We start from the raw sequence: 144,179 nt of genomic DNA, 5'->3' as shown, positions 1-144,179 counted from the left end.
GAGTCACCGTGCTAACAGTATGCCCACACACACACACACACACATTGCAGCACGCAATTTCTCTTTCTCTAGCCTTTATTTGATCTCTAACTGTCTTTATCTCACTCCAAACCTTTTGATGCTCCTCTTTTAGTCTTTTCCGTATTTATTTCTCCTTCCGTCTTATATTTCTCCATCTGCATCAATAACCTCCACCTCTGACCACTTCCTGTTGTCAAGTGCCATAATCTATAACTCTCTCTATCTCTGCTTGTCTCTGGTGTTTTTAAATTAAATTCAATATAATTCAATTTGTTTCATACACATTGTTGTCTTAGAAAACGGTCAGTTTTCATGGAAATTAATAATTGCTCATGCTAAGACAAATCTGCAGACTTCTTCACATTTTCTGTGCTGATTTGTTAGGGATGAAGTATGTGGACTGGATTTAAAAATGGTAAAATGTATGAGATCAGAGTACTACACTCTTACTGGTAGCTGAAAGCAATGCTATTTTAGTATCATTGATATGCCATTATAGCGTTTATTATTAGTATTTAAAATGAGTTTTTATTTTTATATTTTGAGGTATTTTCATAATTTTTGTTAAAGTTTCGGTAATTTTATTTTAAACCACTTAAGGTATTATATATTAAGATGAAATATTTTCTGAATAATTTCCTTTTATATGTATTTTATTAAGTTTTATGTTTTTTAATATATTTAAATTTAATTTGTAGCATTGTTTTTTTTTTTTTTTAACTCATTTTTGTCCTGAACTGAATAGCTTTGTCCACACTAAAATTTCATTGGTCCAAAATCATGTTCCTTAAAGATTAAGGATGTTCTGAATAATTATTTTATTCTGCAACTATAAGTATATAATTTTATATTAAATCTCTTCATGTTTATTTTATTTCAAGGCACAAAAATGTTAATAACCCTGGCTGAAAGCATTTTCAAATTAGCCAAAATGCTTAATAACAAAGGCACACAATTATCTCATAAAATCATACTTGTGCAGTTTTTGGTTTCCAAGTTGGAAAGTCCAATTTAACAAGGCTTTATATTGTACTTTTAAGACTTTTCAAAGCTTAAAGGGATACTCCACCCTAAAATAAAAATTTTGTCATTAATCACTTCGTTCATCTTTGGAACACAATTAAAGATATTTTGGATGAAAACTGGGAGGCCTGTGACTGTCCCACAGACTGCCAAGACTGGTCATATCACCGTATGCTGTGTATGCTCTTCTATATCATCTGCGCCACAAGGATGCGCAGTTTTCTTTCAAATTAAAGCTAAATACACATAGAAACAGCGCATCCTTGTGGTGCGGATGACACAGAAGAGCATACACAGCATACGGTGATATGGAGAGACACAGAGGAAACTGTTGACAAAGGAATTGTTGAATAAAGTTGTTATTTTTGTTTCCGTCGCTTACAAAAAGTGTTCCCGTTGCTTCATAAAACCCAGATTGCCCATCTGATGGCAGATGGAGTATTCTGATGATACCTTTTATGGACCTTGACACCCATAGACTGACAAATATTTATTTGGCAGTCTATGGGACAGTCACAAGCCTCCCGGTTTTCATCCAAAATATCTTAAACTGTGTTCCGAAGACGAATGGAGCTTTTACGGGTTTGGAACGACATTGGGGTTAGTGATTAATGACAAAATTGTCATTTTGCGATGGAGAATCCCTTTAATGCATTGCATTATAACAAGTTTAATGTTTAATGCATTTATTATTTGCTTTAAGATATTTGCACACATTCTCTGACTGTACCTTTCTCTTGCGCAGAGCTCCTTTGGCACCAGGGACGGCTTCACACACCATACTGATCGCCTCCCTGCCGAGAGAAATGACAAAAATATGAAGACATGAGTAATTCTGAAGTACAGAAGCCAGCAAACTGTCAAGACACTGTGTGAAAACAGTGGCAATGCAGCAGCATTCTGGAAACTAAGCAAAACTCTTCAGTCTGGGATCCATTTGATCAGTTTCTGTGAATCTGGCCCAAAGATCGTCGCATATGAATCTAGAATTTTTTATTGTTCATGACGATATCCAACAGGGTTGCCAAAGGTTGATATTAATAGATATAAACAATAACAATAACATAAATTTACTAATACTATACACAATATACACAAAATATAAAATATTATATAAATAGAATTAAGAAAAATGAGTGCTATCATTATATTTTTCCTATACATACATATACATCCAAAATTATTAAAACACTAGTATTTTCACCAGCTAAAATGGTTTTAAGTCAGTCATTTCTATCTTTTGCTGTAGTGTGTCAGTAGGAAATATATACATATATAACGGAAGGATAAAGTATATTTCAATACCAAAAATGTTATTTTGCACAGTGACTTCCTTTGCATAGCAATAAAGCACATCTTCCCATTTTCTTTTCATGCTTTTAGACAATTCTCATCTCACTGATGCTGATTTTCATTAGACGCTCATTACTGTAGCACATTTATTAAAGTAAGCATAATTAAGTAAGCATAAATGCAATGCAACCAATTCTACCATACTGTATAAATACTATTTATTTTTATATTACAGTAATAATTGCGAATTTAAAAAATAACAGTAATGAAAAAATGTAATTGAAATCATTTTAAAACAAAATAAATATGAATGCTCCTAAAAGAAGGATAAAATATAATTCCTTATTATATGTTCTTGACAGATTCTCGACACATCGATTTTGATCGACTTTTAATGTTTTACACAATAAATAAAAACTATGTCTGAGGTGTAATATAGATAAACCTGTTGATCGTTCAATGTTCAAGCTCAGTTTCTGGACACGACTTTGTGTCCAGAGAGTGCTCGTGAACACTACAGCAGGAAGTCAGGCAGAAAAGAGGATATGGCATGTCATCTCCAGCGCTGCTAATGCTAGCGGCCCACACAGCCCAGCGTTCAATAAACAAGCGGCGTCCGCTGGGATCCGATCTGATGTTACGCAATGACTCATCAGCACACATTCACATCTCACGCGCTCCTTTTAGCAACGATAAATGAGAGCTTGGCTGCGGATTCAAATCAAGAAAAAACATGAAAAAGCCATGAAAGAGCTGATAGCAGTCATGTAACGCCACACAGGGCCATTAACTGTGATGTAACCGTAAAGCAACTAAAAAGCAGCGTACAAAAGCCATTAACTGTGATTTAGCGGCAAAACAACAGACAAACATAAATATTTATAAATATACAAACATAAGAGAAACATATAATAGAGAAAACAACATCTGAATCACACTCTCCCTATTGTCCTCTCTGTCATTTGTACGATTGGAAAGTCCGATTTTTTTTACTGAATTGGTTCATTTAGTTCACAAAAATTAGTAACCAAATCAAGTCCTTAAGGCTGTGTTTTAAAATCAGAAAAAATTAACAAAAAAATAAATGAAAATAAATTAATACAAATTAAATGTAAATGAATATAAATACAATTATCTGTGCCCTTTTTATTGTCTATAAATAATTGTATAAAAAATAAACAAACAAGCAAATAAATAAACAAACAAAATAATCTGTCCCCTTTTTGTACATGTTTTTCATTTTAATTAATTTTATTTAATAATACGTTTATAAATTGTTAAATAAAATACAAACCTAGGAAAATTAGGACAGATAATTAAATGTTTTTCTTTTGTGATTATTAATAATATGAATCTATATTTGCACTCAGAGTTGGTAAAACAGTAATTTTTATCTCAGTTTTATAGTTTTTCTATATAAAATATATTTAACAACAGACGAAATACACTACACTACTATTTCTTTTCATTTATTTAAAATGTTTTAATAATATGTATAATAATATACATAAAATAATAAATAATTTTACGTTTAGATAAATATAATTAAAAATATACATAAAATAATAAATAACTTTAAATTTAGATAAGATATCATTTATTTCACTAACTTTGGAAACTTTATAAATGATTTTTTTTTTATTGGATGGAAATCATAACTATATCCCAATTCACAAAAAAAAAAACTAAACAGTATTTTGTAATTCATTAATAGTAATTTGCAATTTACAATACACTAAAATATTACCAAATTAACCATTATGATGGGAAGTGTGCATCTGTGCATGCTATTTCAGCTAATATTACCCACAATTCCATGCACAAAATCAAATTAAAACGTTTGTGATTTTTTAATTTGTAGAAAGACAGAGAGAGTTGTATTACTGTGTGATTTGTGATCGTGTGGTGAAGTCCAGGGATCTCATGGACCGGAGAACTTCAATGCAGCCCAAATACTGAAAAACAAGGGCAGAAATGCGATTAGAACAGCTCATAATCATCTTTTTTTCAAAACTAAATATTGTTATTGCTCATTGTGTGATAAAAAACCACAGTAATTTTCAATCCAACTTCTCTCTTCTTAATCTTCCAGACTGATGATATCAAAATTAAGCCTAATTTCTGTATACATGTCTGTAGTCTTGTATTTTTCCAGGTGAAATATTGTGCTGTGTGAGGGTGTGATGTATTGAACAGCACTGACTGCAACATACAACACACATCCATTCATCCAGATACAGGAACATTGTGTCCATTTTGGCCTTGTGTCTGTGCTAACATTGCACATCGGCAGGTGGTTTTGGTCCTTTAAGCAGCTTGACATGCTGTGGTTATAATGAACAGTCATTGCACAAACAATAATAATAAACACAGGTTGTGAACCTCATGAGGGTGATTAATTAATGAAAGTGTCTTCATTTTTTTTGGGTGAACTATTTCGTTAACACTTTAATCTGCTTGTCTACAGTCCCACACTGTTAAACACACACACACACACCTCTGACTAACGTCACACATCCACATACAAAACACACACACACACACACTGACATGCCAGTTAATCTCACATATATGCAGCCACACAATTAAACATTTCTTCAGAAAAACAACAAAGTAATTCTAAATCACAGAGTGTTATATCAGGTGTGATTTGGTCACACCACAGTGTTATCATGTCTGATCTAATCAGATGTCTTCACATAAACTCACATTTTTTGGTAAGAGTTGATGGATGTTGTTATTTGGTTTATTTCAGCGTAAAATGAGTCTGTCATTTATGTTAAAATAAAACAAAATGATTAACTACAAAAAAACACACACACACACACACACAAAATTGCAAATTAAGTTTTAAGGATTAATCTTGTATTCTTTAATCTTTAAAAAAAAAACTCATAACACTTACCCTACATGAACTATTTATGAAAGTATTAATTATTAATTATTTAATCTATAAAAGGCACAGAATCCTAACCCTTCATGAACTAAAGTATTAAATACAATAAATAAAATAAAAATATTAAATACATTTTTTTTTTGCTAAAAAAAAAAGGACACTGAAAAAATTACATGCTTCATCTTTAAGGGTTATTTTCATATTATTTAATCTATAAAATGCTCAAACCCTTACCCTAAATTAACCAAATAAGAAAGTATAAAATTAAATAGAAATAAAAAAATAAATGATTAACTACAAATCCCAAAAATTTATGATTCATTTTATATTCTTTTATTTTTTTAATATATCCACCTTATCCTTCCCATAAAAATGGGCCATTTGTAAATTCCATGGGTCTAGGTTCCGGTCTCATTCACTTCCAGCTAGTTTTATCTGTACAAAACTGCTAGTTTGGCTGCTTGTTATTGAAAATTGATGTGTCTTACCATATTATTTTAATGTATTATCTTAATTATGAACACACTGGTTTAATGCAAACAGTAATTTTGCATAATAACGTTGTAATTCTTCTCATTATTTACCTACAGCGGCTAATGAACCGGAAGTCTCACCCATAGGCTTATTTCCACACTGAAGAATAGGGTGGATAAAAACCTCAAAATCCTAACCCTACATGAAGTATATATAAGAAAGCATTAAGTATTAAAGTAATAATAAATAAAATAAAAAAGAATTACAACAAATGAAAAAAAGTGAGAGAAGACATTTAAGAAATGCATGCTCCATCTTAAAGGATTCATCTCATATTTTTAAATCTCAAACTCAAAACCCTAATCCTACACAAACTATATATGAATTTCTTAAATGAAAAAAAAAAATCTTGAAAAAAAAAAAAAACCTTACAGGATTCATCTCATATTTTTTAATCTTAAATTCAAAATCCTTCAAATATATTCAATAAAAATACAAATAAATAAAATCCAAAAAAACAGCCAGCAAACTAGGGCTGCATGATATATCATTTCAGCATCAATATCGCGATGTGCGCATCCGTGACAGTCACATGTGCGATGTTTAGTATACTGATCGTTATATTTATACTGATGGTTTTCTTTGCTCACACACAGACACCGTGTCTACACCGGACCCGACAAAGCGACCGATGCAAATCAACTGAGAAAGAAAATGGATGTGTAACGGTATACTGACAGCAGTTTAATGTTCCGGAGGCTTTCTGTGTCATGAATGTTAATCAAACAACAAAACACAGAGAGAAAAATCACTTTTGTAGATTTAACACAGATTTATTAGATTTAATTTATACAGTGAAGACTATGCAGTGTTATTTTACGTTTGATTATTCAGTTTCTGTATACTGTTAGACTTACTGTTTATTTCATTTTTATCTTTGTTCTATTATATTTATCCATGCTTGTACATTGTTTATTTTCTAAGCCGATTTACTTACCTACAAAATCACGCCAATCATTGATTATTATTTTTTTCCAAATAGAGCTATTCAAGTCATCTGGTGATTTTTCTTTCATATTGCAATATATATCGCAATATGAGTTTTATTTTCCAATATCATGCATCCCTACAGTAAACACACTTGTATGTCAGCTGTGTATCAAAAATGAGCTACGCACGAGGCATCCATGGAGAACCGTGTCACTTCCTCTCCCGTCGATGACATCATCCATAAACCGTGACATCACACATCAACACATCTCCTTTATTTAGCCTCTCACCTCACTGATCTCTCAATGCTGCATGACTCACTCATTCAGAGTCTCACTACAACTTTCCTTGACTAAATGAATGAGTCACCTGCAGTAACCCACCTGAGGGCCGACGAACCCACCGTCCGCTCCGACATTCTTACAGGAACACTGCAAATGCTGATTAGTTAAGTTTACTCGAGTGCCTTATGGAAAATTATCTCCTCACTGCCTCGTTTCTATTGCCCAAATGAACTCTGGTGTAAGACTCAAAGCTTAGAAAGGAAACGAGGCCGGAAGCGGACGATGAGTCACTGAATGTTTTGGCAAATAGTATTTGGCTGAAAACAATGACAGAGGCTTTGAGTCTTTTGACTGATTGTATTAGACAAAATAAAGTTTGTTTCTATGTGTAAGCATAATGTAAAAATAATAATAATAATAATATAGATAATGACATAAATATAGGTTACTAGCAGGTAACTAGGTTTACTAGCAACACATAGTAAAATGTCAAATCAAAAATGACAGAAAAGTAAATAATTTAATATATATTTTAATATTAAATATATATTGATATTTTGATATAGGTTTATTGATATATTGATATAGGTTTTCAGCAACATTCAGTAAAATGTCAAGTTCATCAAAACACAGTAAAATGGCCAGAAAAGTAAGTAACTTTAAATAAATGACAGAAAAGCAAATAATTTAACATATATTTTAACATTAAATATATATTTTGCAACATAATCTTTTTAATGTATGGGGTTTTTTTTAATACTTTTTCATGTATTTTTGTCACTGCAAGGAAGTAGCTACTAAATGTAGTAAAATATTAAGATAATCAAAGTCCTTAGCTAAAAGTTTTTTTTTATTTCATAGTAAGTATACTTCAAATACATTTACATATTTATTGACATATCATATTTGGAATATTTATTTATTTCATAATGCACATTTCTTAATATTACACTTAAAATGTGCTTTAATATCGCTATTAATGAGGATTGTATGATCTCTGTATAATATCAGTGTGTAATGCATTTAAAGTATTTAAAGTGTACATGAAATATACTCGCAATAGTTACACTTTATCAATATCAGATATACTTAAGTATATTTCAGCACTACTTCCGCACAATTAAATGCATTAAGCACAAAATTAGTTGTTCCAATTTAGCAGTTTACCAGTTTACTACAATAAAATTATGTACAACTGCAGGGTATTTAAACATGTAAATTTATTTGTAGTATGCTTAGCAAAAAATAAATGTATTTAAAATACATTTTAGTATATTTTTACTAGTGGTATAATGACCATACAATATTTTACAATATTATTTATATTACACCTATAGGTTTTTAGGAGCTGACAATAAAATGCCAAGATAATTACATACAGTAAAATCAATTGAAATAAACGACAGAAAATTAAATCAATTAATATATATCATAACATTAAATATATATTTTGCAATATTATTTTATTTTTAAAACTTTTGTAACTGCAATGTCAATGCAAAATGTCATGATAATCAAAGACAGTAAATAATTTCTCATCAAACTAAGGCTCAAAAACTCTACAAAAGTAAGAAAATGCAAAGGCTTTGCAAGTTCATTTTCTCATGTCGCTGTGTTTTGAAATATATAAGTACATGTTGTTTTCTCAGCAATGCCAACAGGGGGCTTTTGCTTCTTTTACAATCAGTTTCTACACTCAGATACTGTCATGGAGTTAAGAAATGTTGAAGAGCAGTTGAAGTTAGTTAAATAGCTGACATAATGCTATATACAAAAGAACAGCAATTTACTTTACATTCAAATTCACAGAACGACAATGGATCTTAATAAATGTGTCAACAACTACACAGAACAGCACAAAACACACATAGATAAATTGGTTCACTATATTGTCAAAATTATGGAACGTGTGCTATATATTCACAATGTTGCATGACCTAAGTGCATCATAGCTTTTAATAAAAAATAGTTTCCACTTAAACCTAATCAAGCAAAGGCTGGATCTAATGTCTGTAGTCTGTTTGAACACTGGTCGCGTGTGTTTGAAAAGCAGTCAATGTCAGCAGCTGTCCTTTTAGTTAAATGGAGCATAGTGTGTGTGTGTGTGTGTGTTCATGCACAGGGTCACTCAATAAGGGAACTGTAAAGAATAACACACATTTAGCCCTGCAAAGGGACGCCAGAGGGGTTTAGTATGGACGCCGCTAACTTTTGCCAAATAACTCTTACCAAAACATATCAAACTCAAAGAAGGAGCTAGAAATACTGTCCTTTTCTTTCTCTGTCACTCTCTGTATGTTAAATGCTTAGAGAGACCTTCGTCACAGATAATAAAACACATCAATTTAGTTCCCATCAATTGCACGCCGCTTTGCACGATCTAATTCAGTCGTGTTGGCGCTTCGTGTTTTGCCTCTACAGTAACTGACTATTCAGAAGGAAAAAAGCTAGAAGGGAATAATGTATGATTCATTCTGCACGAATCCGAGTCACCTTTAGCTCAATGGGGCCGTGAACATGCTTATATGATCATAAACACACTAGACAAAACACTTAAAATGCATGATACCGCAAGATCTGAGGTCTATGCTCAATAAGCATTGACTGTTATACAAATATGTTCATACAACGGAACTGAAATGCACTTATTATAGCAAAAACATCTCAAAAATGTCCGCAAACAACCCTAAAAGGAGACAATGATATTGGTATTTGTATAGTGCATGTATAGAAGACAAATGTACATGCACAACAGAGTTTTCAAGCGTTTTCAGCAAATCGTTAGTGAACGATTTATATATATATATATATATATATATATATATATATATATAAATATATTCTTTATATATAATTATATTTATGCATTTAAATCAAATGCACAGAAAGCAGGTGCTACATGCATGCTAAACATGGCATGCTCAAACGTGCACATAGTTGCACGAATCAAAACAGATCTTTTGACTGTTGAAGTTATCATGTTTGTCTTTGCATATAGATGTGGACAAGAATAACTGCTCTGTCCTGCACACGTCATGATCCCCGGAGACGATACAGTAACAGAACTGTAGCCGGAACAACATCCCCCTGGTCTGGTAACCGGTCGCCGTGGTTACGCGATTTGCATGCACTTCCCTTTTGATCTGATAAACTTGCAGTTAATTTGAATAGATCAAATATGCAGAGGTAAAAAATAAGCGGTCGCATGGACAACTGAACCAATATGTCAGTGATATTTAAGGAAAGCAGAGAATATATCACAATAATGTTGTACACAGAGAAGATGGATAACTGAACTTGTGTTATATTACAAGGGCAGTCAAAGTCTCTGAAATACAGATGCGTGTAAGGCTGTGTTATGATAGAAACATGCTATACTGTATATAATTAATTAAATAAAGCTATGTTGCAAAGCTATGGTTGTACAGGACTGTTTTATTTATTTACATGCAACACCGACACTGTTATTGAACTGAATAATGATACTGTTATCTTCTTTAGAGCTGCTTTAAAGCTAATTTGACAACATTCTAACATTATTTTCCTGTTTATTTAATGTGAAGCAGTTTTGAAACAATCTAAAACACTAAATAAATAAATGTGATTTGAAAAATGTAGATTGAGACAAGGTTGATCAATGTCACACTTGCAACTTTCCAAATGAACTTTAACTGATGTTTTGTTTTAGTATCACTGAGATACTATTCATATTTCCAATTAGTTTTAATTTTTTAATTTTTCTGTTTTTGTTTTAATTTTAGTTATAGTAATTGAGTTGTGTTTTTGCCATTTTTTTTTTTTTTTTTTAATGTGTCTATATAGTTACTTTTAGATATTGTAGTACATCAAGTTAAACTAAATGAAAATGTGGTGCCATGGCAATTAATTGATTTATTTAAAAGTATAATATTTTATTTCAAGTAATGTTTGGTTATGGTTTTAGTACTATAATAACCCTGGTTGAATCACAGGTGCTTATGATATTAATTTCACTTCTTTGTCTTTAACTCAAGTGTTATAAAATATCAAACACTGGTTATGATTAATCATCCTTTTGATTTGTTTCTATCAAGTTCCAACAGAGAAAACAAATCCAATGAGATGAAGTATCTTCACTTGTTCTAAATTTGGTCATTTATTCAAACAAACATGATTATTTAGTTCATACTGTATTAATTAATTTCCACCTATTTTTTTAACTGTAATACCAAATCCGATTCACCTCATACCGCCCACCTACACATGCATGTAAGACTCAGAGGAAACAGACGGCATGTAAACATGGTACTGTATGTGGCGGAACATTCTGTGCTTTTATGGTCACTTGTGAACATAACGGTGCTGTTTTGAGTAACTGGCGACCTGCATTATTCCAAATTGTACACATAATCCTCTCTGTACCGGCACATGGATGGAAAACAACAAGGGAAACGCAGAAGACAGAAAGCATTTGGATCTTACCTTAACGACATACGTCACTCCAGGTCCGGAAATCTTTTCGCTGGAGTGCAGCCATCCACGAGAAGGCTTATTCACCAGCCCGCCGCAGCCCGCGGCACCCGTCCCTCCCAGAACCCAGCCCTCTCCGCCAGGCTGAGACTCTTCCATCCTGCCCTTCTTCCCCGAGCTGGCCGAGCCGGGCTCCGGCGGTGCGTGAGGCGCTCCAGAGGCCGCAGGGAGGGCAGACGGGCTGCCGGATCCGCCTCCTGTCGCTCCTCCCTGGAGCTTGGACACGGCCAGGTCCTTGACGGCAGACGGCAGGCCCTTGATGCCCAGCAGTCCGGAGGAGTTGGCAAATTTGAGGTTGGAGACTTTGCTGATGAGGGTGCACAATGTGCCGGACTCTTCGGCGGGGTCGGGCGGCAAGACCTCGGCTGGCAGGGCGTACGGAGGGTCGCCCACGGGCGGCGACGGCGGGACAGCCGAGACCTTGGCGTTCATGGAGAGACCGTGCAGAAGCTCATCGACGGACGTCACTGACTCATTCCGGAATCGGTTGTATTTAGCACGGTGAAGCATTCCCCTCGGTGTGCCAGCCTACACGCGAACGGACACATCCAACTCCCAGCTGACTGTCCACTTCTTTAGCATGCTGGAGCCGAGAAAGAGTCCTCGAGGGTTCGAAGAAAGAGAGCGAGCGGCCGTCAGGAAAATCCAACGCTGTGCGGCAGTGGCAGCAGCAGCTCGGGGACCAAAAATAAACCACAAAACGCGGAATCCATGGAGACAGAGGACGACGAGAGAGAAAAGCAGCGCGAGGTCGCTCCTCTACAGAGATAGAGAGCCAGAGATGGCAGAGAGAGAGAGACAGAGCTCTAGTGAAGAGATGTCTCTCTCTCCCCCTGCATCCTGGCAGATCCCTGAACATGCATGACTCACTCGGAGAGAGAGAGAGAGAGAGAGAGAGAGAGAGAGAGAGAGAGAGAGAGAGAGAGAGAGAGACCCTTCTCAACAAAAGACTCACTCAACACTGCAGAGCACTTTCCGTTACAAAAAAACTCCCACTTACAGCTCGGTAGAACCAATCAATTCTCAAAATTCGCACTGGCCGTAGGAACGCCTCTCGCTTTGATTCAATCTGGATAAACAGAACGGAAAAGAGTAATAAACAGATCACTGTAGTGAAATCCGAGCTCAGTCAGAATGAACTAGAATCAAAATCAGTCCACTGACATAATTCAATGCATAGAGTACCGTACCGTATTGTTGGATCACATGTACGCCACACAGAATGAAACGTCAGTCGCCGTGCATGGCGATCGCTATTTTTCCGCACAAGCAATCGCAGTTTTACTTGAATTCAGAAGCAAGGCTCTCTAGTGAAAAGGTGTGTTGATTGAGAAATGATAATCTATCAAAATGACATGAAATATTTGAAAGCGTTCACCTTTCGCCCGCAACCGCATCAATGTGGTTGGTTCTACCTCACTTATGCATCGCCATTGTTAACGGCAAGTTTAAAACGTGCTCGAATTTAAACCAAAAGAACGATACAGCTTTATCTCTTTGTTTGTCACATTTGTTCTTCCTTACGTACTACAAAACGTCGGCATAAATCCATCCACGCCAGCACTCAAATACCACCCCCCCTTCAGAAGGCAAAAGAAGCTGAGCTTTGCTCCTCAATGAGCTTTGTTGAATAATTAAACAACCCTTTCAAACACACAACGTTGAGATTCTATCTCACTAAAACGCCATCCAGATTCAGCGGGGATACGACCGTAAATAGTAATGTCAGATGCCCCATTAAAAAATAGCCGACGGGTTGAAGCCCACGACATTAAGGCAGCAAAAAAACAGCCATTCATGTAAAATGTCCAGAAGAGCTCATGACAGGGAAGCGGCAGTCATTCACAAGCTTCCTGTAACGCTGCGGCTAACGCACTGCAGTCCCTCCCAGCGTCTCGCTTTCCTGCCTGCCTGCAAATTGAAAAAAAAGAAGAAAAGACAGAGAGAGAGAGAGAGAGAGAGAGAGAGAGAGAGAGAGAGAACAAGGGTTTGTCTTCTCCGCTGAGACAAAGTGTTAAAAGGGCTCCTCGCTCGTTTTTGTCACAGAGATGCAGAAAAGAGATGCTGAGGAGAGGAAGAGAGGATGCTGGGTGAAAATGATTCAGGCTGGCTGTGAATGGAAAGGCAGACGGGCATACCGACGTTTCTGTGAATGAAGTCAGGCCTCGGCAGCTTTCTGCACGGCAATCCCTCGGGTAGGATCCCGACTGCCCAATCAGGGAAGAGCAGGGTGACTCATTCAGGGTAGGCTGGCTGAATAGTGGGTTAAACCACTTGAAGCACAGGTGATGGGAGAAACCATTCTCACCTGACAGCACTGCGTACTGCTGGCTGCATCGCTTCTAACCTCCTGAAAGCATGCAACCCACTTCTGAAACACATCTTCGCAAGATGCACTGCCTTTTTCGGAAGAGAATAGCGATGCTCAATTGCACTGTCTGGTAAACTGGCCCCTCCTGAGTGCACATTTTGCACATTCATATGAATGAAGGCTGATCAAAGAACATAGACTGAACTGAATCGACTGAATTATATGATGCGGCCGGCACAGCTAAGCAGTTTGCTTGCAGTATGTTGATCTGGAAATTAAAAACAGGCAGAAAAAACAAATAAAAAGAACTAGATTTGTGCATTTCTTGAGGAAAATTTCAGTGGTGATTCTTGTTGCAAAAGTCACCACCAGGATGCAAGGGTGCTGTGAGTGATTGCTAGGTAGTTGCTATACAGTTTCTAAGGTGTTCTGAATGTTTTTATTGTAATACTATGCAGTTGGTAGGATATTAAGTGCTATGCAGTTGATAAGGTGTTCTGGGTAATAATTATTGTGATGCTATCTGGTTGCTAGGGTGTTCTGACTGGTTTTTATTGTGATGCTGTGTAGTTGCTAGGGTATTAGGATGGTTGCCAGAATGTTTATATGCAGTTGCTAAGGTGTTCTGAGTGTATAGTTGTTTCTTAGGTGTAACAAGTTGTTTTTAGTGTAATGCTTTACAGTTGGTAGACTGACTGCTAGCTAGTTGCTATCCATTCAGCTAACAAATACTTACTGATATATACTTACATGTGCTATGCAGTTGCAAGGTATTTGGACAGTTACAAAAATGTTGCTATGTGGTTGCTAAGGTATTACACTGGTTGTCAGAATGTTTATATGCAGTTGCTAAGGTGTTCTGAGTGTGTTTTATTCTTTCTTAGGTGTTACGAGATGTTATTTAAACACATACAATAATTTTACTATTGGTTGCTAGGTGGTTGCTATGCAGTTGCTAAGATGTTCTGAGTGATATTTACTGTGATGCTATGCAGTTGCTAGGGTATTTGGACAGTTACAAGAATGTTGCTGTGTGGTTGCTAAGGTATTACAGTGGTTGTCAGAATGTTTATATGCAGTTGCTAAGGTGTTCTGAGTGATACTTATTGTTATTAAGGTGTTCTGAGTGATACTTATTGTGATGCTACACAGTTGCTAGGGTATTCGGATAGTTACAAGAATGTTGCTATGTGGTTGCTAGTGTGTTCTGGGTGGTTTTAACTGTTGCTAGGGTGTTCTGAGTGGTTTTTATTGTGATGTTGTGCCGTTGCTAGGGTACTAGGATAGTATCCATGATGTTGCTGTGCAGTTGCTAAGGTGGTCTAAGTGGTTTTTATTTGTTGTTAAGGTGTTCTGTGTTTTTTACTGTGATGCTGTGCAGTTGCTAGGGTAATAGGATGGTTGTCAGAAGGTTTATATGCGGATGCTAAGGTGTTTTGAGTGTTTTTTTATTGTAATGCTATGCAGTTGATAGGGTATTGGTTGCTAGGTGGTTGCTATGCAGTTACTAAGGTGTTCTGGGTGGTATTTATTGTGATGCTATGCAGTTGCTTGGGTATTTGGATAGTTACAAGAATGTTCCTTTGTGGTTGCTAGTGTGTTCTGAGTGTTTTAATGTGATACTATGTAGTTGCTATGGTATAAGGATCGTTGCCAGAATGTTGCTATGTGGTTGCTAGGGAGTTCTGGGTGGTTTTTATTGTGATGCTGTGCTGTTGCTAGGGTATTAGGATGTTGCCATTTGGTTGCTAAGGTGTTTGTGGGTTTCCACTGTTGAGTGTTTCCACTGTTGCTAGGATGTTGTGTGTGGTTGCTAGGGGGTTTCTTACTCGTTTGGTTTATTCTTCAATGTAAATCTTTGTTTTTTCACCTGTTTTATTGTCCAGCAGATGAAAAATCCTTGCAATGTATGTTTTGAAGTCAACATGAAATGCTATTTGCAACCCATTTTATTTCTCATTTTGCCATAATCCGATTTATTTAAGGAAATTTAAGAACATTTTAAATTCAAGTTTTGAAACTAGCCTTTACATACCAGAATGAAAAGATTTGTTGGAATAACACGCACTAATAAAAAAAAAAAATCAATAAATAAAGTTAACAGGGTCAAATTACTTCACAATGACTTTTAAAATTCAATATAAAAATCTGATCAATAACCTTCAATAATGAATAAGCTTCAGTGGCATTCATCTGGATCAGGATTTCTCTATCGCTATGAACACTACAACTCTTCTCAGGCAGTTTACTCACCGTGGAAAAGAGTTCATCAGGTTCGTCCTTTCATAACACACCTAAAACAAGAAAAACACAGAAAATCTGTTACAAACATAGGCTATAAGAAATCAAACTGTTTCACTGTAAATGTATGTATTACACATTATGCGCTCTATGTTTGTATATTTACACGCATAGAGAGAGCAGAGTTAGTGGGTGGCGGACTATGTGTGTGTGTGTGTGTGTGTGTGTGTGTGTGTGTGTGTGTGTGTGTGTGTGTGTGTGTGTGTGTGTGTGTGTGTGTGTGTGTGTGATTTTCATAGTCGTGACTGAAGTGTGTCGGGTTCACTCCTACACACATGCTCATTAAAACAGCAGGAAGTATTGAAACAGAGAGAGAGAGAGAGAGAGAGAGAGATAACACAGAAGTCTTTCCTTTTCAAAGTCCAAAAATCACATCACATGATCACAAGTCTATGGGACACATATGAGGTAGAGCTGCATGATTATGACCAAACAAAAAAAAAAATCTGATTTGTTGATTATTCCCTTTAAATTGTAATTGCAAATATTAATTATGATTATCACAATTTACACTGAATGAGGTTTATACCATTGTTTGAAGCAACCGCATGCCATATTTTTAGATGAAAATAAACAAGCTGAAAAAACTGAAAGAAAAAAAAACTATGCCTTTCTACTAAGCCTCAGATATGAACTATACAGTGGATTGAGTTCTTCTTAAAACAAAAAAGTTAAAATAATATGCATGGTATTATAATGTTATACTAAAATTAAAACAATGGAAATGCCCTTAAGATAACCTGTAGAAAGAACAGAAGCATGCAGAATAACATAAGTGGATTTTGAATGACTAATTGCCGCTTTGAACGATTACGTAATTTTGGCTTCCATAATTGTAATCACGATTAGAAATCTGATTAATTGTGCAGCCGTAATATGAGGTATGTCACTTTTAAATGGCAAGCTCAAACAAGACAAATTTAGTTCCAGTGACTAATAGTGAGGTTTAGCGTCCTAAAAGCATTTCTTTAACTAAACTGCAGATTTATAATAGACTGTTTTTGTGATGTGGAACTTAAGGACCCTAAAAGATTTGAATGAATGTCTACATACGGTATAAAACATGTAAATACAGAATAAAGAAGTAATATCCACAACATATAGATTACATTTCAACACTGCATTTAACAGAGTAAGCGTTCCGACTGCATCCAGACACATGCGGTCAGAGAGAGAGACGCTGCCTACAGGAACCTTTACTGTAACCATAGTTTCAAAGACAGCATAGCAACAGGAATGAGGTGAGGGGGCCGGCTCTAATGATTGGCAGCTCACATCCGGCGGATGCCATTGGCTGCTGCCAGTGAGTGTTTTCCGGTGTAGCACGGCATATTCGAGTGCACACTACATGCCACTGCATGCGTTTGCAGGAAGATGGAATTCAGGTGTTACTAGGATACCACTACATAAGATCAACATTTGTTTTTGTGCAAACAATCCATAACAAAAATAACTAAGAATGATCCACTATAATATACTCATTAAAAATACTAATCATTATGACTATAAATCATTAAGATTAAATATAAAATCATATACAATAATAATATTAGCATGAAGATTAAATATTATGCATCAGTCCACATTTAATGTGTAAATCTCTGAGTTTATTCAATAGTTTAGTTGTTTGAGTTTATTCAGATAGTTGACATAATAAGGACATGAACTGATGTATAAGGATTTTTGGTTAAGGAAAGTGGACAAAGTGTAAATTTTCACCAATTTAAATGAGCATTTTGTCTTTTTGAAGCTAAAATTACTGATTATTATTTTATTTTATTTATTTTTTGACAGAATAATTTAAATAAAATTATTGTGAGTTCATAAAAACTGCTTGTATGATATAAAATAAGTTATTGTTGTTAGAAAGTTTTAGATTAATGAATGACACAGTTTTGTTTATTTCTGTTTTCCTCTAACGTTATTGTTTTTAAAACGAATATAAAGCATTTCATAAGATTTTATTAATTTATTTATTTTTAGTTTTGGGAAAACTCTTTGTTTGAAAACGTCAAGCACTGACAAAAGTTTCAAGTAATAAAAATGAAATGTTCTAATCATTAAAGAATAAAAATAAAAAGCTAAAATCAAATCAAACGTTGTTTTCTTTCGGTTATACTTTTTAAAGGTTTCTAATCTCATAAGATGAGCAAATCGTCAAGCATGGATCAAAACAGTAGTAACATTTTACACTTTACCTTGAGCAGGTTTCTGAGGCAAAAATATATTATTATGTATTAAATATTTATATTATTTATATTTACAGACGCATATACTTAACCGTTGATCGGTTTCCATAGCAACCGCGCTTTCCTCCGCCCTCCCGCCCTTCCGACGTGCTCACGCTGCCTCCAGTCACATGACCGCTGTCAACCAATCAGAAGCGGCGGCTCCGGTTGAATTGCGGGTTCAAAATCTAAACTGTATCGGTTAAATTTCGGAGAGTGAGTTTGATCGAATCCTTCCTTTACGGATCAATACAACCGAATATTGTCATACCTGACTTCATTAAACAATCTACAATGGCTCATAAACAGATCTACTACTCGGATAAATACACGGACGATCTTTATGAATACCGGTAAGATTTAAAACGAGGCGGACTGAGGCCTCGGTGCGGCGTGTTTGTTTATGTACACGTCATAATGTTTAGTCGTAACATTCCATCTCTGTGAATTGCTTAGTATGGTTATTAATATGTATTTGGTCCTTCTAGGAGCATGTTTAGACGTGAATTCAAAACTAATGCTTGGATTTCCTCCCATGTGCTTTTAGTGTAGTGACGTCATCTTATAGCGTCACATTCACATCTGATTGAAATGCAGTGAGATCTTGTTGGTTGTCGTTTGTGATGGCAGACATGTGGTGTTACCGCGAGAACTGGCCAAACAGGTGCCCAAATCCCACCTGATGACCGAGGACGAGTGGAGGAGGCTGGGCGTGCAGCAGTCGCTCGGATGGGTCCATTATATGATCCATGAACCAGGTGTGTGTGTGTGTTTACACTAAAGTCAGCTGATCTCTGACCATGTGATCTGAACCTGGCATTTGCAAGCTGTGTCCTGAATATTAAAGTCATTACAGGTGAAAAGGGACTAACGTTTGCTCCTGTTTTACTTTTCAGAACCTCATATCCTGCTGTTTAGGAGACCGCTACCGAAACAATAACAGTCAGAGATTCTCGTCTCTTCTGGAACATTCCTGCGGTTTTCGGTGAATGCTAGAGAACTTAACCACGTTTCTGGACTCCTGTGACCATGCTGCGGCATTTCACTGCGATTATGGCCCGAACAGAATCAAGTGATTGTGGGAAAAAAATGTATTTTCAGTGAAAATCTAAGGGCTCTTAACAAAACCATGCGACTCAAGTGCCTCTCTGAGTGAAGCTGAACCTTTAATAAAAGTCTGTGCTGCATCATCAGTGTTCAGAAACCTAAATCAGTGTTTAAGTGGCTGAGCTAAATTCATTTTGGGGATAGAAGATGTATTGTATGCTAAAGGGAGATCACTAGTTGACGTATTGGCCATTCTCAGGTTGAAATTTTTCACTTGCATTAATTCTTCAGGGAAGGCGATTGTAATACTGTACAGATGCTTCACAAAGTTTAAAATGTGCTTATATCACAAATAAAACTTTAATAAGGTAGTTGTAGAAGAAGAGCCATGTTGACAGCACTATCAGCAACTGTGCTACTTAAGAACAGTTTATATGGAGAGAAAAAAAGGTTTTGACACTTTATCATAAATTGCTTTTGAAGAAGAATAAAAAATGATGACTGTGTACACTTGTTTGATCCTTGCTGCTCTTTATAATAAAAAATATTAAAATGCCACTTCATATCTGCTTTGTGTAAAAAACACTTCACAACTTTCAACACATGATGGCGCCACAGCGCGGCTTGAAAAACAGATTCGGTGTTCCTAATATTGGACTTAATTGTTAAAGGGATACTTCCTGACTGGCAGGTAGGGTTTTGATAAAAAAAAAAAAAAAAACTCTGTCTATGCAGTAGAAACGCGGTTTAAAAAATTGCTACACGACTAGAAAATAAAAACCAGAATTAAGCGAAAAAGGTAGGAAAACTTCATCACCCATAATGCACTGGGCTCGTTCAAACTATCCGTGGGCGGGGATACAAAAAGGCGGAAATACGATCTGTAGTTTTCACAAACATTGTTTATTTACTTTAGCTGGTTGAAAATCGGGGAACGTACTCTTTAAAACACAACTTATTAAAGAAAGAAAAAGCACATGTACAACACTTTAATGTTGTATCCCTCGTGTTAATTTGGATAAATTATAATAAAAAATACAAATGTGTTACCTTTTTGAGGGGGATTGCAGAATACTTAACGTGCTTTATCAGATTTCTGTTGTCATCGTTTTCAAAAATTTACGTAAATTACGTTTTATTGTTTGCAATACGAGTCCTGTTTTGACATATTTTAAACAATGCAGATATAAAATATTTGATTCAATGCTAAACACCCTGACATCCTTCCTGGCCTTACTTAATATAGCCTATAAATAAGACGAAAATCACAACATTTGCTTGTTGTATGACTTCGATAGCTGTCAAAATGACAAAAGCCACTAGCTTCGCCTTGTCTGGACTGTGAAACATTAAACAGGCCTGTTCAGTGCTGGATCTTGACCAAGTCTACTTACAAATGCTGCACTTTGCATTAAATCGACTCACCTGTGGCTGGCTCTCACTCATTTCCTGTTTCTGAAGGAACCACATCCTGCATGTGGCAAAAGATGCTCCTAATGAATAAAGGAGGACGTGAAAGTCTCCAACCGCAATATTAAACCACACAAGTTTCATCTGCTCATGTGTAAAACCAGTGATTTAAGAATCGTGTAGAAACATGTACTGAATGTGCACTGTGTGACAGCTCTGCTGCATTATTCAGTTGCATGTGCATACAAAAAATTGCATGCAAGTTTTCAAAACAATGGTAGCTGATCTATAAAATGTGATTTAAAAGCTTAAATGAAACGCTTGTATGTACTGTATCTGTCCACTTTTTGTTTTATGCAGGAGGAGGAAGTTTTACTAAAGCAATAAAGACTGAGAGGTCACTACCCTTGTTTAGAGGTTTAAACAAAGAGTCTGTGTGTGTGTGACATTGACCTTGTGTGTGTGTTATAAAGGTCTGGATCAGCTGGTAAAGCAGCCAGTCTTGATGTAAGGATAAATGACGACAACATTGACCTTGGTTATTATCATTAACTAAAACTAAAGCCATAAAAAGAACCATTTTTTGTTATTTGAGGGGGAAAAAATGAAATAAAATAAAATAAAATACCTAAATTAATTTTATTTCAACTAGTTGCTGAAGCAACATTTATCATTTTAAAATTAAATTGATGTACTAAAATAACTAAAATTAAAATGAAAACTATATAGATATTTAAAAAAATTAACTAAAATTAAAATGGAGACTGAAAAAAAAATAAAAACTTTTATTTTAAATTAGATTAACTTGATGTACTAAAACAACTAAAACTGAAGTGAAAATGAATACAAAATGTATATAAAGACATTTAATACATTTTTTTATTTTTTTATTTTGAAATTGTTAATAAACTATTTAACTTGATAAACTAAAACTGAATTAAAAATGAATAAACTATAGATAGACAGATAGATAGACAGACAGACAGACAGACAGACAGATAGACAGACAGACAGACAGATAAACTAACTAAAATGATAATGAAATTGGAAAATAATAGATAGATAGATAGATGACAGACGGACGGACGGACGGACAGCTAGACAGACAGATAGATAGATAGATAGATTATATTAAAACTAAAATGATAATGAAAATGGAAAATATTAAAATAAAAACAAATTCAAAATCTTAAAAACTATAATAGTATCTCAGTGATAATGAAATAACACTGGTACAAATGAAAACATGGTCTCTCACAAATTATAGAAATATTATTTATTGTGGTTGCAACCTCTTTTGGAGGACAGCAAATATTCTAGTAACTTCTTTGAAATATATCTGCTGAGATAAACATGCAATTATTTAAATAACTCAAGAGGACTATTATAAACACAAATGCTGCTTGCACTAACATGAGCCGGTGTCATTTGCTCTCGAGGATGGAGGGAGTATAAATAGAAGTGTGGACGGTCGAGGAAAAGCAGTTGTCATCAGCCTGAGAGGCCCGTCTCACCGCACTCGTCCTCCACAGATCTCTCAAACAGCCGGAATCCTGACGGGATCCACGGATCAGGAACAGACTCAGAGCACCTGTGAGCGAAGAAACCACCACACTGCACCAGTGTGACATGAGCTGTGTGTGTGTGTGTCCAAGCGTCTGTCCCTGGAGTCAGAAAATGATGCCATGATGAGCGATAATGAGCCGCTTCAGAGAACACCCTGTCCATCACAGCTCTCCTACAGGACAACAACGAGAAACAAGACCATCACAAACACATGATGAGGTCTTCAGCCCACACACAACTAAAACATACAAAATACATCTAAAATAAAAAATATAAAATATCAATCTAATCTAAAAACTGAAATAAAAGAAAACAAAAAAAAAAAAAAAAAAAAAAAAAAAAAAAAAAAAAAAAAAAATATTTAAATCAAAAAAAAAAAAAAATAAAAAATTAAATATATAAAATTAAATTAAATTAAAAATACAATTAAATTAAATAAAAAAATAAAATTAAATCTAAAATAAAATAAAGTATAAAATATGTATTGGGGGTGCAATAAAAGGACATCTTTATTTGTTCAGTATTTACTGGAGCTATTTTAAAGAAGCTTTTCTGTCTAACTGACCTCACTACCAACCCTAAGTCTGATGAGGCAGCATTTTTAATGTGGAAATGCATTATAAATAAATAATGCATATATTTTTGCTTCAGCTGTTGTAAATACTGAATGAAGGCACTTTCACCTTTACCAAATATGTGCAGTGAGCGAATGCGTCTGAAATCAAACAAACACTATAACATTCTTTGAATGGAATCAGTCTCTCATGGTCACCAATGCTGCATGCATTGCATCAAAAACACAGTAAAAATTGTGAAATAATATTACAATTTAAAATAGCTGTTTTGTATATAAATATCTTGTAAAAATGTAATTTATTTCTTTGATGCGCAGCTGTATTTTCAGCATCATTACTCCAGTCTTCAGTGTCCCATGATATTCAGAAATCATTCTAATATGATGATTTGCTGCTCAAGAAACATTTCTGATTATTATCAATGTTGAAAACAGTTGCAACTGTGAAATATCATTCCTGATGATCATTCAGTAAATGTGTTATAAAATCAGTCATGCTGATATCTGTGTGGGTTCTCCCTCACCCATGCTTTCTTCCACTGCTGCAGGAGTGTGTTGTGGTCAGTCAGAGCGGTTCTCCAGCGCTCCACGGCCTCGTCTGAGAGCACACAGAGACACGTTACACCATGTCACAGGTCAGACTAACACAGCAGTGTGATGAAACGCTTTACCTCTGCTGTCGAGCCGAAGCTCCACTCTGGACGTGTCGCTTCCCGCTTCAGACACCGCTGTACACTCGTACTGGACGTCTTTATTCAAAGCCTCCTCCCTCAGCCAGCTGCTGACCAGCACGGCATCATGGGAAACCACCTGTCTGTATTCAGTGACGGGAGTCTCGAGCTTCTGCCCGTTTATGTGCCACTCAACACTTACATCTCTAGGACCTGAAAGAAAACTGCACTTACATATGGATCCTACAGGGTAATTAGCACTTCAGTACACACACACACACACACACTCAGTGTGAACAAGACATGTCCAATCATCTTCATCCACATCATGCTGTTTGTGTTATCACACTCTCATATTACATGCACAACAAACTGTAGCTTCAGATCAGAAAGTGACAATAATCACTACATGTATTTGCTTAGGCTGGATGATCACTTCAAAAAAGACTTTCCAAACAATCTTCAAACAAACTGCCCTTTTCTCTCTCTCTTTGTATTCCCACACTTGTTTTTGTTCTCAAATGTTTTTTTTTTATTGTAAAAAAAATAAATAAAAAAAATAATAATCCAAAAAATGTTTTTACCCTCATGTTTTGTTCCAGTCATCATGACCTTTTTTTAATTTTATTTTGATGAAAATGCTAGTTAATGTTATTGCATTGGACTAAAACCAACTTAAAAGTAATACTTCCAAATAATAATAATAATAATAATAATAATAAAAAGTACTTTTTTGGGGGGTTTTTTCCTCACCTTGTTCACTTCTGTTGTTCCTGGTCAAAAATGACTGGCACAAAAAATCGCTTGTAAATTTCTCATGAAGATTTTGCCAAATACTGGATCTTTTTTTATCAATTTCTTTTGTTTCAAGTAACAGAAAAAGCTGATAAAATGATTAGATCCAAGTTTTGGTGATAATACAGCATAATGAAAGGCTTTTTAAAAGGCTGGTTATTTTTGACTAGAAAACCAAATGATGTAAAGGATTTTCAGCAGCACAAGGGTTAAATGAGTGTTTCCAGCATCACCACAAGAAACTTTGACTCGTCCCTTAGTTTGTAAAAATGTAAACATTGCACAATAAAATACATGCCAAATACACATGTCTTTAACACACACACACACAAATCACTTGTGCAAAGTTATATGCAAACTTTCACCTTATTACTCTGTAAAAACCAGTAACTTTCATCAGTACATGGAGTACATGACGGATGTACATGGTGACAAATAACATAAAGCTCATCCACCAAGAAATTAGTTGATCACACACACACACACACACACACACACACACACACACACACACACACACACACACACACACACACACACACACACACACACAGAGCAGGAAAATGACTGATACTGTCCTCTCCTGATGATAATGGAACTGTTCTTATTAAGTGCAATTATACCATAGTGTAGTTTACAAGATGATGAACATGAATTATCCATTAGTACAGGACCATTCAAAGATTTGGGGTAAGATTTTTTTAAAAATAAATTAATATTTTTATTCAGCAAGGATGCATTAAAATGATCAGCAGCGAAAATAAACCTTTATAATATTGCAAACGATTTCTATTTCGAAAACATGCTGTTCTTTTGAACTTTCTATTCATTAATTAAAATGTATCACGGTTTTCACAAAAATATTGAGCAGCACAACTGTTTTCAACATTGATAATAATCAGAAATGTGGGAAATCAGCATTTCTGAAGAATCATGTGGCACTAAAGACTGGAGTAGTGATGCTGAAAATTCAGCTTTGATCTCAGAAATAAATTACATTTATCAATAAATTCACATGGAAAAATGTTATTTTAAATTGTAATAATATTTCACAATTTTACTGTATTTATGATCAAATAAATGCAGCCTTGGTGAGCAGAAGAGACTCTTTCAAAATTTTTTTAAAAAACCTCTGAACCCCAAACTTTATTTTATTTTTTTTGCAGAAAAAGCAAAGCCTATTTGAATAGATTTGTGAGGTTTATATTTGTAATTCCTCACAAAGATTCTGTGTGTCATGAGTTTGCATGTTAAAACAATATATAATATACAGCTTCATTAACACATCTCAACACAATAAACAGTGTTTCACATGTTTTGCCATTCAAAAATTTATTCAGGCTCTCTTCCAAAAAAAAATCTGAAGAAACTTTGTACATCTTTCATATGTACATATACTGTATTTACACTGTACATGACTGGAACGTCCATCACTCCTTCACCTTCATTTACAAGAGTCCAAGACTCGCGTCAGCAGGTAACACAATCATAATAATCATAAATTAGGATCTGAAGATAATTTTGAAATAAAAATAAAGGAAATTCAAAAATTATTCACCAATAAACTTATTCAGTCTTTAAAAAAAAAAAAGGTGTAAAAATAAAAATTTGAAAACATTTTAGGCATCAGACGGTGTGCAGAAGATCTGGATCATGCAGACACACAAACACTGTCTAAATACTCTACAGTGACTTCCTCTTTCTCTCCTCTACTTCCTGTCTGACCTCTGGCTTCTCGGCCAATCAGAACACTTAGGAGGAGGAGCGAAAGGAAGTCACACTTCAGAGTACTGAGACGAGACAGATGAGTGAGAGAGAAAGGTCAGAGGTCAGAGGCAGCACTCACCCAAGGCCAGGCAGAAGAGCAGAAAGGCCTGGTGAGGGTGAACGCTCCAGGACTGCTCCCTCAGCAGAGGAGGAATCAGACGAGCCCCGGCCAGACCAGGAGGAAGAGGAGGAGGAGGAGGAAGAGGAGGAGCCGGGCAGGGACGGAGGGGAAGGAGGAACAGCCCAGGAAGCTGAGCAGGACACAGGAAATGGAGGGAGAGAGACAAATACGAGAGTGTGCTGAGAATCAGAGGAGGACAGCAGATTCGGAAACGCCACGCGGGAAAACACAGCACACAAACAACGGCCAGGTCACCTTTCACCCCAAAATCAAAAGAAAAACATACAAGACAATTTCTGCATTTTTTTTTTCATGAGATTTAAGCACAGTTTTTTCTATTTCCATAATGCCCAAAAATACTTTATATGTAATACAGTCATGAATATTATCCCATCAGGATGCAATTTATTACCATCATCATCTTTATTATTATTATTTATATTAAAATGTCAAAGTACTGTCAAAATGACCAAAAAAAAAAAGGTGCTAAGAATGATTTTAAACATTAAAGTCCAAAATCAAAAGTTATAGTTATATATAGCATACATATACAGCATAAAGAAAAAACTGTTTTTGTGACATTTAGGAGCAGATGTCTTCTTAATATAGTAATTAACACAATGAAAAAAAATATATATTTTTGAATTAAAATCAATGCAAAAAAGGTCCTAAAAATTGTCCTTTTATAATAATAATAATAATAATAATAATAATAATAATAATAATAATAATAATAATAATAATAGTAACAGTTTCTCATTTTGTTAATAGTTTTCCATCAAAAAATAACTTATATGTACTACAATCATGAAAATTACCCTGTCAAAATATGAAATGTAAAATGCAAAAAAACAAACAAACAAACAAAAAAACTTTAATTCCAAAAAAAAAAAAAAAAAAAAAAAAATAAAAAAAAAGAGAAAAAACCCCTCCAAAAAGTAGATTTTCTTAAAATCAGTCATGAAATAATGTCAAAATGGAGAAAGAAGAGAAAAAAAGAAAGAATAATATGGTCCTAAAAATTTTCCTTTTTATGCAAAAATGTTTTGGTTTTTCTTAAAATTTTGGGGTTTCTTGGCATTTTTTAAGATACAGTATTTACACTATTATTGCTGACATACAATTAAATAATATAATATCTTTAAAAAAGATCTGAAACAAAGCTTTCAAAGCTGACGTTTGTGGACTACAGTGGAAAAGTCTCACGAATCACACGTATTGTTATGTGAGACAGCGGCCCTTTCGCAGGTTAAGTGTGTTAGACATCTCATCTGCATCCACAGCACAAACCACCACAGGAAGCTGTGCAAGAGACACATCACAGTGTTTTTGGTCTGTTATAGTTCAGTCTGGCTCCATGTTTGAGCTCTTCCAGAGCAGTTCTTCGTCATGAGATCCTGCGTGTGTGACACTGAAAGCATCCCTGAGATTCCTTCAATCCCCACTTCAGGTCAGACCCAACACTGCAAGAATGATTTACTCAGAATATCAGTACTTTTCCATCGTCAACATCTGAACATTCTTAAATCAAGATACATTTACTAGAGAAGGAAAATTAATTCTGGAAAAAAAAAAATGAAGTGAGTTTATGCTTAAAATGTCTATATATACATTTAGAAGAATTTAATACGAATTTAATAAGAATAAGGCCAAAAAATACTTTATATGTAATACAGTCATCAAAATCAACCTGTCAGAACAATAACAAATTTTATAATTTTTATTTTAATTTTTTTGTTAAATTATTACTGTTATGAAATTATGTCAAAATAAATAAATAAAAAGTACAAAGAAAAGGCCTTTTATGCAAAAAATAAATAAATAAAATAAAAAATAAATCAATAAAAAAAGATTTGGGTTTCACCTAAATAACATTTTAACGCTAAAACTTTCATTAAACTTTTCTTTCATAAAGCAAGACTCAAGAAAATGTATGTTGATTTAAGAATATTTAGATATTTGTAACAGAAAACATGACAAAAAATTCTAACTAAGAAATACATTTTTGCAGTGCAAGCCAAAGCTGAACGTCAAACGCCCCACAAATATTCAAAAACAGCCCGGTGCTCCAATTTGGAAAACATCACGAAACTTACCAATTTGGTAAACAATGTTTCCAATTTGGAATCTTATTTGGTATTCTGCGTCTGTTCTTGCAGAGCTGCGGTGATTCTGTGAATGCGAGTGAAAAGCGGTGCATCAGTACGGCGTGTCGGCGTCTGCGTCTGCGTCTGCGTACTCAATCGGCTGCGATGCACAGTCCACGTCGAAGGGCTGCTCTTTCGAGGGACTGTCGTCATTGCCGGATGGAACTCCGCCGTTCCCACATTCCGGCTCCGTCTCGTATCCAGTGTCTCTGAGTGTGCGCAGCGGATGCGCTCCGTTCTGATTGGCCGGATCCATCTTTTCCTGCACTGTCTCCATCAGGCCGGCCTCGCAGGCTGCATACTCCGGCTGTGGCTTTTTATTTGAGCCGAGCAGCGCGGATCGCAGGCGGAGACACGGCGCAGGCAGGTACTGCATGTAACAGTTGTACGCCAGAGCGGCGAGGAAGAGCAGGAAGAAGAGCAGGAAGAGCGACAGCAGGGCCACGCTGTTGTCCTGCTGAATGTATTTAGCCGAGGGGTCGAGCGTCTCTGTGCGTGTGGGTAAGTTGCTGACCTCCGGGGGGATGTAGTGTTTGGGTTTAATGGCGTTGCTGGGAGGGGTTGTTAGTGAGGGAGCGTCCGTGTGAGCCGGCGTTAGTCCCGAGCCGTTACTGGTATTACCTTCCTCCGGTGGGAGCGTAGACGCGGCGCTGGACGGATGCAGAGCAGATACGGACGGTGCACTCTCAGGAAGCTCCAGTTGAAGCGCGTATCCCACCACCAGACGGGTGAAGTTCTTCCCCATGGACGCTTCGACGGACCAGCACTCGTAGCGGCCGGCGTCCTCCGGCATCACGCTGTAGATCAGCAGCCCGTTCTCGCTCAGCAGGAGGAAGCGCGAGGCTTCGGTCAGGACGCGGCCGTTGAGCTTCCACAACACCTGAGCCAGGTTTGAGCGCACCGGACACGGCAGATCGGCAGAGCCGCCCGGCTTCACCAACACCTGCTGATAGTCGCCCACCGCCAGAGGAGAGACTGCAACACACAGACAGTTATGGGTCAGCTGCTACATCAATACAGTCAGTTATTAGTTATTAGGCAAGGAGAAGTATGACTAGGGTTGGGAGTCGAAAATCAATTCCAATTCCAGAATTGGATACTTAAGGCCAGGAATCAGATACTTGTTGTAAAATTAAAATTTCAGTTCCACCTATCAATTCCTGTGTGCGCATCTTTTATTTTTAGGTGGCGAAGAGGGGCTGTTAAAAATGTATTTGTCTTTGATTACTTCATTCAAAAAAACTGATTCATCCAGTAATGAACCGAGCAAATCTTTCTATGCATAAATTCCATGAGATTTTTGTTAGTTCTTCAGAATTGTGAGAGAACTACAACCATGCATCCAGCTCTTAATCCAGTCCAGTTTTTATGTTGCCTGCTGATTTTTGTTCATGGTATTCAGCAGCAATTAAATGTTTTGCAAAAAAGACACAAATTTTTTTTTTTTACATTTTTTAACCACATTGGAATGGAAACTTGGAATCGAGAAGCAGAATCTGAATTGGAATTGATAAAATTCACATGCAACAATACAATCACTCAAAAATGTTACTAGATATAAATGTTTTAGATAAAAAATGTACATAATAAAAGTATAAAAAGGCACATATACATATTCAATTGTATGGTTATACTGGTGCTTATGAATAAAATAATTAAATTAAATTCTTGCTTTTGTTCGTGCAGTTAAGAAAACATGTAATGATTATTTAGAATTATTTGTACTGTATTTCAATTCATGTTTTGAGAATTTTGAATCTATCTGGCTCTAAAACTATTTCAAAATAAATACGCAATTGATTTATATTATAAAGTTACAGGAATTAAAATATATTATATAGTAAATTATAAATAGAAATAAATAAATAAATTCATTAATTACCTAATTATAATTTATATCGGTTTTTTTATATTTTAATTTAGTTTGTTATAAATATATGTTATAAATATATCTAAAGTGTATCTATCTATCTCTCTCTATCTCTCTATATATATATATATATATATATATATATATCTATCTATATATATATATATATATATATATATATATATATAAACAAACCATATATAAATTATACAAAATTATAAATTGATTACTATTCCTCTGACTCTAAAATTATAAAGCATAAGTTATTTTATAAAGAGAAATACTTAATCTAAATAAAATACTATTAAATACAAAATATAATAAATGAAAATATAACACATAAAATGTATAATAATATATAATAAATGTATAATATATTATAAACATTGCCACTTAAAAATTGCCTAGCACTAGTCTAGTACACACACTCACATATATCTTAAATCTTATATTTTCTTCTGTTAGTGAGTATGTCTATATAATTATTAGAATTACAGTGATTGTTTTGTTCCTCTGTGCCAGTTACTGTAAATCTAGACAGACAAAAACTTGGCACCAAAACAGGACCATTTGAGCTCAAATTTATTACTGATGACATTTCTACATGGCACACCTGTAGGGCATGTCCCAGCATCCCCTTTGAGGCTCTGAATCAACTTCCTGCAAAAGCACACACAAAACACACAGATCAGAGTAAACACAGACACACCTAATCTAAGATGATAATGCTGTCTGGCAAACATATTCCAGAAAATACATTCAAAAGAGTCTTTAAAAGACTTACACTCTCAAATAAAGAAGTATGAAGTAGTGAGAAATACTTGCAGAAATGAAAAACAAAATAGATATAATCTAAATTATGATTCCTCTAATATTATTTCCAAATAAAGATGCAAATATTGTTTAATAAAATGTAATAAATTATAAAAATATTTATAAATGATGGTGATGATTTCTAAAAAAAATCATAAAGCATATTAAAAAAGTATTGAATATATATATTGAGTATATATAAAATTATATTAATACAAAAAGTACAATAATAAAATACATAAAAGTCCTCTGACTCTGATGTTATTTCAGAACAAATATGGAAGTATAAATATTTTACTATAAAAATTATAAATTATATAAAAAATAACACATTGTAAAAATATACAAAAAATATATGCAAAATATACATAATATATAAATATAAAAATATAGATTTTTGTAATAAAATCGCATGAATAAAAAATATATAATTAATTATAAAAGAAATACATAAATGATGATGATGATTCCTCAAAGTTATAAAGCTTATTATATAAACATATATTATAAAAGTATTAAGAAATACTTGCAGAATTAACTAAAAAAAAAAAACATACAACATACACATAAATATATTTAAATATATTTATAAAAACCACTACATGGACTGCACAACAAAATTACAGAATGATCTGACTAACAAATAAGACGCATATCGTATGAGAGCCGTGTTCCTGTTAAAGCGCAGTGTCTGCTAATATTGGAGAAGTTCTGACTCAAATCCTCCATGTGACGGAGACAGACACACCGGCCACATACACACGGTCAGTTTCACGAGTGACAACTGCATTTAATTATCGTTACATGTACTTATGGAACAAGACTCACTCTCCAAACTGCGATGACTGACAGCTTGGAAACCATAGCAACGTTTTGCCGTTTAGTATCCGTTATTGCAGTTTAACTGAAGTACAGTGGACGCAGGCATTGTGTTTTGTTTATGCTCGTACACAGAGTGCGTGCTGTCTGTGCTGCCGTGATCACTCATTACAAGAGCTTTCTGGGCTTCTTGTTTAAGCATCATAAAGCGATCGGATCAAAGTGAGCACACACGAGCTGCTATATTTTGGTCTTATTTCCAGCATAAAGCATTTGGATGTACTTTGGTTTATTATGGTCTTGTTCGCAGGCAAAGGAGTCGAGGCTCGCACTGCTCTGGTACTCATACAGAAGAGAGACACATCTGTGCATGTTAAAAACCTCATTAACAACTGCATAGAATTTCTGCAAATGCAGTTGTCACTACCTGTATTTTTCAGGAGTTAATGCGGTTGTCGAACTCCAATATTCGAGTGAGTTATGTGTGTACAGAATGTGATTAAGGAGTGAAAGGTGAACTGCAGTGTGTATGTGGCCAGTGTGAACGCATCATTTCTCACCGTGGATCGGCATCATGCTGGAAAATATTGAGGCAGGAGCCCGAGTGCGGGTCCCAGGCACAGTACGGGTCCCGCGCCAGAACACAGTCCACACAGGACGGGTACTTCTCACAGAACGCTGTGGGAGACTGAACCACACCTGAGTCTGATCCAGCGTACAGGAACCGCGCCTGAGACACACAAAACACACAACACATGAGGAACCAGAGAAACTTCCTCCCTGCTGACAAATCATACAATGTGTTTGTGGATTTTATTCCTCATGATTCATCGCCTCGGCTCACGGTTCTTACCACTTGTGAGGAGAGCAGAAGTGTTTTAATTGGCTCAGTGTTCTTCAGCAGCTGGATTTCCTCCACTATGTGAACCTCGCCCTCCAACACCAGCGATTTGTGCAGCAAACCTTTATCTGGAAACACATTCAGAGATTAATATAGCAGCAAGATGTGATCTAAATGAGCTTCATGACACTTCACTGTGAAGACAAATCAAAGCCAGACTTCTCACATCCTGTGGTTTAGCGCATCCTTTCACACATTTCACCGCATACACTCACCGGTGAAAGTGACAGAAAAAAAAAAAATTAATAATAAAAAAACATATAAGGTAAATATTGCAATTTATTCAAATGTACTGTTACACAGTTACTTATAATTATGAAAATTATTACATATGTTTCCTTCTTTTCCCTCACTGTTTTTCACTAGACAAGCACGTCATGATTATTTATAAGCAGATATGTACTGTATTTCACTTTCTGTTTTAAGGAGTTATACTGTTATATTATAGTAAAATTGTATTTAAAAAGTTGTATTAAAATAAATCAAATTACGATGATTCTGACACTAAAATGCTAAAAGTTTTGAGAAATAAATGCATAAAAATACCTAAAAAATTACATATACTGAATATATATATTAATTTATATATATTAATATATATAAATTATACTGTTATAATAGTGCTTATAAATTACAATTATTAAAAAAAAATCCTTGCTTTGATGTAGTGAAAAACAATGAATTATGGCATTAGAAATGATTTCAGAGCAAATATTTTCTAAAATTATATAAATAAAAATAAAAATCCTGATGTTTGACCTGATTCTTAAATTACAGTATACTATAGTACAGTTAATTATAAATTATTGAGGAATACTTGTAGACAAAAAATATATAGATACTAAATATAAATTAAATGTTGCTGTTATTCAATTGTACTGTTATACTGATGCTTATAAATTAAAATAATTCAAATGACTCATAACAAGCATGCAAGAACGGATATTATAATTATATTTACCTGATTATAAAATTATAAAGTATATTTTAACTTTGTATGTTAAATGATGTTTTGATTTTACTGATGTTATCTTTTTCTGGTATTTAGTTTATTTGTACAGCACTATGATCAACTGCTGTTGTGTTTATCATTACTTAATAAATACATGAATGAAATGCATGAATGAATATTAGAAAGTATTGAGAAATCCTAGCAGAAATCAAATCTATAGAAGTGCTGAATAAACGCTATGCTTTGACACTGGTCAGACTCACCGGTGCCGGTGAAAATGACGTGGTGGATGCTTCCGTCGAGGGCCTGCACTCTCTGGACGGCGATCTGCGTGTAGTTGACGTCTTTGGTGACGAGGCGCGGGCCGTTTCCGATGGGCAGCACGGGGTCCTCCAGCAGCGGATGGTCCTTCACAAATTGCAGCGTCTTATCGGGCAGCTGGAGCGACGAGGTGATGTTCTGCATGCGGTTCAGGTTGTTGATGCACTGAAATATATAAATCAACATCCAATTATTTTGAAATTCTGTGATATTATTAGCATTAGCTCAGAATAACAAATACAAGTCTCCCGTTATGCCAATCTAGCACCACTTTTTTATTGTATACAAATATGAATGTAAATTAATTTCGAGTTGCAACATGCACTGCATATGCCATTACTATATATGTGTGTGTGTGTGTGTGTGTGTGTATATATATATATATATATATATATCAGGATTTTATGAACTATAAACCTGGTTTCTAAAAATCTAATTTATTTTATAAAAAAATGTATTCTTTATATTTAATTTTTTATTTTATCCATTTCAAAACTGCTTGTCCTATGTAGGGTCACATGCTTTTTTATTGTAAAAATGTATTTATTTTATAATTTTATTTTATTATAAGTTTTCATTAGTTATTTCATTATTTCGATTTTATTTACATTTATTTTATTTCACATCTATATATGTTAATATACAATTTTTAATTATTTTTATTTGGTATTTAGTTTATTTGCATGTTATTTTTTGTTTTATTATTATTTGGTTTTGTTTTATCTAAATCTAATATATTTATGTATTTATTTTATTTTATTTCATTTCATTTCATTTCACATCCATATATTTGTCTCTGTTTGAATTATTTCTATTTATTATTATTTTTATTATTTTATTTTATTTAATTCTTATATTTATATTTATTTGTTTTCATTTTATTTCACATCTCTATTTTCCAAACTGTTTGTCCTACATACGGTCACATGCTTGTTTAACAGGCTTTTTTTTTTCATTTAGTTTAATATTGTATCTTTTCATTTTTAATTGATTTTGTTTTATAAATACTCTCATTAACATGAGTAATTCCCTTCCCAGCACCCTCTGATCTTACGGATCCTGTAAGCACACATCTATAACCACTGAGTTGCGTGTTTTGTGGAAATACTAACCTCTCCGGGTCTGGGATTCGGGGTGATGCCATTAAATCGAACCCACTTGGTGTGGGACTGTTCCACCGTGGCCTTCTGCATGAACTTCCCTTTGGAGAAAACCTCATGCACCGAGCTCATGTTATACGCACAGACGGCGGACAGACCAACATTCCCCCTGAAACACACAGAAACAATCCCATTTCTGAAGAAAAGTCCCTTAGGCATAAAAAAGAATCTCCTTTTGATTTGCACCAGTCCAATTACTCAGATGCAGGTGATTCTCTGACTCACAGACCAACAGTCATGAACCGATGAATCAATACATAATGGAACAAGTGAACACACACACACAAACACACGCTCACCACTGAGATGTGAAGACCCCATAGATGACGGTGTCTCTCCAGTGTGGCGCTTTCAGAATAAACACATCATGAACCACATTGAACACAAAGTTGAGCTCCGGCATTGAGCAAACCAGCTTAGCCTTCAGAAACGACGTCCACTTCTTCTGCAGCGTCCGCTGGCCTCCCAGATCCCCCTGTTACAGGGAGAGATACAGACAAAACCTTCACAATATTACATCTGCATGCTGGAATTTACATATTGTATGTATTTAAATATATCTGGAGTTTTCAAACTATTGTATGAAAGTTCAAAAAATTCCATCATATCACACACTTTGTACGGAGGTGAAGTTTTATTCAGTTATTCATCAGGGGATTTGTTGATAGCAGGATGGTAAAATGAAGAATAATAGTGCTATTATATATAATAAAATAATTATTAATGTCAGACTCAAACCAAGTTCTTGTCATAAAGTCTGAAATTTAATTAAAATGTTACTGTTTTTATTTGTCTGAATTATTTAACACTATAGTACAATTTAATACCAATATTAATAAATAAAAAATAATGTAATTAAACACTTAAAATTTATTAACTTTAAAAATAATCTTTTTCATTAAACATATTAAAAATATTAATATTATGAATTAACTTTTATTTTTATATTTTTAGTTTTCCTTTTAATATTAGGGTTACTAATGCTAATATAAATACTTATTAATTTTGGAAAATGTGTTATGTGGCTTTGTGATTTTTATTAGTTTTTGTTTTTGAAAGGTTTTAGTATTATTTAAACATGATTATAATTTATATTAATATTTAGAATTAGCTCTTATTTTTATATTTTCAGTATTAATTTTAATATTAGGTTTATTTTTACTAATATAAATACTAATTTGCTTAGAATTTTTATGTGGTTTTATAATTTTTATTAGTCTGTTTTTGCAATATTAATATTTTAGTATTATATATAAACAGTTTTATTAATATTTTGAATTAGATTTTATTTTTAGATTTTCAGTAAGCTTTTATTTTGTAATATTTTCAGTTCTCATTTTAATACTAGGTTTATTAATACTTTTTTTTGTAATTTTGTTAGTTTTAGTTTTTTTATATTAATAGTTTAGCCATATTTATACCCTAACATATATTTATAAATATATATAATATTAGCTTTTATTTTTATAAAAGCTTCTAGACTGTCCCAGAATAAACATCAATAGGATTGCATGGTCACATTCGCAGCCTGTTTATTCATGATCATGAAATGTTGACTCTCCAGCAGTAAACTAAAAGCAAGTTGTGGACAGATAAACAGAAAGTGAGATGAAGATGATCAGATGTCAGATATCAGAAGAGCTTAGAGAAACATCTGTCAAAGGTGACAAAGACGGAAGTTTATTGTTTTTCACAGGAGAAAAACCTAACCATGCGGAACAAATTTCCAGGAACAAGATCATTTTTCTGCCCTTAATAAAATCACAACTTCAGGACACCTTACACTACAAACCTTACAAACGCGAGCGATTCTGGGGATGAGCAGCTTCCCGAAGAACTCGTACTCCACCGACACCTCTGTGAAGAAGTAGTAGATCTTATCGTCATCTCCATCTGGACTGTTCTGCCCTTCTCGGATCACATCAGCGAAGACGAAACTGGGCTCTGAACACAGAACAGAGTCGCTGAGCCACAACTGAGCTGCATTATTATAGAATTATTTGTATACAATTATAGTTTACATTACAGCTTTTGTTTTTAGTTTTAATATGTGACCCTCGACCACAAAACCAGTCTTAAAGGGATACTTCATCCCAAAATGAAAATGTTGTCATTAATCACTTACCCCCATGTCGTTCAAAACCCGTAAAAGCTTTGTTCGTCTTCAGAACACAATTTAAAATATTTTGGATGAAAACCGGGAGGCTTGTGACTGTCCCACAGATTGCCAAATAAATAACAGTGTCAAGGTCCAGGAAAGTATGAAAAGCATCGTCAGAATACTCCATCTGCCATCAGTGATTCAACCGTAACGTTATGAAGCGACGAGAATACTTTTTGTACATGAAGAAAACAAAAAAATGACTTCAACAATTCCTCTCCTCTGTGTCTCTCCAAATCAGCGTAGTGCCATTTTGACAAATCTGAGCAGTACGGAGATGGCGTACACTCTTCTGTGTCAGCTGCGCTGCGTTGATGTGCTGTTTTCATTCAAACCAAAGCGTAAATACACATACAAAACGTATCCTTGTGGCGCGGCTGACACAGAAGAGCGTACGCCGCCTGCGCACTGCTCAGATTTGCCAAAATGGCGCTACGCTGATTTGGAGAGACACAGAGGAGAGGAATTGTTGAAGTCATTTTTTTGTTTTCTTCATGTACAAAAAGTATTCTCGTCGCTTCATAACTTTACGGTTGAATACTTTCCTGGACTATGACAGTGTTACTTACTTGGCAGTCTATGGGACAGTCTCAAGCCTCCCGGTTTTCATCCAAAATATCTTAAATTGTGTTGTGAAGACGAACAAAGCTTTTACAGGTTTGGAACGACATGGGTAAGTGATTAATGACAAACTTTTCTTTTGGGATGGAGTATCAATTTAAGTGTCAATTATCTGAAAGCTGAACAAATAAGTTTTTGTTAGGATAGGACGATATTTGGCTGAGATCTGAAATCTGGAATCTGAGGGTGAAAAAAAAAAACTAAATATTGAGAGAACCATCTTTAAAGTTGTCCAAATTAAGTTCTTTGCAAAGCATATTACTAATCAAGAATTAAGTTTTGATAAATTTACGGTAGAAAATGTACAAAATATCTTCATGGAGCATAATCTTTACTTAATATCCTAATGATTTTTGGCATAAAAGAAAAATCTATAATTTTGACCCATACTATGTATTGTTGGCTATTGTTACAAATATACCTGTGCTACTTATGACTGCTTTTGTGCTCCAGGGTCGCATATTAGTTTTATTGATACTATTTTTCTAAGAAATGTTAAGTGCTTTTATCATTTTATTACTTATTTATACACTTTTACAGCTGTATTCATATTTCGTATTTAGTTTCATATTTTCAGTTTTCATTTGAATATTAATTTTATTAATACTAGTAAAATAAATACATTTCCAGTAATTTTGTTATGTGCTTCCGTCATTTTTATTAGTTAAATATAATCTTATTTTATTATTTATACACTATTACAGTTTTTATTTATGTTTTGAATTAACTTTTTTCATATTTTCAGTTTTTGTTTTAATATAGTTTTATTAATGCTAATATTAATAAAAAACATAATAAACTTTGTAATGTGCATTTGTCTTTTTTATGCATTAAAAATTCATATGCAAATGCATATATATAAAAATGAAAATATAAAAATAAAAGCTGGAATGACCATATATATTTTAATTTTCAATTATATATATATATATATATATATATAATAAAAAAAATAAAAAATATATTTAAAAAAATTCTAAAAAAAAAATGTATATGGTCATTCCAGCTTTTATTTTTATATTTTCATTTTTTCAATTTTCAATATTAGTATTATATATGAACATTTTTGCTACTGGTTTTATGTACGCATTATTATTTACGTTTAATTAATTTTTTATTTATTTATTTTAGTTTAGTAATTCCAGTGTTTCAACAAACATATTTCAACATATTCATTTTAATGAACAATTTTTTTTTTAATAGTTTTGGTTTTCCATATCAATAACTGAATTCATAATGCTGATGATTTAGATGTCGTTTTTGCTTTATCAAGTGATCTGGAAGGACTCTGAGTGTAAATGTGTGTGGACAGCAAACTGTTCTCATTGCATACTTCTACATTCATATGCGCACTGTTATTTTATACGGCGGTGGATTCATTAGCGTCGTACCGTTGAGCCAGGACGTCGAATACTCTGTGCGCAGTAAACTCTGAGACAGAGAAGATCTGGAGATGATCGGCTCGCTGCCCAGGAAGTTATACGCCGTTCCCGAGTACAACTCTCCATCTAAACAACAAACAACCAGTCAGTACTTCTGGAAATACAGCAGACACACACTGAGCCTGTCCTGCAGATGTGCTTTAATGTGTTCACTCACCAACCATCACGCTGGTGAAGCTCTGGGCCGGGTCAAAGGAGCACTTCCCCCTGCCGTCCTCTGCTCTGTCCTGCAAACGGAAACCCTGCAGCGACTGCAGAGAAATGAGGCCGTGACTCATCTCAAAGACTTCTGAGTTTTAGTATAGAGTCATGATCACGCAATCTGACAGAAAGAGGAAACTATTGTATTCATATTCAGAAAGGTAGTCACAGAGCCACTGTTATCAAAATATCAGGGAAGTTTTGACAAACCAATGTCACATAGTTTGAAATTGGTAACAAAGCGTCTGTGTTGCAGAACAACTAGTTCCTAAAAGCAAAAATCCAAGCAGTACTGTTACTGTCAACTAAAACCAGAACTTAAACATTGCTGAAAAAATAAATTGTAATTAAATATTTACTAAAACTAACTACCTTAATAAATAGAACTTGTAAAAAAAAAATACTAACATTTTTAATTACTACATTGGCAAATAACTGAAACAAGCGTAAGTTAAAGTACTAAAATTAATAAATTTATATATACAATATTAGAAAAAATAATAATAACAAAAGCACATACTAAAACTTAAACTAAAAGTATATATAATATGAAAAATGCAAAATATTAAATAATAAATATTATAACACCATATATTTGATAAAATAACTGGATCATACAGAAAGTGTTTTTTAGCTCAGATGTTAAATGATTATATATTCTTCTGCAGAAGTCATGAATCAGAGTCATTTAAACTATTTAATTTGATTGCTTTGGGTGATCTGGTTGTTATTTGGCTTTATGCAAATTATTTTTTTTTTTTCTCAATACTCATCGGTATCAAATGTTATTCGAAATGTTATAATGCAATTCATCTGTGAGCTTGTTGCTTCAAACTGAAGCATCTGAAACAGTGAATGCGATCTAATAAAGATGTGTGTTTATTGGCAAGTTTGGGTGACTTAAGGGTTTAATACTAAGGCTTGTACACACCAGATAATCACAGAGGGGTTGAAACGCGTGAGTCCCACAAACATACAGAGTGTCTTCATCCAGCACTTGCAAAACTCGAATGTAGTTTCGACAGTCCGTCTGTCACATAAGCACAAAAAAACCATGTCAGATCAAAAACTATTTACAAAGAATCCAGCACCAGTGCTAGAATAACCAGATTAAGGTCACTTTGAGTATTTTTCCACATTACCTCTTTAGATTTCCCCTTTAAAATACACATCGACATGTCTCTCTCTGGAACTTTCCACAGCAGCTGAGAGGAAGAGTCAATAGAACATCACACGAGGGGAAAACATCGCTGTGTAAGTCTTTAAAAGACACTTGAGCTGTATCAGGAGTCAGACGGCTGGAGTAACACTCACCTGGTTGCTCTTGATTGACACGTTGCTCATGTTGAGTTGGTAGACGGCCTCTCGAGCGCCGACATACAGCACGCCGCGCTCCTCGCTCAGCAGGAGGGTCGTGTAGTTGAACACATCCGGCTCCCAGAACTCCTGCACATTCACATCTACACAAACACACAGAGCAAGTCACATCAGACAGAACTGAACATTTTAAGAGAAAAATACCCGGAAAAGAAATCTGAAGAATATAGTTCTAATTGTACGATTGTCGCATCTGCTCATCAAGGCTGCATTTATTTGATCCAAAATATAGTAAAAATTGTGAAATATTATTATCATTTAAAATAACTGTTTTCTATGGGAATATCTGTTAAAATGTAATTAATTCCTGTGATTAAAGCTGAATTTTCTCAGTGTCACATGATTCTTCAGAAATCATTCTAATATGCTGATTTGCTGCTCAAGAAACATTTCTGATTATCATCAATGCTGAAAACAGTTGTGCTGATGAATATTTTTGTAAAAGCTTTAATGCACAACCGCTCAAACATCTGAAGTAAGATTTTAAAAAGAGAAATACTTACATTCAATGAGGATGCTTTAAATTGATAAAAAGTGAAAAAAAAAACATTTATAATGTTACAAAATATTTCTATTTCAAGTAAATGCTGTTCTTTTGAACTTTCGTTTCATCAAAGAATCCCCCCCAAAATGTTTTCAACATTGATTATAATCAGAAATGTTTCTTGAGCAGCAAATCAGCATATTAGAATGATTTCTGAAGATCATGTGACACTGAAGACTGGAGTAATGATGCTGAAAATACAGCTGCGCATCACAGAAATAAATTACATTTTACTATATATTCAGATAGAAAACTGTTATTTTAAATTGCAATAATATTTCACAATTTTTACTGTATTTTGGATCAAAAAAAATGCAGCCTACTTTTTAAACATTAAATCATCTTAATTATTCCAAATTTTTATTCCAAATGTTATTCCAAATCTTTCCATATTTATAGAGATGTGGAACATTTTCTAAAGAAGCAAAAAGATAATTTATAGATCTGGAATATTTGCTTCTCTTTCTGTCTGCTGAATGAATACATGAAACAAAACTTTCAAGAGTATTTAGAGCAGTAAAAATAGAATTCTCCAGCTGTTTGTGGTGGAATCTCTTCCAGAGGAGATCCTGAACTCTTATGAAAGCAGCAGCAGATGATTTACTGCTCCGAATAAAGCAGCGGTCAAACTCATGAGTCATGCATTTCATCTTCAGCACAATAAAACTCTAACAACTCCATCCAAACGTGTGTGTGCCATTCAGATTTCTCAAAAAAAGACATTTATAAAAAAAATAAAAAAACCAAATACGCCAATGTTAATGCTTCTTTTTAAATCCTTTTCTGTTGTTATTATTATATCAGCATTAAATATCATGTATTAAGAAAGTAAACAAGCTAAAGAGCCAAACAAATGACCAACCCAAAATGCAATGGTTGTGGATCTTGAACACTTTAGGTTTAGTAAATTTTATTTATATAATACATGTAGTATATTTGGATATTTGAGCATGTGCATTCATAGATGATGATTTATGTGTCACTGGCACACTTCAGTTTGTGTGTGTGTGTACTACACACTTGCAGCTCTCAGGTTGCCAGTGTTTTTGTCAGAGACCCAACAGATGCTGCAAATCAAAGCCCTTACGGGGCGCCTGCAAGCCCCAAATGTGTATCAGAAACACCACACATGACTTCCTGTGCTGCTGAAACATGCTTCTGAACTGTACTATATACTGTACAAAAATATAGGGTTGTCAGTTTTATAAATGTTTTTGACTTTTACGCTCATCAAGGCAAAAACTGTAAAAACAGTAACATTGTGATATATTATTACAATTTAAAATAAATGTTTTCTATGTGAATATCTGTTGAAATGAAATTTATTCCTGTGATCAAAGCATCATTACTCCAGTCTTCAGTGTCACATGATCCTTCAGAAATCATTCTAATATACAATGTTAAAAAAAATTATATATTTATACACACAATTCAGAAGCATGTTTTATAAGCACAGGAAGTCAGATGTGTGGCACCTGCAGAGGTTTCATTTCTGACAAGAGAAACTTTAACCCTTCACTCACCGTCATGCCTCCATGAGCTTCTGGGAACGCTGGAGGGTCCGTGTGTGGAAACTTCCAGAAGCAATCCCAGAAACATACCTAACACGCTCAGAGCCATGTTAGACTCCGGGATCCTCGGCAGCGTGATGTTTCCTCTGAAAGAAAGAGAAGACGGCTGTCAGTCGATCTACGAGCTCCGCTGACACAATCTGATACAACAAACCACGACTGAACATGAAGGAGTCATGCATGATCAATCTGACACGTGTCGTTTAGTCATCCAATAGGTTCACTTTTTACACAACAAAAGATGGAATATACATATCATATTCATACTGCTCATTTCCACACAATGAACGTGAATGACGATACATTGGTGCTTTATAATTACCATATTCATGCACTATGGTATTAATATGGTACTTCAGAGAATTAGAAAATTGCATTAAAAATCTTAAATCATTATTGATCCAAAGATGACAGAATTTGGGCAGCTAAGGCTGTGATTTAATTTAATAAATAAAAGCACTGCATGTTTCAGAGCGAAGCCTGTCACTGTGTTCATTTATTTGATCAATGGAAAACTGCCAAAATAAAAGTGCCTTTGCTTATATTTTTTTGCTTTGCTCTATATATATATATATATATTATATATATATATATATATATATAATATAGATATATATATATATATATATATATATATCCTTACTTTGCTTTTCACAACAGAAAACAATTGATAAACAATATGTATTAATATTACATACATCAGAAATGAATCCTCAATCTGCCATCTTTAAAAATATGGAAGGTACAAAAAGAACCTAAATTAATATTTAAAATTGAAACAATTATAATAAGGATCAGATAATCAGATAGCATCACTGACAGACACTGATTTACAATTTAAAAAAATAAATAAAAATATTTATTAAATCATATTATTTTGTTTAATGTTTTTTAATAATAAAATAAAACATTTAAATTTATTACATTACATTTCTTATTTTGTTGAATATTTTATTTAATAATAATCGCAGTACACATCATAATCATCATTATTTTAATCATATTCAATGTGTCAAAAACTGTGAGAATGTGAATTCTGACAATTTTTTAAAACTTTGTTCACTTTGTAGTTACTGAAATAGATTTAATTTGTTTTTATAAAAAAAAATTACTTATAAATTTACTAACTACATGTTAATTTCAATTGTTCAGGCCTAAAATAACGGATTGCACTGAAATTCTTTAGAGTATAAGTTTATATTTTAGCTTTTTAAAAATTATTTTCTATTTACATTTAGGTCATCTGGTGAAGATTTCGGTGTTTTTTTCTTAAAATATATATTGCAGAATTTCTTCCAGTATCGTGTCTTTCTGAGTAACCTGTAGTATTTGTATTCATTCATAGTACTACTTTGCTGTGAGTAAAGAGCAGTTAAGCAGTGTTTACGTAACGCTCATATCGAATGACCGCAGCTTCAGGCCAAACAGCCTCTCTTGGAAGGAGAGAAGAGAAACGTGATGACAAGCGACCAAAATTAGCATCGGTGAGCGAGAGAGAGCCCAAACATCCTTTATCAGCGACAGCGGCGGCCTGTTAGCAGAGCATGAGATTCAGGAGCTCGAGAAACACAGAAACCTGCAGTAATGAATGACATCAGTGCCTGACGATGACTGGAAACTGCTCTGGGACCTGCTGGTTTTGCAGGAATTCCCCAGATCTGATATCTGTGATAGTGAAACCAGGACGGGTAATATAGAGGCATCATGAGCTCAACGAACCACAGCGAACCCTCGGGACAGAAAAATCACACCTGACAATGGTTTCCATGACAACCCAGATTTAGAGGGTCTAGATTTTCCACACCGATCTGTCACTTCAGATGCATGGTCTGTATCTGCTTACAGAGACACGGAAAACTGGATTTTTGCATTTTTTAAACAACACGTGAGCGACTTTTGCCTTTGCAAATCTTCCCGCCATTATGCTCGGGTGTTGCTATGCAGCTGCTAGGGTGCTTGTTTATAGGAGGTTGCTGAAGGGTTATGGACTAAAGTCACAGACTACAGTTCAATACTTTATTATTAGACTGCTGAAATCAGCAACTGAGTGTGAGCAATAGTAACAGTCATGGTTGACTAATCATGTCATTTCAAGTCAAAATCAGTCAATAAGTAATCACTGGTTGACAAAAGCAGCTCTGAAACAATTAAGATGGATTGTGTATCTTGAATTTTTTTTAATTTGTTTTAAATTCATTTCATTTTTTTATTCAATACATATTTTAAACTCATTTTGCTTGACTTTGTGAATATTGAACCTTATTTATTAAAAATATATATTTTATTTTCTATTTATTTTAATTTTATTGATATGCATTTTATTTTATTTTATTATTTTTAAATATATTTGTTGATTTCAAAAACATTTTACTTGACTGAACTTTACACATTTAAAAATATATATATTTTTAATGGTGTAAAATAAAACACAAAAATAAATAAATATATACAATATTTGTACATACTTTTTTTTTTACATTTTATTATTTTTTATTTACCATATTTGTTTTTAAACATTTTACTTGACTGAACTTTACACATTTTAAAATATATGTTTGTATTTATTTTTAATTTATTTGATATATTTTGTATTTATTTTTTACTGTTTTATTTTCATTTTAAATATTTTTTTAAGACATCTAATTTTAAACATTTCACTTGACCTTCTGAATCTTGAACTTTAAACATTTAAATATATTTATTTTATATATTTTGAATTAATTTTTTAACATTTTTAAAATATATCGTTAATTTTGAACATGATTCTTATAAATATGTGTGTGTGTGTATGCATGTATATTTAAAAATAATATTTGTGTAAGTGTAAAAATATTTTTACACAAACATATATATAAAAATGAAAACCATAAAAAGCATGATAACACTTCTCTCTGATCTTAAATCTGTTAAAATGAAATGCATTAGTATTGGTAGCTGATATGTTCATATGCTCAGCAAAAAAAGCTTTTTCAGATTCCTACAAATGATTTCCATACGTGCTGCACTTTATTGTTCTGTGGAGTAAAAGTGCAGAGAGATTCAAAGACAGAAAGAAAACACATGGAGTGAAGAGAGCGGAATGTAATAATAAGACACAGGAAACTTAACAGAACGTCATTTCAACATGTGAAGATCACAGGAACACTAAACGGCCCCAAGCAAAGACAGACTGCAAACTCTTCAGACACATCTGTTTCATTTCATTTCATTCGTTATGATCGGAGAGAGAAAAACTTATAACATGAGAGAGGAAACTTACTGTATCCTTAGAACATAGATTTAACAAGAAACCAAAAAAAAAAAAAAAAAAAATACACAGTGCTTTTAAAAGTGGAACATCATCTTCTGACTGATAAAATAAAATAAAATCACTGTTCAAGATCAATAACTTAGATAACTTATGATGATAACTGTTTAATAATAAAATAAAACAAAATAAATAAAATAAAATAATAAAATTTTGCTTTGCATTGCATTCATTCTATATTTAAATAACTTTTATATTTAGAAATGACTGTAACATCAAATCCAACTCAGTGTTAGGTTCTGGCCTTCATTGTGTATTTCTAACCATATTATATGCAGTTGTAGTAGTACTGACTGTGCAATATTATTATTATTATTATTATTATTATTATTATTATTATTATTTTACATTACTTAAATAATTATAAAAAAAAAAATAATACATTTCCAATTCCAAATATCAATGAATTTTTGCAGAATTCAACTGATTTTATCTTAATTTTACTGTTGTAGTGAATGAGCATCGACAACATAACACTGGTTGAGAGGATGGAAGGGTCAGATATAGGGTGGAAACTGATCATGACAAATTAAATCCTGACTGTTTTTTGTGCCAGAAACCATCAGATATCTACAGAAAAGAAGAAAAAAAAAAAAGTTTGGACAGAAACCTAAATGAAATCAAACCGGCATGACTGACCCTCCAGGAGATCAACACCAGTGAATGATGCACTGTAAAATAACAATCACTGATCCACAGCCAGATGAGTTTTTACAGCACACACACACACAAGCTACCAATGAACCTCAATGTACAGAAATGTGGTGTTGAAGCCAAAGTCACCAACACCAGGGTCTGCTGAAGGAGCTCACGCAAACACAAAGAGCTTGTTGTGTGTGTGAGGAGAGAATTACACACACAGTAAACAATCAACAAAGACTGGGCCTGAGTGTGTGTGTGTGTGTGTGAGTGTGTGTGCATGACGTGGCCTCTCACACACTGCACTTTCCCAGAAAGCTTCTTTCACGTCAGATCTGAGTAGTTGAACACCGAGTCGGTTCTACCCTGATCCCAATCCATCAAAATGAGTGGTGTGTATGGAAAAACATAGAACTAATACATCTGCACTATCTATGTATTCTATAACAGCATGCAGATTTATATGCATGACATTTTCTAAAATGAGGAAAATGAATGAGGATGTGAATATAAAATGATGACAAAACATACTAAATAAAAAAATAGAAAATTATATAAATAAATACACAAACATATCTTTATATAAAATATGTAAAGAATTATATATTTTAAATATACTGTGTAAATATACACAATCTTTTTTTGTGTGTTGTTTTTTGTATACATATATTTGTATGTGTATAGATGTTATATTTTAAATCTATACAACCATTATCAAGCAATTATCTTTATATATAATATTTTAATTTATAATACATTATAAATATTAGATAATAAAATACAAATGTACTGTTAAAATTGTATAATAATGTACTTAAATTTATTTTATAAATAGATATGCTATAAACTATATTTTTATAAAATAAAAATATATAATAAATAATGATATATGCATTAGGATATATGCATATATTAAGAATTCATGTAATTTATTTATAATATAGCACAGTTTTATGTATAAATCTCAAATTCTGGAAGTCTGGTCAAATAATGAGTCAAATTGGAGGTTAAACCTGTGTTTGACATCACCTCGAGTTCATTAAATACAGGGACACAGTCTTTGATGAGCAGTGCAGCAGCATGCTATTTCAAACACAGTCCTCTTTCCCTGTATTAATGCTCTTTTTTTTGCCTTTGGCGTCTGCCGCACGCACAGCCTCAGAAACGCAGGCTGGGTTTAAAGGGTGGCGTCCTGCCAACTAGGCGAGCATGGGTCCACTCTCAAACATTCAGTGCCTGCCAACTGTGTCCCTCCTCTCGCTCTGGCACAGCCATCGATGCCACTCTCTGCCGACCCACAACGCTTTTCTGCCAGAATCAGCTTTCCCACTACGCCCGCTGACAGCTCCCACAATCCCTCTCTTTCTCTGCAGCCTCTCATGCTTCAAGAGCCTGTGTCTGTGTGTGTGTGTGTGTGAGACTACGGTTTGCTCTTTAGGCCCCTGTTGCTCCTTTCCAAAAATCTGAGTTTGTCTTTCACCCTCAACACGTCCACTCTTCTCTCAAAAACCCAAAATAAATAAAAGTATTAAAAAAGGAAAGAAAAATACTACTACTTTGTGCATTTACAGTAATGTCCAACTTTGCAGAAATAATGAAAGTGCATACATATGAATTACAAATACATAATTTAGATCAAATTACATATATAACAATTATACATAATATATAATTATATTATCACATTTGTATATTTATCATTAAATGTACTTAATAATTAAAAAATAATTTATTTATTATAAATAATACAAATAATTGCATTATATATATACACACACACACACATTAATAAATTAATACATATAAAAATAAAAACGTATATATAATTGTAATTGTTATTGTAATTTTTTTTTTCATATTTTTGGTACAAAAAAATTATTTTGGCATTCAGATGAAATAATGTGATGTGTACTGTATAATGCATTTGTCTCCAGTAAGGTGATGCATTTCTGAGCAAAATGGAAAAATATGCAAGGAAAAAAGTAGGACAGGGACTAGTTTTATGCTGTATCAGGATTTGATTGGATCAAAAATGCATTCATGTTACTGAAGAAAAATGGGTTGCAAATGCACTTGCATTTTTGCATGCAATTGCATGTTGACTTTAAACCACAGAGAAACATGTCTGCAACCAATCTGCACATGAACAGTCCTGTAACAGCAGCATACGGTTACTGACAGAATTACCCAGAAATACTGTGGTGGTTTGGCATCAGATGTGATGAATCTTTCATGACATCACGGCCCTGCAGAGTGGCAGCGTGCAATTAATGCCCACATACAACCAAACTACAAAAAACACTTGTTAAACTATCTAAAAGTTCACATAAACAGCAGGAAGAAACAACAATAAATGCATTAACATTTTAAGACATTTCAAGCATCTAAATACTTTTTGGGGCCACTGTATGTATTGTATATGAAGCTGCAAAATGCTTTCGAATATCCTTCTAAATAAAACTAGCTGCAGCACAGCTACAGTCATGCCTCAAATAACTTCAGGACAGAAACTGTAGGTAATGGAAGCCCAATGCAAAGGACAGAAAATAGCAGCTTCACATGTAATTACAGCCGTCCATCTGTGCAGCGCTGACGCGACCACACCAAAGCCCGATGAAGGGTCAGTCCCTGTAAAAACTTATATTTAGGCAAAGCTACGGGGACCTTTATAATACAAACGCTCTTCATGAGCTGCAGGACTGAGCACAAATGACATGTGAGGAAAGTGAGGTGCATTTAAGAGGATAAACACACACAAACACACACACTCGTGTCACTGCGCTGTAAAATATAATGACTACCTCTGCTGCTCCATCAAAAGAGTCAAATGAAAAACTTCATTTTCAACATCTGCGTGTCAAAACTCTTAAAAATAAAGCTTCCAAAAAGGGTTTTACAGACTGATGACATAAGAGAAGCTTTCTAAAAGAACATTTTAATGCTTTAAGAAAACTTAAGTTCCTACAATGATAAAGAAACTTTAAGTCCCTACAATGTCATAAATGAAGCTTTACTGCCGTAAAATAATCTTTAATGCCATGAAAGAACACTTAAGTTTCTTTAATTCCTTAATAGAATCTTTAAGTTCCTAAAATTCCATAAGAGAACCTTTAAATTCTTAAAATTCCATAAGATTACTTTTACGTTCTTTTAATTCCATAATAGAATCTTTAAGTTCCTAAGATGTTATAAAAGAACCTTTAAATTCTTAAAATTCCATAAAAGAACCTCTGAGTTCCTAAGATGTCATAAACAAACCTTTAAGTTGCTAAAATTCCATACAAGAACCTTTAAATCCCTCTATTTCCACAAAAGAATCTATAAGATCCTATGATATCATAAATAAATTCCTATGATACTACAAGAGAACTATTAAGCTCCTCTGATGTCATAATGAAATTTCAGAAAGTTCCCATGATGCTATAAAAAAATCTTAAACTTCTTATGATTCTGCAAAAGATTCTTAAAGTTCATATGCAATAAATTAATCTTTCAGTTCTGATGATGTTATAAAACATTATAAAACATTTTATTCAGCAGAACTTTTAAGTTCATTTAAACAACTTTAAGTTGTTATAATGCCATGAGAGATATGCAGTCATTTTGACTTCTAATGCAATGAAATTCAGTTATGAATTGTGACTAAGTCTGGAAATGAAGGTTTTTGTGTGTTGATCAGCTGACTGGACACTAATCTACATGACTTGTCTGTTCAGGAGCTACCAATGACTGAAATACAGCATGAACGGTCTTCAGAAGAGGAACACTATCTGTAAAACAGAACACAGTGAGAATAAGGGGGGAACTGATCTTAGATATTCACAGGCTATAAATATTCCCCGGCGGCAGAGATCAGAGGCAGGAGTCTGGACTGTGATGTCCAAGCGCAGGTGCTGTGAGAAAGCCTTTAACCTTGACAAGCCTGGATTGTTTTCAGTGAGTGGTGGTCATCATGCACGTGTGTGGTCGAGTGTGTGCCATCGTGGGGATCATTAACACTGTGTGTGTGTGCGCACACAAGCAGGAATCTTCAGTTTCTCTCTGAATATAAATACATCTCACACACAGTGGGCGATCAGGTTTAGGGGTGGCTTATATTACGGCCCGTCCTTCCACACGACACGAGCAGAGTTTCAGATGAACAGCAATAAAACTGACTGACAAAAACTGAAACCAGCATAAAGATTCGGTTTCGGTCAACATTTCTGGATTCAGTATCTATCTGTCGTACACAAGAGGGTTTTTGTTCCCATTTTATAACAAAAGAGCCTCATTTACTGTGACTATCTCACATTCACAACTCTCTATCCAATCCACACAGACTATTTACTGAAAATTAACGACAGTAATTACTGCTTGTAAAAAACTAAACGATCACAATGCAGTAGATTTCAATGCGGTATGTTACATTTAAAATATATTTATACATTATTTAAAAACATTAACATATTAAAATTAACAGGATATAGCTGTTTTTGTTTATTTCCTTAATATTTCTAATACTACATAGTGAAAAACATTAGAAAAAAAAACATTTAGTGTTAAACAGGTTGTTTTTGAAAGTCGGTACTTAAAATAAATACTTTTTATTTCATTTAATTTTTTTGACTGAAGTGCTAATATTTTAATCGTAGGCCTAAAATTCATTGTATAGACCTGTTTTGAAATACCTTTTTTAAAATATTTCAATTGAGGAGTAAATATATAGCCTCATCTTTTGTTATCCTTGCAGCACGTTAGTTATTTGGTAAGTATATCAAATCAAAATAAAATAAAAAAAAAAACAACAAAAAAATAAAAATAATAATAACAATAATAAAAATAAGAATAAAAAAAACCAACATTAAAACAAAACTACATCAAATATAAATGCCAAATATCTTAATATTGCCAACAAATGATGTTTTTGACAATATCTCTGGCTATCGTTAATACAAGATCATCGTCTAATCTATCTATCTATAATTTAAATTAAATTAATTTAAATTGTTATATATATATATATATATATATATATATATATTATATTATATATATATATCTATAATATATATATATATATATATTATATATATATATAATTATAATTTTTATATGCATTTAAATAAGGATATAATAATAATACATGCATATTTATATATAGTATATTCAAAGTGTCAATGAGGATAAAAAATGGTCAAAAAAACTAAATTAATTGCTATTTAAATTGACTGTTATTTATGTTGTTATTTATGCACAAAACCCTAACAACATAATATATGGAAAAACATAAATGTCACAAATGTTTAGAATGACCGTTTTTAAATTACGAAGACTTAAAATGAATTCAAACACCATTGCAGATAATTAAAGAAAAAAGGTCTCAATAAAACAAAAACAAACACATCACATATATCTTACAACAAAAGTAAATCTGCTCACGGCGGGCCGCGCTGAAGCAGCTCCACAAACACAGCGGTTTTATTGTATGATCAGTCTGTTTCCTGTTAATTAAGGTGCCTTTTTCTGCCCTGATGAGTCTTTAAAACAAGAGTAAAACCCCATTCACACTCCATGCTCAGTATTGTAACACGGCACCATCTTTAGCATGGCAGTGATTTCACGCTCGGATTTAAGGTTCAGGGTGGACAAAAAGCCCTTCTGGGCTCTTTTGTGAAAACTCCCAGCATCCTCCGGCTCTTCCAGCACCTCCGCAGTGTTCGCCTGGGACTTGGCAAACATGAGAGTAAATGCTCATTTTGACAGCCAGACACTGATACGTTTCATTCCAGACTTCTGACAACCCACAATGCAATGAATTCTGGCCAAGAACAGCCCTTCAGTTTAAATACGTCCCACTAACAATAAACTATCGCATGAGGATTACAGCTCGCTCTGATGAACACAACAGCTCTCATCACATCTCTGAACTCTGGATCGAGTTCCACTGAAGAATGTGCTGCAAATCTCTCTCAACTCAGATCCAGAACATGAACTGGGCGAGAGACTACAATCCAAACCTGCTGATTATGTTGGGCTGAGATGAGCTGGTGCTTTACTTTAAGTGATCAGATGCACTGTTTTCAGCTTTTGGACCAAAAAAACAGATAAAAAAAAATAATAAAAAATCTCACAGAAGTACATTGAAGGACTTAAGCCATATCTAGAGACCAGAAGATCTTGAGGGTGAAGGACTCTTTTCATGCTAGACAGGAAAAAAAAAAATTGCAATCACCTAGCAACACCCTAGCAACCATTCAGAACACCCTATCATTGTGGCGATGAGTTTTGCATGGGTAATACAACTCATATGTTCTTTAAAAGATGTAAATAAAAGATAAATAATTGCATATAAATAAATAAGCAAACAACCAAAATGAAGTAAAATTATTAAAATAAATAATAAAGTAAAATTAATTTGATTAATATAAAAATAAAAAAATATATAAATATGAAATGCATTAATATTTAATTAAAACAAATATAAATTCTCAATGTACGGCATTAAATATAAATGAATAAATAAATAAAACAATAAATAAAAGTTAATTAAAATAAACCATAATTAAATAAAAAATAAATAAATAAATAGCTATTATAGTAAAAAAAAAATTACATGAAGGAAAAAAAATTACTAAAATAAATTATCAAAAAAAAAACCTTTTTGTCCACTGTTTGTCAAAGCAACTTTTTTTTTCATTTAGTTTAACTTAATGTACTAAAAAACTAAAACTGAAATAAATAAAAATTATAGACATTTGAGAAAAAACTATTGGTAAAACTTAAACCAAAATTAAAATGAAAGAAAAATCAGGAAATTATAAGGAAATTACTGATACTTAAATAACATTGCTGTTAGCATAGTATTGGTTAACTCATCAATAACATAATAACGTCACTTTATTACAGCGATCAAGCACAAGCAGGATATATCAATCAATCAATCAATATATGAGAGGAGAAAGAGAAAGAGGAAACTGAGGCCTCGCAAAAATAAACTCAAACACACATCACAGAATAAAAGGCAAAGAACCATGAAGCCAGAAAGAAAAGATTAAACAAACGCACTCTGTGGACTTTTGCAAATGAAGAAAAGAAGGTAAACTGCTGGGAAAGTTAGGGGAAAGATATCTCAACACAACCAAGGAGGGAAAAAATCACTTGGGAAAGACAAGCAGGATTTCCAACTCAAGCAGTAGATCAAACTGAGGAAAAATAAACATGCAGCAGGTTTAAAGCAACAGGAGGGTCCGTCCGTCAGGTTCATGCAGTGATGTCATCGCATACAGCTCAGCCAATGAGCGAAAGCCCCAAAGCACACGGGACAGAGGAGGGATTTCTGACCTGTAACTATCCCACGACGCTCGACTACACCTGAAGATCCGTCCTTCAGAGAGAATTACAAAAGCCGCCGGCTGAAGAGAGAGACAGAGATGAGGAGAGGGTTATCATGGAGTCACACACTGACGTGTTAAAGAGTGAAATCACACAGAAGTACTGGAAATACACAGAGACAGCACACATGACAGCATATGAACACAGATGCTTATTTCTCAGGATGCACAATCTATAAAATACTAGCACTTATTTTAAACCCATATGATGCTAAATATCATTGGCATTGGTCAGATATTAAATCATATCAATTCTAAACTATTTATTTATCCGGTTTGTCAAACGAAACGAAACAAAAAAGCACAAAAATAAATGAATACATTAACTAAAAAATAAAAAATGCAGCAAAATGTCACACATCTCTATAATATATATGTGTGTGTGTGTGTGTGTTTTGACTTGGAGTTAATAATTAAACCTTTATAGTGAAAATAAATGCAGCTGTACAGAAAGATCTGGATGTGGCACTGAGGGCAGACTGGTGAGGGTTTATATCAATGGTTCAAATTGTCTGTTTTAGGGATTTAATAACAGTCATAAAACACTCAAGTGGACATTAAAGCATGTCTTGTTTTGGACTGAACTGCAGTGAATCTGCCTCTGTTCACACAATCAACAGGGGAATTAATGTGTCAAATTTGAAGCAAAGCAATCACAGAGACAGAGATATGAGAATAGATATGTGGATAGATGCAAGATCAGATATAAGATGCTAAATGCTTTACAAAAGCTTGACATGTTTATAGCCGTAAAACAAGCACATTACAAAATTACAGTTTAAAAAAAAACAGTACCATAGTACTGTAGCATGTTTGGTGAAACAGCATGGGTCTGAATGCAAATGTCGCGATACAGTCCTCAGATACAGGTCATGATTCACTTCCATTCACTTAAAGGCACAGGAAGTTTAGCTCAGCAGCTTCACACATTCATTTACATTTAGATCTGATAACCTGCAGCAATTTCCTTCAGCACACAACCTGCTGCTCATGAACAGAACCTCTCAAACACAAAAGCATCATTCATGTAAGCATGCAAATACTTAGTCCAGAAATGTCATGCTTCATTGACTGGATGATGTTTCTGACTGTAAAACACTTACAATATAAAAGAGCCATTTAAGCATAAGTGGTAGGGAATTAGAGATCGACCGATGTTGTTTATAATGCAGATTATTATTATATGTGTCTGAGAACCAATATTTATTTAATGTTTTACCTCTGTGTTCATTTAACTTCATTTTCATATCACAACACTAAAACCAAAGACTATAGAATACCCAAGACATGTCACTGGGATAGTTTTGAATGGGGAAAAATGCAACGCTCAATATGGCCTCTCAATCACAGGAAGCCAAATGAAGGAGCCAATCGCTAATCGGTAAAGTCAGCGCGTCACTGCAGCTGCCGTTAGAAGGGTCCCAATTGCTACAGAAACAGTCAGCGTTCTGAGACGTGCGCTCAGGACTGCGCATGCATAGCCTGAATAATAAGCTTTTTATAATGCTATTTGAGCAAAATAAACAACATTTATGACACAGTTGTTATCAGATTTCTTTGGTGATTTCAAATATGAATTTTAACGCAAGCCTAGTGAACAGTTTTGTAGAATTTGATGTTGACTAAAACATAGCATGTCTTTTACAATAGCAAGCAACAGCAACTATAATATTAACATCAGGCAAAAAAAAAAAAAAAAAAAAAAAAAAAAAAAAAAAAAAAAAAGTCAAATGTTTTCAAATCAAATACATAAATAAATGAAAAGGGAGTTTATAAACTTTGCATAGATGTAATAATTCATTTTAAACTACAGTTTAAAGTACTGGAGGCAAACCAAGAATACATTTTAGTTGGTCACTCTAGATATGGTGTTTATTGGTTTGATATTACAAAACCGATATCTGATTAAGAAAACTGCTTCAATATCTGTGGTTTAAGGACTGAGGTGGTTTATCTGGTTGCTAAAAGCACATGGAGGGGGAAACCAATAATCGGTTTTGACCGATAATGTACGGTAAGAGATTTAGTTCCGCTTCTTCTTCTTATACCATAAAATAAAATATAATAATAATAATAATAATCAGTAATAAACGGACAATTCAATTTATTCCCAATAGAGACTGATCGATAATCGGTTTTACTGATATTTACTCTAAGCAATTTAGTATTATTATTATTATTATTATTATACTATAAAATACTATAACTATTAACAATTAACAATAATAATGATAATAACAATTACATTTTTTATTTTCACTTTATTAATATTTAAATATTTTTATATTTTTTACTTCAGTCATTTAAATGATCATATTACTATTTTTCTATATTTCATGGCACCCTGTGAAGCACTTTGAGTTGCATTTTGTGTATAAAAGGTGCTATACAAATAAAATTGTTATTATAAAAAATATTATTATTATTATTATTATCATCATTATTGTTGTCAATGTAAGTATAAATTATGATCATTGTTATTAATTACTACTACTATTAATAACACATTTATTACTGCTATTATTATTATTATCTACATCATAATGAGTGTGTGTGTGTGTGTGTGTGTGTGTATTAAAATACTTTTTCACCACATTTTGCTGCCCTACAAACAAAAGTAATTATCGTTAAAACCGATTATCGGTCAATCTTTATTGGGAATAAATTTAATTGTCCATATTGATTTCGGATGTGTGGTCAGTTTCCCCCTTCATGTGCTTTTAGTCACCAGATAAACCACCTCAGACACAGACTAGCCTTTAACAAACTTCTACATGCTTCAAAATCAAACTGGTTAATATCACCAAGAGCATTAACCTTTACAGAAGAAACAATCAGCAATACACTTTAATGTAGGTCTGAGAGAAATAGCTCAAGCATCGTTAACAGGACTGAGTCGAGGGGTGAATAAACCAGCCAGAGACAATCACAGCAAGTCATGCAGACGTAATGCCAGCGCACAAAACACACAGCCCCCTTCCCAATTACCCATTATGCTGAATGCTAATTTCTTCCTGATGTCAGTCTAAATTTGATTCAATGCTTCATTTGAGTGATGCATCCTTACAAACGTCTGTCTGTCCGGTCTGAGAAGAGTCGCATATATCAGCATTAACGTCAGATGGATCAATGGGTCAGTAGAGGAACACAACAACCTGAAAACTTGTTTCGGAAAATGCGGTTTAGATATGAGTGATGATATTTAGGTGTAATGAAACTCAGACCTCATTAGCTGAGCATCAGAGCTACTTAAAAGCTACTAAAATTACAGTTTATATACAGTCATAATGAAGTCATCAAAAACACTCTCCTAGTATGTGGCATGTAGGGCTGACAAATTTAGTTTTTAGTAAAATTTTTTGTTTTTTTTTAAAGTTTAAAATAATCAATTCACTTGAAATGATTCTCAAAAGGATATTTTACATTTTTTGTAACAAATGAATCCTCAGTTAAACACTGCTGTTTATCATTATATCAACTGAGTTATATTAATGTGCTGCAGCAACAACAACAAAATATTATTATTATTAATATTAATTTCATACATAGAATGCAGCACAAAGTGCTACTCAGAAAGGCATTTAAAATACAGAAAAATAGGAATTAGCAAGATAATTCATAGAAAATAAATGTGAAATATATATATATATAAAAATATTCAAATAAATACATTTAGAATTCATTAAAATAAGTAAATAAATAAATAAATAAATAGTATCAATCCTTTTGTAAATAATTCACAGGTAGGCAGAAAATAGTAATAAACCAGATAAATAAATTTAGAAAATAAATATGAAATATATTAATTACAAGAAACAATTTTCTAATAAAGAAAAAATTATATAACACTTAATTGTACAGCACTGCTTCAGGGTGACAAAAAAACATTATAAATAAAACACAAATAAAAATAAATAAATACATAAATAAAAACAAAAATGTATTTATATAAATAATTAAAATATATTTTAAATATATTAAAATAATTTTTTAATTAAAAAAATAGAAAAAAGGGAAAGAAAAAAGGAATAAAATTAATAAAAAACTAAAAATGAAATTCACTCTGATAAATAATAATAAAATAATTGACAATAATTATAACAATAATAATAACCATTCTAAATTATTATATTATAATAAACATTAATAATAAACTTCCTGGATGGGTTAACCACGGCGTTCTCTGTCTACTGAACCGAGGCCATCCTTTGCCTTGTGAGTCCCCGCCGATCAGAATGGGATTAATTAACATTCGCTCTCTGGTCAACAAAACTTTTTTGCACAACTTTTTTTTTTTTTTTTTTTACTTCAAAAAACAACTTGCCGTTTCTTGAGAAAATTGTGTTGACTCAGCTGCAGTACCATTTGATATCAAGTAATATTTTTGAAAAATTCCAATCCAATTTTTAAGTCTCAACACCGCAGGGAAACTCCACTTTCAAAAGTTGTAAATGATATTTAACTAGAAACAGATAAAGAGAATGCTGTGGCTTTGGTGCTTTTAGACTTAAGCTTTGCATTTGATATGGTTGACCACAATATCTTGATTTCCAGGTTGGAGAGCTGTGTTGGATTTGGTTTTAAATCTTTTTTAACAAACAGAAGTTTTAGTGTTTCCATTTGTTAACATAGTTCGTCCTCACACCCACTTGCTTGTGGGGTGCCACAGGGCTCAATTCTTGCCCCAGTTTTATTTTCTATATTTATGCTACCAATGGGTGCTATCTTTGAGAAATTTGGAGTGTCCTTCCACCTATATGCGGATGATACTGTATTTTCCCTTGTGGCATAAAAGTGAAGAATTCTTAGGACCTCTGTTGGATTGTCTAAACGAATTACAAATATGGTTAAAGCAGAATCCTTAGTGTTAAACGAAAACAAAACTGACATCATTTTGTTTGGTTTAAAAAGTCATATGAAGACTGTGCCCTTCATTTTGGTCATCTCTCTTCCTACTTAACACCCTGTGCTAAAAATCTTGGTGTTCTTTTTGATTGCAACCTGGGTTTTGAGAAACAAATCAATGCAGTGGTCAAATCAAGTTTCTTCCACTTACGGCGTTTATCGAAAATCAAATCTTTACTCTCTGTAAAACAGTTTGAACAGATTATTCACTTGTTTGTTCCATCTCGTTTAGATTACTATACTATGGCATAAGTCAGTCCTCTATAATGCATTTACAGAAATGCTGCTGCAAGGTTGCTGACAGGCAGATGGAGGTTTGATCACATTTCGCCTATTCTTATTTCACTAAACTGGTTACCAGTCAAATTTAGAACTTAAATGTAAAATTTTAACTTTTGTTTAGGGAAGGGAAGCAAGCAAGAAAGATAATAGTAACAATTCTAAACTACAAAAGACTAAAAATATCCATTAAAAGCTAACTTTAAAATGATTTTTTCACCTGCTTTTTATAAGTGACATTCAGAGTGCCTTTCCTCTGGTGTTTCTCGTCCTGCTGTGGCAGGTGTCGGGATCTCCTATCGGATCACTGACAGCGGCCAAAATTGATGAGCTACGAGTCAAAGGTCACTTCTCTTTACAGCGAGAGGAAACAGTCGCACGCTGTCTCACACATAACATCCGGGGATAGAGCCGTCAGTCACACTCAAACAGAGCCGGAGGAAGTGAAGATGTCACGGGTCGCCCTCTTCATAATGGAGGACTGCTATTATTCAAGACGGAGACCACTATTCGATTGTTAGCGGGCAGATCGGAGAACAGAAGTGTGTGATTGATGAGAGGATTGAAGAGAATTATATTGTTATATTTCAATATCTCATGCAAAGCTCTCAGAGGAGACAGAGATGAGTTATTAATCAACTGAGATGAGTTTGGTCATGTACTCACCCTCATTTGAAGACTTCCTTTCATTTTAAGTTAATAATTCTGCTGAAAATCTTCCCTTCCAGCATAAACCTCGATGTTTGCACTTGATTTAATTCACAACTTTCAAACATTTTGTGTCCATTGACATCAAACAATTTGAGGGCAGTAGCTGAGGGTAGAGTTGCATGATTAATCATAATAAAACCAAATTACCAAATGGTTTGGTGCATTTATTACATTTTCAGCAAAAAAAAAAAAAAAAAAAAAAAAATACATAAATCAAATTTTCCACCAAAAATCAAAACTTGATGGTTCAACATTTAAAAATGAGGACACTGACTATTAGTATTGTAATTTTACAGCTGTACTACAAATAAAATGATTATATTGTTTCATTTTTAATTAATCAATATTTTACAGTAAAATATTACAATATGAATTACTTGTAGTTTGTTATTATTAAAAAAATATATTTTTAGACTATTTTTCTATATTTTTAATATGCTACCCTGTGAAACACTTTTGAGTTGCATTTTATAATTATTTATTTATAATGCACTTTATAATTATTATATTGTTATTATTAAATATTCTATGTTTTACAGTGCATTATTACAATGTGAATTTCTTATTTAATATATATATATATATATATATATATATATATATATATATATATATATAGATATATATATATATATATATATATATATATATTATATAATATATAATATTATCCAACGTTTTTATTACTATTTTTCTATATTTTTCATACACCTACCTGTGAAACAATTTGAGCTACATTTTATTGTAATATACAAATACAATTATTTTGAACATAATAATAATAATAATAATAATAATAATAATATTGATGATGATGATTATTATTATTATTAATCACAAGCATCATCATCATACATCTAATCATATTTTATTTTATTATATACATTTTAGGCTAAATTGTGCAGCCCTACAAACAAGAACAACCAATTTATAACTTTTTTTGGCACAGATTTCAGTGAGCAACTTAAATTTCACTCTGCTTCTCATATAAAGTGATCATGTGACACTGAAGACAAGTCATGTCAACTACTCTTTTTGGTCATTTCTAAAGCTAAAAGTCAGCCAAAGTCCTCATTTATTTTCATTACACGGATGAAAGCAGCATGAAAGATCCGTCTAAAGCATCCTTTTGTTGTTCCACAGAGGAAGAAGTGATTCAACAAAGCAACAAATGACATTTATTATTTTCCTCTTGAGCAACTCCAGATTTCCTGAAGACTTCAGGCAACAATTCATATCTGCAAATGATTCAGTCTGACATGGCAGCTGCTTCCCGTTTGTTTGCACTGAATCCGAGATGTTACGACAGCATGGAGCTGATGGGTCAGAGGAGCTTGACCTTTCACCTATGGCTAAATCAGGGTCACATGATCTCAACATGAAGCTCCCAAAAAACCTAAAAAAAAAAAAAAAAAAAAAAAAAAAAAGCAGCCGCCATATTTCCAGAAAAAAAAATGAAGCTTTTAATTTGCAGATGTAGGGCTGCAGTGTGAAGGGGATTACAAGGGTTTGTACTGAGAGTGATGGGATTTCTGTTTACTGCGAACAAGAAGCCAAATCAGGATTTACAGACAGAAACAACAAAACCTCTTCCTCACACAGAAAAACCATATGATCATCACAAAACAACACGTTGAAACAGCAGTTTACTAAAAGAAGAGGACCATCTGAACTCATCAACCCTTGACCTTTTACCATGATTTTGTATAGTAAACAACTAGTATCTGTAGAAATATCAGCAGTTACTTCTCTTCCCTTCCTAGTAAGCACTGAAGTATCATGACCTTTGAGCACAAAGGCTTGTAATGACTAAATCACATCTCACCACCTATTCATTTAATTTTGCATTCAATTAATATTGATTCATATTTCAGATGCTCACTGTCATTGGTTCATTTTTTTCACAATGTAATTATATTTTAATTCATTATATAATATTATATATTTATTCATTTACATTTTTTAAATTTAATATTGATTCTTTTTATCCTCCTTGGTTTACAATTTACATTCAATAACTGAACTGTCTAAACTAGAATGAGTAAGTAGAAGAAAATGACAGTCCTCCAAAAAATCTCTGTCAATATTAACTTAGAAACAAGAGAGAGAGAGAGAGAGAGAGAGAGAGAGAGAGAGAGAGAGAGAGAGAGAGAGAGAGAGAGAGAGAGAGAGAGAGAGAGAGAGAGGGGAACACAGACACACATTCAGACAGACATGAATCTCAAGTAGTTTTGTGTAGAGCGTCTTTGTTCTGGATCCGATGACAGTGAGCATCTCTCATTTTAGCAGCACATTTATCATTCCTCCACACAAACAATTGTGCTGCAAAACCCACGAGGGCAGGCGATACAAAGGACGGCTGGATCGGGGGCCTCAAATCAGACGCCCGCGCCGGTTGCTAGGTTACCTTTGATCTTTTTCAACAACTCGTCTACAAGTTTGATGCTTTCAGAAGTCTCCGAGGAAGGCATGATAAAACTTCTGCATTCAGAGTAGAGTGTTTCATCGTAAAGTGTGACGTTGTTTAAATAATACCACATTTGTTAAATAAATAATATAATAATAAATACAGTTAAATATTATTTTAGTTATTAATGATACTCAATAATAATGCTAATAATGTGATAACATGAATAATATTACTAATAATTAACATTAATAAAACTAATATTGTAATTATTAAGATTTTTTAATATTAATATTTGTTAATGCTATTCTATGAATATATTATCGGATCTAATATATCATTTTAAAAATAATAATAATAATTATATAATATTACATGACTTTCCCAGGGTTTTTAATTAACTAAACTAAAACTGAAACTAAAACCATAAAATATTTTTTTTGTTACTTGAAATAAAATAAATACAATTAAATATAAAAAACATTTTTTCAAACTTTTTTTTTCCAGTTTAGTTGATATAAAAATAAAAAACAAAAATGACTCAAATATATAAACAAGAAAAAGCTGCCTAAAATGACAAAACACAACAAAATTACAATTTAAAATCAAATTACAAACTAATTAAAATGAAAAAAAAAAATCAAAATATTAATAAATAAAATTATAACAGTATCACATTAATACTAAAATAACACTTGAATTTACCACTAGATCTAATCTAATAAGATTAATAATAACTATTATTATTATTATATTTAATAATAATAATAATAATAATAATAATAATAATAATAATAATAGACAGTAATAATGTACCATTTTAATGGAAACTTGTTCTCATTTTTTTTAAATGCTGTAAACATTTTATTAAAGCAATAAGGAAATGGAGATTGTGCTGTATTTTGTCAATATAGTTTACTGTATGTCATACTTCATGCCTTTTAGTCACAAGTTATGACTACATTCACAATATAGCATAACATACTGTCCATAACTGAATAAAAATGAAATTCTCCCAACTAAAGATCTAGTAACTATTAGACGTATGCTCAAGATCTTTCATGCAAACTGAAACACCATCTAAAACAGACAGCGAAACTCTGATTCAGGACTGCTGACACTGTTAGAAAATAATGGCTATGAACTATTTGCCTGTTCATCTGAAAACCAGGGAAAATGCATTCAATGATGACGGTTTCAGCAATCTGTCCAAATTTCCAAGAGCTGATGCAACTCTTTCCACAGAATGGAAATGGTAGTTTGTGTACATGTGAGACAGCTGACAGCCTTCAATCACTTACAGAGACGTCAGCATGACTGACAGCTTCATTTGTGAAAGCCACTCTGCACTTTTACGAGACACACTAAAATCAGCATGTTTGAGAAGCACTTTGCTCCAAATCAAATTGATGCATCACATTATTTTCATGGATATTAAATATTCATCAGTTTGCTTGATTATTTAAATCAAAGTTTTCCAATGCCTTTACATAAAAAAAAACCAAAAAGCAACCCACAGGACTATTAGCATTCTGCTGAGCATGAAGAAAAATCTTATGCCAAAAACAAATTCTACACAAGTACACAAATGCAGACGTTGACACTTGATCCAAGGTTGCATGATATATCACAATAAAAACGATGCTGTGATATGGCTTAATGCAATCAAAGGCTACATTTTAATTAAATAAATATATGAGCTGCATGTTTCAGTGAAGTGCAGCATTGTGTTCATTTACGCATGAGCAGCTCATAATAGTGTTTCAGCATCTTAGTTTAAAGTTTAAAAAAGAAGAAATTCAACAAATAAAATAAATAAAAATAATAATTTTATTAAATGATAAATATATATTGGTATATATTCTAAATACATTTTGTTTAACATTTTTATTTCACAAAAATGAAAATAAAAAAAATCTGAAAAATCAAATTGTTCAACCCTGAAAGTATGGTTTATTTCACCCGTTTTATTTGATAAAAAAAAAAAGAATAAAAAAAATAAACATTTTAAAACACGACTTAAAATGACAAAACTAACTTTAAACTAAAATTTAAATAAAACAGAAAAAACACAATATTAAGTTTTTTTTTTTCACAAAACTCACAATAAAACAATCATAAAAAAATCAAATGGCTAAAAGTACTGTATAGTAAGGTTTTGAATTTTTTTTTGCTTTTTTAAATTATTCTTTATTTTCTATGCAACCCCCCCCCCAAAAAAGAACACAACACACACAAATTATTCTATAATTATGAATTAAATATAACTATTATATAAACAGTTGAAAATTCCTGTTTGCAAAAAAAAAAAAAATAAATAAAAAAATCTGCATTGTGCTATCTCAGAAAAACTTTTTCAAAACACCCTCATCTAACCAACACCTTCTGAAGACAGTCATCTTTTCCATTCCTTACTGTCTTCTAACTGCCAAAGGCAAGCAGGAAAGAAAGAGAAAAAGAGAAATAAAGAAAGAAAACAGGAATTTAGGCCAAACAGAAAAACAAGAGAGCAGCCAGCAAGCATTCAGAATCAGAAAACTCGACTCCGCCAAGAGAAAAGACCCTTTATATGCCAACGCTTTGCATGCGTTCGCCTGAAGACGTAACCCCGCGTCCCTCTAACCTGATGATAGGGACTGAGATCATGCAGGAGAAGCAGCAGGACGACAGAGGACGCATTCAACATATAGATACGGAAAACAACTACTCACTTGAACGCCATGGCATCGAGCGGCGAAAACTGATTCATTAAGAGTCTCTCTGGGGTTCACGTCTCAGGCAGCAGAAGATGGAGCAGAGAGCTCTTCACAGATCTGTGGAGAGGACACAAGGACTTTCACATTAGGAGGGGGAGATATTTGAACTTGCACACAAAGGCTCAGAATACAATCCTAACATCCTGCTTACAGCACAGTATGCATGTCACACTGCATGCTATTGCACATAAAACAGTATGCAACTCTTTCAAACAGTAGCATGCTACATTGTCTCATGAACTCATTATGTTTAATTCAACAAGTGGTGTCTAGGTATCTGAGAAACATGGTTATTTTGTTATATAAATGCCATTTGTGTCTCAATTTTTGGCAGGCTGATCAGATAATAAGTCTTCTGGTTACTTCTGGTTCATTCATCTCATTTGAAATGGAAGGTCAAGTTCAGTGCATTGCATTGTGGAAAACTAGTTCTGTAGTCTGAGTGCATTTCATCCACTTTAAATGATTCAGTGCATCAACATTCAGAATGATTCAGTCGGCTTTGCTAACTCGTTTGGCTCCACAGATTCAAATCTGACTCCCAAAGAGTGATTCAAACCCGACTTGAGAGAGCAATTCAATGACTCACATGAGCAATTAAACCCGAATCCCAAAGAGTGACTTAACATGACTCCCAAACGGCAATTCAACCCTACTACTAAATAACAATTCAATCCAACTCCCACACAGCGGTCCAAATCCGATTATCAGGAGTGATTCAACCTGACTCCCAAAGAGCAAGTCAACTGGACTCACAAGAGAAAATTAATTAACACGACTCCCAAAGAGTGACCAGCTCACAAGAGCAATTTAAGCCAACTCACAAGAACAATTCAAACCAGTTTAACCCGACACCCAAAGAAAAACTTAAATCAGAGTCTCAAAAGAACAATTCAAATTTAAGTCACAAAGAGCGATTCTGCAAGACTCCCATGAGCGATTCATACTGCCTTAATTCGACTCACAAGTGCAATTCAAACCGGCTCCCAAGAGCAATTCATTTTGTACTAATTTATTTACTGAATACTTCACAGCAAAACACAATTCTCGCAACATATTTTGTATTACACTTATTTAGCCCCACTCCCAAGAGTAATTCATGAATCATGCATCACTAATTCAACACAGCCAATTGTAAAAAAATGTAATTGCTGAAATATTGCCAATGAAAAGTAACATTGTGTTCGTCAATACTAACCTGCTTTTAACAAATATAATAGCCTTTGTACTAAAAAGCAGCAAACAGTTACACTGAGAAGTGCAGTTAAAGAGAGACCCTTTGTAGATCAATATTTACAAGTACAAAGCTATTTATAGCAACAACAATCAACATTGTATTATGGTAGATATTGTGATTATCACGGTAAATTTGAAATAGAATAGATTTAGAACTGTTATGAGTTCTCCAGCTGTTCTTCTAACAAAAGGTGCTCGGTGCGAGCAACACAGCGGCGATACACACAACCACGGCTGACTCGCTCTCAATTAGCCTCAGCTGAAGAACAGAGGGGTTTCCGCCAGCTTGGTGGGGGATTCCGTTGCCATGGTGACAGCAGAACCCCGGAGAATCAATAGAACACGTTCAGGAATCCAGAGAGAACAGGAGAATCTGATCTCATTAACGACAGGAATATTAGGCACATTCCCAACACAAAGGGACAAGCATTTCATTAGCGAAATATAGATTAATAGATACCCTAGTGCAAAGAAACAGAACAGAAAAAAACTTAAATAAATCAGTGGTGCTAAAAATAGAGCGATATCTTACAGGGCTTATATATGTGTTTTTCCCCCTCATATCATTATATAGGAACAGATTTGAGCGCAACAGGATGATTTTACAAAACAGATTAAAACTACAGCATGTTGTCAGCTTCATAAATTATTCAGTATATCAACATCAAGCCAATAAAAGAGACCAATTACACTAGGTACAGGAAGAAATCTAGATCAGTACACTACCATTTAAAAGTTTGGCGATTTCTTAATATTTTTGAAAGAAGTCTCTTCATTTATTTGATCAAAAATAAGAGTATTTAGAATTTAAATTTAAATTATTATTACTATTTAAATACAGTAACTTTTCTATGCAAATATATTTTAAAATCTATTTTTTTAGTGAATTTACAGCAACATTACTCCATTCTTCAGTGTCACATGATCCTTCTCAAGAAACATTTTTGATTACTGCTTAATATCTTTGTGGAAACTGTGTTGTATTTTATTTTTCAGGATTCTTTGAGTAGAAAGTTCAAAAGAGCAGTTTTATATTTGAAATAGACATCTTTTGTCACATTATAAATGTCTTTAATGTCACTTTAGATCAATTTAATGCATCCTTGCTGAAAAAAATATGGATTTCTTTAAATAAATAAAAAAGTAGTGTATATATTCTAAAGAACGTTTGTATGATTTTACTACCCAGCATATGAAAAATCAGAACTCTGATCGCTTAGTGAAGTAACAAATACCACTAATAAAAAGCCACTAATTAATTGCATCACTTTGTCTAATTGGTTTTGAATTGTTTCTTGGCGGCTCTAGAGGACACATCTCAGTGTTTGATGTGGTTTTGTCTCCAGACCGCCTTGAGGCTCGAGTCTGAGACATCGCTGAAGTCCTCTGGGAGACAAGCGTATAGCAGGCGTCTGGCCCACTTCTCCTCATTAGGGTTTATGCCTGTCTGCACTCTGAAACCAACAACACAAGCACACATGATGCTAAATATCATGTCATAAATCACATCAAGTCATGGTTTACCATACAGGTACAAAGAATGACCATCAGGGATTAATTGAGACATTTTGTCATTTATGCATAGCAGCATTACTGCCCATCTGCATGTGTCAAATATCTCCGCTTTGAACCACTGGATTGGAAACAACGCTGGATTTCCATACAGACCCAGATTCCTCCTCACCTCAGAACAATGGCAGCTACAGTAATTACCCAAACGTTCATTGATCCCTACAGGGCTCTCCCAGAATGCAACGGGCCACTAAATGTCAAATGTTTCTTTTTCCTTCAGTACACTGCTTCAGGAATGAGGAGACGCTCGGAATGGAACATTTACAACAGGCAAACGTTCCAGTTCTGTGGGTTTCCACAATATGGCCAATGACCCAATTGTTATATTTCCAAAAGTTTCCAATGAGGGTATGAAATTCCTCAACGATTCCAAGAACCTGAGGTGCTTCGACTGGAATATAAATCTGCAAGCAGACAGAAAACACAAGTCATAATCAAATTTTCCCAATACAGCCAATATGAATCACAAAAAGTATTCATTTACCAGGCCCCATTATATTATTCACGTCTAAAACTTGAGTTTAAATTCCTTTAGGAAAAGGTTGCAACCAGTGTTTCTACAAAAAGCAATTTGCCAACACTTAAGAAGTACATAAACACCATCTAAACAAAACATTAATAAAGCATTTAACCTCCTTAAAGTGACATTTTATAAGTAAACGAGAATATTAAGTTCAATTTTATCCATTGGGATTTGATTGCATTTTGAATGCTTGACCATGAAATTATTATTGCTGTTTGCAACAATAAGAACGACTATTATGTGAGCAAATCTCTAACCCTAAGTATTAAAGTTCACTGTGTGCTTTGATTCCTCAAATCAAATGTTTTGTTGAGGGTTTTCCATATCAACAGTGCAAGCACACACATGCTGCATACACTCCCTGTGCACTTTGAAATCCCTTACACACAAACGCTCAACTGAAGGGAGAAAACACTGATTACAGCGGAGGTTTAAATATGCATTTGATCACAGCTGAAGGAAACATATGGACATATGCTGCAGCTGCAATAAACTACATCCAACTAAGGGGCTGGAGGATTTCACAGACAATAAAAGACTGGATCTTTTGTGCAATGCTTGCTTGATTTTAGGGTGTTGCAGGTGCTTGCTTTTCAGTTGCTAAGGTCCTTGATTTGATGAATCATGCATATGTGCAGGATATGCATGTAAATATAATAAGCTTCAGTATGATCAATAGTAACAGCGATGCTTGACTTGCAAAAAACAAGAAACACGTTAAAATCAAATCAAACACAATCAAACAATCAACAGAATCTGTAAAATGTGAAAGTTCTCAACTAATCTGTTGTCTGTATGTTATTAAAATAAGCAACATGCATCCAATAATATCCAAAAAACAAGAATTATTACTTAAACTGACCAAATGTCTTTAAAAAAACAACCAACAGAACCTATAAAATGTGTAACTTATCTATTGCTTGTTATTGAAATATGCAAAATGCATCCAAAAACATCCAAGAAACATTATTTAAACTCATCAAATGCCTTCAATCATCCAACAGAATCTATAAAATGTGCAAGTCTGCAATTTAATCTACTGCCTATGTTACATTCGCAATATGCATTCAATAACATCCCAAAAAAACATTACTTAAACTCACCAAATGCCTTAAAAGAAATAACTAAAAGAACCCAAAAATGTGCAAGTTATCAACTAATCTACTGCTTATGTTATTAAAATGTGCAATATGCATCCAAAAAACATTATTTAAAATCACCAAATGCCTTCAAACATCCAATTAATCTAATGTCTATATGTTAAATTCACAATATGCATGCAATAACACTGCCCAAAAACAAAAAGCATTACATAAACTCACCAAGTGCCGGTAAAGACGCTCTGAAGCTCACAGAAGACAACCACAAAAACCACAAAGATGCAAAAAACAAAGCGAGAATCATTGCAGAGTCTGTTGGTCTCATACGTGTCTGTTTGCATCCAGACGTGTGTATAATTTAGAGTAAATCTGCAATTTTCTGGGTGTCATAAAGGTTGATGGTTGTGTCTGGCTGTGGAGGTCTGAACTGCAAAAAGACATTCAGACCTCCTCCTTCCCCTCTCCTTCTCTCGTTCTTTCCCTCTCCCTCTCTCTCTCTCTCTCGCTCTCTGAGAAAAGCATGTGCCAAACGTCACAGTCGTGCAGAAACGGCTCTCAAATCAAGGCGGTTTAACCTCAACGTTCACCCTCAGTCAAAGCAACAATTAAATATGAATGTCAGATAATAATATGCTCACACACACTGTTTGAAGCCTCTGTGACAGGTGCAAAACAATAACGGCAGATCAGCTGGTGCGCTTGCATGCGTGCACGTGTGTGTGTGCATCGTCGTGCACACTTGAGACGGCTGACAGCAGAATATAATCAATGCACATGCAGCACAGAGGGGGTTGGGTCAGTGTTTGCGGTGTTTCTATTGTTTACAGGGTCACGGTGTGTCCTCAGTGCACCGAGACGTACCGGTCGGCTCTCTAACCAGGGCTGGGTGGAGTTCTGGTTTCAAGCTGATCCACTCTTATCGCATTTCTATCCTAAATTTAACCACTACACAAGGGACGACAACACAGACTCCTGAACAGAATGCAAAACTTGAGCTGATCTCACAAACTGCTCTGTGTGGATTTAGCAATTAAAATGAGTCTGGAAACACACAAAAGTAGAGAACAATTCAGATAAGCAGAGCACAGCAGATATTTCAGTGGTGTTTTGATTACATATGCACAGTATCATTACCAAACTATTTAAATATTTCTAACAGTATACTCATTTTCTATGGCGAGTTATAGAAAATAATGTTAGAAAATGAATACAAAAGTATCAAATATTAAATAATTTTGAGCTCAATATTAATTGCAGCATGAAAAGTTCAATGGAAATATCATCATGAATTTTTTTGTACATAATACAGATTTATTTATGGGCTTTTTTATGCCTTTATTTGGAAAGGACAGTGTAGAGTAGACAGGAAAGCACTGGATGAAGAGAGAAGGGAGCGGGATCGGCAAAGTCATTTTATTTCAACGTGATACTTCCCATTTCTTTGTAATTTCTATAATGGCACATGCCTAAATTTGATAAAATTGAGACTTTTTAATAAACAATAAAAATGATCATGTTATTTCACATTAGATCAAGTGAGGGTGTTATGAAAGAATGACAGTCTTTGCACAACAAAAAAAAAAACGTGCATGCACACTCGTTTAACTGTGTCTCATCTACACGCCAATCATTTACCAAATTTAATTTGCCGTCTTTCTTTTTACCTGCTGGCTCGGTCTGAATTAATAACTTCTCTCTCCGAAACCGCTGTTCTGGAAGAACGGATACAGATTGCGACACAGATTGTGATTGTGAAATTACGTCAGGTCTGCAATAAAACAAGCCCTCAGACAATAGACTTCTGATTGAGGAGTGTAAAGCTGCAAAGCTACGGATGTGTGACAGTTTAATAAAGTGCCTGAATGGACTGGGAAGCTTTGAGTTGTGAATGTGAGAGTATGTCTACAACAAACTCTTCAAATGCAGATATTTCAAATGAGCAAAAAAAAAAAAAAAATCCTGTTTTTAATGCAAATGAAATCGCAAATATACATTAACATGTTAATATTAACGTTTTGGTTAACAATGTTGCGCTCAACGTTCTAGAATGCTGAATGATGTTACAATGTAACACTTAAGAACACAACGGACCCTAAACAACCTGAATGACCATGAGTCAGTGTACTAGAGTAGATGTTGTTTGTAACTGGTCCCATGTGTCTTTCGGGTAACAACATCACACATAGTTTAACCGTTCGTTACCACCCTAACTGACAAAGTCACAGGATTCTCATAAAACACAAGCAAAGACACAGATCCTGCCAGTGTTCAATCAAATTCTGACATCATATGATGGAAAACAGGATTGGTTTTCATTTAGAAATTGCTAGCAAGTAATTAAAGAAATGGAAAGTACATTGAATTAAATATTACATTTTGAAGTAGCATTGCATCACTTTCTCAGCAATGGATGCTCTGCAGTGAATGGGTGCCGTCAGAATGAGAGCCAAACAGCTGATAAAAAACATCACAATAGTCCACAAGTAAGGAATTAAGATTCTTTTAACTTTAAACCATTCCTTCTCCATTGCTTCTAACTAAAAAAAAAAAGGCCAATATAATGCTTCTTTCATTGTAAAAGTCCATCAACTGTTGTCTCAAACAACAAAATCCACCCACATATTTGTTTAGAACTGTTTAAGACTGTTTTGGCTTGTAAACAGCGTTTTATCAGTGCAGATTTCTCTCCTGATTCAGACGAGATGACTTTTTCACTGGAGGAAGTGTTATTATGCATGATAGATTCATATCGCAGATGGAAGTTAAAGTTAAATGTGGATTGTTGTTTTTATCATCTGTTTGGACTCTCATTCTGACGGCACCCATTCACTGCAGAGGATATATTGCTGAGACACTAATGCAATGCTACATTTCTCCAAATCTGATGAAGAAACAAACTCATCCACGTCTTGGATGGCCTGAGGGTGAGGACATCAAATGTTCATTTTTGGGTGAACTATTCCTTTGAGAGTGCACAAAGACCAGAAGATGTTTCCCTGGAAGCTCTAAATTCAAATAGGGAATAAACATTATCATTTCCCAAGAAAGAATTTGCTGGCATTAGTCTTATCTGGTCAAAAACAACACTCGTGTCCGATAACTCGTGGCATGCAAGAGAAATCAAGTCAACCCGACACAATGAGTGCTTTGAGATCAGCCAGAAAGGCATTCCCATCAGCCAATAAATCGATTACCTCTGGAATGAGCATGTTTTAGGAACCTGAAGTCAAAAATGATTATCCAGCACAAGCGTGAGTTTCATCCTGAGATTCGACACAACCTGATTCTAATTTAGTCCAAATTTGATCTATTTATTTCCTTAGACATGTTTCTGGTCTCACTGCAAATGATACATAAATTCATGAAGTAATGCAAAAAATATCTTCATATTTCATCAACTGACTGATTAGCTAATGGACCTCTTATTTTTCAATCACTTCACTTTTTACCAACCAAATAAAAACATTTATCATGCTTTCCATACAAAGAAGTAACAAAAAATCTAAAAAAGTAGCAAACTGGGTGGTTTGTGTTAAATCTCTGTGGCTTCAACTAATGCATTCCACTACACTGACTGCAGATTCACACCTCTGACCTTCAATCACCAAGAGTTTCTTCACATGCCAAGAAATACATGGAAACCACAGGATAAGGGTCAGAGAAAAATAAGACAGAAAAATGTGTGGGCCTAATAATGACAGTAGAGAAGAAGAAAGGATGGGGGAAAGCAGGAGAAACATAAGAACCAAAAGCATTAGAGAAACTCTGAACTACTGTGTGTGACCATTTGCACAAGCAGCACAACTGTTTTCAACATTGATAATAATCTGAAATCTTGAGCAGTAAATCAGCATATTAGAATGATTTCTGAAGATCATGTGACACTGAAGACTGGGGTAATGATGCTGAAAATACAGCTTTGATCACAGCAATAAATTACATTTTAACATATACTCACATAAAAAACAATTATTTTAAATTGTAATAATATTTCACAATTTTTCTGTTTTTACTGTATTTTTGGTCAAATAAGTGTGTATACAGTAAAATACAATATTTGCAATAATAGCTGCAGATTATACAACTGAAGCTTAACTGTCTCATTTATATATAAACATTTTCAGGAAATTGTTATGGATATGTATATGGATGGCATATGAATTCATAAATGTAAAAACAATGCAAAGCATTACTGACTGTTGGCCTACTTTTACAGTACTGTCAGTAGAACTACCAAAAAATGTGTCATTGCTAACTAACACTATTAAAAAACATTTTTATTACTTCAAATAAAGCTGAAATAAAATTAAAAATAAAATATAAATATTATATTTAAAAAAAAACTAAAATTACTAAAAAAATACTAAAACTGAAATAAAAATAAACTTAAGCTAGATTGAAATATTAAAAAATATAGAAATAAATGACAAAATATGCTACTTAAAATACATCTGACATAAAAAAAATATAAACATTAGATTTGAAAAAATATTGACAAACAAAAATTAGAAATGTTGCCTTGACAGCAAACTGAAATAAAAGTTTTTACAATTACAAAAACAGAACTGAAAACACATTTAAGCTACACTAAAATGTAAAAATAAAATGACAAAAGTACATAAAATGTACATAAAGTACTAGAACTTAAATAAATAAAATTGCTAAACTTTAAATAAATATGAAAACTGCACAAAATAAAAGCTTGTTCAAAATATTAGTAAATAAATACTATAATAGAAATAAAACAAAGGGGTCATATGATGCTTTTTTTAAAGATCATTATTTTGTGTATTTGGTGTAACAGAATATGCTGACATGCTTTAATACTCAAAAAAAAAAAAAGAACACTATTTTTCAAATACTGTACATTATTGTAGGTCCTCTATGCCCTGCCTCTCTCAAACGCATCGTTTTCTACAAAGTCCCTCCTTCCGACAAGTGCAGTCTGCTCTGATTGGCCAACTGACCCAGTGCCGAACACTGCCGGAAATGTAATGCCCCTTTCCATAATCGCGAGCTTCAACTTTCAAAATAGATCTAAAGACAGTTAATAATGTACTTAGTTTCACCATCAGTTCAAGACAGAAAGGGGAACAGAGTTGTGTGACGGACACAGTGATGAAGCTCGTATGTGTTTGCAGTACACAAGCCACGGACCGTTAAACAGCTGACTCCGCTGTGTGACCCTGTCTCTCTCTCACACACACACACAGACACCCACACCACATGCAAAACTCCACATTTGAACAGTCAACAGCAAATACTTAAACTAATAACAGAACATACTTACAGTAGCTGATTCAGAAGCACCAGAATGTCATAGCAAAGTCAGAATTACCTCCTCTCCTGGGTTAACGAAACGGTGTTGCTGTTCTGTTGTAAGTAATCTTAAAGATTCCTAAATGCATCTACTTTCAGAAGACCAAATAAAGTGCCTTTGCTTTCGCCTAGATACACACAGCATCCCCCGACATGACTGCTTCAACACTGACTGCGGTTACTGAAACCACGCCTTCTTTCTTTGTGTGAACATTTGGGCAGCATTATGCAAATATTTCCACATAGTGACGTAGACATGTGGGGGCATGTTTGAATGAGTCATTTTAGGGGGGCGTGGCCGAGTCTTAACTTTTATAAAGAATATCTCTTTGGATTTGAGACTTTGAGTCTTTGCAACTTTACAGATCTTCTTTATGCACCAAGAGCTTGTAACACTCCAAAGAGAAAGGAAAACTTGAAATCGCATCATGAAATTGCATCATATGACCCCTTGACACATATGATAACACTGCTTCCAACAACAACTTTCAATATGTTACACAAAACTAATGATTTGAGTTTGCAACGTATATAAACACATGCGCATGACCAACACGGTAAGCAGCAGTGACACACAGCACTGGCCTGTCAGCTGAACAGTAACGCTCTCACTGGCCTCAGGCCATCATTATTATTCAGCCCTGTTATCCATTACCAAGCACTGCTTACTTGCTGTGTCTTTTAAAGAAAAGAACCAGAAACAGCAGCCATCTGAAGAAACTGTGACTGATCTGAGACCTGTGCAGGTGTTGGAGCAGCATACTCTAGCCCTTGGTCAGATAAGAGGGGTAATTATCCTCCAGAAAGGTAACAGAGTAAGGGAGTCCTCCTATCAGTCCATATCCTTCTCTCTGCACTCCTCTGGGAGACGGAGGGATGCTGGCAGAGGGACACAAAGCACGACTTGTGTTCAGCTCCCAAATGAAATGAAGGAACATTAGACGCAGTGGACAGGTCTTTTTCAGCATCCACAATGTGGACAGAGCGTTAAATCAGGGTCAGACAGCGGTTAGGGCATCGATGTAGGGTTTGGGTCAGATTGCATTTCACTAGCGTGCAGAAAGCGGTCGAAACTAATGAGAGAGCCCTGCTATCGCTTCAGTTCAAGTCGAAAGATGGTCAATCGCTGCATTGATTGATTTAAAGCAAGATCATGCCACATGCAAAAACACAGTTTTTTCATGCATTGGTCAGTTTTGAAATTTGACATTTAATAAAGTGTTCTTTCAGACTAGTGGAAAGAACATTCAAAATACATTTTTAAGTGTTATTTTTGCACTTTATCTTATGCATCTGTAGATTTCAATTTCGGTAGGCTACGAGTTTCAACAGCTACGAATTTTACAGCTTTATTTCTAGCTACTGTATATCTAGCTTTTACTGAAGGGTTTGGTCATTAATCATTTGGCTGGTTTTATAAAACACTTTATTCCTTAAAAACAAAGTAAAACATTATTTTCTGGCTGCTGACAGTTTTTTCTGATTTATGGAGTGATAAAAAGAGAAATACAAAATCCTTGTAAAAACTATCCAATGTTCAGATTTCTATTATTAGATTTTGATTATCTACAATTAAATATATTCATATTACTGCATATGTGTGACCCTGGACCACAAAACCAGTCTTAAGTGTAAATTTTTCAAAATTGAGATTTATACATCATCAGAAAGCTGAATAAATAATCTTTCCATTGATGTATGGTTTGTTAGGAGGACAATATTTGTCTGAGATACAACTATTTGAAAATCTGGAATCTGAGGGTGCAAATCTAAATACTGAGAAAATGGCCTTTAAAGTTGTCCAAATGAAGTTCTTAGCAATGTATATTACTAATCAAAAATTAAGTTTTGATATATTTATAATAGGGAATTTACAAAATATCTTGATGGAACATGATCTTTACTTAATATCCTAATGATTCATAAAATAAAAAAAAAAAACATAAACCCAAAAAATACAATTTATTCTATTCCAACAATACAAACACAACCCACATACAAATGACTGCTTTTGTGCTCCAGGGTCACATTTAACTAGATAAGGACCCATTTGCATATTACACAAAACATTTTAGAAAACTTGTAATACAAAAAATGTTTGCAATTCTTCATGTTATGAATCAACTCAGGAAGTATGGTGATACATAATTTAATTATAATGATGAAACCAATGATGAAAATCCCATTAAGTTTAAATTCAGATCTACATTTGGGTTCACCAAAAAATGAAAATTCATCATTGAAATTCATAATTGAAAACAGCTTTGCCACTTTCAGGTGAACTATTCCTTTAATACAAGTGAGTAAACAGGTCTGAATCTCGGTGGTTTTGTTCTGAAAGGCTGGTTGTGTTTATCGATGGGCCGCTGGGATGTTGGGTGCCTGTCTGACCCAGCGCCAGCTCATCTGGGTTACGTGATTCTGTCATGTTGGACCATGAAGGCAGGTCATTGTCAGGCTGTGCATCGACATGAACCGTGTTTAGAAGAACATATGCTATATGACCCATTCATAAGATAATTTCCTCATTAAAAATGTCCTGAGGGACTAATTTAACACCAATGAACCCATCGGGGGGCAGGCGAGTGATGGCATCTGCTCTAATTATTACAGCACATACTGAGATCAGGATTGTGCTCAGAATAAAATACTAGATTACTGCACTGCATTCTATTTTTAAAAAACAGTATGTGAAACAGCATACAAGCATTTCAAATAGTAGTAAGGTACGCTGTTGTCACATGACCTCATTACTTGCATATTTAAAATAGCAGTCTATCAGATAATTCTGTTAAATAATCCAATCAGATACTGTATGTCATCAGGATTACATGAATACAGAAAATACACATAATATGCATTTGTAAATTAATCAATGTAAAATGCAAAAACAGTAGGTTTACAACGAAGAAAAGTTTTTTCTATCCATCAATCTATAATTTTTAATAAAGTTTTATTCAACAGACCTTTCTCTAACTTAGTTCACAAATAAATAATAAAATAACATTTGTAAATAATAATAATCATAATTAAAAAATAATTATCATCATTATAATTATTACTACTATTAATAATAATTTTCATAATTAGTGTTGCAGTAAATTTCTGGGGACTTCTCAAAAGTTTCCAAAAAAAAAAAAAAAATCTCCAAAAGTTTCACAAAGTTTCCAAAAAATCCTGTTAAGTTCTCAGAAATGTACCTGAAATTTTTAATTCCTTTGCAACTGTAATAATAAATCGAAGGAATTCATCAGTAATGTAAATGTCTATGACAATATAAATTAAGCCCAACAATGACTGGTGCTGATTATAATCGGGAACGCACTTGTATTAAGTTACATGTCAATTTGTCTTGAACTCTTTTAATGTGATTATGCTAAACTTAAAAAAAAACAGATTCACAGAACCATTTCAGTTTTAACACAATTTACAGCAAAATACCACGTTGTCCTGATTTAAAGAGTAAATTCTGTCATTTCAGAGGCACTAGGGTCAAGAGGTCATGGACACACATGCATTTAATGATAACCCTCCACTCACAGCCAATAATTTACGTCTGAGGCTATATTCTTCCACTTGCCACTTTTACCTGCTTCTATTTTAGACAGCCTTCAGGCACCTGCTCTGAGATATGAAAGAGTCGCTTGTGTATCTACGAACAGGTTTAGAAAACAACAGAGGAAGATTCATGCAGTTTAAACAAGAGACAAACAGACAAAGATACATCAACTGTGTTGGAAAATACTGCATTTAAAGCACTGTCATTTTCTACATTTTTAGACCATTGTACATGCAATTATAAGCCATATTATTAACTGAGAGACTGCATGCAAGATTATACTACTTATATGACTTAATGCATATCACATGACCATTTAAATGATACAACAAAAACTTTAACCTACATTTTGATGTTCATACTGTAGGTTCATGTCCATTTTGTCACCAAATACTTTAGCAATGCTTACAAAGATTTGACCAAGTTTAAACAACCTGACTACTTCTCAAATAGCACTCGCAGAAAATGCACAAAGAAAAAAGCCTGTTCTAAAATGTGGACTCATTTTGAACTAGAAGACTCTTTTGTTGTTCAGATGAAAAGTCTGGGATAATTTATGCGAGTTTGACTGCAGACCTCCACATGACCCTAAAATGCCAGACTCACGTTAAAAAAACACAACTAATCAAACAGTACGACCCAAGCAGGTTAACCAAGTTAACAGTGTTTGAATGAACTTATGCAAACAGTTGAAATGAAAGAAAAGACAGCAGAGTCGCTGTCAGCCAATGAGCGCTTGTACTCTAAAACAAGCGAATGTTTCCCTTTTGTTCGGTTGTTTCTGAACCAAATATAAAGTAACACTGAATAAAGTAGCAACTAAACGCGTTCAAACAGATGTGGAGAGTAAAACTGACGTGTATTATCGTGTAAAGGAGGAATAAACCTGCTGTAAACGATCCAGCCGCAGAGGAACAAGTGCAGCTCAAAGTCCTCAAAGCTCTCGAGACCAGAGTCCAGAGAAACCGGAGAAAAACAATCATTAAAACCCGAAAACGCAGCGAATGAATCCCGTCCAAACACTCACCCAGGCGGCGTCAAGTGCTCCGCTCCTCCGCGCTCCGGTTAAACGTTTAAAGTTTAAAGAGTTTGTGAGAGCTGATGCCGCGACCTGTTTCTCCCTCTCAGCAATGTTTGTTTGTGTGTGTGTGTGTGTGTGTGTGTGTGTGTGTGTGTGTGTGTGAGAGAGAGAGAGAGAGAGAGAGCAAAAGAAGTATAACATGCGTGGGATGCTTACAAACGACACGATATACGTTTTATTTATTTATTTACTAGATTTTATTTTGAGATATTTTTATTTAATAAATATTTGATTTTAAACCATGTTTTAATTTTTTCCTTTATTATTTTTAGAAAAAGAAAAACATTATTTTTTTATGAAAGTAACCAAAGAATACAACACATATTACATGCTATACAGAGTGACATACAATTTGGGAATATATCAGGCATTCATCTTAAAGAGGCAAATATTCACAGGAAGTGCTCGTAATACCAAGTTTCAAGCATTGTTCAAATAAATACAAGCTAGACAGGGAAAGATTAAAGAAAAGAGACAACATCATATGTTAGAACAAAATAGGATCTATAAAATGTTAAATAAATTTTAAAAAAAAAATATCAAGTTAGAACTTATGACAGCTTGGTTAGTTATTAGAATGATAAAACCTCATGAATGAATATCATGAAAGATTAATTATTTATAAAAAAAATAAAACCTCAAAAAATACAAAGACTCCTTGCTTGGTTAGTTATTAGAATGATAAAACCTCATGAATGATTAAGTCTTTTTAAACAAATTGGTTGGGTGAATGATTCAGTGATTCCTTCCTAATGGCTGTCACTTGTTTTGTTCATAAATAAATAAGCGTTTTTGAACAAATCGGTTGATTGAATGATTCAGTGTGTACTTGTAATACACTTGTTGCCACCTACTGGTAACTCTGAAATCTACAACAAGGCGCTCTGAAAAATATTTTAAAAATATTTAAAAATAGATATTTTATAAATAAAATATACGTATTTATATTTAAAGGCTGACCAAAATGAAGTATTTTAGTCACCCTTGTAATAAAATTATTTATCTGGTTTAAATGTTTCATTTTTTTTTTTTTCAGCAGTGACATTGACAGGATTTACTACATAATTACATATTGGTTCAAGACATAGACCGAGCCAGGCAAAGACAGTCTCTGTAATCAGCTGGAAAAACCTCCTTCACTGAAAATGTTGTCTTATCAAACTGAGATGTTTTATAAACACGTGTCAAAATGAATTATGAAATGCCTCATTATACACTTCAATGGGTATAAACTGCTGCCTTCGTATCAGAAGCCGTTTATGTAAGTCACGAATGATGACAGATGCACTTGACTTACAGATTTATCCTAATTACTTATCTGTATTTGGAAAATATACAATATATATAGAGAATAAATATAGATATATGGATTTACTGAGAATGTTGAGTAAAAAGTGTAAAGTTATTGCCCCCTGTATAGGGTCATTGTGTTTATGTAACCTGCATTTAAAAGCTAACCTGTGGTCGTAGTGTTACATAACCTCTGTATGTGAGGATCCGTGTGACACTGTAACCTAGATTTGCTTTAATCCTGCAGCTCTGAGGACAGAGGAGTGTCCATGTTCTCCTTTTATGGCCTCTCTGTCTCAACTTTTGGGCCTAGGTATTGCAGTGGATATTTATAAGAAATAAAAAGATAAAAAGAAACATTTGTCTCTTCGCAAGCAAGCTGGACGAAAGAAATGAAAGGCCCCTTGTCAAAAGGTCAAAGGTTATGTGCCATTTTCTGCCCATGGAGGAGTGAATCCAAAACATGAGTATAGAGGACAGAGCAAGCGTTGTCTTTTTCCTCCATATTACCAGGCAAAACAAAAACACACACACACACACACACACACACACACACACAAAAACATTCTTTATTTGCATTATTTAAAATGAATATATTTATATATATTGGATATTCAAAAGGTCACATTTGAATGCATCACATTTGCATCACATGAGTACAGAGTTTTGTGAAAGAGAAATATAAAAAATAATAATAAACAAACCTCATATGAGCTAAAACTATGCCCTAGCAACCACATAGATACTCCCTGGCAACCACATAGCAACTCCCTGGAAACCATCCACAACACCATAACACCTACTCCCTGGCAGCATTTTGCAACTATTTAGAACATCTTAGTAAGCACATAGCAACTCCTATATTTATTTATATATATATATATATATATATATATATATATATATATATATATTAGGGCTGTCAAATGATTAATCACATCCAAAATAAAAGTTTTGTTTACATAATATATGTATGTGTAAAGGGTATATTTATTATATATATAAATACACACACATAAATTATATATTTAGAAAATATTTACATGTATAAACATTTATATATTTATATTCTTATATTTTATATTATATATAAATATATTTAATATATAAACATAACATATTCTTCTTAAATATATACATGCATGTGTGTGTATTTATATATACATAATAAATATACACAGTATACACACATATATTATGTAAACAAAACTTTTATTTTGGATGTGATTAATCGTGATTAATCATTTGACAGCCCTAATATATATATATATATATATATATAAAACAGGGAGTTGCTATGTGGTTGCTAGGGCACAGAGTGGCTATGTGGTTGCTAGGGCACAGAGTGGCTATATGGTTGCTAGGATGTTGTTATATGGTTGCTAGGGTGTTAAAGGAAGTTGCTAGGGCACAGAGTAGTTATGTGATTGCTAGGATGACGCTATATGGTTGCTTGGGCATTCTTTGTGGTTGTCAGGAGTTGCTATGTGGTTGCTAGGGCACAAAGTGGTTATGTGGTTACTAGGATGTTGTTATATGGTTGCTAGGTTGTTCTAGGTCATTGCCAAGGTGAATTTAGGGTGTTATGATTGGTTGCAAGGGTGTTGCTATGTGGTTGCTAGGGTGCTCTAGGAGGTTACCAGGGAGTTGCTATGGGGTTACATGTGTATTCTAAGTGGTTGCCAGGGAATTGCTATGTGGCTGCTAGGGAACAGAGTGGTCATGTGGTTGATAAGATGTTGCTATATGGTTGCTAGAGTGTTCTAGGTGGTTGCCATGGTGTTTCTATGTTGTCATGGGATGTTGCCAGGATGTTGCTATGTGGTTGCTAGGGTGTTATAGGTAGTTACCAATGTAGTTGCTATTTGGTTTCCAGAGAGTTTCTAGGGGGCTGGAGAGTTGCTATCTGGTTGCTAGTGTGGTTAAGGTGGTTGCCAGAGTTTTTATGTGGTTGCTAGGATGTTGTTATATGGTTGCTCAAATATTCTTAGTGGTTGCCAGGGTATTTCAGGGGGTTGCCAAGGAGTTGCTATGTGCTTACTAAGATGTTCTAAATAGTTGCAAAATGCTGCCAGGGAGTAGGTGCTATGGTGTTGTGGATGGTTTCCAGGGAGTTGCTATGTGGTTGCCAGGGAGTATCTATGTGGTTGCTAGGGCATAGTTTTAGCTCATATGAGGTTTGTTTATTATTATTTTTGATATTTCTCTTTCACAAAACTCTGTACTCATGTGATGCAAATGTGATGCATTCAAATGTGACCTTTTGAATATCCAACTGTTTCCCAGCAGCAAAATCAATAATCCTTATCAAAGTGCAAATGATCATGTAAATATTATTTTTTTGTGGTGCACACATGTGACTTCCGCATGCAGTTCTCTCTATTTTACATCGTACAGCAGATAGTTGCGGTCCTGCTGATTGGTCAGATCATATATGTTGTGAAGCAGCTACTGTGTATGTAAACTATTTAACATCCTCTCTCCCATTTCCATTTCAGCTGCTCTTCTGAGCGGCCCGGGGTGGAACGGATCCGCTGGGAAGCAGAATTATCCTCAGACATGCCTGGAATCCAGATCATGCAGATCACAGCAACAATCAGGCCTCCAGAGTAGAGTTTGCTGGTCTGAACCCAACTTCAACAACCCTGGTATAAACCACAAATCCAGCACAAACTGATCTCATATCAGCTGATGTTTTACACCTGTGACCATTATAAGCGACAGAATGGTTCAGTAATATAAATAGTATTTTTTAAAATAATTATATAAATTATACAAAATAATTAGATATAATTCTGATAATGAATAATTGTTTTTTATATTTATTTGTTAAAATAAATATTTATTTTATTTAGTATGCATATTATTTATTTTATTACGTTTAATCTATTTATTATTTAATGTATGTATTTTTAATGTATGAATAGATTATTATTATTATTACATAATGTGATGATGTATTAAAATTAATGTAAGTTTTTATGTTTAACATAATAATAATAATAATAATAATAATAATAATAATAATAATAATAATAATAATAATAATAATAATAAAATATGCATTATTATTATTATTATTATTATTATTATTATTATTATTATGCTGTGTATGGAGGATGTTGTGAGCTGTTTTTCAGCAAGAACAAATTCAGAGACAGTGACAGAGAAACAGACAGAGACAGAGGCGCAGGCATCTAGTTTCAGTGTAATATTCCTGCAGGATTAAACTGTGCTTGAGTCAGTCAGACATGAACAGATTCAAACCTGCATGTCATTACAGAATTACACAGCACATTTCAACACAGTCCGGGTCCAATAAAAGTACAGGAGTCTAGTTCGTATAGCAACACTAACTAAATGCGAGATGTTTGGAGCTCGTGCTCCATCTAGTGTTGAGGCATCGGACAGTTGTTATTTGTCTGCATCAAATTTTATTTTCTTTAGACATCTTCCACAAATTCTAAGCAAGTTTTTCTAGCTATTTTTTAGGTGTTATATATTACTATTATTATTATTATTATTATTATATCATATATTCATACAACTTTTATATATCAATATTTCAATGAGATAATTTTAGTGTTCATTAGAAAATATTTTTTATTTTTTAAAACATCTTTCACAAATTATGAGTTTTTCTAGCTATTTTGTAATGTGTTATATATTACTATTATTATACATAATATATTTATACATTTTTAAAAATATATTTTTTATTACCACATCATTTTATTGTACTCACATTCACCACTAGAGGTCACAATATAACAAATTTTGATACCCACTTTTTTTTTTTTTGCAATTTAAGCAGGTTTTGTGTAATTGATTACTTTCATATACTTCAGATTACTTATTATGATTAATCTGAGATATTATTTTATGTGGTCCAGAATATCAGCTTATAAGGTGAATTCAGGTAAAGTAAATTTAAAATGTAAACGTAGACACCCAGACTTATCTAAAATAATAAGCAGACACTTTTTAGAGTCTTATCATGATACTCTTTAATAGCAGTACATCTGGATCCAAACCGAATCCACCTCAGTTTCCGTTCACACTGTACATGGCACTTTTTTCTCTTTTCAAAATAAAATCCGATATATCAGAGATATTTGGCCAGTGACGTCACAGACACTTTGACAAAATGAATTTGACGGCAGACGTGTCGTTGGCATGCCAGATGATCCACAACCAATCAAAACCCATTTCAGAACAACATCACACACTCACAATAATTATACATTCATCTTTCAAATCAGGAAATAAACTCATGGCGAAAGCACAACGGACAAAATCACTGCAACACAAACTCTCAATATGCACATGCATGGGTGTATTTAACCACACGATATCACGCTTCATTTGTATTTTTCAGATAGGCCACTTGAATTTGTTCTGAAATTAATATAAAAACAAAACAGTTCAAATAAACAGGACAGGAGATGCATTTCCTAATTTTAAATATATTCCTCCCATGAACTCAATTTGTTCAAACTTGTAAAAAATCTGCAGAAAAAATACCTGTATGACACTGAATCCTCCTGTTAGCTCAAATAACACCCCAAAATCACACAACCAGCTAAAATAAACACCTACAGACAGAAAATTATGTTCATTTAATATATCTATACACATGAGGAGACATTTGCATACGCTTCTGACAATGAAAAATAATGTTTCAACTCAACAGGCAACACTTTACAACATTTAGACGTGTACAGCAAATTTTGTCACCCATGATAAAATCAAAACAAGTTTATCTTTACTTTCCCGACATACACACAATAAAATATCTTTAAATTAGGCCAGAAACATATCTATACGCAAGTACGTGAATGTAGACACCATCTGAAATGTCTCAGCGTTGACGCAGCAGACTAGTGTACTTGTGTGGAGTATATTTCTGGTGTTTAGTGTACTTCAGTGCATGTAGACAGCAGCAGCAGGGGCTGTACGTCATCAAGATCAGACCAGACTGAATGGCTTTTATTATTTTCTACGATGCGGCCATATCATATGGAAGCCTGTTTCCACCACTGAATAAAAAAAGTTAATTGCGATTTTTTATCTCACAATTCTGACTTCAGTTGTGAATTGTGAGTTACAAAGTCAGAATTGTGGGATATAAACTTGCAATTACAATAAAGAAAGTCAGAATTGCGAGACATAAACTCACAATTACGCTAAATTGTCAGAATTGCATGAGAAAAAAATCTGAATAGCAAGATGTATACTTGCAATTGTGAGAAAAAGCCAGAATTGTGAGATATAAACTCAGAATTTTTTACTTTTTCTCAATTGCATGATTTAACTCGCAATTACGATAAAAAAGTCAGAATTATGAGAGAAACTCGCAACTACGAGGAAAAGTTAGAATTACGAGATAAATTTGCATTAATAAGAAATAAAATCAGAATTTTGAGATACAAACGTGCAATTCTGACTTTTTCTCTCATAATTGTGATATAAACTCACAACTGCAACTTATAAAGTCAGAATTACAAGATACAAATTAACAATTATAAGAAAAACTTAGAATTGCGAGAAAAACTTGCAATTTTGAAAAAAAAAATTCTAAATTGTGAGTTTATATCTCTCAATTTTGAATTTATTTCTTGAAGTTGCAAGTTATAAAGTCAGAATTGCGGTATATAAACTCTTAATTGCAACAAATAAAATCATAATTGCAAGATATAAACTCGCAATTTAGACTTTTTCCTCACAATTCTGATTTTGTACCTCACAATTGCAAAAAAAGTCAGAATTTTTTTTGTTTTGTTCAGTGGTGGAAAAAGCTTCCACAGTATCACGTCCTGTCATATTGCACAATTTCATGTACGATCTTCCAGTGGAATGTGATGAAACTGACATATTTCCACTTACTGGAGCAGTAGAGCATTCCAAAAGAAATCGGACACGCGCTCGGTTCTGCTGCACGATGGATCACTACAACCTACGAGAAGCCGACGGCGAGAGTTTTAGAGGAAGGAGGCACGGAGAGGAAGCAAAGGCCATTCAGTTTTCCCAGGAAGAGTTTGCACATGGACGCGTAGCAGCTAGAACTAGGGTTATCAAGACATCTTTAACCCTTAAACCGAGAGAGACAAACACCAAATGAAGTCCGTTTCGGCTACATCGATGACAAAGTTTACAAAGGCAAGAATGAAGTCAAAGCGTGTCGGTGTTCTTCTTCTAGCTAAATCATTAGAAAAAGCAGAAAATGTAAACTGGATAAGCGTTATCGCCTTGTTTCGGTGGAAGTCACCGGAGAATCGGACCTACGCTAACAATAAAAGCTGTCATCGCTAATGTCTACATCTCTAAATGGCCGTTTGAGTTTAAAAGTATGATTTCAAGAAAATTAAAGTGTTTTAATTTTAAAATTAATAATAATAAAAAAAACATTAATATCACCTGAATTTGTATTTTTTGTGTTCAGCTAAAAATATACAGATAAAATGTAAAATTAAAAAAATGAAAATAAATAGCTGAATTTTCTCAATAAATAAATAAATAATTTGAAATAATAATTCTTCTCACCCAGATTAGGTCAAAAACTCACACTCCAAAAACATTATATTTGTTTTTACATTTCATAACATCATAACATCTGATTTACCGTAAAGGCATCAAAATCTAGTTTTAATCTAAACTGGGCAAGTCAAAAGAGAATAACCCCCTCTAAATGAATAAATAACAGACTTTCAATGAATAAATAAAGCAAACATGTCGTAGTCGCCTCCACCTGCACCCTGAGCGTGTCCTGCGTGTTTCCGTGGCGACTCAGGGTCAGAGGTCACAGGTGTGGTGGGGTCACATGAGGACGTTGGAGCGGGTGTCGGGGAGCCGCAGACCCACCAGGCCTCCGGCGACCAGCACAGACGACGCCAGCAGGATCGGGATGGATTTCGTGATTCCCACCAATGACCCAAATATTAGATTCCCCAAGACTGCAGCCAGCTTACACATGGCATTACAAAAGCCGAAGCCAGTTCCTCTGCAGGAGACAGACACAGCCAGTGTTAGCAGTACTAGCAGCCCTAGCACTTTGATATCTAAAGGACAGAAGCTGATCATTTCAGCTACAGCCAAACTACACTTTAGATGAAGCTGTTAGCTACAAACTACACTGAAGCTATTTATGGGGCACGTTATTTTAAATAATATAATTATCAGACTAGACCTTTCACTTAAGCAGAGCAGTGTTTATTTAGCACAAAAATTAGGATATTACATTTACATTACGTTTGTCAATGTCAATCTATATTTTTCAATGTCAATGTATACATTTCTATTAAACACAACTAAGAAAATGGTAAAATAAACTATAAAAAATTAACTATAAGTTACAAATAAGTATAAATTATTTAAATTATTAAATCAAATAAATGTAAAAATTGATATATTTAATGCAACTGATAAAACTGAAAAATAAACTATATAAATAATAAAGTATAAATCATATAAATTAACAAATTAAGTAAATATAATAAACTATTTTGTTTTTTATATGATTCTAATATATGTAATTACATCAAAAACAGCAGTATTTATCTACACTAAATATGCAGCATAAGGAGATCTAGGAACAAAATAATAATTATTTAAATAAGGTGAAAAAATATTTTTTTATCCATTTTTTAAAAGCTATTTTTTAAAAAAAGCTAATAATAACTTTCATTACTTTTCGTTTTAAATGTAATTTTTGTTGAATTTATGTCCTTTTGTCCTTTGTATTTGTTTTTTTATATATATTATTAAGTTTTTTTATTTGTTTAATTATTTTTTATTTCAGTTGTAGTTTACTTTTTTTAAAGTTTATTTTTCAGTAATTTTCATGTGCCTTGAGTCAACTGAAAGCATCTGTGTTTATTAGTGATTGCATGTATCTGTGTGTCCATGTACCTCCTGTTGGTGGGATACAGTTCGGCCGTCACCACGTCCAGTGAGTTCCAGGCCGATATACTGAGTCCGTTATAAAGGCAGAGCATCGCTATCATCATGGACTCACTGGTGCCGAACCACAGAAAGAAACAGCTGATGCCGGACAACACCATCGAGCCGCCTGAACACAAAATACACAGTCAACAATATGATATCAGATGAGTACATTTCATTTAGTATTTGGTGAATCTGGTGAAGTGACAGACCTAACATGCTCAGACGGCCCACTTTATCCATGAGGAGGGCGGAGACTATGTTGCCTGGCAACACGGCTAGTGTTCCAAGGAAGTTGATGAAATACACCCAGTACGCGCTGTAGTCGTCATCAAACGTCATCTGACAGCCGGTCTTGTTGTGCGCAAACGTGGAGTTGATCACAGAGGAACCGATGAATTTCGAGTCATCAATATCTGAACGAGACAGACGGGAGACGATGAGTTACACGACAGATGCTCAACTTACAAATCCATTCAAACATTTTTATTTCTTTAAAAAATTATTTAAAACCTACAGAAAATAACAAAGTGCTGTACAATTAAGACAGACAGACAGATATTTAGAATGATAGATAGATAGATAGATAGATAGATAGATAGATAGATAGATGTTGTACTGCCCCCCTCTGGTGACAGTTTGAAATACATCTGTCTCTTTCACACAGGAGGGTCTTTAGGGAGTTTAACCTCTGAAAACCTATTAGTGAGTTTGAGCGTGTGCAGCAGATCTCCAGCTCTCTCACACTTTCACTCGCAACTCATTTCCAGCTCATTTCATTTCTGTAGCAGCTCTGAAACGGCTTCATTAGAGACATGAACTCAATTTCCCATGAGGCCCCTGCTCTCTCTCTGCCGTCTGTGTTTGTGTTTGTTCTGCTGAGTTGTTAAGTTTGTGGAAGTGTGTAAGGTGGCTTTTCCTGAGTCAGCCAGACCCCGAAATGACCCGACCGCTGTCTGCTCTCTCTCTCTCACACACACACACACACACACACACACACACACACACACACACACACACACACACACACACACACACACACACACACACACACACACACACTTATAAATCAACATCAACAGCCTCAAACAAGCTCCATAATTCAAACTCAAAGCATTTAACTTTTACTAATATCAGAACATTCTTAAATAGAGTTCCAAACTGCTTTAATTTAATTTGAAAAAAAAGAATTCCTGTTTCTATGGTAACAGTATCTCTCAGTGGATCTCTCTTCAGCATTATGGATACTGAAGCCATTCACTGGGAATTCAACAATCAGATCAGCAAAAATGTGAATCTACACAGATTTGTAAACATGCATAAGTGTGTCTTGCAATGTTTATACATGCCTATGACTAAAATGATTTGCTCCATATAGATAATGCATGTCACTGACTGAACCCTTGAGCTCCATAAAGTTCTCATGCTTGAGGTATTCTGGGTAAAATCATTGTTCAGCTGTTATTGTGGCTATTTCAGGTCTTCATATAATCGGTGCCCTCGGCTTTTATCTTTCATCCTGTTTTTCATCTAATGCATCTGCTTGTCTTTTTGCCTTCAAATGCATATAAATTAGAATCAATTTCAACTTCAAAGTCTGTGCTTTCTCGTCGCTGGTGAGCTGCAGTGAGATATTTAAACATCAAACATGAAGCTCTCGCTCACATCACTGATACCTACAGATCTCACACTGAGCCCACTACAACAAAGAGCCTTTTCCCTTCTTTTTTCTTTGCTTTTTTCCTGCTAAAATGGAAGAATGGTAGAGTTTGATGCCCCAAATAATTAAGATCCCACTGTCCACCGTGTCTATGGGCCTATCACACTTTACAGACTCCCCTTGAGCCAATCAGAGTGCACTGACTTTCCATCAGCCAATTAACTTCTGCCCTCTCAAACACACAGACAGCCATTATGGAAGCTGAACAGGCCTGAACTTTCAGAGAAACACACTGTTAATGAGATCAGCACTGGATGGCCAAAGACCGCGGAAAATATAGATTTTATTATTCAATAACTCAATTCTCTACACGTGAAAAGCAACATTTCACTTAAAAAAATTGTGTTAATTGAATTCTAATTTTAAGATTATATATGTACACATCAACATTCTAACATTATTTCACACACACACACACACACACACACACACACACACACACACACACACACACACACACACACACACACACACACACACACACACACACACACACACAAACATATATATATATATATATATAGCCCTAAAAATGAGGTACTGTTAGTCGATTTCAACACACTCGTACCTGTATTATAGAAGAATGCTTCTATGATGGTGCAGTTCTTGAAGAAAGAACCGATGGAGCTGACGTCCTCAAAGTAACAGCTCTGAAAGGTGGAGTCGATGAAAGTCACAGACTTAAACTTCATGCCAATGAACCTGAAATAAAGAACAAGACTGGTCAGGACACAACTAGCCAGCTCAATGAACATTAAAATAGTACTGAGAAAGAATCAAGATCAGCTCAATCTGCCATTTGCCACAAATAAGAAAATAATCAGCAACAAAAATCAAATCTCTTTTACATCTCAGTTGCTTCTCTTAATTAACAATTGGATTAAATGGAGGTCATTCGGAGATGTTTACTGAAGTCTCCTTCTCAGATGTTTCTCCATCCAGTTGTTTCCATAATCTAGTGATTTCTGTCACTGTGATTTGTCTGTGTGTGTGTGTGTGTGTGTGTGTGGAGTCTGATCTCCTCTGCTCATAAATGAGCTTCACAGGAGCTGAACGCTACAACAACACGATAAGAGCTTGATCTCCAGGAGAGAGGGATGAGGAAAAAAGGAGGAGTGGACGGAGATCATAAACAAAAAGAAAGAGAAAGAGATAAGAGCGTTTTAATTTCCTGGCCCTGCGTCTGGATGAGACATTACCTCAACGGCGGGATGTTATTTATGAGAGAGATCAGACCGCTGAGAACAATAACACACACACACACACACACACACACACACAGAACGTAAACATTATGACCAGCATTAACCGCAGCTGAAGATGGGCTCTATTTCTGCTCATCCCTTCTGCAAACACGTTTAGTCTCAGGATTTTATTTCAGCTGAAGTAGATAAGATGAGAACATGGAAAGGCCTCTCACAGTTCACTGGCGTGTGCAATCTCACTTTTATATCCAGGGGAAACCTGACTCTTCTTGCTCTTTTGAAATAAGAGCTTGATTTCTAACATTCACAACCCAAAACTTCCCAGTGCCAGCTTCATTTACTAAAAACAAACCCCAGGAAACCAGGAAAATGATTATGGCATTACAATCATGAGTCCATTAACATATGACCACCCATATTTACATATCAGTACTTACAGCCAATCCCATTCCAAGTGAATAGCACTTTCCTGCAAAACTGAATTGTTCCAGCATAATTCATTAAAAACCATATAACCTTATTTCGCCATGAAATAAGAATTCGCCATTTTGCCTTTTTTTCTCTAAATTTTTAGACTTTTTTGATATAAACTTGCAATTCTGAAATGATAGACTTGCAATTGCGGAAAATGTCAGAATTGTGAGATAAAATGTCATGGTTACTTTTTTTATTTTTTATTTTGTGGCTTTAAAAAATTCTTTAAAAAAAGACTTAGAATTCAAAGAAAAAAACAATCGCAACAATTCCAAGATGTAAACTCGGAATTCCAAAAACGGTCAGAATTGCATTGTGTATAAACTCAGAATACTGAAGAAAAAAGAATTCTATACATCAGGCAGAATCACGAAATTTAAACTTAGGATTCCAAGAAAAACAGCGAGAACAGCAAAATTTAATATAAACCTAGAATTGTGGAAAAAATTATCATTGTGAGATATAATCTCAATTCCAAGGAAAAAGTCAGAATTGCGAGAAGTAAATGAAGAATTCTAAAACAAAAAAAATGTCAGAATTGTCAAATGTTTATAACGCACAAAAGGATCATGTTATCATAAAAGCACAGCAGAACAACGGCCTGTTTATGGATGGTGGGAAACAGTAATCAAAAACTAAATTATGTCTGTTTTTGGTGCAAAAAAAAAAAATGGAGATAATAAGAGTAATTCAAGATATACGATATATCAAGAAGATGCAGAATATGATCTTCAATATGAGAACACAGACATACTGTCCCACACAGACTGACCTGTCGTTGATAAACACTCCGTTTTTATGGATCTGGTTCTCCAGGGTGAAATTAAAGGTGAAATCTTCGATTGTCTCGTTGTTGTGGATCTTCACGCGGGACGCATACTCGTCTGCCTGCAGGTGCTTTATGACGTCAGGGAACCAGACAGACAGACCGTAGTACCTGCGCACAGGAAGTGACATCATCAGAGCGCTGACGTGTGACATCTGAGTGACTAACAGGGACTGAAGCTGGCTGAGGTGTGTGTGTGTGTGTGTGTGTGTGTGTGTGTGTGACACAGGTGGTGACACCAGCGCTTAGTTAATTAATTTCTCCACCTCAGCGGTGGCCTTCAGTCTGACAGAGAGCAGCGATAGAGGCATCTGTTCTCTCTTTAATTAGTGTGTGTGTGTGTGTGTGTGTGTGTATGTGTGTGTGAATTTCTCTTTTATTTTGTATTGAAGTGTTTAGCTTGAGTTGGTCTGTGACAGAGTGAAGACACAGGTTTATTTAGACTAAAAACAAAAGAGACGAGGTGGAAATAAGACAAGAAAAGAGAAATAAAATAGAATAGAAATAAGGCAAAAAGCCACGTTTTACAGTGATTTTACTTAAGTTTAGGGGTGTTGTTAACTTGAAACCCCCTTAACCGTGGAAACCCCATTAAAACTATTAAAAATTGCTGTTATTCGTTGAAATAAAGCTGAAATAAAATATAAATATTACATTTAAAAAATTAAGTGAAAATGAAAAATGTTGCCTTCACAACTAACCAAAATAAAATAAGTTTAAGGTGAAGCATTGTTACATAGCTACAACTAAAAACTACATAGAAATATTTAATGAATACAAATTATAAATATAAAAAACTTCAACTTATTTTTTTTTCAGCTAGTTTAACATTTCTCATTTTCATTTAGTTTAACTTGATATAATAACTAAAAAATAACTAACTAAAAACTATAACTAACTAAAAAATAACTAAAAATGAGATAAAAAAATTTATAAAAATAAATAGACATAAATGATACAAATACACCACAAAATTACTAAAACTTCCAACTAAAATAAAAATTCAAACTGAAAATTTAAAATCTAGTCTAAATTAGAATTGTAATAAATATTATTGGGGTTTAGTGGGTTTAATCAAATCAGTATACAGTAAGCACACTAAGTATACTTAGTATACACTAAGATAGAGTAATAATGATAATGACTATTAGCAAATATTTCTAATAAACAATTCTTCTGTCAGTTACTGTATATAGTTCATTAATCTAACTGTGGATTATTTATTTGGACTATTAATATCAATTTGAATTTAAATGTTTACTGGATATTTTACAGAACTCATCCCAACTGGTTTTAGAGCTGGAACTATCGGTTTTAGACTAGACTAGACTAGACTAGAATAGAATATGTCTCAGAAAAGCCAGGTCAGAGGAGTTTTAGTGTAATTTTATGAGTAAACCAGGCTTTTACACATGAGTGTGGACATAAGGCCTCCCGCAGAGCTCTGTCTCTGAGCCCATCCATCCAGGCTTAAGCTCTAATAAATACAGTAATTAAACAGTGACTGGTCCCCCTCATGCAGCTCCACCCCTGGGCCTAACCACTGCAAGACAGCTACTTAAAACACAGGGATTACAGGGACAACACTTCATTACATTTCCAGAGAGCAGCAGAGAGAGATTGAGAGGAAGAAAAACAGTGTCTACTGATTGGAACCAGGCCAAACAGAATAGAATAGAATAGAATAGAATAGAATAGAATAGAATAGAATAGAATAGAATCTGATGATACTGTACTCTAAATGGCATGCAAACAATGTGTGATCACTATAATCACGGCTCTGCTGGGTGATAATGTGTGTAACTACAGGGGTAATGAATCAGGGGTTGGTCCAGCCAATCAGACGCGGATATTAGAGCCAAATAGTCTCACCCAAACGACAGCGAGAACCAAACCACGGCCAACTTTACAGTGTTGTCCTTAACCCAGCAATCCAAGAAATTCAGCAACATCAGCAAAAACACAAAAAAAAAAAAAAAAAAAAAAAAAAAAAAAAAAAAAAAAAAAAAAAAAAACACACACACAAAAAAAAAACACAGAGAGAGTCAAACTAATGCATAAAGTGGTAATAAAACACCTGCATGTAATGGGATCTGATTTCATTTCATCACAGCATTAGGAAATGCAAAGGCAAAGATGAATCAGCAGAACATTTGGTGCGTATGAGTCCCAGCTGAACTTTAGAGTGACTTATTCATCTTAAATGAGAGGCGTTTATGCAAACGGTTTCATGTTTCAAGCTGCAACTCTTTTTTTTCTGTGTTCAATGTCAGCACTGAGATTTTGCCCTAAGATGCAAATCTTTTTTTGTGGCTAAACAGTACAAACATATATATATATATATCCATCTAAAAATTTATAATATAAAATATATATTTTTTATAATAAATAATTTTAAAAAATTATATTATATACAATGCATATACATAATGAGTTTTGAAAAATTCTTGAAAAGTATTAAAATATGTAATATATAAAATTGATGTTTTTTTAATCAATATTTTAAATAAATAAATCTACCTCTTGCTATCTAATTTCTTCATCATTATTTTCATTTTTTATATTGTTTAACCACAAAAATTATTGTTAACTCAATTTAAACTCCATATATATACTAGTGCTGTCAAATGATTAATCGCATCCAAAATAAAAGTTTTTGTTTACATAATATATGTGTGTGTACTGTGAAAAATATGCTATGTTTATATATTAAATATATTTATATATCATATAAAATATAAGAATATAAATATATAAATTTATATACATGTAAATATTTTCAAAATATATACTGTATGTGTGTATATATATATATAGATATATATATATATAAACATAATAAATATACACAGTACACACACATATATTATGTAAACAAAACTTTTATTTTGGATGCGATTAATCATTTGACAGCACTAATATATATATATATATATATATATATTAGTGTGGGATCTACAGGAGATCTGAGGGTTTGTTCACTCACTCCGCGCAGTTCGCTCTTAATCCTGAATAAGACTTTGGCCACGGGGTTTGCCGACTCAGACTGCATCTCCACCAGCTCATCCAGCTGCTTGGGGATCTTTATACGGTTGACCTGCAGGTGGAGACAGAGAGACGTCACGTTCCCAGTGCAGTTTGAGCGAGTGGGGTCAAGAGGTCAAGCTGGTCAGCTCTGGCTGACTGTAACCACCGCTGGTTGTGTGTGTGACTCACAGTAAAGACTTTCTCGGGCTCACCGCGCGCACGCATGTTTGTGTCATGAATCTGTTTGAGAACCATCCACGCCTCGTCATGCTTTCCCATCTGGAGATGAGAGAAAACACAAATAAAGTATACAGCACTTCTCACAATACACATCGTTACACATCGCTTCAAAGCAGCTTTACAGAAAATCATAAACTTAATGTTAATGTTAATAATATCTCAATATCTCTTAGTCACATTCATCAGATTAGAGCTTGATGATAATATAGTTCCATTTTGCGATGATGTAAACAATCAACAATTTAAACAATATAAACAATTTGCCATCACAGGAATACGTTATATTTTAAAATATATTCAAGTAGACACCATTTATTTTAAATTGTAATAATATTTCACAGCAAAAATTACTTTTTAAAACCCACAACGGAATCACCAAAACACTAACAAAAATTAATATAAAAATCTATATAAAATGTAACTAAAATATAAATATATATATATATAAAAAAATATACAAAAATATATAATAATAAATTTAAAATAATAAATAAAATAATAATAAAATAATTATAATAAAAATAATATAAATATAACAACAACAACAACAAATAATAATAATGATAGCAAAATAACACAATTTCACATTTACACACACACACACACACACACACACACACACACACACACACACACACACACACACACACTCGTTACCTCCAGGTAGAAGCGTGGACTCTCTGGCATGAATGTGAGCGCCACAACCGCAGAGACGCAGGGCAGAGCGCAGACGACCACAAACACACGCCAGCTGTGGAACTGATACGCTGAACCCATGCTGAAACTCCAGCCTACACACACACACACACACACACACACACACACACACACACACACACACAGCGGTAAACAACCACAAAGATTCACAAACACTGAAGACTGGAGTAATGATGCTGAAAATTCAGCTTTGCATCACAATAATAAATTACATTTTATACATACTTTTATACATACAAATATACTCACTTAGAAAACATCTATTTTAAATTGTAAAGTTTTCATTAAATAAATGCAGCCTTGGTGAGCAGAAGAGATTTCTTTCAGAAACATTACAAATCTCAGTGACCCCAACCTGTTGAATGTTAGAACAGAGTAAATGTTAACTTTTTTTTTTTTCATTTGCTTTTGCCCAAAATTACCCACTTACATATGATGTAAAACCTTTTCTTTTTTTTTTAGGAAAATGTAGATTTCTAACTGCCCCAAGTGAAAAATGTGCTTGTTCTGTGTTAAACATGACATTCAACTTTAACCTGTTGTTTGAAATGTATTGTTGTAATGTATTTGTATTATAATCATTTATGTACAATTTACAGGCACAAAACGTCTATGGCATTACTGGTAAAATGATGGTATCATAATATTATGGTACTTTGATATACAGTTTGAATGACAAAACAAAATAACATACCAATTACATAAAAATAATAATATACTTTTAAAAAAAAAGTTTTACCATGGCACCTCATCAAAAACAAAAAACAAAACAAAACATCGTATTGCCATAGTAACATCCCCAAAACAAACATATTTCCATGGTACCATGTCCAAAATGCCATACTTTTTAATTGTATCATTGATATAATACTATAATTTATTTTTATACTTTTTTTTTTTATAAAAGATTTAAATTACATTTTATTTTTCTGTTTTCATTTTATATTAAATTTAATTTAATATAAAATTTATATTTAATCTTTTGTAATTTTGTTGTGGTTTTGCCATTTGTATTTTTTTTTTTTTTTTTTTTTACATTTAAAAAAAATATATATTTTTAAAATTAAGTTTTACTGTATTTTGTTTTAGTTATTTTAGTACTTTTCATCTTAAATTAAATAAAAATGGGAAATGTTGCCTTGGCAGCTAGCTGAAATAAAATAAGGTTAAGGTTTTTTAATTCATTTGATTTCAGTTAATGAAATATTTTTATGGTTTAAATCTCATTTTTAGTTTTCCCCTGAACAGTACCATGGTGTTTTTTGGTTTTGTTTGTAACACAAGCAAATGTGGTTCAGTACACAAGTGGTTTCCACAAAAGAAATCCTATGAAAACCCTCCGACACATAACACAACAAATAATAATGTTTGTTTGTGTGTGTGTTTTTTTTTGTGTGTGTGTGTGTGAAGAGGAGTCGATTAAGAATGCCTGCAGGAGTAATACTGCTGAAAAAACACTCTCACTGAAAAATAATCATTAAAGTTGGTATCATTTTCGCGCAGAATGTCTAGAGGCGGAGCGGCACAAAATGTCTAGCGTCACCATATGTGTGTGTGTTTTTTTTTTTTTTTTTTATTCAGACGTGTTTGATTCAGACACAGAGAAACAGTGAGCGATGGAGCCGAGCGCGATGCTTACAGGACAGCTGCAGGGCAACGAAGAGTACAAATGAAGATGCCTTAGAGGACAGAAAGGCCTTAGACCAGAAAAATGCTTTAAAGGAAGATTCTGTCATCATTCACTCACTCTCATGTCACTTCAAACCCTTTAGAAGAATCTTCACGCTGCTCTTTTCAGTGGATGAGACTGTTGAGCTCCAGAAAGGACAGAAAAGCACCTTGAAAGTAGTTGATATGATTTGTGCAACATATTAAGAGATTATTTCTGAAGATGACTTTCTCATGTGTGTCAAAAGTCAACTAAAATAATAAACAGCAAAAGATAAACATAAACACAAAATAACAAAATATTCACTAACAGATCCAACAACCTCCCAAAATACAAAAATAAATGTTTTTTTTCTTTTCAATATTCAACATGTACCGTGCCAAATTCATGAATCGTGCTGTATGGAGAACCAAACCTGCAAAACAAAATGCATGCTAAATGAAACAATACAAAATGAAAAGAAATGAAACAAAATGAAATAAAACGAAAATTGAAATTAACACACATACATGTAAACATATTACATCCTTAAAGCTGCTCATTTACTCTCACTCTATCTGTATGCTATCCGACCTAACAACATATAAGATCACAGAAACATGTCTCAGTGAGAGCACACTGGAAACAATGAGTCAAAGCTGCCTTCAAGTGCACTTACGTCTCAAAGGCTGCTCTTCCAGAGCTCAGGAAAAATAACGGCATACTCAACAAAGTCTCCTTTAAATGTATCATGTTCATCTCAGACATTTCTCCTAATATTCTGCAGGGAAACACTCATTACAGGACTGCAGCACAGCGCTGTGTGTGTGTGTGTGTGTGTGTGTGTGTGTGAGAGGAATAACCCTGTGGGTTTGTGTTTATCAGTCACCATAGAGAATCTCATTATATAGATTATGTGTGTAATGGAGTGTGTTCATAGACCAGGGAGTCTACAGACACACACCAGGGAACAAAAGTTGGAGGTTGCATCTGAAATTTTAATCAACTTTGCGTTTGCCAAGTGCAGAACGCACACACACACACACACACACACACACACACACGAAAGCGCCTTCACTAAAGCCAAACACCTTCACCTCCCCCTAACCGTGTCCTACAGAGACATAGCCACAGAACCATAACCCCACACACCAAAAAACGCTGCCTCCTGACCACAAAAAACACTGCTAAAACAAGAGACGCTAATCAATTGACCTCAATTACAGCACAGTATCTCACAGAAGAGCATCAGCGCCGTTATTTCTGCTCCTGTTTACACTCTCTCACGGGAAATCACGCATCATATTCCACTCATAATGAGATGATGAAGGACACACAGGCTCCTGCAGGATCAGTTATGTGAAATCAGCACAAACATTTGTCTCATTCTGCACAATCTGCATCATGTTCAGTGTCGAAACTTAATCAGAACCTCATGCTTTATTAAAATACATACTGAACAATAAAAACACAAATTACAAAAAAACAAGTCAAACAAAGAAACCAAACATAATCCACTCAGCTGACCCCAAACTACATTATATTATATTATATTATATTATATTATATTATATTATATTATATTTGTGGATATAATGTAAATATTTTACAAAATTTAATAAAATATAATGTATATACATTATTTATAATAATAAATAAAAATGTACATTATTTATATATAATATACTCTTAATATTTTCTTTAAAAAGCTATATCATAATACAAAAATCTAAAATTTACATATATAGTTTTTTAGATCAAGAAAACATACATATATGTGTATATATAAATACACCTACATATATATATACATATATATATATTGGTTACATGTGTGTATATATATATAATATATATATATATATATATATATATAGATATATATATATATTATATATATATATATATATATATATATACCCCACACATACACAAATTTATTACATTTCATAATATATTTACATTATCTTTATATACAGATATATATATTCCCATAAACATATACATAAATATATGAAGTTTATTTAGTGAACCTATATTAGTTTTCATTTTAAACACATATAGTATAACATAATCCCATCCTTAAACTAAACAAATTCTCTATAAAAATATAAAAAAAAAAATAACAAAAAACATGCTTTAATTAAATTTATGTTATTTAAAATTATTTACAGCACAATACCACTTAGCAACCTCTCAGAACACCATAGCAAGCATTTAGAAGAAGGAAAAAAAACACCTTTGTATTAAAACACCATCAAAAAGCTCCAAAAATCTATAAAATAAAACCAATCTATAATCGCTGTGGTTTATGAACTAAAAAGAATGTGAAACGATGAGGGTAAAGGAGTCTCACTGATCAGTGTTTCTGCTCAGTCATGGGGTGATAAGGCTGGATATCCAGTAGAGGCGGAGCTGTCACTCACCGTAGTGTGGAATGATGGCCCAGGCCATGGCTGAGGCGTAGATCCCGCCCACCATCCAGAACATGCAGAGCCAGCTCAGGTGTTCACCGCGCTTCTCACGGGCCAGAAACTCTGCAAAGTACGTGAACACGATGGGAACCGCACCGCCAATCCTGCAAAGAAATTATGACATATTATATTTTTCAGCATCATTCCTCCAGTCTTCAGTGTCACATGATCTTCAGAAATCATTCTAATATACTGATTTGCTGCTCAAGAAACATTTCTGATTATTATCAATGATGAAATCAGTTGTGCTGCCTAATATTTTTGTGGATACTGTGATACATTTTATTTTTCAGGATTCACAGATGAATAGAAAGTTCAAAAGAACAGCATTTATTTCAAATAGAAATCTTTTGTAACCTTTGATCAATTTAATGCATTCTTAATAAATCTATATTCATTTTCTTTCTTTCTTTCTTTCTTTCTTTCTTTCTTTCTTTCCTTAAGGACCCCAAATTATTTGAACAGTAATGTAATTAAAATGATTTAAATCAAATAATTATTTAAATTATTTTGTATCAATAATATCCATCAACAGCATCATAAAACATCACCAAAAAATAAACATATAAACAAAACACACTTAATAAACACACAACATCATATTATAACATTTTATAATATGTTCTCAATCTTCACCTAAATGTAATAATGAATAATGAACAATTCATTATTATAGTAAACATTATTTGCTTGCTTATATCGATACATCAAATCTAATTATCACCAAGTAAAACAAGCAAGTATCAAAAATGACTAACAAACTTTTTGGCCTTCTAAGGAGATGTTCACATTCTTCTGAGTGTAAAATCTGTATTAGCATCACTAGCACCACCAAACAGATAATAATTATAATCTTAACAGAGAATAAATTAAACAAACAAATATATCAATGTAAATAAATGATCACATAAATACAGTTGAAGATGAATTGCATCTAGCTATTTTTGAACACAGTCTTATCTTGCAGTCGGTCGGTGTGACCTTTGACCCTCTGTTTGAGACGGACTGCAGTGACTGTGCTGCGGCGCTGATTCAGTCTGGAGTCACTGCGGGAGACCACGCTGAAATTCAATTAGCAATAAAACTCGCTCTCACTCTCTCTCTCTGCTCTTAAGTGTTGGGTCTGTGCCAGGAGGTTAAAACAACTGTGACATTGCAGAAGTGCTTGAAGAGAGACAGAGAGAGCGAGGGACGACGTCTGCCTGAAGGAGAGCGAGTGAGTCGCTCAGAGCTGCTATGTTCAATTCTGTGTTTATTATAGTTTCTAGTCGGATGTGGGATATTCCTGCTGTCCTGAAGTGATCCAATACTCGTTCAAATGAACAAAATGTCAGTGCTAGCATTTGTTCAGGACATGCATGGTTATCCAAAAAGATCATTTACAGCGTTTTATGCATATCTGTCTACATAAAATTTGCAACAGATTTATTTATCATGACATGCAATACTGGAACTTTGTCAAAATGATGCATTCATTTGCTTAACAGTAGTTTGTTTATTATTGCATTAGATCACATCGAAATCAAAGGCTGATTTCAAGTCTGGGCCAAATAATCGAGTTGAGCACACATGAACGGCATCATAAAATGATCAGTTTAATGTTAAATGTCACTATATTTTTTTTTATATGTATATATATATATATATTAGTGGTGTCAATCGATTAATTGCGATTAATCGCATTCAAAATAAATGTTTTGGTTACATAATATATGTGTGTATACTGTGTATAATTTTTATGTATATATAAATACAAACACATGCATGTATATATTTAAGAAAAATACGTTCTGTTTATAAATTAAATATATTTACATATAATGTAAAATATAAGAATATGAATATAAATGTATAAATTATTTTTAAAATATATATTGTATGTGTGTGAATTTAAATATATACAAAAAATATATACAGTACACATACATATAAAATGTAAACTAAAACTCTGACACTTTTGAAACATTGGAATTCCTATTCAAAAAGTGGGAATGCTGGGAAATGGGTAGTAACTTTATTGCTACTGTATTCTTTTACAGTAAAGAAAATGCATTCATTTAAAATTATAATACATTTAATGCATATTTTATGCATAATTCTTTTAAAAATGTCACGCATAAATAAATGCATGCATAAATTTCAACTTCATATGACCAACGCAAACTGACTGCACCAGGATTCTTTAATTGGCTCTGATAGAGAGTGTTCCTGACTGAAATCCTGAGCTTCTCATGGATAATCATTAAAGCATTTAGGTTCATGTACATTCATCCCAACAGAATATAAAGACAGCAGATGCTGAATTTGAGTGGTCTGACATGTCGACTTCAGGCTCTGCATTTTATTTTGGCCCTTGATTTTACTTTTTTTGCTCTTAATGGTGCAGAAACGACATGCTTCACCTTTAAGGCGAGAAACTACATGAAAAGCCTTTTTTTCATACACTGTTCAATTTTGAGATTTTGGCCTGTCTTCTTTCAGACTAGCACAAAGAAAACACACATTTAAGTGTTTATTTCATTGCACTGTATCTGTAAATTTCAATGCATGGATTTTGGATTCAAGTGTTATTTTAGTATCATTGATACACTATTACAGTTTTTCTTAACATTTGAAATTAGATTTTATTTTTAGATTTTCACTTTTCACTTTAATTTTAGTTTCAGTAATTTGGATGTTTTTGTCATTTTATAAATATTCCGTTATGTCTGTTTATTCATTTTAGTTTATTTGGTTTTAGTTATTTTAGTACTCCAATTTAAACTAAATGAAAATGTGGAAATATGAAAATGTGCCTTGACAACAAGCTGAATTAAAATAAGTTTAAGTTCTATGTTTTATTCTATTTCACTTAGTGTTTATTTTATTTCAAGTAAGGAAAATGCTTTCGTACGGTTTAGTTAACTATAATAATCCTGCTTTTAATGTATGCAAATGAGTGCGTATTTAATTAGATAATGCCTCATTTGAATACTTGCACATGACAGTTCAGAACATGTTTATCTTAAAGCTCAGTGAAGGAAAGCAGAAGACGGATGCACTATGAACTCACCCGAAGCCCGAGAGCATCCTGCAGAAGAGGAAGGTGCTGTAGCCCTGAACGAAGGACGACAGGAAGGCGAAGAAGCCGTTGACTGACATACAGACCAGCAGACACTGCCGTCGACCCACCTTATCTGACAGACCGCCCCAGAAGAACGCACCCACCATCATTCCCAGATACACCACACTGCCTGCACACACACACACAAATACTATGAGCTCAACATGAAACTGCTTTTCATTTTACTTCACACACACATGTGAAATGTGTGAAAGAGCACATACAGAGTCAGAATGTCAGGGTTACTTGTAGTGTACTAAAGCTAAAATTAAAATCATAAAAAATACATTTTTGTTACTTGATATAAAATAAACATTCATTTAAATAAAATACAATATGAAAAGCTGGTGATTTCAGCAAGTTGCCAAGGCAACATTTCGCATTTTCATTCTGTTTAACTAAAACAAAAATTAATAAAAACATAGAGACACATACAGGATGATAACAATGAACTAACTTAAACTGTGATGTTAAAAAGACATTAAAACATTAAAAAACCAATAAATAAATAAGTTTTGGGTCAGACCTCTTCTCATTTGTTTTGTTTAAGCATCATCTTTGTCCAGTGTTGTTTTAGTATTATTTATATACTGTTTTAATATTTATTAATACTTTTAATTATACTATAATTTTTTTATACTAACTTTTTTCTTTTGCTGTTTATTTCTATTTAACTATTAAATTAAACATATATTTTTATTTAAATCCATCATTTTAGTTTTAGAAACTGTAGTACTTAAAATTAAACTGGCTCATTTCAGTTAGTTGCCAATAATGCAACATTTATAATCTTCTATGTTTTTAAAGTTTTTCATCTAATATCTATATTTATTAATAATAATTGTAATTTGCTTTTATTTTAATACAATTAATTTGTTTTAGTATTTTTTTTTTTTTTTTTTTTTTTTTGCTTGTCGGCTTTTCTTAGTTATTTCTATTTAGCTTATTTTTTATTTATTTTTTTAGTTTTAGTAATTTTTTAGTAATTTAAATTTACCTATTTCAGTTCATTGCCAATAATACAAAATTCCTGAATTTCTAAAAGTTTTTTAAAGTCAAAGTTTTTCCATCTAATATTTTTATTTTGTTTTATTTCAGCTTCATTTCAATTTAAAATATATATATATTTTTAATTGTCTCAGATGTTTCTCATGCAATTTCTTTGAAGAAATAAAAAAGTGAGCTATCATCCAGTCAGAATATAGAACTCTATGAAGACAGTTTGAGATATTATTGAGATCTTATGTGAGATAACTGAGTATTTTTCTCATCTCTCACAGCAAGTCTTCATTTAACCTCATTGATGTTTAGGAGAAACAACTGAGATTTCAAGAGATCTCATTTCCAATGTAGTCATATAGTGACTGTAATATTGGTAGCTATTGTTTATGGATCAGTATTGATTGAGCTGTTCAATAACGGACTGTGACATAAATAACACACACTGCTGTTATTAGTTTTATTGACTGCTTTCCATCATCACAAGCCACAGTCCACTGGCACATTTAAAGGGACAGTTGACCCAAAAATGTCAACACATTTCTTGAAGAACATTACCATTATCTAAATATCTAAAAGGTTTTATATTAAGGTCAGTATACATGGAAAAACTAATGTAGAAATTCATTTTGAAACAAATTTCACTCAGAAACTGCTAGTAAGTTTCATAAATGATTACAAACAAACAGCAACACATTGAAACAACTGTAAAATTTTAAGCAGAGAGACTAAAATAGTATAATAATACAATAAAATTTGTTTTATTTACACTGTAAAAAAAGAATATGTATGATTTTCTAAATAAATGAAAGATTATTGAAGTACATTTTACAAGAAAATACTATTTTACTTAAAAATGTCACATTTAATTCAGTGTCACTTGTTGTTTCTTTATAATTATTCATAAAATTTATAAGCAATGTTTGAGTGAAAATTGTTTCAACAATTTTTTTTTTCAGTGTACAGCTTCATTAACACACAAAGTCATCTTTGTAGTGCATGTTCTTTTGTGTTTCGCAGAAAAACTGAAGTCATGCTTGTTTTGAACGGCAGGAGCATGAGAAAATGATGAGTAAACTTTCTTTTTTTGGTAAACTGTTACTTTAAGAAACGAAAAAAAAAAAATTGTTCATCATCAGTCATTGTCCACTTACACTTATTTTGTTTGAAACCTGCAACTTTTGGATGTAAAACACTCCTGACGACGTAAATAAGAACTAAAGATGACCTACACGTTACTCCAGACGTGCAATGCTTCAGCAGAAATGATAACAGGTGTATTTCGCTCATTGTTTCTTTCTGAGTTAAGAAAGACTAATTTATCTACACTTATTCAGGCACACACACAAATATGCATGCAATAAATCCAGTCCTGTCCGCTCTCTCAAGATATGGTAATGAAAGAGCTGATTTATGTGGTAGTGTGTAAGTGAAGCCCATCTGATGAGCAGAAGCTGGACCAATGGAAACCCGAGCGTCGTCTCTTTCTATCTCTGTGTTCACCGTTCTCTCTGTGAGTGTGTGTTATCGCCCTGTGCAGACGTGACGGGACGCCCGCTCATCTATTACTGTCTGACAGCACTGAATACTGCGGCTCGCTAACACCAACACAGACCTGTGTGCTGCCATCAGCAAAAGAGCTGCTTTCAGACACACACACACACACACACACACACACACACACATAGAGAATAATAAATTAATATTATAAATACATATTCATGTCAAAGTTTACACTGAGAAATATCTTCAAATTTCTTATTGATTATATCAATTTAGAAAATATTTCTCTAACTTTCTTATATAATATTTGACCCAGGACCACAAAACCAGTCATAAGAGTCAATTCCTCGAAATTGAGATTTATACAACATCTAAAAGCTGAATAAATAAGCTTTCCGCTGATGTATGGTTTGTTAGGAGGACAATATTTGGCTGAGATACAACTATTTGAAAATCTGGAATCTGAGGGTGCAAAAAATCTAAATATTGAGAAAATCACCTTTAAAGTTGTCCAAATGAAGTTCTTAGCAATGCATATTACTAATCAAAAATGAAGTTTACATATTTACAGTAGGACATTTACAAAATATCTTCATGGAACATGATCTTTGCTTAATATCCTAATGATTTTTGGCATAAAAGAAAAATCGATAATTTTGACCCATACTATGTATTGTTGATTATTGCTACAAATATACCCCAGCGACTTAAGACTGCTTTTGTGGACCAGATCACAGATATATACTGCTTGTCTTTTTGTTTGTTTGTTTGTTTTATTTTATTTCAGTTTTAGTGTTTAGTAATTTTAGTAATTTAAATAAATTTACTTATGTCAGTTAGTTGCCAATAATGCAATATTTCAGATTTTCTAACTTTTTAAAGTTTACGTTTTTCAGTCTGTTTAAATTTTATTTTATTTCATCTTCATTTCAATTAGAAAATGATTTTTAATAATTTTAGTAAACAATAACAACACCGGCTTTATCTCAGATGTTTCTCCTGCAATTCCTTTGGAGAAAAAAAAACCAAATTGTGTAACACAATACAGTAGAAATACAGAACTCTAAAAAAATGTGTTTTATTTTATATTTTCTATATACATTCATACATATATATATTTTTAAGGTGTGTACTCAAATATTTATTGCACTCAAATCAGAGCATTATTACTACTAATTATCTAAATTTAGATAATATAAAAATAAATAATAAAAATATACAATACCACATTTTTATAATTTAAATAAACAATAAACATTTATTATTCATTTATACTTACAATGTATAATTATTTTATACTTAAAATGTATTATTATTATTATTATTATTATTTAGAAATTACTTTTCTGACTTGATTATGAACCATAATTTTGTATGAATCTGCTATTTTATGTAGATAGATAGATAGACAGAGAAGTTATTTTTAAAATTACAAATACAGTTAACAATGCAAGTCAGAGAAATTAATAAAATAAAATAAATATAAATTAATATTTATTTTTTATAACAGAGTTCACAATCAAGTCAGAGAAATATCTTAACTAATTAGTTTATCTATTTTAACTAAAAAACAATTTAAATTTAATAGTATTTATCTTAACAGACCACCAGTGGAGCTTCACTGGGAACATTATGTCTTTTCCAGACCAGAAGCTGCTTCATCAGTGCACTGTGCTGCTCTATCTGGAGAAACACAGCAGCTCCAGTCACCGAGGTTCTTCTCGTTTCTCCAGGTCAGAAGCTTCTGAGGGACTGATCAAAGCTGATCAAACGGCCAGAGGCTCTTTGAAGAATCAACACATATATGCTCAAATATGATGCTTTAGCTTTAGCTTATTACATGGACATACTGTATTTTATAATATCATACACAGAATGTTCCACAATGGTGTAGAAATCACTGAAAATCTATTTTTCCTTAATATTTTCTTTTGGTTGTACAGCTGCGCCGTCTTCCCCTCCTTCGCTGCGTAATCTTTCCTTTCATGTGTGATTATGTTAGTGAATTGAATCTACATGTCAAAGCTCTTGTTATTAATTTCCCAGCATTCAGTGAGAGTAATGAGCTCCTGCGGCGTGAACTTTCCTTTTCTCTCGTTCCCTCTCTCCGACTGATTTCAGCTCAGAGAATCGCCCGTTATTCCCCCGATCCGTCAGAAAATCCCTGCGGAAACCCGCGCGAGCGACGACTGGAGTGAGACGAACGACGCCAAACACGGGAATACAGAAAACAGTGACTGAAAAACTAATTTTCTGAAGAGTCATGGGTCTAAAATACACATGATAAGGTCAATGTGTGTGTTTAATGGGTAAGATTTACAGAGATTGATCTAAATAACTGTATATTAAAGAGTAAATATGGTCTGATTGGCTCGACCAATCAGAGCGCAGGACAGGACAAGTGTGGGTGGGGCCAGACGTCCTGTATGTTTTAATTACAGACGCTCTGGACAGATAAAGACTGATCAAGCATGATTAAACACACACACACACACACACACACACACACACACACACACACACACACACACACACACACACACACACACACACACACACACACACACACATATTTAATTCATAAAGTAATATATTTTCCAGTGTTTTTATTGAAATATGATTTATTATATCATTCATTATTGGTATACTATATAGGTTATATTAATTAAATAATTTATAAAAAATAAATTGTAAAAAAATTGTGAAATCAAAAGTGATGTTGTAATTCTATATATACACCGTATATACCAAATAATAACTGGTCCTATATTATTCTACATAATTATACACTAAAAGTCTGGGGATTGTATGTTTTTTAAATGTTTTTAAAGGAAGTCTCTCTGCATTTATTTGATTAAAATATACTTCAGAATTTGTAAAATATTATTACAGTTTAAAAGAACTGTTTTCTATGTGAATATATGCTAAAATGTAATTTAATCAATCAAAGTAATCAAATTTAATGTGATCAAAGCTGTATTTTCAGCATCATTACTCCAGTCTTCAGTGTCACATGATCTTCAGAAATCATTCTAATATGCTGATTTGCTGCTCAAGAAACATTTCTGATTATTATCAATGTTGAAAACATTTGAGCTGCTTCACTTTTTTTTTTTTGAGGAAACTGATACATTTTATTTTTCAGGATTCTTTGACGAATAGAACGCTTAAAAAAGAACAGCATTTATTTGAAATATAAATCTTTTGTAACATTATAAATCTCTTTACTGCTGCTTTTGATCAATTGGATGTATCCGTGTTGAATAAAAGCATTCATTTCTTGCAATTAATATACACAACACACACACACATCAGCTTGATCTGTACAACATCTGATGTTGCTGATACTGCAGTATGAGAGAGAGAGAGAGAGAGAGAGAGAAAGAGCAGTAAAGCGTGAAATCAGAAAGTGTCGGGCATATTACAGACGCCTCTCAGGGGTCTTTTCAGTAGAAGAGCGTCTCACCTCTCAGAGTTCATTCTGCTCATCTCTCTATCTGTCCAACACACAAGCAAACGACTGTAACTGAATCACCCACAGCACACAGCTGCATCCTTCTCTCTTTCATTCCTTCTTTCTGTAATCTACACTATTTCTAAAAACAATGTCTGAACCCTCTGGTGCTCTATGGGCATTTCTGACTAAAAAATTGTTCTTTAAAAAAAATAAAAAAAAATTATTTCATCAGAATGGTACAAAACTTGGTAACACACACACACACACACACACACACACACACACACACACACAAAATAAATACATAAATAAATTATGGACATGATTCAAGAAGGTTAAACGGTCCTGAAAAAAATGGTCACATTTGTATTATTCACAATCAAGTCAAAAATAGCTGCATTGTAAACGAATGGTAAACAACGCTTATCTAGTGGAAACGTTTGGTACTGCGCTCAAACTAAATCTGGCTGAACACTCATTTTTAGTTAGCCTGACTTCGTCATACTCATATTCTAGGCAGAATGTGAGTCTGATACTGCTCCATTGCACTTGAATTATGGGGCGTGTCTTTACCGAACCAGTAAAAAAAAAAAAACTCTGCACTCAATTGGATAGACCTACAACCAATCAGAACAACGCAGTAAGTGACGTATGTTGAGCAACGCATAGTTGTCAACAGAGTTCAACTGCACGCACGCACGCACGCTGGAACTGTAAGAAGTAGGAAAGTAATGAGTGTAAATGATCTTTGCCGCTGTTGTAAAAATAATTTAAGAATTCGCGGAGTACTTACAAGCACGAATAACATTTTTGAGAGAAACACAAAAGGTGCATGTATATACGAACAAGTTCTCTGTTTAGGATTAGATCTCGACAATAATGAAAATAAATCTTATCGCATTTGTCGGCCCTGTCTCAACTTTATTACACGGTTGCAACGCGACTTGACTAACTTTAAAAAATGGAAAGACGACGAAAGAGACAAGGCTGAGGCTTCAGAGAAAAGAGATCGTGAGCCTACCTTCCAAGACGCCCTATCTTACGTAACCGCAGATAGCCTGTCCATCATCGATTAAAGCCCGCCCTGGCAATTTGATTGGCTCGGCCTTCTGGGAGCCGAGCATAATTACTCCTCAATGGATCGAGTCCAGACCGAACTTCCCGTCCAAAAAATGTTGTGGGCGGGGTTCGGGCTGGCACCCAGGCTAATTTTTAGTGATATTAACCTCAAATTTAGAACACAACTTGTTCACACAACTTGTTTTATTGCTATCATTTTTCTTTCAGTTTTAGAGTAAAACATGCTTTGGAAAATATCTACTTCATATAAATTTTGCATTTTTTTCATAATAATAAACATACACTTCTATAATTTCTACAAGGCTACATTTATTTAGTAAGATACAGTAAAAATAAAATATTGTTACAATTTAAAATACCTGCTTTGATTTTTTTGAGATATCAACCTCAAATTTGGAACACAACTTGTTCAGATTTATGGCTTTCATTTTCTTGAAGTTTACAGTAAAATGTTTAGAAAAATATAATATTTTAATATTTTCTATTTTTTAACCTTTTTTCATTATAATAAACATAAATTTCTATAACAATTTTTAGTTTCACCTTTTAAACTTTTTTTTTTATTTCAACAATAGTCCCTTACGATGGTATTACTTCATATAAATACATAAAACCATAGTTTAACCATGTTATTTGCAGTAAATCTGTGGTAATACAAATACTAATCAAGAAGCCAAAAAACAATGGTTACTACACTTTTACTACAATAAAGCCATGGTTGTGTCTGTTTTCTTTAAAAAGAGACCAAACTTCAGTCTGTGCTCCAAAGCATTCAAGATCCACCACAGTCTCTAAAGAAATTTAATTTCAGGTCTATGCTTAAAAAGTGTAATAAAAGTATCATCACTGTTCCATAAATATAATTTAGTACCATAAAATCCCCCAAAAATCCAAATTATTAAATAAAGAAACATTATCAAACTAAAATACAGTACATTAATTTCACTGAAAAAAAAAAAATCTGTCATTTTTGACCATGACACAAACAACACCAAGGGTTAGTAAAAGTCAGAATGATCTCTTCACCAAGTGTATGTTTCACGGTCAAATTACGTAACGTGCACTTGATGGCATCTATGATTGACATCTCTGTATCCGGACTACAGAATATCTCCATCCGCTCTGCCTGCGCCTAATTGATCGATCAGAGTTATTGATCCGACCGCAGGCTGACTGTGTGTGCTTTACATGATTGTGTTAAGCTCCTGTTGCTAATGCATGTGTGTGTGTGTGTGTGTGTGTGTGTGTGTGTGTGTGTGTGTGTGTGTGTGTGTGTCGGCTGTTATCAATGCAGCGTCATTAGGAGGAAAGAGTCGTCCTGTACGATAGGCACAAAGAGGACAGGAGGAGGAAAAGAGCGGCTGATTACAGAGAGAGAGGGTAAATAAAGCAGCTTTACTGCAGGGGAAGAAGAAGAGCAGAATGGAGGAAGAAAGATAAGAGATAATGGAAGCTCTGCAGCAGCATCTCGCTGTGGCTGAGGAGTCCTTTCTGAGCATGAAGCTACAACTAACCTCCAGACATGGCACACTACTTACAGAAACCACACGCTTGTTTCAATCTGTCCTTTTTAGTTTTTAACGAAACGTTAAACGTATGTGTAGTTACTCTCTCAACTCAAATGTTTTTCACTGGGATCCATTCTTCACCAAGAATAAAAGTAATGCTGCTTTTATGAAATATATGACTAATTAATTCACCTAAAATGATTTTTGAATTATTTGAATTATTCAATAGTTGCAAAAAACATTTATTTACCACTAAAAAAGAAATACTATATAATAAATATTAAGTAACTAAAAAAATACTGAATGATTAAATGTAATGTAATATGAAAGGACTGTTCATATTAAATAAAAAACGAAATATTAAATATTATTTATTTCAAATATTTGTAATATTAACCAAAAAAATGTATTTTATATTAGATATTTTATATATAGATATATAAAGTATATTTTAAACATTATTTTTAAAAAACATAAAATAACACAAAAAACAACAAAAAAAAAATAACAAAAATATAAAAAAAAAAAAAATCAAAGTATATTTATAGCCAACATTACTATAGATTTTTTTCTCTCAGTTTTTTTCACCATGATAAATGTGATGCTGCTCTAGAATTAGGCATAAAATATGTGATTAAATAATTTAAATTATATGCATTATTCAATATTTGTAACAGTAGCTATAAAAAGTACAAAAGTATTAAATAACTAAATAGCAAATATTATTTACGAAAATAACATATTATTCAGTACATATTAAAACAACTATAAAAATGTATTGAAATCAAAGTACCAGTATATTTATAATCAACATTACTTCTGTTATATTTTCCTCTCTTCTTTTTTTTAAACCATGATAACTTGTAAAATTTGATAAATAATTCACTCAAAAACATTTTTAATTTGATTTATTCAATATTTATAATAGCAGCAATAAAATGTACTGATTGTTAAATAAATATTACATATTATTTATAAACATTAAATATTATATACTAACTATTGTAAAATATTGAAAAATATTGAATGAAATGAACCTACAAGTATATTTATATTCAGCATTACTCTTGATTTGTTTTTGTTTTTTTTAACCATAGATAGGCAGCTCTGTGGGATTTAACAACTACGCTTAGTCAAATAATTCAAAATTGCATCAAATGACCATGCAAATGCATTACATTGTTTGATGAAATCAGGATATGAGCTCTGCATTGCTGAATAACACCAAGAATCATAAAATATCTGTTTCATCATATATCCTACACAGACATGATGCAACAAGTTTCCAGTGACCAGTCCCTTTTCTGTCCTCGCTGAAAGACAAATGCAACACAATCACACCCAATCACCACATAAACAATGACAGTGACTGCTGCTGATGCAACATACTGTAGTTGTTTTCATTTGAAAAATCAGATGTGTATGTCATATCATACACACACAGAGAAACTCAAACATCTTCATCGCAACCCATCAAAATAAAAGTCTGCTTTAATTTTACGTAATTGTGGCAGAAATATATTAGTATTGAACAGCATAATGTACCTCTTACAAAATTAATAATAAAATAATAAAAAATAATAACTTTTTTTGTATGATATCACACATTTTTTCCATGTTTTAATTTAAACAGTAAACCTCTGTTGTGCAGAACTTGATATAGGGCCCTAAAAATAAAGCCTAATTTTTGTTAAATGTTTAATTTTTGTACAATCATATTTTGGGAATTCAGTTAATTGGTTATGCTTTCTGGTTACTATAATTTAATTTAAACATTAATCCAGAAAAAAAAAAAAAAGGAATTTGGGTGAAAAATACATACATCATGTGGCAACTACAAAGCAACCCTAAAAACATGATAAAAGACCCCAGTGTTCAACTAATAATTGCATTTACTACTAAAATGATCACAATAAACTGCAAAGTAATATTGTGCATTAGTTACTATCCCTTTTAAAAAGTTTATTAAAACTAAAACAACAAACCTTAATTATTATAAACACTAAACATGACAGTGTTCTGCCACAACATCCAAAGAACATCTGGAGAACGTCAGCTCCTTAATTTGATTTGTGTCTGTTATATTGTACATATGTGATCTGCATATAATAGATAAAAATAAAAACGTATATAAGAGACAGATTGAAAGAAACACACACACACTCCTCTTAAATACTCTCAAATCTACCCACACATGTGCTGCTCTACCTGCTGCCAAAACAATAAACTCATCCAGACCCAGAGAGATCATCGAACAATACAACGACAGCCTCTGCCCACACACACACACACACACACACACACACATGTACTCACACAAGCACGAACCATCAAACAAGCACGACACAGAACGATATCACTGGCAAACGCCACCCAACCACCCACATTACACACCATATACAAGCCCTCACACACACACACACACACACACACACACACACACACACACACACACACACACACACACACACACACACACACACATTACGAGGAAAAAACCCTCCATTACATCAAAGGGCGGAAAAAAGCAGCTTGTCGTCTTTACAGCATGAGAATACAGACAGAAACGTGTGGGTACAAAGACAGAGATGAATAATAGAAGCTCTGCTCCAGAATCCAGTCAACTCCTACAGACTCCAGCTTAAGATAACAGAGGTGCTTTCAGTACAAGAAGCACTAAGATACCTTCAGCTGATTATTTTCTAACACTCTCGACACAATGTGTTATCGTATGTAAAAAGTACAAGAAATTACATGTTACAAGAATGTACACTACAGTTCAAAAGTTTGGGTTTGTTGGTGCCTTTTTAAAAAAATGTTTGTAAGAAGCCTCTTCTGCTCACTAAAGCTGTATTTATTTGTTCAAAAATAAATAATAAATATTATTACAATTTCAAATAACTGTTTTCTATGTGAGTATATATTAAAATGTAATTTATTGCTGTGATCAAAGCTGAATTTTTACTCCAGTCTTCAGTGTCACATGATCTTCAGAAATTATTCTGATATGCTGATTTGCTGTTCAAGAAACATTTCAGATTATTATCGATGATGGAAACAGTTGTGCTGCTTCATATTTTTGTGGAAATCATTATATATATCTTTTGTAACATTATAAATGTCTTTACCGGTACTTTTGATCAATTTAACGTATCATTGTGGAATGAAAGTATTAATTTCTTTAAAAAAAAAAAGATGTCAATCAATAATATCATGGAGCTATTCAGAACTGACTATTTTACCCAATATTCATGTTTAATGTGTATTTTTTATGCTTATTAAAGTAATAATTGGTTTTACAATTTTGCAAATTTTAATGTGAGATCAAGAGGCAACTTGACTTAATAAAAAGCAATAAAAAGCATTGTTTAACAGACAAAACTGAACATTAATAAACTTTCATAGGGCCCTAAAACTGTCAATTTTTATTAAACATTTAAGATTTTTTTCTTAAATTGTATACGCTTTGGGAAAACAATTAATTAGACATGCTTTTGATTACTATTTTAATTTAACCATTAAAATGGAGTCTATAAAACCTAAAGCAGAAAAAAAATAGAACTGGGGGATAGAATTTGGGGAATAAGTACATGCATAATGTGGCAACTTAAGATACGTGACCCTGGACCACAAAACCATAAAAGTCATAAAGTTAATTTTTTTGAAATTTAGATTTATACATTATCTAAAAAAATAAGCTTTCCATTGATGTATGTTTATTAGGATTTGACAATATTTGACAGATACAACTATTTGAAAATCTGGAATCTGAGGGTGCGAAAAAATTCTAAATACTGAGAAAATCCCCTTTAAAGTTGTCCAAATGAAGCTCTTAGCAATGTATATGATTAATCAAAAATTAAGTTTTGATATATTTACAATAGGAAATTTACAAAATATCTTCATGGAACATGATCTTTACTTAATATCCTAATGATTTTTGGCATAAAAGAAAAATCAATAATTTTGACCCATACTTATACATATTTTTGGCTATTGCTATAAATATACCCAAGCGACTTAAGGCTGGTTTTGTGCTCCAGGATCACATATGATAAAAGTCGGCAACGTTCAACTAATAATTTACAAAGGATCACAATAATATTTTTTATTGTAAATAGAAATACTGTAGTTTAATTGCACTGACATTATTGTCTATGGGTGTGTTTTCTCCTGCTTGGCAATGTGCTTTCTTTTGAACCTACTTTTAATTTTCTTACTCTTCCATGTCATAAAATGAGGAGTTTTCAGGGCAGACTTCTCTCATGACTCACCCAGCCACCCGGCTCCAGAGTTGGGCACACACATGTCGGTCTCAGCGCTGGGCAGCACGAAGCCCACCACGAACACCTCCACCCCGTCAGACATGAGCGCCAGGCCGAGCACCAAGAACAGCTGCCACTGGAAGCGTCCGTGTCCACACTCCTGGATGATGAGCTCGTACTGCTGCGCCAGCTCCTCCTCATCCGCCTCTCTCTCCTTCTCCAGCTCTCGCTTGTCCTTCATCCCATCCACCGGTGGCTGGCCACGCCCATCTGTGGCCCCGCCCCCTGCAGGCACACCCTGATACTCGCCCTCGTAGATCTCGTCCTCATCGTCGTGGCCCTCGGTGGCGTCGCTGGATCCCTCATCATCCTCCCGCTGAGCCTGGCCGTCCTGATAATAGTAACGGTCTTCATCGGCACCCTCGTCTTCGTCGTTTTCGAAGCGGCTGTAGTTGCGGCCGGAGTATTCATTCGAAGCACGGTCCACCACTTTGTTGACCTTCTTGACGGCGTGGCGCTTTGCCTCCTTGGCGATGTCGCGAGCGCCTTTGACCAGAGACGTCTTGTCTCTGTAGGGGTCCTCCATCTGTGCAGAGTTTAGCTGTTTGGTGATTGCAGCAATCAGGAATCAAACGTGTCTTTCAGAGGATGAGATCAACGGCTCGAGCGCTTTGGAGACGGACAGGAGATGTGTGTGACGTGTGTGGTTCCTTCTGACGAACAGCTTCATTCACTCAGAGGAGAAGGAAACTATGGGAAGAAGAAACAGTCATATTTTAATTCTCTACAGCAGACACAAACTATAAGCAGAAATATATATATAAATACAGTATACATACTGACTCCAAGCTTTTGAATGGTAGGCCTATAGTGTATAATGTTATTTTTATTTCAGCTTTTTATTTCAGATAAATGCTGATCTTTCAATCTTTCTATTCATCAAAGAAACCTGAAAAAAATTACTCAACCATTTTAAATATTGATAATAATAATAATAATCAGAAATGTTTCTTGAGCAGCAAATCATCATATTAGAATGATTTCTGAAGATCATGTGACACTGAAGACTGGAGTAATGATGCTGAAAATTTAGCTTTGATCACATAAATAAATTACACTCTAAAATATATTCAAATAGAAAGCAGTTATTTTAAACGGTAAAAATATTTCACAATATGACTGCTTTTGCTGTATTTGGATCAAATAAATGCAGCCTTGGTGAGCAGAAGAGAATACTTTAAAAAACATTAAAAAAATCTTAACCGTTCAAAAAAAATTTTGACCGGTGCATATATATATATATATATATATATAGATAATATATATATATATATATATATATATATTTACATATATATACATATATATATATTATATATACATATATACATATATATACATATACATATATATATATATACATATAACAGATATATATATATATATATATATATATATATATATATATATATAATATATTATATTATATATATATATATATAATTTTAGAATTAAAAATGTGTAAATTAAATTGTATTCACATTATCTACAAATCAACCAAACAATCAAACCAACAAATAGAAGTCTTTATTCACTGGTGACCTGGACACACACACACACACCATTCAAATAATAAAAAAACAACTTTGAATTAGTATCAAATGTCAGTCTACTTCAGATCTGAATTAGCAGGGTATTTTTGGTTTTAACTCAATAGCTGTAATTGGAAAAGTGGAAGCATTGCAGATCTCAGGTGTTCCTGTTCATGTGCCCTGAAGAAACACAGGAGGGCCATAAATCAGACGGGCACAACAGGCAGAGGACAGAGAGCCCAGTTTAACTGCATTCACACTGTTCACCTCCACAGGAAGAGATGTGGACATGAACAGGACAGAGTCAAAGAAAAATGAAGAGAAGAAGAGACCAGCATACGCAGACTGACACTTCACACACGTGTATGTCTGGAGGATCTTCTCAGGATCTCAAACACAGAAGAGCCCTGCTGCATTGCAGCACCATTCCTCTCTCCGGCACAAATACACTCTCATCTCATTTTATCTCCTCACATCTGAAAAATAAACAAACACACACACGCTTTCTCTGAACCAAGTAAACTCAGCAAATCTCTTTGAAAATGATCATCCAGTCTCACAGATACCAGATATCCCTGAGAATGAGAAAACCAGAGAATATGACAGAGAATATTCCATCTGAGATGAAGACACCCACAGCAATTCAATTCAAACCCACAGTAAAGTACATCAATACTATAGTACAGTCTCATCTGTCCTGTCCTTCCAAACAAAACAATATGCATATGTGCATCACAAAAACACAAAATCCCAATCCAATCCTATTCTATTCTATTCTATTCTATTCTATTCTATATTCTATTCTATTCTATTCATAAGAGAATTAAGATTACAGTAAAGGTTCCATAGAACCAGAACAGTCTAAATCATTGAAGAAGCTTTTGAAGTTCCAGAAAGAACGTTTTATTTCTTTTAGTTGTGTTGTTTTAGTCCATGAAACCAAAATACATTAAATCCAGAAACATTAATAATCATACAGCAACTCAAGAACAATATAGAGCCAAAAACAGTTCCTGACAAGAACAAGCTGAACCCAAGAATGACTGAACAGCTTTTATATTGCAGAATGTTTTGTGCATCTTGATTTTAGCTGACATTTGATAACCGTGGATGAATTTCAGTCTGGCAAATATGCTGATTATCATTAGAATATGATTAATATTCATTAACTCTGGCATTTGTAACCCAAATATCTGAGACATGCCTGAGAATAACTGCAGACTGAAGACTCCAATAAAAAAAAAAAAAAAAAAAAATGTACATAATTTTTTATTAATTCATTTATTACATATTTATTTATGTGTAATATAAGTACATTTATTTATTTATTATTTTAAAAACGTATTATTTTATTCATGAATTCTTCTGTCACCAAGATAAATTCCTTGTTCGTGCAAGCGTACCTGGCAATGCATCTCATTCTGATTCCAATCAAAGTATTAAAAAGTGTGGAGAGACCTGATTCATCAACAGTTCTTTTGTTATAGTTGTTTTGAGATGATCCTTTTAAAATGAACCGGTTCACAGACTCTAAATGCATCAGCATAATCCTGAGTGTAATATTGAGCACAGTCATTTATCAAAACATATTTAAAATGTCAAATCACAAGGTTTGGGAGCACATGAAGACACAAAACAACAAATGAATCAAAAGATCCAATTCTCGGAAATGATTCACTGTTCTAGTGGAGTCGTTCATTCGGCCTCTTTCCTGAAAAATCAGCGAAACCTTCACCTGTCCAGATTCAGCCGAAACAAAACGAATGCTTCTATAAGAGTTGTGTTTCACGGGCCGCTGATGCTGTTGGAGAAGCCCTCATTAATCACAGAGGGGAACACACGCGCACTTCCCCTCTCACACACTATTCAGTGTGCACTAACTTAACATTAAATACTGTAAGAAGACGTGACGTGACAGATTTGTCCCGTAATACGCAATAACAGATCAATCTGGTCAAACGAAAGCAGCATTTTGATAAAAACTATTAAAAAAGACTCAAAATGGCACGTCCGGAACGCTGCGGCAACAGCCAGACCTAAAAACCAGCAAAGCATGACATCATTTCCTCTTAGACCAAATAAAGGCAGTCCCTGACGTAACTATGACATCATTGAAGGGCTGATGTAATCAATGCGACACCCGTTTTCCTGCATTAACCCCGACTTGAGCGCGGGAGGGGGAGGAACGGGACGCTGCAGAGTGATTTGACCCTCCACAAATGGGGAATTGCACTAAATACAACACACACACACCTTCAACTCTAAATGACTAGTGTTCGACGACGTGTTGGAGTGAGTAATTATAAAGTTGAGCGAGGAAGGTCGCGTAGCTTTCCACTGTCCCTGATTCACCTTGCGCAAAACAGATCAGACTCAGTGGTTTGATAAAAAAACAGCTAACTTCTAACACAACTGAAGACCACACACACACACACACACACACACACACACACACACACACACACACACACACACACACACACACACACACTGCAGTAATGTAATGATGAATAGCTGAAGGCTTCACTGGTCACTGGGACTCTCCAGCAGCTGTAAGGCTCTCTTACTGGACGCCTGCACAGATTGGATGAAGGCAATGGAGTGTGTGTGTGTGTGTGTGTGTGTGTGTGTGTGTGTGTGGTGTGTGTGTGTGTGTGTGTGTTGTGTGTGTGTGTGTGTGTGTGTGTGTGTGTGTGTGTGTGTGTGTGTGTTTGTGAGTGTCTAATGTAGACAGATTCCTACAGTTTGATCTATAACCTATACAGTAAAAAGCATACCTACAGGCAAAAAAAAAAAAGAAAAAAAAAGAATTGATTTTGGTGAAACTGCATGATGTAAGGAGTTAAAAGGTGCTGTTACATTACAGTACAGAAGATATTAAAGGCTTAAACTACTAAAAATATATGTTGATATAATGTAAATAGTTAGGTGGTCTGAGTCATGTTATTTATATTCTGAATAAAACCGGGATATATTAAAAGGATAAAAATAAATTATTTGATACTTATTACAGAAAAAATAAGAAACTGCATTCTGTAAACACTTAAAAAGTTATAGTTGTTACATTATAGAATGAAAAAAAAAAGTTAATATAACCTAAAGTAGTTCTGCGGATTGAGTCATAATAATAAATCATATTTTCATCCTGAATAAAACCAGGATATATAAAGTGCATAAAGAGAAATAAGATTAAATAAGGTTCCAAATAGAACAGAACATTCTTAATCATAGAATTTTGTTCAAGTTTAAAGTTTAATTTTATCTTTCATTTTGGTATTTTAAAGTTTCTGAATGCAAAACACTGATCATGAAACATCAATAATCATACAGCAACTCGAGCACAATATACAGACTGCATACTGTGCAATTTATTCAAGAGGATTTTATCAATTACTAAATAACCTAACGAAGTGGATTGAGTCACATTAAATACTATTTTTATCCTAAATAAAATAAACCTGACATTTTACTGCACATTTTTTCCATTTATTTTACCACTATAAATGCAGTTTGTAGAATTTCAAATTAAGTGTGACTGCATTTTATATTGTTACATTTATAAACTCATCTGACACCACACAAGACACTATTTAACTGAAAATGAAATGCAGATTAAAATGGTGAAATGGCTACATTTTAATCGAAAATCTTGCTAATGGAAACATTTGCATGTTATAATAAGTCATTTGCAACTACCTAAATGTAACACACATAGTGTGTTGTGTGTAAAGTTAATGTCTGTGCTTTACTGTCAGTGGCTCAGACTAAAGGTCAAAGGTCACAGCTCTGTGTGCTGTGGGACACTTTGTCTGATCCACTCCACTGATCAGCTGACACACTCATATATGAGAGTGTTTGTAAAACAAATATCTGATGCATCTGAAAGCAAGTCCATAACCTGAAAACGCAATCTAGATTGAAAGGACAATTGATTAAATACTGACAGAGCAACTGATTTAAGTAAAGCTTCTATATATTTTAATTTACTATTATACATAATATATAAATATTTAATTTTATTAATTTAATTTCTTAATTATCTATTATTATATCTTATTATATTTAATATACATATATCTAAATAAACTTCATTTTCTTTTTTATTAGACTTTTATATTTATAGCTTTTTAATTTCATAAACTATATATATATATATAAGGGGTAAAATTAAAAGTCTATAAATGTAATTAAATGTAATATAATACTTCCTAAAGAACACCTGGATAGGATGTATTTGGCTTAAAATATATATGTTGTTCACCAGAATAAAAGTAAATCATTCTGAGTCTCCTCATAAAAATGGTAAATGTCAAAGGAGCAGTTCAAGCAAACACGCAGGCTAATGCAGATGTGCAGGTTAAAACCGGTCATCACTGTACGATTTCTACTAAAACCCCCTGCAAAAGGTGCAGTTAAGGCATCATCAGATGGTTATATAGGGAATTCTGAGGAATACCGTGGTACTGAATGACTGCCATATACTGTGTATGTTTTATTGTATTTACAGTAAATAGTTATTCAAAAGAATACCTTGGTACCATCATGTGTAAAAAAAAAAAAACAACAACAACATAATAATAATCATGCATTATCAGTACAACACTTTACTATAGCAAAGATACATTTCCAGTTACAGGACAGCGCTATAGTTGTGTATTCAGCGCATCTCTCTTTCTCTCAGGCAGGTTGTTTCATGCACCGCAGGCTTCACCCTTTTACTACCACTTGGCGAAAAGTCATTGGGCTGCACGCGAATCGCCAGCACAACCAGGAAAAGGCATCAATCACAGTCCGGCTCAGACGCAAACTGCACCCCGTAATGAGATTTCGCCTGTCTTGACATTGTGCATAGGAATCAATCCCCTCCCTCTCCATTTTATCTTTCTGTCACACACACACATGCCTCCATGACACATTTTCAGGTGGATTTCTGTCTGCTTGTGACAGTCACACAAATTTTGCTCTGTCAGGGATCAAGTTCCTAAATGACTCTCTCGCTTTCTCTTTACACAATCCAGGACACCACCGAGAGCCCTTGAGCAACTTAACACACAAACACACACACACACACACACACACACACACACACACACACACACACACACACACACACACACACACACACACACACACACACACACACACACACACACACACACTCGTCTTCTCCAGTCTCCAGAATAATGCTTGATCTTTATGGGTTTTTTATTGCTTACTGCATAATGGAATAGTTCAAGCTCTCTCTTAACACAAAAGAATCATTTTTAAGCATGCAAAACGGCTGCTTGCATCTGTCAAGCTCCAATCAAGCGGTGAACTTGTTATAAAAGTGATCCATTCAACTATATTTGATGTCTTCTCAAGTCTTATAATGTTTTGCATGGGGAACAGAACCAAATCTAAGTCACTATTTACTAGTAAACTTCTCATATTGTTGTCAGTGACGTTTGGTCTCAAGAGCCAATGATGTTGTTCGAAGTCACTGACGTCACTTGTGGTCTGTTCCTCACACAAAGCTCTCAAAAGGCTTAGAAAATGAACTTTTTGAACTAATTATATGGCCTTTTGGTGCTTTATGGAGCTTGAGATATTCGGATACCAATTGTTGTTATATGGGGAAAAGCTTTTCTCCTTTACACAGAAAAAAATAAATAAAATACAGCATTCAAGCTTTAAAATCTTGAATCTTTGCTCTTGAACAAATATTTCAAATGTATGCCTCTCAAGTACAAAATAAATTATAATGCCTCACAAATAAGACTTTTAACTTTTCTGGTGCATATACATTTTGCAATGGTAATTTCCTGATTAAAAACTCAAATTCCACCCTAACACAGCTTTATTTAATTTGCAAAAACCTTATAAACACAAATTTATGTGTTTGCATGTTAATTAGTAGGCTACCCCTAACTTAATTCCCTTTGATCAAAACTAATTTTTAAATCTGACTTAATTGACATACAGTACAAGAGAGATTACAGTAACTGTTTGATGCGTTTTGTATGCTTTGCATACTTTCACGTCACGATCTTCAAGGGAAAAAAATAAATCACAAGCAAAGCGCCATAAATATAAATCAGGTTCGACACCGCTTTTAATAAGAAGCGTTCACACGGGATGCGTTCTGCTGTTTTTAATTATTATTTTATGTACACAAGCGTAGGATTTGCGTTGCATTAGTAACATGACGTCTTACAGTATGTTAAAAATACTAACTTTTTAAAAAACGCGTCCGTGTGAACGTTCCCTGTATGCAGCTAAAGTTGATTTAACGCTTTAGACTCGTGCGTAAAGCTACAGAAAAACTCAATCACTCACCGACTGTACACGAGTCCAGATTTCTGAACGCGTTAACGCGGATCTTCCTTTAGCGTTTTTCTTTCTCTCCTCACAATGCAGCAGCAGCAGCCGCCGCGTCTCTCTGCAGCACTTTAAGAAAAGCTGAGAAGAAGTGATGGAGAGAGGGAGAGAAGGAGGAAGGGAGAGAGAGATGAAATCAATAGTTGTATCGCGGGCAGCCCCGCTGAATGTGACGCGACACGGGGCGGGGGGGAAGAATGAGCGCGTTTAGGATCGTAGAGACTATGACTGAATGCGTGGATACGAACACCCCCACCCACCCGTGACGCATTGCTCTTTCTCCGCGAGTCACGATTCTCTGGAGGCTCTGGGGCTTTTTCCTGCTTTTGTTGGAGTGACTCGTGTTTCAGTGTTTTTAACTTTCTGCGCTTCCCCCGACACTCACGCATCAGCGGTACAGTCAGAAAAAAAAGAACTGGGTGTTCTGCACGCGACTCGTCGTGATTGAACTCCCGCTAAGCGAAACACGGAACGCTCGGAATGGAACTCTCCATGGTGCTGAAAAAAGAAACAGTCAAACGCGGGACGCTCGGAATGGAACTCTCCATGGTGCTGAAAAAAGAGGACGCTCGGAATGGAACTCTCCATGGTGCTGAAAAAAGAAACACATGCAGAACAAACCCCACAGATCAGATCCATATGAAACAGAGAACTGGACAGAACCACCTAGATCAGATTGGAACAGATCTGCTCAGAACCGCACAGTCACAGATGCATTAAAACAGACCCCACAGAACTACATAGATCAGATTTACACTAAATAGTTCTACTAAGAACCACAGAACATCACACAGAACCACTTAGCACAGGTCCATATAAAACAGACCCTATACAGATCAGATTTGCACAGAATAGATCTACACAGATCATCCCACAGAACCACATAGATGCATAAAAAAGACCTCACAGTACTACATAGATCATATTTACACAAAATAGACCTACTCGGAAGCACACAGATTAAACCCTGCATAACCGGATCCATATGAAACAGATCTACTCAGAACCAGATCCATATAACAGATGAGAGTCATATAAACAGACTCTGTCAGAACTACACAGAACTGATCTTACAGAAGCAGAAAGACTGTAACCACACCGAACCCTAACCACTACGGACAGGAGAATATGGAAGCAAACGTTCATGATCGCTTCCTCTCTGACCCGTGACGTCAGCTGGGATCAGAAGCTCTGAGTTTCAGCTGGAGTTCACAGCACTGGCTCTAACAGGAGCTCAGATGGGTTTTCAAGTCAATGTCCATTAACATCACAAAGACATAAAATGAAGACGAGGAGCATGTGTGAAATGAGTCCCTGCCTCGAGGAGGGTTTTCTGTTTTGTTTAGAGCTAAAACGGTTCCCTGGAGAGCTGTTGGGAGAGAAATCCATCTCACATCCTATCCGGCCTCTCCACCGGCACGGAAAGAACCACCCCGAACTCTCTGAATGATCCTCTCCTCCTCTTGGAAATCTTGAGAATCAAAAGAGGGATGAAGATGCAGGAAGGAAGAGTGCAGGGTTCCCTGCTCATTCTAATGGCCACAATAAATATGCTAATGCACTCACATTCACATCCAACACCAGCTGTTTAGAGTTTTTCAGCTGAAATGGGCACTAATAAAGTTTCCTTCTCTCTTACCATTCAAGAAACTTTACTGGCACAGGAAAAAAAAAGCTTTACATTCCCAAAGCTTTGGTAACATTATACTGCATATACACATACTTATACAGATTAATAGCTTAGTTTTTTCAGTGGCTGATTTAATGAAATACTATAATAGTATATAGTAATATAGTATATATATTTTCTTTTTATTTATAAAAATTTATAAACATATTAATACTAAATAAAATTAATGTATTTAAATTTTATTAAATGAATTAATTTAATTGATCATTTCAGGAACTATAAATATAAATTGTTCCAATTATCTGTGAATCATTCATTTCTGAATGATTACTATAAAATTGTAATATATATATATATATATATATATATATATATATATATATATATATATATATATATATTTATAAATATTTACATTTTATAAACATTTTTATATATTAAAAAATGTACACACAAATATTATTTATTTGACTGTTTCAGGAATTATAATATTATAATTTCAGCAATATAAATTGCAGAAATTATTTGCAAATAAATAATTCCTTAATTATTACTTTAAATATATATATTTTTTGTAAATAGTTAACTAATATTTTTTAAGTAATATATATATATATATATATATATATATATATATATATATATTTCAGAAATGTATACTGTATATACACACATTAGTATTAATACATTGTTCTATCACTACACATAAGGTAATTCATTACTGCACATGGACATTATGTGATTCAGTATAAGCGCATTGGATATTCAATATAATTCAATAAAAACTTTTTAAACTTGTAATAATGTGCTTACATGCATACATATTTCCAGACAGCTGTGGTTTCACTGACCCTATAATAATTAGCATGCTCTCTTTGATTTGAATAACTCCGCCTCTAATACCATTAAAACGTTTCCTGTGCGTGTGAGAGGGCGTTGCCATGGAGATGACATATTGATCAGAGCATGGAGCAAAGGGTTGTGGGACAGAAATCAGGCGGTCCCTTGTGTGAGGAAGTGATGATCAGATCATCTATAAACATCATTTGACCAAAGGAAAACTAACAAAAACATCTAAAAGTTTCAAATTACCACTGAACATCCATTAACATCAATTAAATTCACACACACACACACACACACACACACACACACACACACACACACACACACACACATAGGCAGATAGATATGCATGTATTATGGTACATTTTCCAGCACTGAAAAAAGTACAAAGTTTTGTAAATAGCAACACAATGTTCTGAAATCTCTCTACATTATTATCTGGACATGTAATATTGGTTTTAATTGATATGCAATTACGTGCATCAGTGGGCGTCTAATTTCATGCAAATAACCTGGAAAACAGGGAGCTGTTAGTAATGTGTGTGTATGTGTGTGTGTGTGTGTGAGAGAGAGAGAGAGAGAGAAAGAGAGAGAAACTGTTCCTGCTTGCTGATAAAACACACACCTGCGGGGTGATGCTGAAGACCTCTGTGGGTGGATGGGAAGGGTGTAATTGGTGCCTGTTTAAATTCTCCACTGTCTGCCAAAACATTCACTTTCTGCATGCAAACTTTCAGAAATGAAGCTGCTCATTACGGCACAGTCAAAAGCAGTTCTCAGACACAAAGACCTGCTTTGAACTTCAGAACATTACTTACCTTCTTTGATAACTCCTCACTTAAAGGAATAGTTCACCCAAAAATGGCAATTTGATGAAAACTTACTCACTCTCAGGTCATCCAAGATGTAGATGAGTTTGTTTCTTCATCAGATTTGGATGAGAGGCCAAACATCTGATAAAAACATCACAATAATCCACAAGTAATCCACACCACTCCAGTCCATCAGTTAATGTCTTGAGAAGCCAAAAGCTGCTTGTTAATAAGAAACAAACCAATCATTAAGATGCTTTTAACTAAAATATATCCATAATAATGCTTCCTCCAGTGAAAATGTCATCACATCTGAATCAGGAGAGAAATCTGCACAGATTAAGCACTATTTACAAGCCAAAACAGTGTAAATATGTGGGAGGATTTTAACGTGAGAGTCAACAGGAGATGGACTTTTTCACTGAAGGAAGTGTAGTTATGGTTTATGGATTCATATTTTAGTTAAAAGCCTCTTGATGATGGATTTGTTTCTTACAAACACGCAGCTTTTGGCTTCTCAAGACATTAACTGATGGACTGGAGTGGTGTGGATTACTTGTGGATTATTGTGATGTTTTTATCAGCTGTTTGGGCTCTCATTCTGACGGCACCCAATCACTGCAGAGCATCCATTGCTGAGCAAGTGATGGAAAGCTACATTTACCCAAATCTGATGAAGAAACATACTCATCTACATCTTAGATGGCCTGAGAGTGAATACATTTTCAGCTAATTTTCATTTTTTGGGTGAACTTACTAAAAGCTTGCTGTTGGTAGGCAGAGAACCTAAAGCCTCCTTAAAGGTAAAAACCACTGTAATTGTGTTCTTGGTGACTTATTGCTTTCTTGTAAATATAGAAGTAATATGAAACACTGACGTTGGCTGGACCTGGAGAAAGGACTTCTTATGATGAGCCTCCATACATGCTCTATTTTTCTCTGGCTGTCTGTAATTAACCTTGCCATCTCCTCTATCTCTCAGTCTGACAGAGAGTGGCTGATTTTACCCTCTCAGTCAGCGGTAGCATTTCCAATCCTCCTTAAGTGCTGTTCTTACTGTGAGTGTCTGTCCCCAATGTTACCTGTGAAACACAGAGCTGGGGTTTAGTGTGCCAAAGCTGTAATCAGTGCAGCACGGGTCAAAGGTCAAAGGAGAAATGAGATGTGTGAATTGAATCTAGTTAAATCAATGGCAGACAGGGGCGGAGCTAAATGGGAAGTGGGAGGGGCATTTCTTTTGAAACCTGTTTGGAAACCAAGGACCTCATTAATAAAACTGTGCGTTTAAACGATACTGACAATTTCCTATCATTTATAAAACAGCCATTTGCACAAAAAATGCATCTCATCCCTTTATAAATTCCAGTTCATTTCTGGGGTCAGTAAGTGATATTAAAGACATTTATTTTATTTATTATTCAAGATTTGCTCTTTTATTTCAAATAAATGCTTTTCTTATGAACTTTCTATTCATCAAAGAATCCTGAAAAATAAAATGCATCACGTCTTCCACAAAAATATGAAGCAGCACAACTGTTTTCAACATAATAATAATCAGAAATGTTTCTTGAGCAGCAAATCAGCACATTATAATGATTTCTGAAGATCATGTGACACTGAAGATTGGAGTAACCATGCTGAAAATTCAGCTTTGATCTCAGAAATAAATTATATTATAAAATACATTTACATAGAAAACAGTTATTTTAAATTGCAATAATATTTCACAATTTTACTGATTTTACTGTATTTCTAATCAAATAAATGCAGCTTTGGTGAGACTTTAAAAGCATTTTAAAAATCTTACAAACCCCGTAGTTTTGAATGCTAGTGTATATCTTGGTGCTTAATGATAATCATGATGGATATGTGCGGGAATTCCCTGTCTTTGCCTGAGGATTTCATCTGGCAGGGAAACACTCAGAGGAATCGTTTCATTCAAGGCCGAGAAAGCCGACATAATGCCGAACTGCCCTCTGTGAATTATTAAAAGGACGGATTTGTGTCTCTTTCATCATCTGAGCTTCCAACAGTGAGCACTGTGTGTGTGTGTGTGTGTGTGTGTGTGTGTGTGTGTGTGTGTGTGCGAAAGAGATTCGTGAGACACACAGATGCTTTCAGAAACAGAAATGCAGCGTGAATGTGACATTAGTGTGTATGCTGGAAAAGCCTGAAAGCCCTAATGAATGACGTCCATCGACGGATGTTATTTTCAAGTGCTGCTTGCTTGAACTCATTCACTTCACTTTGGACTGTAGGAAGAAAACAATCTCTTCAATACCTCTTTCTCCTTTTTATTCTGGACTATAGACTATATTTATCTCCATTTCTGTCTCTGGGTTGTGTTGCTCATGAATAGTATCTGTTTTCATGCTTACAGCTCTTATCTGAGCCTCAATAGACAGCGAGCGGCCTTTTCATAGTCCAGCCGTGCAAAGGCTCACGTGAACATCTCCACAAATATGGCCTGCCTAGTGCTGTAGCGACCCGGCGGTCACATGACAGGTGTGACAACACCAGGAGTGGGTGGGTGTTGTCCCGATGTGTCAGTCATCGCTGTGATGCCTACTGTTACGTGTTTCTGTCGCGTGTGATTTTTTTACTGTGGTAAATGAAGTGATCATAGTTCGGTCAGATGTCACGCTGACATGCTTTATGGTGAAGGAAAATTAACAGTATGTCATTTCAATGTTTCCATTTTGTCAGTCTTACAGTATGCTACCAGTCAAATGTTATATATAGGCCTAATAATAAAGATTTTTTTTTAGTCTTGTTAAAAGAAGTCTCATCAAGGCTGCATTTATTTGATCAAAAATACAATAACATTTTCAAATAATGTAAGAATTTAAAATAGCTGGTTTCTATGTGAATATATTGTAAAGTGTAATTTTCTCCTGTGATACAAAGCTGAATTTTCAGCATCATTGCTCCAGTCTTTAGTGTCACATTTTCTTCAGAAATCATTCTCATATGCTGCTTTGCTGCTGAAGAAACGTTTCTGATTATTATCAATGTTGAAAACTGTTGTGCTGACCAATATTTTTGCGGAAACTGATAATTTTTTTGGTGAATAGAAAGTTCAAAAGAACAGCATTTAATTGAAATAGAAATCTTTTAAATATTATAAATGTCTTTATTGTCACTTCTAATCAATTTAATGCATACTTGCTTAATGAAAGTATTAATTTCATCTTCTTTTTTAAATCTTATTGGCCCATCATGGTTTCCTAAAAACTGTTTTCAACATTGATAATAATCAGAAATGTTTATTGAGCAGCAAATCATCATATTTTGAAGATCATGTGACACTGAAGACTGGAGTAATGATGCTGAAAATTCAGCTGCGCATCACAGAAATAAATTACATTTTAACAGATATTCACATAGAAAACAGTTTTTTAAATTGTAATAATATTTAAAAAAATTTACAGTAACTTTCATCAAATAATTGCAGCCTTGATGAGCAGAAGAGATAACTTTCAGAAAATTAAAAAAATCTAACTTATTCCAAACTTCTAATGGTTGTGTATATAGCATATCCTTATTAAGTAATCCAGAACTATTTATAACTATTAAAAATAACAATATATTGACAGTCTGTAAATAAAAAAGTAGCCTAATTGTCATTACAACTGAGGAACCAAAATCACGTTACTTATATGTAGAGTCGTTTATTTGACCCATTGACAGATCTGGTGCTGTCAGACGGCTGTAGACGTCGTCTCGGGTCAGGGACGTGCCGTCAAACACCTGGCACAGGTGCGGGTGTGTGTGTGCAGACATCACGTGCAGCTCTGTCAATATAACGTGAGATCTGGGGAACAATGAGCTGGAAAAGCCGTCAGCATTCGGCACACAAATGTCTGCTGCATCACAGGTGAGGAGAAGAGAAATACAGAGAGAAACGGAGAGAAAGAGTGAGCGTTAGAGGAGGTGGAGCTTCCTCTCGCTGTCATCTCAGCTTACCTCCACGGATAATAAATGACTGCTGACATTGATGTTAATTGGCTTTTTTCTCCACTGAGCAGAAGCCTGTGTGTGTGTGTGTGTGTGTGTGTGTGTGTGTGTGTGTGTGTGTGTGTGTGTGTGTGTGTGTGTGTGTGTGTGTGTGAAGAAATCAGGACTGTAACACTCTCCACAGCGTTTGTAAAACCCCTCAAATCATATTTTACTTTACTAAGTGATCAGACGCACAATTTTCCATAAGATCATAGCAAACACCTAGCAAATGCCCAAAACACCCTAGCAACCACCTAGCAATACCATAAAAACACTCATAACACCTTAGCAGCCACATAGCAACACACTAAAACCACTCTGAATACCTAAACGACTACAAAGTAACACAAAAAAAACACTTTAACCACCCTAGCGACCACATAGCAACAATAAAAAACAACCTTTAGAACCACATAGAAACACATTACATACACCTACAACACCTTAGCAACCACATACCAACAATAAAACCCCTCAGAATACCTAGCAACCACATAGCAACACCCTGACAACCACTCAGAACACCTAGCAACCACATAACAACACATTAAAACCATTCAGAACACATAGCAACACAAACCACACTTCAGAACACCTACAAACCACATAGCAATGCCCTGGCAACCACTCAGAACACCTAGCAACCACAAAGCAACACAATAAAGCCACTCAGATCACATAGCAACCACATACCAACAATAAAAACCCTTCAGAACACCTAGCAACCACAAAATAACTACTCAGAACACCTAGCAACCACATAGCAATAAATAAATAAATAAATAAATAAATAATACCACTGTTAAACACTAAAATCAGAATTCTGGATACATAACATGTAAAAATATAGTTTTTATTATTCAGAATAACAAAATATCCTTTATTTTTATCTACATCATTTCTTTTCATATTAAATACTGAAATATTTAGTATCTTATCTGCAGAAAAAGGTGTTTGCCTGTATAAAAGTTGCTGCCACAATTCCACGGTGCTGAGGGTGGTTGCCAGGGCGTAGCTAAGCAGTTGTTAGGGTGTTCCAAGTAACAGTATCCGTCGCTATGGGGTTGCTAAGGTGTTCTGTGGTTGATTTGTGGTTACCCAAGTAAAATGGTTAAAGATTTGTTCTAACCCTGTGTATGAGCATTCATTGTGTATATTTGTGTGTGTATGATGTCAATATGCTACCCACATGATGTTTAAATAGGATTTAATTAGATTCTGAGCTCCATTTCCTCATATAACCGTATGTGGAGGTTAATGGTGAAGTGCGCTACTGCGTTAAGCTCTAATGTGTCATTAAGCTGAAGCTTTTACTCCCACACATATGGAATCCCCGCTCTGCAGCGTCTGATTGGCCGTCTGGAGTCACATGACAGGTTTGCGGCGTGAGTCGTGAGTGGAGGAGGGAAACCCACCCCCCCGAAGGGGCTGACACAGCTCTGTGTGTGTGTGTGTGTGTGTGTGTGTGTGTGTGTGTGTGTGTGTGTGTGTGTGCTTCAAACGCTGATGGGTTTCTCAGTGATGATGACACATAGTTTCTATCATCTTTGAGCTGATAGACTGTGGTAATATCACTTCTCTTCTTATGTTCAGAAGCAGAACCATCATCTCTACAGAGAGCTTTAATGATGGGACAGAGAGATTGCATTCATGTAAAAGGAAACAGCTCATCTGAAAATGATCGTTATTTACTTGCTTCAAACCAATGTGGCTTTCCGCGGATCACAAAAGGAGAAGTTTTGATGAATGTTCACGCTGCTCTATTGATTGTGGATATTGACCATGTGCTCACTTCAGGTAAAAGTGAAAACTGTGTCATCATTTAACGTAGTTTTGGGAAGTGTGACTCATTTTCTCAAATCTTTTATGTCGTAATGTGTTCCAAGTAACATGTTTTACACACATTTTAATAAACGTCCATGTAGCCCCGTTAGTAAACATCAGTTAATCCATAACCAACAATGAGCAATACATTTGTTACATTATTTAGTCATCTTTCCTAGCATTACTTAGCTCGGGACCAATAAATAAAAGATTTTGTATTAATGACACATTTTGCTTTAATGATGCATTAGTAAATGTTGAAATTAACAATAACTAAGATTAATAAATTATTCATGAGTGTTTTTACTGTTAGTTCATGAAAACTATCTATATTTACATCTCACAATTCTTACATTTTTTCCTCCTTTTTTCTCAGAATTGTGAGATACAAATGTGCAACTGCAAGTTTTAAAATCAGAACTGCATAATGTAAAGTCACAAAGAAAATATTCAGTCTTTTTCCCCCGGATTGGACTTTATAATTTGTAATTGGGAGTTTATATCTCACAATATCTTAGAATTGCGAATAAAAAAGTCTGAATTGCAAGAAGAAGAAAAAAAAGAGTCAGAATTGTGAGATAAAAAGTCACAATTTACTTTTTTATTTTTTATTCAGTGACAGAAACAAGCTTCCATAAGTATCTATAATGAAAAGTGTAAAGTGTTCATCTCAAGTCAGACATGAAAGAAAGGCTGCTAACTCAAGATTAACTCGTTTGTTTAGAAGGAAATGACTAAAACACTAAGCAAAAGAAAAGGACTAAAGTTCAGTAGAATGAATACAGCTCGTTTCATTTCTGAAGTGTTTTTAAATCAGGATTCATTATGAAACAGCACTATGCAGGACAGAGTGATTTATATTCAGCACATGCAAATGGAGTCAAATGTTTTAAAGCTGCTAGCACATATCACGGTGCGCACACATCTCGCATTAATAATGTTTTTGCAGAGTAAAAATGCTTTTAAACAGTCACAACATGCTTGCTGTGATTCACTAAACACTGAAACAAACACAATACAGCCAGAAAACAGAAACAGTGCTTATGAGCTGCCTGTAGAAGAACCAAAACCTCAGAGGAACCAAAGAATGAATCGGAAGAACCTATAATATTATTTAATCTCTAAAAAGAACCATATAGCCAAGACAAAAGGTAATTTGCTCAACGCATTAGCAAACAAAAAAATTACTTTTATTATGTTTAAGATTGTGTTTTTGTATGAAACCCTATATATTCTGAACACAAGGGTGCACTGTCTTAAAATTTCTCAGGCAACTTCAATACATGTTGTCCATGATCTCTACCAATTTTTGACCCAATTATTCAAAGCATTTCAAAATGGCGAACAAATGATTTGTTTGATCCCAGCTAAATCAATGCATTACCCCAAAAATCCGTACACACCAAAAATGTTAATTTAGTAATTGTCTTTGACTTCTTTAAGGGTTTAATCTGGTAAAATGAACAAAGGCCACATTTAGTTCTTCATTGTTTACCAGGGAATCCAGGACTGTCAGGCCCGAAATTATCATCCAAATTTGTCTCACCACATTAAAAAGTTATAAACAAAGGCACAGTAAACAATTCTGGTGGACTAAGGGTCTGTCTGCCATGTTTTCTGGCTGTCTGCTGTCAAACAGAAGACTAATTACAGAGCTGGAACACAATCGCTGACATACCGGACCAGACCGGAGTGGGTGGCAGCGTCTGCAACTGTTTTTGTATTTTCATTGGCTGAGTTTGCAGACGTTTTTAGATGCTTCTGGAGAGTCAGAAAACTCTGATAATAATGCCATACGCTGCCAAAAAGTTTGTGTTAAGATTAAACTTGGCAGATAAACTGATGCCTAGTTGAATGCAATGAGTGAATCCAACCAAAAATTGTTTAATAGAGAGGAAAAAAAATTAAAGGGGTCATTAAAAGGATGCTACGTGCACTTTTACAAGTTGTTTGAACTGAAATGTGTGTTTGCAGTGTGTGTACACAACCACCCTATATGATAAAAATCCACCCAGTGTTTTTTTTTTTTATCTCGTTAAATAATTCCCCTTTCTAAAAATTGAGCTGATCTCAGATGCCTGTCTTTTTGATGTCACACAGACAAGCCCCTCCCACGATAGTTTGATTGACAGTGGCATTTTAGCACAGACTGGACTGGCATCTTACCTTAGCTCCGCCCTGAATGACTGTCATCAGTCCGCCGGAGCAGATGTAGACAAGAATGACTCCTAAGTGATTGAGATGTTCTGTTGTTGGATGTAATAATAAAGATAGCAGTCGTTATTTACTCCCAACATCTGAGACGTTAAGATGCAGTGGATTATATTTGTTTCTGAAGGGAATGCGCCCCCGAACTACATAAATGCATCTATCTTCACGTGAATCATTTGTGATCCAGCTTCACCTCCAGAAAGTGATTTTTTTTAATGAGTCATTGCAAATCGCCTTTCCTAATAATGTGCTAGTTAGCAAGTTACACGATGAATGCGGCTAAACTAAACAGTCCCTCAGATAGCTGCTAGGAAGAGAGGGGCGGAGTCAGCAGAGCTCATTAACATTTAAAGGAACATGCTACAAAACAGCTTGCTCTGAAAAGAGCTGTTTTTGACAGAGTAAAAAAGGTGTGACCCTAAAGAATCATATCAACTTGTGGAAAATGGGCATCCGATGACCCCTTTAACTAAAAGAATAAAAATAAAAATTGTCATCATGTACTCATTAACCCTCATTGTTATTCCAAACCTCTATGACTTTATTCTGTCAAGCACAAAATCTAATTCTATAAAGAATATCCCAACCACTCTTCCATATAAACTCCTAAAGCATCATAAAATGACCGTATTATCGAATTATAAATATAATGCAAATAAAAATATAATGCAAATCACGTTTGCATTATATTCCAAGTCTTCTAAAGACATCTGATAGCTTACTAATATAGTTCACGTCATGCTTATATATATTATATATTGTTTTTTTTTGTTGTTTTTTTTGATGCAATCAGGTAAAACACATTTTGGTGCTTTTTTGTCATTTTTGAGCTTGAGAAAATTATTTTTATGTGGAATAAAGAGAGGTTTTGATGATTTGAGATGATGACATTATATATTTTAAAAGAAAAACAATTCCTTTAATTACAAAAACACAGAACAGGATACAAAAAAGATGAACTGTCAGATAAAAACAATGGCATCTTCAGACAGTCATTAATATCAAGTGTTTTTTATACTCTAAAGATATTATTCATTTATTAGGAACATGGAGGCGTGTTGGTGACCTACTTGGCACTGAATCTGTGCTGGAATGAGCAAGAAAATCTGATCAATATGGCTGCAACACAACAGATGATATTATCCATCAAAACCCTCATTCGTGTGAATAATGACCTGATTACAGACACATAAAACACTCGTAATGATGGATAGACAAGCCTGAATGTAACCAGAACGCATTCTGAAAAACATGCTATCTATCTTTTTAATATAGACATTATTATATTTATATTTTTATGCCTATATAGTTTTTATTCATGTTATTTCAGTTTTAGTTTTATTTTAGTACATTAAAATAATGTTTCTTGTAAGGAAATCAAAGATTATTGGAGTATGTTTAATTCAGTCTTATTTTGCAGTTTCTCTGCAATTATTTGTGAAGTAAGTTTAACATAAAAGTGGAAAACTGTTTCAAAGTAAAATTTTGTTCAGTGTAGTAACTCATTTGAGTTTATATTTATGTTTTTATTTCAGTTGTAGATTTAGTTATGTTGTGTTCTTGGGAACTAGCTAAATTCAAATAATTCTGTTTATATTTTATTTCAGTTAACTTGTATTATGTTTATTCCAAGTAAAAAAAATTTTTATGGTTTTAGTTTTAGTTAACAACAGGCAGCCCTGGTGCAAACAACGTGCATCTTGTAAGAAATACTCCAATAATCTTTGTTTTATTTACAACTTCAAAAAATCTTTTTTACAGTGCAGGTCAGTCCTACTGAGAGAAATGGAGAGCCTGAGGGAAAAAACAGACAGAAGGAATGAGAAATAAGTGACAGAAAAGCAAGCAGATGTTTCAGTGCATTGTGTTCACGGTGTGTTTGAGCGACGTGCTGCCGCTGGCGATTGTGATGCCACAACGCACTAAAAATACTTTCATCAAAAGAAAATTCCCACGGCCAGTATGTGCATTTGAAGAGGAGTCATGATGACCACAGGAGAAAGTGAACTCTTCATCTCCTCACATCCACACAGTGCTGCTGAAGGTGAGGATCGCTTCTCTTAATGCACGGCATAAAAGAGCAAAGCGTGACTCAGACAAGGGAAATATTAGAGCAGATGAGGCCTGTTTCTTCAACATGCAATCTGTTATTTCTGTTGCTAAGAGTCTAATAGTGGACGCCAAAAATAAACAAGCTGGAAAAAAATGTGTTTGCATCATTATTGCTCATAACAAAGATTATCGATGTGACAGCAGAAAGGAACCATTTAGCAAACAACATACAACAACTGCATAGAAGCACACTAAACAACACCAGCAACCATCTAACACAACACAACAAATGAGTCTCAACAAGTTCTCCTCAGACTGAATGCTGAAAAATGATGTTTTCCAAAGTTATAAAAGATTATTGAAGTATTAACAAGAAAAAACTGTCAGTCTTTTAACTTCAAAATTTCATGTTTAATTCAATGTTACTTGCCATTTCTTTTCATTTCTGAGTGAAAATTGTTTCAAAGCAGTGTTGTACTATTATAGTTTTATTAATATTTTGAATTTGTTTTTAATTTTATATTTTCTGTTTTCCTTTGATAAAGTTTTAGAAATGTTGGTCTTTGTTTTTGTCATTATTATTAAATTTTTAAAGTATGTCTATATAGTTTTTTATTCATTTTTATTTCAGTTCTATTCAAGACAAACAATGTAAATGAAAAACAATTTTTTTAATGCAGTTTTAATGCAGAAACTTAAAGTTACCCATATAACCTTAAATAAGTTTCAATATAAATCCCTACACCATTTTTCAAGTTTGTAAATGAAACCAAGATTATTGGAGAATATCTACAAGAAAGCACTCTTAAAAATTACTATTTCATTTTATACTTCAAAAATGTCATATTATGTTCAGTTTCTTTGTATAACCCGTGAAACAAGTTTGAAATAATAGTAGACAATTGTTTCAAAATCCATTTTTGTATTGAGTGTAGTGACTCATTTGTGTTTATTTTTATAATCTTCTTAAGGAATTTTAGAAGAAACATCTGAGAAATCAATACTTGAATGAAGCGTGACTAAGAATTTCCTTTAAAACCCAGTGAATTATAAAAGAGCAGAGTCTGAGCATTAAAATTCTCCTGTTTCTATCAGGATTTTATTCCCTCTTTCACACTCTCCTCATCCATTAGCAGATGACACACACACACACACACACACACACACACCTCGGTTTATATCAGATTCAAATGCTTCATGAAAACAACTTTTCACTGACGATTAATTTTTGAAACAATCTGAGTGAACAAAATTAACAACAAAAACTGTTTACCGTTTTCATGAGAGCGTCAACAAGTAGCTCCGTACCGAAGCCCAAAAAGATCTCCATGGCAACCAGGCATGAGGGAACGTTCTGATTCCAGAGGGACGGATGGAAGATGTTAATTCTGATGATAATTCAGTGTGCGACTGATGATCAGAGCAAGATCTTCACCTGCTGGACCAGAAAAACCCCACAGACACACATATGAAGGAGGAATCATGTTTCGTGTTGTGTTTTAAAGATGAATAGACAGAATGAAGAAGCCAATAAATGACTTCTGAAGGATCATGTGACACTGAAGACTGGAGTAATGAAGCTGGAAATTCAGCTAAGCATCACAGGAATACTGTAAATAATTGTTTTTCTTTTTATAGTTTTTACTGTATTTTTGATCAAATAAATGCAGCCTTGGTGACTTCTTTCAAAAACATTAACAAATCTTACTGAGCCAAACATGTATTATATATACAGATTAATGTGTTTTTATAGTTGCAAGACCAGAAAACTTAAATATGTAATAAAATTCAGCTGATGCCAAGTTAAAAAATATCAATTAAATTAAAAAAATAAAATAATAAAGTTATATTTTCTTTCACAACACAAAAATGAAGATTTTTATTTTATTTTAAATATGTATCAGCTTTAATGGACTTTTTAAAATAAGAAAAGCAGTCAAATGTTAGTATTCAAAATATCTAATTTAACTTATAATCTGCAAAGTAGTGGGAAAACATGTTCAAATGCTCCATTTAATGTGTGTGTATATATATATATTTTAAAAATGAAAAGTCATGCATGTGTAAATGGGCTGAGAATTGAACAAAACAGTTGTAATCTGGCTCAGATTAAGGATTATGTGTTTATGGCTGTTTTTCTGAGAAAGTGTGAAAGTGTGAAACAGCCACTATTTTTGTAATCAGCAGCTCAAAATGAGTAAAGAAACATGCTATGATTTCATTCAGCAGACTTGACACAGAGCTCGAAGCAACAGTTGAGGGTGAGCTCCTGACGGTGTCTGCATGGGGTCAGAAGAGCATCTGTGATGAAGCGGGGGTGTTTGACACGGAGCCCAGGGCCACACACACACGCTCGCGTCACGGATGATCACGCTAATGCTGCAGATTCACTCAGAAATCTCCAGAGCAGCACAACTGTTACCAACATTGATAATAGCCAGAAATGTGACACTGAAGACTGGAGTAAAAATTTAGCTTTGATCACAACAAGAAATGACATTTTAACATATATTGACATAGAGAACAGTTTTTTAAATTGTAATAATATTTAACATTTTACTGTTTTTTTTTGATCAAATAAATGCAGCCTTGGGGAGCATTAAGAGACTTTGAACAAAAACATAAAAAAAATCTTACCAACCACAAACATTTAAACTGTAGAGAAAACACACTCTATATATAAATAAATAAAGGATAGATATGATACATAAAATATATAGAATAAAGATTCATTTGTACATTTCCATCCAACAAAAAGACTGAAAATTTAAAAATCTAAAAAATAATTTGGAAATATATAGTTTTCAAATTTTTAATGTTCAAAACAAAATTTTCAATTCAAATAAGACATAAATATAAATCATATATTTTATATATAAATATATAATATAAATAAGATGTGTGTGTGTAGCCTATATATCTATATATCTGCTTTTCTCCAAATGCCGGACCTCATGACCTGCCTAGAGCGGCCATAAATAACAGCAGAATTTATATACAGTAGACTGAATGGAAAACGATGTTGAAAAGCGCTCTGGCCTCTGTGACCGCACGCCTTGTCTTTTAATTTCATTAGTGTCTGGTCTTTTACTGAAAGAGGCTCATGGCTCTATAATATCTGTACCTCCATCAGGCTGTAATGGGCTACCATCCCAGAACACACACACACACACACACACACACACACACACTGGAGGTAAATGTGAATCTCTTGATCAGGTTTCTGCTGGGTTTGCACTACAGTGTTGGCTTCCTGCAGGAATGGCATATGGGAGCTGCCGCAGATTTCAGCTGCTCGCGGCGTGTGGGTCATCAGAGCGCTGTCGACTACAACACACATCATATGTGTTCATTAGCCCGAACAGACCTTACCCTGACACTGCAACCACAAGCCTGTGTATATAATGCATTACACAGACATTCCAATGCATTCATAACGACTAATAATCAGTTGCCTGTTCCTATGAACTGTAGCTTTAAAGCACAGTCCTTAATTAAAATGCATTAAAAAAAACACATGATTAACACCCACACTTTTGTGTTAAATCATCATGTGACGTGACGTAACGTATGGTGACCCATACTCAGAATTTGTGCTCTGCATTTAACCCATCCAAAGTGCACACACACAGCAGTGAACACACACATCGTGAACACACACCCGGAACAGTGGGCAGCCATTTATGCTGCGGCGCCCGGGGAGCAGTTGGGGGTTCAGTGCCTTGCTCAAGGGCACCTCAGTCGTGGTATTGCCGGCCCGAGACTCAAACCCATAACCTTAGGGTTAGGAGTCAAACTCTCTAACCATTAGGCCACGACTTCCCCATGTTTTATGCATTATATCATATTAAGCAATAGTTCAGAGAAAAACTTTATAATATACTTTTATATTTTCAAGCATTATGCATTTGTTGTCAGAGTTTTGGATATATGACAATGTAAGGATGAAAGAACCTGAGATATTTTGATCTCCTGAGAAACAGACAATACAAACATACACGGGCATCTTCAAGACACCCCACAGAGTGGAGGTGCAGGAGACCTCCTTCCCTTCTGCCCATTTGTTTCATTTTAAATCCCTTCACCCATGCCTCCTTTCTACTCAATCTGCTCAAAACGATTACATGAAAATGTCAATGCAAGTGAACTAACACTCATGTCTAGTATCATTTGAAATGTCTCAGTGCAACTGGTACAATGGTCTCAATCTTACAAAAGTAGATTAGAAGATAATACAGATCCTAAGAGTCAAGAGATATTTTGATTACTGTGATGGGAGTGCCCTTTCCCAGAGTCCTCCATGTAAATTACCTTCTGTTCCCTTTGCATTGTAAACCACTCAGGTTTGGGCCCTGAGTTAATGCAAATTCCAATTGTTAGTTTCTGTCTTCATCTCGGGGGATGTTTGTCTTGGTCTGCAGTATTTAAAGGACTGCAGTAAAAGGATCAGGGCGATTCTGTAGCCAGAAAGCGTGTTGAGTGTCTCTTCACTTCATACTATGTATTTTCATAAGGTCAGGTATGCATATTTTACTTTTAGATTCATCTTGAGAATTTGATGTTTTGGTACTGATATGATTTGATATGTTTGAATTGGGTATGTAATTGGCAGAATACATATTTACCTGACTGATAATAAAATGTTACAGTACATTTGATTTTATTCTGTTTTACTCTGTAATTATTGACTCTAGTAGATTACGTTGTATCCTTGTTAGCGACATGAGCCACCCGAATGAACGAGTACACTAATATTAAAGAATAAATAGAATAATCAAATATGAGAATAATAATAATTAGAGACAGACAAACAACCAATTTGCCTTTCAACCTAAATTCGAGGTTATACTAACCTTGGACGTCAGATTAAATTAATCAAAATGGAGTCGATATTGGAGTTTAACCTAAATTTAATAACTCTAAACACGCGCTGAAAAGACCGAACACGCAGGAAACAACTCCAGCCAGCCACCGGTAATCTTCCTTGGACCGTGTACCTGGACCTTCCCACAAACAACAATGATCCTTGTTTTGTGTTTCCTGCCCCTAAAAAGGAGCTTTTACTTTTTTTTTATCTCAGTCTCTTACTGCTAGCTCGCGGCTACACGGCAGACCAAACGCAATGCCATTCAACTTTAACGACTGCTCGTCCACCCACCGCATTATGCTTTGATTGCTAATGCAGAGAAATGAAAACATCAGCCAAAAGAATGAAACACAAAGAGAGGGAATGAACATGCAGCTTTGATATTATAGTTTCTATACTATTTTTGAATTTGTTTTTAATTTTCTATTTTCTGCGTTTTTCCCTTTCGGATAAAGTTTTAGAAATGTTTGTCTTTGTTTTTGTCATTATTATTTAAATTTTTAAATATGTCTATATAGTTATTTTTATTCATTTTTATTTCAGTTTTCTATTCAAGACAAA

At 34.0% G+C, this 144,179-nt stretch overlaps 4 protein-coding genes across 15 annotated transcripts in view; 1 reads left to right on the top strand and 3 right to left on the bottom strand.

Moving 5' to 3' along the window:
* Positions 1–18,402, bottom strand: part of LOC109108077 (SHC-transforming protein 3-like) — a 29,191-nt gene extending 10,789 nt beyond the window's left edge. Inside the window, exons 1-7 of one of the 3 annotated variants that reach the window (XM_042747645.1) lie at positions 18,384–18,402; positions 16,055–16,095; positions 12,681–14,069; positions 12,491–12,559; positions 11,443–12,249; positions 4,222–4,292; positions 1,775–1,838 (exon numbers count right to left, since the gene is read on the bottom strand). In XM_042747645.1, coding sequence (XP_042603579.1) covers positions 1,775–1,838; positions 4,222–4,292; positions 11,443–12,000 — 693 coding nt within the window. In that variant the 5' untranslated portion in view covers positions 12,001–12,249; positions 12,491–12,559; positions 12,681–14,069; positions 16,055–16,095; positions 18,384–18,402. Of the gene's footprint in view, positions 1–1,774; positions 1,839–4,221; positions 4,293–11,442; positions 12,360–12,490; positions 14,070–16,054; positions 16,096–18,383 lie in introns of those variants that run through there. The other 2 variants (XM_042747643.1, XM_042747644.1) reach the window with 2 other exon arrangements.
* Positions 18,403–18,483: 81 nt separating this feature from the next.
* LOC109065377 (cyclin-dependent kinases regulatory subunit 2) lies at positions 18,484–19,935 on the top strand. Its single transcript, XM_019082356.2, has 3 exons — positions 18,484–18,683; positions 18,961–19,088; positions 19,227–19,935. Exons 1-3 carry the CDS (start codon positions 18,625–18,627, stop codon positions 19,268–19,270), a joined length of 231 nt encoding a protein of 76 aa, XP_018937901.1. The 5' UTR covers positions 18,484–18,624; the 3' UTR covers positions 19,271–19,935.
* Positions 19,936–22,048: 2,113 nt separating this feature from the next.
* Positions 22,049–80,051, bottom strand: LOC109045910 (semaphorin-4D-like). Of its 10 annotated transcripts, XM_042747672.1 has the most exons (19): positions 79,895–80,051; positions 65,514–65,615; positions 43,134–43,267; positions 41,004–41,149; positions 40,832–40,894; positions 40,621–40,719; positions 39,646–39,739; positions 39,438–39,554; positions 37,057–37,208; positions 35,564–35,739; positions 35,217–35,373; positions 34,047–34,269; positions 32,784–32,899; positions 32,491–32,660; positions 30,912–30,958; positions 29,050–29,403; positions 23,599–23,811; positions 23,452–23,525; positions 22,049–22,525 (listed from the first exon to the last, which is right to left on the bottom strand). In XM_042747672.1, exons 2-19 carry the CDS (start codon positions 65,549–65,551, stop codon positions 22,496–22,498), a joined length of 2,403 nt encoding a protein of 800 aa, XP_042603606.1. In that variant the 5' UTR covers positions 65,552–65,615; positions 79,895–80,051; the 3' UTR covers positions 22,049–22,495. The 10 variants fall into 10 exon arrangements, 9 of the variants coding, with proteins under 9 accessions (XP_042603606.1, XP_042603607.1, XP_042603608.1 ...); XM_042747673.1 differs by lacking the exons at positions 22,049–22,525; positions 23,452–23,525 and adding an exon at positions 26,240–26,411 and having other exon boundaries at positions 23,674–23,811; XM_042747674.1 differs by lacking the exons at positions 22,049–22,525; positions 23,452–23,525; positions 23,599–23,811 and adding an exon at positions 25,545–26,411.
* Positions 80,052–85,219: 5,168 nt separating this feature from the next.
* Positions 85,220–125,569, bottom strand: LOC109046223 (synaptic vesicle glycoprotein 2C-like). The gene is made up of 13 exons (XM_042748287.1): positions 125,336–125,569; positions 117,435–118,175; positions 104,563–104,743; positions 101,463–101,614; positions 97,329–97,462; positions 96,621–96,710; positions 96,384–96,501; positions 95,277–95,349; positions 93,351–93,515; positions 91,468–91,601; positions 89,392–89,595; positions 89,147–89,306; positions 85,220–88,238 (listed from the first exon to the last, which is right to left on the bottom strand). The coding sequence occupies exons 2-13, from the start codon at positions 118,009–118,011 to the stop codon at positions 88,055–88,057; spliced, it is 2,172 nt and encodes a 723-aa protein (XP_042604221.1). The 5' UTR covers positions 118,012–118,175; positions 125,336–125,569; the 3' UTR covers positions 85,220–88,054.
* Positions 125,570–144,179: the final 18,610 nt, after the last annotated feature.

This window comes from Cyprinus carpio, chromosome B21 (genome assembly GCF_018340385.1).
Source record: "Cyprinus carpio isolate SPL01 chromosome B21, ASM1834038v1, whole genome shotgun sequence".
NCBI classification, from domain to species: domain Eukaryota; kingdom Metazoa; phylum Chordata; class Actinopteri; order Cypriniformes; family Cyprinidae; genus Cyprinus; species Cyprinus carpio.
Note: the sequence above shows the minus strand (reverse complement) of the source record. Positions and strands in the feature narration are given on the sequence as shown.

Bases quoted from the DNA above. Each gene is read 5' to 3' on its own strand.
- LOC109065377 (XM_019082356.2), top strand. From the start codon at position 18,625: ATGGCTCATAAACAGATCTACTACTCGGATAAATACACGGACGATCTT. The intron at 18,684-18,960 runs GTAAGATTTAAA...TTGTGATGGCAG, and splicing joins GACGATCTTTATGAATACCG to ACATGTGGTGTTACCGCGAG. The intron at 19,089-19,226 runs GTGTGTGTGTGT...TTTACTTTTCAG, and splicing joins TTATATGATCCATGAACCAG to AACCTCATATCCTGCTGTTT.
- LOC109045910 (XM_042747665.1), bottom strand. From the start codon at position 65,551: ATGAATCAGTTTTCGCCGCTCGATGCCATGGCGTTCAA. The intron at 41,150-43,133 runs GTGAGTGAAGGG...GTGTTTGTGTAG, and splicing joins AAGCTCATGGAGGCATGACG to ATGTGAATGTGCAGGAGTTC. The intron at 32,661-32,783 runs GTAAGAACCGTG...TGTGTGTCTCAG, and splicing joins TTCTGCTCTCCTCACAAGTG to GCGCGGTTCCTGTACGCTGG.
- LOC109046223 (XM_042748287.1), bottom strand. From the start codon at position 118,011: ATGGAGGACCCCTACAGAGACAAGACGTCTCTGGTCAAAGGCGCTCGC. The intron at 104,744-117,434 runs GTGAGTCATGAG...GTGTGTGTGCAG, and splicing joins CTCTGGAGCCGGGTGGCTGG to GCAGTGTGGTGTATCTGGGA. The intron at 91,602-93,350 runs GTCAGTCTGTGT...TCTTTATTTCAG, and splicing joins GGAGTGTTTATCAACGACAG to GTTCATTGGCATGAAGTTTA.